Genomic DNA, 121,896 nt, shown 5'->3' with positions numbered 1-121,896 from the left:
AGGGCAAATCACATTGGTGTTTTGCTTTTACAAGAAACAAGAGGCAGCTCCTCTTGTACAAGTGAATGGCAAAGGATAATGAAAGGAAAATGCCTTTTTTTAGTAGTCTGGAACACCCTAGGGCTGGGGTAGCTGTTTATATACAACCTTCCTTTTGCAGTCCTAGTGTTGTTTTTAATGAGATTATCAAAGGGTATTTGATGTCACTCACCTTTACACACACTGGTATTAAACACACTGAACTGAACGTCTACTCGCTGAGTGATAGCACGGAGAGACTTGCCTTTTGCACGCACTTGGAAACTTCTCTTGCACACATTGATTTTAACGGACTTGTTTGCTTGGGTGGAGATTTCAACTGTACGACGGACTCCGCCATTGATCGTAATGGAGAGGAACCTCACCCAGCAAGCACGGTGCCTTTGTTGAGAGCTTTGTCTAAGTATTCCCTTGTCGATGTGTGGAGAATCCGCAATCTTTCTGTCCGCCAATACACGTGGTATCGGTGTTCAAACGCCCACCTATCACTTGCAAGATTGGACCGTTTTTACATCAATAGTGTTTTTTTGAATGTTATGAGCAATATGGACATTGTCCCGAGTGGCTTCTCAGACCATCACATGGTCGCACTTCGTCTTCATCCACCAGTTCGGAATCGTGGTGCTGCCTACTGGACCTTCAATGCAAGCCTTTTGGACGACCAACTATTTGTTGATGCCTTTAGTGTGTTCTGGAAAGCCCTGCTCCAACGGAAACCTTCTTTCCCCCACCTTGGGCAATGGTGGGACAACGCCAAAGTGCAGATAAGATATTTTTGCCAACAATTTGGAGCTTACCATACCAAATACGATTCTGCCCTCCAATCCTTGGTTTCCCAAGAAATATTATCCTTGCAGTCCAACCTCTCGCCCCCCAGTGATGAAAGAACCAACATTTTGCTTGCAAAGAAAAAAGCTCTTCTTGCTGGGCTTTGTGCAAAGGAAGCCAGAGGAGCGCTGATTCGTCTCCGAATGGAGAACTTGTGTCACCTGGATACCTCTTCTAAGTTCTTTTTTGGACTGGAAGCTCAAACAAAGAGAAGTCAGCAGATAACTTCAGTAAGAACAAAGGAAGGAAGGATAACGCTAACGCACGATCAAAAAGATATCAGAGCCTCACTTAAACACTACTTCTCTGAACTTTATCATGCTAGGAACATCGACAACGTAGTTATAGAGTTGTTGACTTCTTCCTTACCCAACTTGTCAGAATCTGCACTCCTACAAATGGACAAGGAAGTAACTTTGGAGGAACTCCTTGCTGCTCTACAAACTTTACCTTCTGGTAAGGCCTCCGGCCTGGATGGAATTTCTACAGAACTTTATAAAACCTTTTGGGACCTCCTGGGGCCAGAGCTACTTGAGGTCCTGATGGACGGCCGACAACCAGGCTCACTGCCGTTAAGTTGCCAAAGGGCTGTTCTCGCCCTTATCCCAAAAAAGGGAGACCTTCAGCAACCCCACAATTGGCGTCCCATTTCACTGCTTTGTGCAGACTACAAGATACTCTACAAGGCTCTCACCAACTGGCTCAGAGCCGTTATTGGGGAGATCATACACCCAGATCAATCTGACTGTGTCCCTAAAAAGGACAATTCATGACAGTATATTTATTGTGCGTGACATGATTGATATCTGTTCTCTCCAACAAAGAAATGTTGGCTTGGTGTTCTTAGATCAAGAAAAGGCCTTTGATACCATTGATCATTTTTATCTCTTTTCTGTTTTAAGGGGGTTTGGTTTTGGGGAAAGATTTATCTCTCACATACATCTACTGTATAATAACACTTTTAGTCTACTGAAAGTTAACAACATTTTATGTCAGCCTTTCCCGGCTAGTAGAGGCATTCGTCAAGGTTGCCCTCTTTCCGGCCTCCTGTACTCTCTCACGATTGAGCCGTTGCTCGTTCGGTTGCGTGCACGTCTTCTTGGTTTCCTTCCCCAACCGACAGTGAACCCGTTTAAGGTGATTGCTTATGCAGGCGACCTTTGTGCAATCATTCACTCGGATGGGGACGTCTTGGCCTTGGTCCAAAGCATTCAAGAATTCAGTGTGGCAAGTTCCGCAAAAGTGAATTGGAAAAAGAGCAGAGCTCTCTATTTTGTTCCGCAAAATGGCGCCACTCCTCCAACTCTACCTGAGCAGCTCGTATGGGCATGGGATGGAATTTTTTTTATCTAGGCATCTTTCTTGGTACTGAAAACGTCATTTTGAAAAACTGGGCATCTCTAATAAATAAAACTGAGAGGCGGCTGATAAAATTGAAGGGCTTACTCCATCAACTCTCGTATCGGGGCCGAACCCTTGTTATAAATAACCACGCAGCATCAATGCTTTGGCACGTTTTTATGGCACTGCAGCCCCCGGTTTTTATTCTGAAAAAACTACAATCTATTTTTATTGACTTCTTTTGGGGGGGGAAGCACTGGCTCAAACCTGGTGTGTTAAACCTACCTGTTGCTGAAGGAGGACAGGGCCTGATCGCCATTACCAGCAAAGTGATGGCTTTCCGCCTCCTGTCGCTTCGTCGATTGCTGTATATGGACGTCTCGTGGAAGGCCTTGGCTCACTGCCTGCTTCGGCAGACAGGGAAACTCGGCTATGATCAGGAACTGTTCCTCATTGACACCAAGAAAGTTGATATTGCATCAGTCCCCCTGTTCTACAGGAGCGTGCTGGAGGCATGGCAGGTGGTTACCGTGCGCCGTGATAACCGTAACTACTCTCTTGAAATGTTTTTAAATGAGCCAATCTTTTTAAACCCCATTTTTGAAGGGGTCTGCAGTGATCGTACCTTCATGCAAAAGTTTATTGATGCTGGATGCACCAAGGTTAAGGATTTTAGAACCCCTCCTCCTTAAAAGTGGAAACCAGCTGCTGACGTTGCTGTAGCCACTGGAGTTAGGTCCATTCGAGTCATTGGGAGGATTTTTTCTGCGATTCTGCACTTTTTCAAGCAAACCAGGCTAAAATGCTCTCCACAGGTGGAAGCTGGCCCTCTCTTATCCCACCATCCCTTTCCAGAGCTTTTGCTTCATTTTCAAGGTCTCACCTCTTTTCATTTGATGGGAAAATCTTCTGTCCATTGTATGTGTGTTAAAACCATTGTTCCTGATAGACCCGCAGAACCATAAGTGCATTGGAGTAGAATTCTCCAGACTACTTGTTCCACTTCGATCAACTGGCTTGCTATGTACAAAGTACCCATCACCAAGCGCTCCGGTTTCACTCCTCTCTCTCTCTCCTGTTGGTGTTTCACTCCTCTCTCTCTCCTGTTGGTGTTTCCCTCCTCTCTCTCTCTCCTGTTGGTGTTTCCCTCCTCTCTCTCTCTCTCTCTCCTGTTGGTGTTTCCCTTCCCTTCCCTTCCCTTCCCTTCTCTTCTCTTCTCTTCTCTTCTCTTCTCTTCTCTTTTCCTCTCCCTCTCTCTCTCTCTCTCTCTCTGCTGTTGGTGTTTCCCTCCTCTCTATCTCCTGTTGGTGTTTCCCTCCTCTCTCTCCTCTCTCTCTCTCTCTCTCTCTCTCTCTCTCTCTGCTATTGGTGTTTCCCTCCTCTCTATCTCCTGTTGGTGTTTCCCTCCTCTCTCTCTCTCTCTCTCTCTCTCTCTCTCTCTCTCTCTCTCTGCTGTTCCTTTTGTCCTGTTGATCGTGATCTATTCACTGTCCTAGTACTGGTTCTTCCGCGAGCCTCGGCTATGTATACCAAAAACGAAAAGAAAAACCCTTGTGCCCATTACATGTATAAATATTGGGAAAGGTCTGTTTAAGAAACATTTAACTCTACTCATCAAGGAGCAATACAGAGTGGAACCTGAGATCTGAGTAGATCTGATCTGAGAAACTGAGATCCTTTTTGTTTGGATCATCATTGAACACTGTTGATCACATCTTATTTTGTAGGAATTATATTCAACATAGCCTCATGGAGCTCACATGTTCCTCTGCCAACTGGACCTCTTCGTGCTACTGTACTCCAAACATCAATATGATATGCAGGTGTGCTCAGGAAACAGGTGGACAGCTATGGCTACATCACAGCAATTTTATTGTGTAAATGTGGAAGCCTTTGCACAAATATAATTGTCCACATTTGGTCCATTTGGCCCCCAAAGGATCATCAGGAACCATGAAATATCCTCTGTAAAACTAAACCGCATGATTTGTTGGAAATTATGTGATGTCAGGACAGGGAGTGGTCCACAAACTCCTGGACATTATCATTGTTGACTAGCATACCATCCTAGTGCGTGGCCAAGTGCAACATTAACCATTTGCCATGGATGGAGATATGATGGCCCTGCACAAATTGGGTTGGAGTTCAGGAGACAATGCCCAATTGTTTGAGTTTTTCCAGAAAATATTTTTCCTTAATGATGTTAATGTCATGGGATCTGTTCTGTGGCAAAACACTGTGATCTTGCAATGTCCCTGCCACCAAAAGTACTTCATACACAATGCAATACTCTGCCATGACATAAAACCATTTATTACATGCCACATGGCCATGTTGCAGCCATCCATGATTACATGTCGGAGGCAAGGGAGGCCACAAACACCAAGCAGACATAGTCGAACATTTGAGGTGCTTAAACAAGGATCTACTGGGAGGAGGTGTTCACTTTGAAAACTGATTTCATCTGCTTTAGGCCAAACTTAGACCCTGCTAGCATTCTGCTGCAGCGATTGGAAAATCAGGATGTTCAATGACTTCGGTTTCCCCTTACAATAACTTCTGCCTGTACTTTGATGGAAACCAAGACACCAGCAGCACACAAGGAGCCGGTCCACCTCTCTTCACCACATGAGTCTCAGTGATGGGTCCCTGTCGACCGGTGTGTCTTGCTCATGCCATTGACAACGAGCTGCACAATGTCACAGTCATAACCCATGTCACGGAAGAAATTCTCCAGTAGTAGACCATTGCTCGTTGCATCATCATGATGTTCATAGCTCGCCTACATGGAACGTGACCTTGTAATGGCCTAGTTGCTTGTTTAGCCTACTTTTTTCTCACCAACCACTAGATTTGCGTTTCATTCCTTGTCCAACTGCATGAGATCACTGTCTTTCGTGATGAATAATTTCATTCGTCCTCATCCTAAATCCACCCTAAAATACCTTGACTCACACATGTTAGACACCACAAAAAATTTGGTATTTGATGGTTTGTTTAATGTTACCTTTGCAGATGGATTACAAGTGCGACATGTTCGAACCATGACAGTTCAAGTAAAGTTGATATCTAAATAATTTTCTTTCGTGCTTACATTCTGTCATTATAAACAAATTTCCCCAAAAAAAAATGATGCTTGGTACAAGACAGCTTGCTAGTAATAGCACGATTAAGGTATTTACCCACTGATTGCACAATAAATTTTATTTGTTTCAATAAAAGCCAATTTATTTTTATTCCTTGGATGTACTTTAGGAGTTTGCTTCCTATTGCTCTTCGTTCGTTTCTATTGTTTCCCACTCGTCAGTTTGATCGACATCATGGGCCTGAGGCATGGGGGGACGAGGGCTGAGAGGTGCTGGGCCAAGAGAAGCTGAAGATGGAGATGGAGAAGGTGGTGGCAGCTCAACATGTTCAGTCCCCTGGCCGGCCCCTGCCACTTGTCCGACAAGAAGGCTGACCGTTGGGCTCGCCCGGTCAAGAACGGCTTCATCCATTGCAGCAGTTCCTCCTCCCGCTTCTTGCCGCAGCAGGTTTCGACGAAATTTCGCCCGAGCATTCTGAAACCAAACCTGAGTTACAACATCAAGAAAGAGAAAGCAAAACAAAGGAAGAGACATTAACAATATGTCCATCGAGCACTTTCTTTTTCTACATCAGTTTCCAGAATTTTTTTTTACCCGACTATTCAACTACTGCTGTGTTTATATTATAGCACAATATACGCGACTATTCAACTACTGCTGTGTTTATATTATAGCACAATATACCAGACTATTCAACTACTGCTGTGTTTATATTATAGCACAATATACCAGACGATTCAAATACTGCTGTGTTTATATTATAGCACAATATACCAGACTATTCAACTACTGCTGTGTTTATATTGTTGCGGATTCCGGGCTCGTCGACGTACTAAGGGGGGTTTAAGCCCTGCTCCCCCTCGAACTCCGGGTCCATGAGGCCGCCAACCATACTACACTCGTGGTGGACGGATTGATAAGCAATTCCAGCCGCCGAGCTCGCAGCTACGCGTGGAAGGGTTAACGGTCACCACCCGAATACCTTCAGACACACACAGCTGTGAGAATGGGGACTGAACCCTGCACGAGTCACGCTGATCCTGGACGCCCGAGCGGTTGTGCATCGCGTAACTCGTGCCGTTAACACTATCGAACCCGATCGAGCGGTTTTAATTCGGGGCGATGCTAGGTCAATATGGAAAGGACGATGACGGCCAGGTTGGAAACCAAAACACAGTATTTATTCACAGTATTTACAGAACATGGACAAAGCGAAGAATCTTAACGGCCTTACCTCGGTACCCAGACAAGGGCCCTCATTCGTTCGGGGAAGGGAAGGAAGAGGGTAATGCGCAAGAAGCACGGCCGCTTCGTGCAGCTCGCCCGGATGGGCTCGGTCGTGCAGCTCGTGTGAATGGGCTCGTTGGACGAAGCCCCGAGAATCGCTCCAACCTAGGACACCACAGTCGGAGATGATCGCGGCAGGGACGTCGATCGATAACGTGCACGTAGCAGGAACCAGAGGAGCGTGCCGTATATAGGAGCCAAGCCAGCGAGGGAGAGTATAGGAGGAGACCAGCGCAAGACAGCATATACCCAGCAAGAGAGAGCCAGCAAGAGAGAGAGCCTGCCAGAGAGTGAGCCTGCCAGAGAGAGAGAGTATATCAGGAACCCAGCAAGAGAGTGTCTCAGGAGCCCAGCAAGGGAGAGCCTGCCAGAGAGAGAGCCTGCCAGAGAGAGAGCGGGGAGTCTGGGCCAGGTTTTATAACACCCCCGAATCCCCACTCGAATGTTCCATGGGCCCAAATTGGCCACCTGGGGTCACGTGTCGTGACAGCCCCCCATTGGTCACCCTCGGCCACTCCCTTTAGCTCCCATTGGTGACAGCTCATTGGCCATGCCCTCGGCCACTCACTTTAGCTCCCATTGGCTGCTCACTGCTCCTCCTTGGCCACTCCCTTTAGCTCCTCCTTCGGGCCTGCAAGGCCTGGCCTAATCCTATGACGAGGCACTTTAGGCTTCGATGAGGCCTACTATTATCCTGCCTGCCTCAAACGCATTTCAACGCATCCTAACACCGGAAAGGGAACTATGCTTTACATTTAATAAGAAATAACTAACTATACGAGGCTACATGTTGTGGTGTAACTAACTATGGGGGGGGGGGGGGGGTGGGGTTGCCTTTATTCACAAAACCGCAACAATATTATATTGTAGCGGTTCCCGCTGAATGTACACAATCGCCTTGCACCTGCCAGGATGCGGCCAGGGCGCGATCGCCATGCCGGGCTCGTCCGGACGGGCCCAGACGCGCCTCTACTGGGCATGCCCGGACTCGCTGCTCCCGGGCATGCCCGAACCTCCCGGGCACGCCCGGTCTCGTCTTTCCCGGGCATGCCCGCTCTCGCCTTTCCAGGGCTCGCCCGCTCTCGCCTTTCCAGGGCTCGCCCAGAGCGCCCGGGCTCGCCCAGCCTCGACTTGCCAGGCCGCGTCCAGGACGCCCGGGCATGTCCAGACTCGCCTTTCCAGGGCTCGCCCAGAGCATCAGGGCATGCCCGCTCTCGCCTTTCCAGGGCTCGCCCAGAGCGCTCGGGCACGCCCAGCCTCGACTTGCCAGGCCGCGTCCAGGACGCCCGGGCATGTCCAGACTCGCCTTTCCAGGACTCGCCCTTGACACCCGGGCATGCCCGGTCTCGGTTTTCCCGGGCATAAATGTGTATATATATTGCTGCCCGATAAACGGGCTTTGTCAGAATACCTGAGCTGTTTTGTTTCAATAAAGCAACTCGGACGAATTCCGTCTTTGGTCGCGTCAATTCTTTCAACTCGCGTTGGAGCGCAGCTCCTTCACTGGTGACCTACCGACATGGACACGGCAGTGACTCTTAAACTGCCTACCTTCTGGGAGGCTCACGCGGCTGTTTGGTTCACCCAGGCGGACTCCCAGTTCGCCCTGCGAGGCATCACTGCGGACGACACCCGCTTCCACCACGTCGTGGCAGCGCTCGGTTCCGCCACCGCGGCCCGTGCCCTGAGCCTCCTCGAGCACCCGCCGGCTGCCGACAAGTATGACGCGCTGAAGACGCTCCTCCTCGACGCTTTTGCCCTCTCACCGGCGGCACGCGCACGGCGCCTGCTCGAGCTCGGTGACACACGCCTGTCCGAGCGCATGGACTATATGCTCTCGTTGCTCGGTGAGCACTCTCCGGATTTTCTGTTCCGCGAGCTGTTCCTTCGCCAGCTGCCTCACCCGGTACGCCTCGCCCTGGCTGGCACATCGATCACCGATCCCCGCGCCCTCGCCAGGGAAGCCGATAAGATCTCCTCGGCAGGCCAACACATCGGCGCGGCTACCTGGAGCCTGCCGCCGTCCGAGGCGACGCCCACGACCCCCGAGCGCCCTGCGCGGTTGGAGGCCGAACTGCCGGTGCAACTGGCGGCCGCCACGCCGCGCCGACCGCTTCCGACACGACGGCCCGGGCCTCCACCTGACCAGGCGTGGTGTTATTACCACGCCAGGTTCGGACACAAGGCTCGGACGTGCTGACCCCCGTGCACTTTCGGCAAGTCGGGAAACGGCCGGGCCGGCGTTCATTCCCAGCCATGAGCGCCGGCCACTCGGGCAACTTGCTTTTTATTCGGGACAAAGCGTCCGGGTGGCGTTTCCTTTGTGACACCGGCGCCCAACTGAGCGTCATACCCGCCTCCGAGCAGGACTGGCGGGATGCCTTTTGCGGCCCCTCTTTGGTCGCTGCTAATGGCTCGGCCATACGCACTTTCGGCCCGCGCTACGTCACCCTCTGCTTCGGCAGCCAGCGCTTTCAGTGGACCTTTGTGACCGCCTGCGTCCCCATGGCTTTGCTGGGCGCCGACTTCCTCTGCGCGCACGGGCTGCTGGTCGACATCAAACGTCGTCGCCTTGTCAATGCCGAGACCTTCAGCTCCCTGGCGTGCACGATGAGCAGCTCCGTGCCGACCGAACTGGCGTGCACCCTCCCGACGGCGAACGAGTTCGCTCGCCTGCTCGCGGAATTCCCGGCCCTCATGCGGCCGACGTTTTCGGCCGTCGCAGTGCGGCATGGGATCGAGCACCACATACCCACTACAGGCCCGCCGGTCTACGCCAGGGCCCGCCGCCTCGACCCGGCCAAGCTCGCCGTGGCAAAGGCCGAGTTTGACGCGTTGGTGCACCTCGGCATCGTGCGGCGCTCCAATAGCGCGTGGGCCTCACCACTGCACATCGTGCCAAAGCCGGGGGGCGGATGGTGCCCGTGTGGCGACTACCGCCGCCTCAATGACGCTACCACCCCCGACAGGTACCCGATCCCGCACGTCCAGGACTTTTCCGCCCGTTTGGCGGGACGGGTCATATTTTCCAAAATTGACCTGATACGGGGATACCACCAGGTACCTGTCCAGGCGGCCGACGTCCCGAAGACGGCCGTCATCACGCCGTTCGGCCTGTTCGAATTTTTGAGGATGCCATTTGGCCTCAAGAACGCGGCCCAGGCGTTCCAGCGCTTAATGGACGGCGTGCTGCGCGACCTGCCATTTCTTTTCGTCTATCTGGACGACATCCTCATTGCCAGCACGTCCCGCGCCGAGCACCTCCTCCACCTCCGAACACTGTTCGGTCGCCTCAGCGAGCACGGCTTAATTGTCAACCCGGCCAAATGCCACTTCGGCACGACGACCGTTGACTTTTTGGGCCACCGCATCACCAAGACCGGGGCCGTGCCGCTGCCGACCAAGGTTGAGGCCATCACCACGTTCCCGCGTCCCCGTTCCATCAAGGCCCTACAAGAGTTCCTTGGCATGGTGAATTTTTATCACCGATTCGTGCCCCGCGCTGCTCAGCTCATGCGGCCCCTTTACGAGGCCCTCCGGGGCAAGCCGGCCAAGCATGACATCGTTTGGTCCGCGGCCTTCGCGAGCGCAAAACGGGCCCTCGCCGACGCAACGCTGCTGGCTCACCCGGTGCTCAACGCGCCCATCGCCCTCACTACGGACGCCTCCAACTACGCGGTGGGCGCTGTCCATGAACAATGGGTGGACGGGGTTTGGCAGCCACTCGCTTTTTTCAGCCGGCAGCTCCGGCCGAACGAGTTAAAATACAGCACGTTCGACCGCGAGCTGCTCGGTCTATTCCTGGCCGTTCACCATTTCCGACACCTCCTGGAGGGCCGCCCGTTCACGGCTTTCGTCGACCACAAGCCGTTGGTCTACGCAATGGCCAAAGTCACGGAGCTGTGGTCGGCCAGCCAGCAGAGCCACCTCTCCGCCGTGTCGGAATTCACCACGGACATCCGGCACGTCGCCGGCAAAGACAATGCCGTGGCCGACTGTCTTTCTCGGGCCAGCGCGAATGCGGTCCACCTCGGCGTGGACTTCACGCTCATGGCGGCCGACCAGACCACCGACACCTCGGTGCAGGCCCTCCGGGCGGCGGACATGGGCCTCCGCCTGGCCGATATCCCCTTCGCGGGCACCGTCCTGCTCTGCGACGTCTCCCAGGGCCAGCCTCGCCCCATCGTACCCGTTTCCTGGCAGCGCCGCATCTTCGCCTCCATCCACGGCCTTTCTCACCCGGGCCGGAAAGCTTCTCAGAAGCTGGTGTCGGCGCGTTTTGTCTGGCACGGCCTTCGACGGAACGTCCGCGACTGGGCCAACGCCTGCACGGCCTGCCAGCGGGCCAAGGTCCACCGCCATACCCAGGCCCCGCTAGCACCTTTCACCGTGCCTGCACGGCATTTCGATCACGTCCACGTGGACCTGGTGGGTCCCCTGCCCCCATCGCGGGGGTTCACCCACCTGCTCACCATGGTGGACAGGACCACCAGGTGGCCGGAGGCCGTGCCCCTCACCTCCACCACCACCGCCGACGTGGCGCAGGCGTTCATCGCCACCTGGGTCGCGCGCTTCGGCGCAACGGCAGACATCTCGTCCGACCGTGGCCCACAGTTCACGTCCAAACTTTGGGGCGCGGTCGCCCGCTCGTTGGGGGTCACGCTGCACCGCACCACGGCCTACCACCCCCAAGCCAATGGGTTGTGCGAGCGGTTTCACCGCCCCATGAAGGCTGCACTCATGGCCAGCCTTCAGGACGACGGTTGGACCGACCGGCTGCCGTGGGTCCTTTTGGGCTTCCGCACGGCCCCCAAGGAGGACCTCCGGGCGTCCGCCGCCGAGCTCGTCTACGGCCAGCCGCTCCGCGTCCCGGGCGAGTTCGTGCCCGACGCTACCAGTCCCTGGTCCGCCGCACACCAGCGCTCGGACCTCCAGGAGTCCGCCCGCCGATTTGCCCCCGTGCCAACGTCCCGCCACGGTGGCCCCCAGTCCTACGTCCCCCCGGCGCTTCGCACAGCGGAGTACGTCTTTGTGCGTCATTGACGCGCACCGGGGGCCACTCCGGCCGCCATACGACGGGCCCTTCCGTGTCCTGCGACGGGGCAACAAGTCCTTCATCGTCGACGTCGGCGGCCGGTCGGACCGGATCTCTGTGGACCGCCTCAAACCGGCGCACGTGGACGTCGACCGACCACCACGGTTGGCCCTTCCTCCGCGGCGAGGCCGCCCCCCGTCTACAGTTCCCCCCACTCGACCACCCACCACCGGATCGGACCCCCCCCCCCCCCCCCCCCACGACCTTCCAGGGGTCACTTCGGCCGGGTCATCCGGACCCCCCTTAAATTGACCCTGCCGGTGCAGGTCGATTCTGGAGGGGCATGTGTAGCGGTTCCCGCTGAATGTACACAATCGCCTTGCACCTGCCAGGACGCGGCCAGGGCGCGATCGCCATGCCGGGCTCGTCCGGACGGGCCCAGACGCGCCTCTCCTGGGCATGCCCGGACTCGCTGTTCCCGGGCACACCCGAACCTCCCGGGCACGCCCGGTCTCGTCTTTCCCGGGCATGCCCACTCTCGCCTTTCCAGGGCTCGCCCAGAGCGCCCGGGCACGCCCAGCCTCGACTTGCCAGGCCGCGTCCAGGACGCCCGGGCATGTCCAGACTCGCCTTTCCAGGGCTCGCCCAGAGCGTCAGGGCATGCCCGCTCTCGCCTTTCCAGGGCTCGCCCAGAGCGCTCGGGCACGCCCAGCCTCGACTTGCCAGGCCACGTCCAGGACGCCCGGGCATGTCCAGACTCGCCTTTCCAAGACTCGCCCTTGACACCCGGGTATGCCCGGTCTCGGTTTTCCCGGGCATAAATGTGTATATATATTGCTGCCCGATAAACGGGCTTTGTCAGAATACCTGAGCTGTTTTGTTTCAATAAAGCAACTCGGACGAATTCCGTCTTTGGTCGCGTCAATTCTTTCGACTCGCGTTGGAGCGCAGCTCCTTCAATAGCACAATATACCAGACAATTCAATACTGCTGTGTTTATATTATAGCACAATATACCCGACTATTCAACTACTGCCGTGTTTATGGCACAATATTACTGTGCGCATTTCAACGCATCCTAACACCGGAAAGGGAACTATGCTTTACATTTAATAAGAGATAACTAACTATACGAGGCTACATGTTGTGGTGTAACTAACTATGGGGGGGGGGGGGGGGGGGGGTTGCCTTTATTCACAAAACCGCAACAATATTATAGCACAATATACCAGACAATTCAATACTGCTGTGTTTATATTATAGCACAATATACCCGACTATTCAACTCCTGCCATGTTTATGGCACAATATTACTGACTATTAAAACAGCTGTTCACCACCATCTCTTATCTTCCCCATCCAAAACGGTCATCTTTTCTACCCACATTAATACACTTCAAATCCACCTTTTTCAAACTCCGTTTTTCTTTCCTGAAACTCCTTGTAGTGTCCATATGTGTTATACCGTTTCCCTCCACCCCAGCCCTCTCCCTTCCATAGATCTGCCGATGTCCGTTCTCTACCGTTGATGTGCTTACCTCTCTCTCCCCGTTTGTCTCCCACTCCCTCCATTTTACATTTTATGTGCTTTCTGTTTGTGTTCTTGTGTTTTATGTGTTGCTCTTACACGAGCCTCGACTTTGTATACAAAAAAAAGACCCTTGAGCACCGATTTTGATGCGGTCAATACACCTTCGTTAGGCCTCAGTTATGAAGCTTGTCGCCAAGTTTCATCAAAATCGCGTTTGTAGTTTCGGAGAAGAGAGCGAATACCTATTTGGGGGGAGGGGAGGTGGGGGGGGGAGGGGAGTGCGTCAAAAACACACCATCTTCCCCCCTCCTCCCATAGATCCCATTAATGAGCGCAGATTTTGAATTTGTTTCAAAAGCTATTAATTAGACCTATTGGCCGATGCATATTCCAAGTTTCAGCTAGTATGAATGTAAAGCCTTTGAGATATGAGTGCCAACACATTTTGGGTGGACGGACGGATGGACTGACAGACACCAACATGAATTCGAGGGTTTTCCTAATAAAACCCAAGAATGCGGAAACGGATGTTGCTGAAATTTGGAACATATTACCTCAATATACAAAGCATTCAATTCTGAAATTTGCAGTCGATTTCATCCAATAGAAGCCGAGAAACAAATTTTCAGTCCCCATGTTAAAGTTGCATTCAGAGAAACGATGCCATATAAAGGGAGGGGCGCTTTTCACCTCTCTTGATATTATATGTTGGAACACATCTGTGGATCGGTCCCATCGGCCGATGGGTCTGACCCATCTGTGGATGCACGAGAAATGACAATGCAGACCCATCGGCCGATGGGTCTGCGCCATCTGCGGATGTGTTGTTCACCTTGAAGGAATGTGTTGACAGAATGGTGCTCTTCAATCAGGTACACAGTCATTGGAATTACATGTGGTAGGAATTTAACGGAGATGATTTTTAAATGTTTTATTATCTATTTCTACCCATCTATTTATTGTCATTTGTATGCATCATTTATTGTGTTGTTCACCTTGAAGGAATGTGTATGCATCAATGGTGGATGAGTATGTTTATTTTAACCTAAAAATATGTATCTGTTAATTACAAAATGTATTGACAAAATGTATAAATAGATGGGTAGAAATAGATAATAAAACATTTAAAAATCATCTCTGTTAAATTCCTACCACATGTAATTCCAATGACTGTGTACCTGATTGAAGAGCACCATTCTGTCAACACATTCCTTCAAGGTGAACAACACATCCGCAGATGGCGCAGACCCATCGGCCGATGGGACCGATCCACAGATGGGTTCCAACATATATACACCCATATTACACATAACATGTTGTACTGCATATTAATATTGTTGCAGTTTTGAGAATAAAGGATAACCCCCCTCGTAGTTAGTTGCACCACAACATGTAGCCTCGCTTAGTTCAGTTATTTCTTTTTAAATGTTAAGCATAGTCTCCTTTCCTGTATTAGTATGCGTTGAGCAGGCCAGTCGGTGTAGGCCTCAATTGGGCTAGAATGCCATGTGTTACGCCCAGAACAAGTCCAGAAGGCCCAAGGGAGGAGCTGCAGGGAAGTGGCCGGTAAGCGGCAGGCAGCCAATGAACGCTCAAGGGGAGTGGCTAACAACAGCAGCCGGTGGAGGGGCTTGGAATATTCTGGTGGGACCCGGAGGGGCTATAAGACCCTCAAACGGGCCCCCCAAACGCTCTCTGTGAACGGTCTCTTGCTCGCTGCCCCCGAACGATCTCCTCTGTGCTAAGCTCCCTCGGTCGTAGAGAGGTGTGTCGAAAGAGAAAGCATGGACTCTCCCTGTGCCTTGCGCTCTGCTGCTTGTTAATAGCGCTTGCGAGGATGATCCCTCCTGGGGCCACAGACTCCGACAATCTCCCTGCCTGAGCTCCCTCCACACGTGCCGCGAACACCTCGAGAGACACGCCCGGCGAGCTGACCGGGCGAACGGTGCCAAGGCCACACTTGAGCGCGTCCTCCTCCTTCCTTCCTTTTCCCCGTGTGAGTGAAAGGGCCCCTGTCCGGGAATAAGTTAAGATAAGGGAGGAGCAGAAACGATAAGTTTCTGCTCTGTGTCTCTTTGCCCTGATCATTCATTGTAAATTGTATAATAAACCTGTGTTCTTCCTTCCATTTGGCCATCCACGTCATTTCGCACGATTGGCTTCACACTGCATGAATAAAACCGCTCAATCGGGTTCAATAAGAATTAACGGCACGAGTCACGTGACACTCAAACCGCTCGGGCGTATCAGATCAGCGTGACTCGCGCAAGGTCCAGTCCCCGTTCTCGTGGCGGCGTGTGTATAGAAGGTACGAGAGGATTCGACCCGATACCCTTCCGCACGCTCACTACGGGAGTGGCGGTTCAGCCTCGTGGACTCGAAGCTCGAGGCGGAAAAGGGTTTAACCCCCCTCTGTACGTCGACGGGCTCGAGATCCGCAACAAATTGGTAGTCAGGATTGGGATTTGAACCCTGAAAAAAAAAAAATTGACACCAACAAATTGGTGTCCGGGAGTGGGATTTTTTTGGACCTAGAGTGCACCTCACGCACTCAAAAAAAATTACGAGCGGACGAAATTTAGTTAAAAAAAAAAAATCAAATTTAAATTCGTACAATGGCTGGCCAGTGGCCAAGGCGACCAAATGCCGGTGGAAATAATAGACGAGGAAGAACTAATGGCCCAGACCAGCAGGAAGGGTTGGTAGAAGGGGAGGAAGTTGAAGTGGGGGCGGCAGCAGGGGATGAAAATGGCGGTGCCTCGCACATGGCGGCGAGAGCAGAGCCCGCGGTGCCAGTGGACTGGGGCCTATTTATGGCACAAATGAGGGCATTTATGGTCAAGTCGGGTGAAGACATGAAGGAAATGAGGGACGAAGCAAGGTGTAACAAGAATGGGTTGGAAAACAAAATGGATATCCAGGGGGACAAATCAAGAAAGGACATGGAAAAAAAGAGAGCAGAGTCAAAAAAGGACAAAAAAAAGAAGGGGGAGGAGATCGGCGCAAGCTGAGCGGGAAGGTCGCAGTGGTACGCGACGGGGCGAAGCGGTGCGGAGAACGCGTGGCGAGCGGGTTAGAGCAGAGCACAGCCAAATTGACTGGGGCTATGAGAGCAGTGACGCAGGGTGTAGAGGAGCCAACGATCGTCGAATTGGAAAATAAAATTTTGGGGGCGCCGGCGAAGGCTGAGTTGGAAAAGGAAATTCTAGGGGCGCCGACGGTCGTCGTGTTAGAAAAAGAAACAATTGGAATTTGAAAGACGGGGGTTGAAGAGACAGGGAATAAATCACGGGAGAAGGGTATGGAACATGTGCAAGGTTCGTGTTCGCACAGTGATGCCGTGCTTGCTAAATCCATAAAAAGTTTGCAGGTGCTGGCAGAGAAGCAGGGGAAGGAGATCCCCGAGGTGAGTGGCGCTAATGGCGGGAATGTGTTTGGCGCGAACGGGTGCTCGGCGAGCTTGGGAGAGAGGCGAGACCCGGGCGTTCGTGAAGGGCCCATTGTGCGGTGAGCGAGTGATAGTGGTACGGAGTGTGAGAGGGAGTGCATGGAGCGAGAGGGTGTTACGGAGTGTGAGCGAGAGTGTGCACCGGAGTGTGCGATGGCCGAGTGTGTAACGGAGGAGTGTGCACCAGAGTGTGCGATGGCCGAGTGTGTAACGGAGGAGTGTGCACCGGAGTGTGCGATGGCCGAGTGTGTAATGGAGGAGTGTGTACCGGAGTGTGCGATGGCCGAGTGTGTAAGAGAAGTGTGTGCACCGGAGTGTGCTGTAACAGAGTGTGTGGGGGGCGCGTGGGCACCTGGGTGTGCGAGTGTGGAGTGGGTCGCGCGTGGTGAGGACGTGGCTCAAGCATCGACACCGACCGGGGTAGCGCGTAGTGGGATGGGTAGCGCACACGAGCCCCCGGTGAGTTGGGTGCTGCAGGGACCGGAGAGGATCGGTGCTGCGTCGGTCTCACAAGGACCGGCGTGCACGATTCGTGCCTCTGGCCCCCGCACTGTATGGTTGGTGCCGTATGGCGGCAAGGGCGGCTGGCCAGGTTCGAGGGGAGGTATGGGTTTTCAGAGCCATGCACCTTATCGGGTGAGGTGCTCCGACCGTGGCCGGTTGCGTCATCGTGCGTAGGACCGAAAGGCCCCGCGCAGGGATGGAGCCCGGCACCTGGGCCCATCAATCCCTCCCCCCTTGGATCGAAAATGCCGGACAGACACCACATACAGGCGACCAACCACCCGCATGGATCGCTCGGCCCTTCGAGGCCGAGCCCTGACAACAAACCTCCACATGGAGGGGCTCATAATGCAGCGAACTGGTGGGAGTAGTGTACCCCACGTGGGGGAATGGTACTGACCATTCCTCCCACGGGGGGGGGGGGGGCATGTGCATTAGTTTAGGGGGGGTGGCAGTGTTAGGCACATGGAGGGGCCAGCAATGGTTGCCTCCATGGGGGCACCGAAGCTAGCCGAGGGAGGGCGAGGATAATGATAGGGATTTAGAAGACAGTAGGGACAAGATTTAAGTAGTGACACCTGAACTATAGAGGGGACGTAGAGAGTTTAGGTGGATGTTAAAGAAAAGGGTGTGCTTAGTGTAAAGGGATGACGAGGGAAGCACCAGTTTTAGGGGAAATTAGTTTGGTAGATGATGCTGTGTGTTTGAGAAAAATAGAGTTGTGTTGTAGTGTGAATTGAATTGCATGGTGTGCAAGAACAAAAGGTGTGTGGAAATAAATGGTGTGCAAGATATTTGGTGTGAGAATGCTTGGTGTGGAATAAAAGCTGCGGAATGCATGGTGCGAAGGACTGAATGGGGGGAAGTGGAACCCATTCGCGAAAGCCCGGGGGGGGGGGGGTAGTGTAAAGCCAGGTAGAGGGCATAGGCAAATTACATGGATAATGACACCTGTGGTGCGGGTAGTAGAAAGGTAGTGTTTTGTAGGGTGCAATAGTCAGTGACATGGTTGGGCGTGTGGCTTAATTAGTGAGTATGGTTATTGGGGCACTCCGTCACTGGTAGCTTGTCGGCCAGGTAAGGCCGCAGGTAGGCTCTGGGAGCCGGTTAGGATAGTGTGTGAGTGGGGCCCAAGGATCCCAGGGGAGGACCCGGGTTGCCCGATGCCGAGGTGGGCATAGAGGGGGTAAGTGCCAGGGAGGGCCTTCCCCGGTTAGTGTAGTCGCAGGAGCAGGCAAGCTCGGGAGGCAGCTTCAGTGGCAGAGGTGCGCAGGTAGGTAGACCTGCTGGTAGAGCCACACGACCCAGCCCCGAAATTGTGCGAGGGCACAGGTAGAAAATTCGTTGGGTGAGACCTAAATTCGGAGGGCACCACAGTGTGGGCAATGGTAATTCGGGTTCTTAGAACCACATAGTTTAAAGAGGCCGATTGGCAGGGTACGACCACGGGTAGTTTAAATGAGTAATGCTATTAGTGTAGTTAGGATGAGAAATCCCTTCACACCATCCACAGCCAGTCACCGAGGAGGACGAGCTTCACACTAGGGCTCTGTAAGCCGTTTGGGAGTAAGACGCATCATGACGTGGGTGAGACATTGTTGTGTTCCCTCCCTTCCTTCCTGGGAGGGATTTGCAGACGAATTTGGTATAGAGGGGGATATGGGAGACAAGACGTGGAGACGGATTGTAAATATAAGGGGGCTAGGGTAGTGTAGCCAACGGTGGGGGGTACGGACGGCTAGGGACGAGCTTGCTCTGCTCGCTCTACCGCATCCCTCGCACCGCACCTGGCATGGTGGTGCCTGGGCACCTTGTTTTGCGTGTGCCACTGTGTGCTTTCCGTTTGCTTGTTGCGCCTTGTCTTCCCTCCCCGCCCCAGGATCACTTGGAGGCTCAACTGTGCAGCACCATCGCACCTGAGCTGCACCTTGCTGCCAAACCCACCTTGCTGTACCCTTGCTACACCTGGGCAGCCAAACTGTGCAGCACTTTGCTGCCAACCCCACCTTGATGCACATTTGCGGCAATTATGGACCACAAGCCTTGTGGCTCGCACCTCTGCTGTGCAGCATCTTGCTGCAAAATCATCTTGCACCTTCGGACCACTTGTTGAATGGCACTGACGCCACGCAGTTGGACCACGTGACAGTGGCCCTGCTGGCCAATAATAAGAAAGCAATTGTGTGCTCATGTGTGCCAGGAATGAAGATGGAAGACTTAGATGGCTCTGATGCTTCATATGGCCTGTATGCCGGTCAGGGCCAGCTGGTTTCGTTAGCCGCACACGGAAGATGCAAGATGCAAGATGCAAGCAGCAAGTGCCATATCAAGTGTTGATTTTCTTTCCTCCAATTCTCTTTCCTAAAGTGCAGGTCCTGGGTCATAGAATTGTAAATAAAGTTTAAGTTCTGTGCATGTAAATATAAGAATGTTGCCCACCGGTTATGTGTTTAGTTTACAAAATTCCGGAAATACTCGGATAGTTGTGGGTGTGAGTCTGATAGAATAGCTGCTCAACGCATTAGGGGGGGACATATCTAGTGTTAAAAAATGTCGCACACATGGGTTAGAATAAATGTTAGGGGGATAACACCTATGTGTCATGGTAAAATTGCATGCCAGACTCTACCGGTCGTTCCGAAGTTGGGGTCGACTCGGAACGAGTCTGGTGAGAGAGGGGGGTAGTGTTGCAGTTTTGAGAATAAAGGATAACCCCCCTCGTAGTTAGTTGCACCACAACATGTAGCCTCGCTTAGTTCGGTTATTTCGTATTAAATGTTAAGCATAGTCTCCTTTCCTGTGTTAGTATGCGTTGAGCAGGCCAATAGGTGTAGGCCTCAATTGGGCTAGAATGCCATGTGCTACACCTAGGACAAGTCTAGAAGGCCCAAGGGAGGAGCTGCAGGGGAGTGGCCGGTAAGTGGCAGGCGGCCAATGAACGCTCAAGGGGAGTGGCTAACAACGGCAGCCAGGGGAGGGGCTTGGAATATTCTGATGGGACTCTGGGAGGGGCTCTAAGATGCTGCCCCGGGCCCCCCAAACGCTCTCTGTGAATGGTCTCTCTTGCCCCGGGCCCGAACGATCTCCTCCGTGCTAAGCTCCCTCGGTCGTAGAGAGGAGTGTCGAAAGAGAAAGCACGACCTCTCCCTGTGCCCTGCGCTCTGCTGCTTGTTAATAGCGCTTGTGAGGACGATCCCTCCCAGGGCCACAGACTCCGACAATCTCCCTGCCTGAGCTCCCTGCACACGTGCCGCGAACACCTCGAGGGACACGCCCGGCGAGCTGACCGGGGTGAACGGCACCAAGGCCGCGTTGGAGCGCATCCTCCTCCTTCCTTCCTTTTCCCCACGTGAGTGAAAGGGCCCTTGTCCGTGGATAAGTTAAGGACAATAAGTTTCTGCTCTGTGTCTCTTTGCCCTGATCATTCATTGTAAATTGTATTATAAACCTGTGTTCTTCCTTCCATTTGGCCGTCCACGTCATTTCGCACCATTGGCTTCACACTGCACGAATAAAACCGCTGAATCGGGTTCAATAAGAATTAACGGCACGAGTCACGTGACACGCAAACCGCTCGGGCATATCAGATCAGCGTGACTCGCGCGAGGTCCAGTCCCCGTTCTCGTGGCAGCGTGTGTATAGAATGTACGAGGGGATTCGACCCGATACCCTTTAGCATGCTCGCTGCGGGAGTGGCAGCTTGGCCTTGTGGACTCGAAGCTCGAGGGGGAAAAGGGTTTAACCCCCCTCTGTACGTCGACGGGTTCGAGATCCGTAACAAAATTATACACACACATTATACTTCACATATTTTACATACTAGTGAGATACCCGTGCTATGCACGGGTGGGAGGCCAGAAGCAAACAGGCAATGCAGACATGGCGAATGTGAAAGCATGAAACCAATAAATTCCACATTCCTGTAGCACATTTAGTTGCACGTCAGACATGGACAGCAAGTTCATGAAGGACTTCCATGAAAAACGTACCCGTTCGCAAACAAACGGGTACGTTCATGTATAGATACTGTTACGTGTTCCTCCCCGACCCCCTGGTCATGATGTACCTTCGAGCCCCGAGAGTAGCCACGGCAGAAAAATATGTTATTCTGTGTCAGAAATCAATCGTGAAACCACACCAATGATCATCACCAAACAAATATTGTATTAAAAATCACACAAGAATAACGGTACAACAAATAGCAATCAAAAGTACACTCAATACATCTTATGATGGTACCATCAACTAGCGTAGGATAACTCACGATGTTCCCAGTGAGTGGAAAAACCTTCCCCAATGTCTCTATATTCCCGTCCTCAAGACGAATCTGACTCCCGTGCGGATGGCAAGGGCAGTCGTACCGCCGAAGCAGCTCTCAGGCGTAGGCGGTCGAAGCGACGCAAAAAGTCACGTGGTCCAAAACAAAAGGCAAACTCGCGGCAGAATGGGAAATCCCAAAGGCGGCCTCCAGATGTGAACGGCCCCGGTTCAGTCGGCGAACCACCACTTAAACTTCAAACTCAGCGTGGCGCACACACATCCCCGACAGACGACAGGATGGTGAAAACCTGACGCGTAGCCAAGACCTTTTGATGAGCAAAGCGCGAGTGTCAAAATGGCCGACGGCTCTTACTTGAGTCGACACGACCCGGCGAGGATTCTTCAGAATCGCAACGCCCAAACCTGACCATGCAGGTTTTTCAATCCCCAGCGATAACACCTATCGCAGGAACTCCTTTCAAGGAAACTCAAAGTTCACTCGCGACTTTCGTTCGACAACGCTCGCTACGGAGCTGGAAGCTACCCGCTTCTTGTCCGACTTTTCTCACCACGCCTTCACCTTCTTCTTCTTCTTCTTCTTCCTTGTCGTCTTCCGGCTCCCGATCCGGCTTCCTGTCTCTTTTTAACATTAACGCTTTTATCCTTTGCAAGCAGTTCATGAACAATAAACCTTTTCAAGACAATAATAGTACATAGAATCAGAAATATTTCAAGTGGATGAAAACCACAACAGCGGAAGTGACGAATCCATAACAATACATCGATCGTGGGACCGTGGCGAATCTGCATATGGCGATCTGTGAAGTTCACATTCAGAAAGTAGAAACCATCATGGCATGTCGTCATTCGAACTCGATATCTCTGTTTTTCATTCCAAACAAATAACTCCAATCACAAATTAATCACAAAATAAACTTTTAACAACATTGTTAATGTTTCCTTCATTGTAAAAACTACCAAGTCGACAGTTAAAAGGATTTTGAGCTGATAGGTGTTACGGCCTTGGGAAGATTGATGGAGACAGCGATCTGTTAACTTATACACCGCCCAAATAGCTATGTGGAATTCTCTCATGTAGAGATTAAACCCACGTCATTTGAACTATGGCCGAGGTCATTATTTACTTTTAATGATGTTTATATACAAATCAAAAATAAGATAGTTGGTTTTGGTTCGTCCTTTCCGCATATCTCATGGGATTGTGAGTTGGAGAGACGACCGTGATGGTGGGGTGGGGGTTGGCATTTTCTCAAGCAGGGATTCAACCCATGTCCTTATAAAAGGTCTTTGTCCGAGGTCACCGATTCCGATCGGTGCAGCTGTGCAGCGAACGGTGCAGCCGTTTGTGCAGCACCTGGGAAAATAACGTTATGCGGGAGTCCAAACCTGAAAATGCTGGAGGCCAAAGCTGAAACTGGAAAAACAATATAGTCTATTTTACTCTAGGTGATCCCAGGATTACCCACCCAAAATATCATTGCGATCGGTTTAGCTGTTTTTGTGGTACCTTCGAATGGACGGACAGATGGACGGACAGACAGACGGACATTTGGTGAATTAAAGTAAGATTATACACATTCATACACAAACACACACACACACATCTCGTTTTTTCATTTCTGTTCCTTACAATTCTATCCCTCTCTTTCATTCACACACACACACACACACACACACACACACACACACACACACACACACACACACACACACACACACACACACACACACACTTAATTAATTGTACAGTATCGGTTGTTCCTAAACTTAAATAATTTAAAGGATTGTTGTAAATGATGTTAATTTTACAACATCCCATATTCAACTTTATTTAAATTGTAAACCTCAAACATCGTTTCTCCACCTAAAGCAAGAACTTTAACCCGTAAGCAACTGACTAGTTTCCCGACTGCATGGATCATCAGCTGGGCACCGTTCTTCCTCGAGGTTTCAATCCTTTCAGCCCAGGACCTCTCCAAACGGCGGATCCACAACCTCGATCATGGATCCACATCAATTGATGGTAAATCAGTAGATCCACAACCTCAGTTGCGTCCAGGCAGTCAGTCAACCCATCAATGCAACATCACTTATCCCAACTTTACTTGCAATAGGATTTAATATGTTATCATATATTTATAATTTTCTTTACACACTCTTTAATATGATAATATCATTAAATCATTCACATCTTACCCTTAAACACATCAATCGACCAAACAGCTTGACCACACCACCTACCTCTCGATCAAACTCTATTTCGAATGTCAAACTGTCATTTATAACGATTTTTGGCATGCTGCCGTATCCTAGCAACCACTGATTCCTCGCAACATTAATTTGTAGTATATTTAATTATTATATTGTACTGTATTTACATAAAGATCTCATGAATAATATTATATTGTACTGTACTTGTATTATATTGTACTGTAATATAATATTATATTGTACACTTAGAATGTTCAAATTGTCATTTATAACGGTTTTTGGCATGCTGCCGTATCCTAGCAACCACTGATTCCTAGCAACATTGATTTGTAGTATATTTAATTATTATATTGTGTTGTATTTACATAAAGTTCTCATGAATAATATTATATTGTACTGTACTTGTATTATATTGTACTGTAATATAATATTATATTGTACACTTAGAATGTTCAAATTGTCATTTATAACGGTTTTTGGCATGCTGCCGTATCCTAGCAACCACTGATTCCTAGCAACATTGATTTGTAGTATATTTAATTATTATATTCTACTGTATTTACATAAAGATCTCATGAATAATATTTTTACTATTCGTATTGTATTTCACTAATTCGATTTGGTGTCGTTTTGTGATTTTAAAGAAAACTTGTTTTAATCTACCAACTGCAGCCCGCTGTGCTAACATACGTCTGACTAGTTGTTGTAATTTATTGACCAGTTCAGAGCTGTGTGTGGTTGCTCTCACAGTCCTAATTATTTCACCTGCAACCGTACCATAAAATAGCTTTTTGGGAATGTTGCTGTCTAAGAAAGGCATTCGGACAATGTGGAATGGAAATGCATCTCGTTTATCAAATAATTTGGTGTGAAATTTATTATTATGGATGTCGATTTGTAATTCTAAAAAGGAAACTGAAGTGGAAGTTTGGTTTTCCTTTTTTAATTCAATTTCTTTTGGATGTATATCATCATGAAGCTGCTCAAATATAAATCCATTAATTGCCAACAAATAATCAATGAACCTGAAGATGTTTCCGCATCTTCGTGCAGTTGTTAATTTATTCCTGCACATGTTCTGGACCCAATCAAACTCGTACATGTGCAGAAACAAATTTGCAAAGAAAGGGGCCGGATCTGAACCCATGGGTATCCCCACTGTGTGCTGGAGTATATTGGGATCTGAACCCATGAGTATCCCCACTGTGTGCTGGAGTATATTGGGATCTGAACCCATGGGTATCCCCACTGTGTGCTGGAGTATATTGGGATCTGAACCCATGGGTATCCCCACTGTGTGCTGTAGTATCTTGGGATCTGAACCCATGGGTATCCCCACTGTGTGCTGGAGTATATTGGGATCTGAACCCAGGGGTATCCCCACTGTGTGCTGGAGTATATTGGGATCTGAACCCATGGGTATGCCCACTGTCTGCTGGAGTATCTTGTTGCCAAATGTAAAGAAACTGTTGTTTAGCAGAAATCGAATACTTTCTTTGAGTTTACTTTTTGAAAAACTGCATGAATATTGATTATCCTTTACAGACCAGTGTGCTCTGTTGTGATATACATTAATGTATACTCTATTACCTCCTGCAAATGCTTTATCTATTGCTCTGTCCAATGCGGTTACCAGCTTGTCATGTGGAATGTTTGTGTACAATGTGGAAAAATCAACGGTTGAAAGCCATTTTGCTTTACCCTTGTTATTAATGTTGTGGACACTGTCGATTACCGGTTTGGAATTGTCAATGATCCAGAATTTCTTAATACCAGAATAAAACTTCACTTTTTCATGGTAGTTTTTTAAGCATTTATAGATTAGTTTCATTGCCGCTGTAATACTGCCTGACAAAGGTTTCAAACTACATTCTCTACTTGCGATGATGAACCTCATCTCACAAGGGTGTTTGTGCATTTTTGGGATGCAGTAAATGAATGGTAATTTATGGTGTTTATCCGGAACCAGCAGTCTTCTCACCGTTGAGTGATTGGTATGGTGTTGTATCAAGTCTGTTTTGTTATCGTTACTTATTTTGTAGGTCTTTGAAATTCCCGTGTCTAAGCCCAATTCTTCCAAAAGTGTTTGAATGTAGAATGTTTTACATACAAATGCAATATTATTATTTGCTTTGTCAATTGGAACAATAACACATTGTGTTTGAAGCTGCCTTCAGCAATCACGTGTCTCTGGATTGTTTAAAATTGCCTTCGGATTATTGATTCAAACTTTTCTTTTCAAATCAACAACTCTCCTTTTCACATGTTTCTCTACCTCCTCCAACCATAAAGCCATTTGTGTGTTTGGTACTTTATGTTGATCAATTTGTTCTTTCATCCATTCGCCCAGTCACATACACACACACACACACACACACACACACACACACACACACACACACACACACACACACACACACACACACACACACACACACACACACACTTAGCCAACAAAATAGAAGAGATGATATTGATAAAACTCAGAGAAAGACCAAAACTTTATCGCATAGAAAACGATAAACGGACAAAAATCATAGTAAGGCGAACCAACCATTCAAATAGAAAAATTATTTCAAAATCATCCACCTAGAAGGAAATCAATGTTGTCTGTTTCGCAGCGGCACTATTTATTCAAGAAAACGTAACGGGCAAACAACACCAGAAGAAGAAAAAACCAGGCCCTACAAATAGAAACCAAATTCCACCTTGGAGACAGAGATTAGAGACACAAAGAAAGCCACTGCAGAAGGAAGTAGGACAAACACAACAGTTCAGGAAAGGAAACAGACACCCAAAACTAACAAAGAGAATCCAAAGAATAAAAAACAAACACAAAGACCTCGAGTGATTGGGTGCTGAAAACAAACTCAAAAACAATGAAGAAGGAAACAACAGGAGAAAACAAAACCACATATTTGAAAGTAACCCAAAGAGATTTTACCGTGAATTGGGGAAACAAAATCAGAATGCGTCAACTCCCCCTGAAAAATAAAAAATGGAAAAATTCTGGAAAGGAATTTTTAAAGATCAAAATAACATAACAAGGAAGCAGAATGGATCCCAAACTTGGAAAAGAAGAAGCAACATCTTGAGGAAATGCCCCCAGTGTTTAATGATGAAGAGAAAATTAGAAAGCAACTTCTAAAAATGCCAAACTTCAAAAGCCCAGGCCCAGATGGAATTCCAAATTTCTGGCTAAAACAACTTGATGTTCTTCACAATCACTATGCCAGGACATTTAACGAACTGATCCAAGAAGAAATGGCAGTGGATGAGTGGCTTGTAGAAGGGAACACCTTTCTCATCCCAATTGGAGGAAACTCAACTTCCCCACAAATACCAGCCGATAACACGCGTACCGACCATATTCAAACTGCTGACAGGAATCATCACAGAAATGATGTACCATCATCTAACACAGCAAGGAGGTTTAGAGGTAGAACAAAAGGGATGTAAGAGAGGGTGGTTTGGAACAATTGATCACCTACAGTGCATTCAGAAAGTATTCAGACCCCTTCACTTTTTTCACATTTTGTTATGTTGCAGCCTTGTGTTGAAATCGTTCAAATTCATTTTTTCCCTCATCAATCTACACTCAATACCCCATAATGACAAAGAGAAAACAGGATTTTAGAAAGTTTTGTAAATTTATTAAAAAGAAAAAACTGAAATATCACATTGACATAAGTATTCAGACCCTTTGCTATGACACTTGAAATTTAGCTCAGGTGCCTCCCATTTCTCTTGATCATCTTTGAGATGTTTCTACACCTTGATTGGAGTCCACCTGTGGTAAATTCAATTGATTGGACATGATTTCGAAAGGCACACACCTGTCTATATAATGCCTCACAGCTGACGATGCATATCAGAGCAAAAACCAAGCCATGAGGTCGAAGGAACTGCCTGCAGAGCCACAGAATCTTGTTTCTCACAGTCTGAGAGTCCTTTAGGTGCTTTTTTGCAAACTCCAAGCCGGCTTTCAAGTTTCTTTCACTGAGAAGAGGCTTCCGTCTGACCACTCTGCCATAAAGCCCAGATCGGTGGAGTGTTGCAGTGATGGTTGTCCTTCTGGAAGTTTCTCCCATCTCCACACAGGATCTCCGGAGCTCACCCAGAGTGACCATTGGGTTCTTGGTCACCTCTCTTACCAAGGCCCTTCTCCCCTGATTGCTCAGTTTGGCCGGGCGGCCAGCTCTAGGAAGAGTCCTGGTTGTTCCAAACTTCTTCCATTTAAGAATTATGGACGCCATTGTGCTCTTGGGAACCTTCAATGCAGCAGAATTTTTTTTGTAGGCTTCCCCAGATCTGTGCCTCGACACAATCCTGTCTCTGAGCTCTGCAGGCAGTTCCTTCGACCTCATGGCTTGGTTTTTGCGCTGATATGCACTGTCAGCTGTGAGACATTATATAGACAGGTGTGTGCCTTTCCAAATCATGTCCAATCAATTGAATTTACCACAGGTGGACTCCAATCAAGGTGTAGAAACATCTCAAAGATGATCAAGAGAACTGGGAGGCACCTGAGCTAAATTTCAAGTGTCATACCAAAGGGTATGAATTACTTATGTAAATGTGATATTTCAATTTTTTCTTTTTAATAAATTTGCAAAACTTTCTAAAATTCTGTTTTCTCTTTGTCATTATGGGGTATTGAGTGTAGATTGATGAGGGAAAAAATGAATTTAAACGATTTCAGCATAAGGCCGCAACATAACAAAATGTGAAAAAAGTGAAGGGGTCTGAATACTTTCTGAATGCACTGTACTACTGAACAAGGCCATACTTGAAGATTACAAAATGTGAAGAACTAAATTGTCCACTGCCTGGATAGACTATAAGAAAGCTTTTCTCCCACATTTGTGGATGAGAAAATGCATGCAAACATACAAAATCAATCCCAATAATAATCAGTGATTAAGAAAGCAATGGAGCTCTGGAATACCACATTGATATTACAGCACTCAGAAGGAAATATCGAAATACCAGATGTGAAGATATGGTGTGGGATCTTCCAGGGAGACAGTCTTTCCTCCCTTCTGTTTTGTCTGGCTCTGGGCCCACTAAGTAACCTCATCGATGAACAAGGACACGGATACACCCTAACAACCAAAAGAAGAACTTCGAAAGAAATAGGAAAGGTGACACATCCACTATACATGGATGATTTAAAGCTCTTCTCGCCAAATGACAAAAAATTGACAGAACAACTAAAACTAGTAAAACAGTTTTCTGAGGATACTGAAATGGAATTTGGACGAGACAAGTGGGCCAAGTGCACATTTGTACAAGGTAAACCAACAAAAACAGAAAACATAAAGATTGACCTTGAAACAACAATACAGCAATTAGAAAACGAAGCATCATACAAATACCTCGGAGTAGCGGAGGACCACCAAATATGTCATAAACAAATGCGCAAAACAAGCACCAAGGAATATCTATGAAGAATGAAGCTGATCGTGAAAACATACCTCTCCCCTTGAAACAAAACCAAAGCCATAAACCAGCTCGCAGTACCAGTGTTCCAATATAGCTGCGAAATAGTAATAAACTGGCTCCAATCAGAAATCAACAAGTTATACACCAAAACAACAAACTCCTCTCCATCCACAAAATATTTTACAAAAACAAGTGCAACTCGAGAATATACCTGCCGAGACGAGAGGGAGGGAGCGGCCTGATGGAACTCAACCAGGTGCACAGAGCGACGTGTGTAGGATTAGCTGAGTATGTGAAAGGCTCAACTTGGGATACAATTTGTAAACAAACATGAACACAACAAACCTGAAAAATTATCCCGAACTCACCTTGCAAAGAATTTCCAAAAATAGGTGCAAATAGAAGATGCCGCACAGGAAAATGAAATAGTAACAAATACAGCCCCAACAATTGCAAAAAAGACAAAATAAATATATAATAAGAAATATCAAGAAATATACACCAACAACTTGGAGAATGACAAAGGAGCAGGAAAATACAAAAAATAATTGGACAGATTGGGGAAAGACAAAGAAGGATCACTGGAATGGCGAAGAAGAGTTCAGTTCAACTTGGACGGTGAACGAATCATAATAAATGCCCAAGATCAAGGACACTACACCAATGGATTTAAAAACATGGCGGGACTGAGCCAGACGGACAAGTGTAAATTCTACAAGACAGAAATAGAAAGTAGAAGTCACCTGCTCTCAGGATGCAAAAAACTATTATCAGAACAACTTTACACACAACAGCACAACAAAGTATGCAACGTGATTCATTGGAATATCTCCAAAAATTTAAACATCCCAGCACCAGAAAACTCAAGGAAACACGAACCAAGGGCAATCATTGAAAATGAGGACGTCATGCTCACGTACGACCTGTTGCTCCCATTGAGCATGAACATAGAAAACAAAGCATTGCGTCCGGACATTGTACTCAAGAACAAAAATGAAAAGACAGCATTGATGATTGAGATATCAGTACCCAGCGATTTTGGCCTAAACAAAGCAGAATTCAAGAAAATTACCAAATACCATGACCTCAAAAATGAGGTCAAGAGATCTTGGAAGCTGAAGAGCATCGAAATTGTACCAGTGATAATATTGGAGCAACAGGAATGATGAAGAAGAATCTCACTGAGATTTAAAAACCACCCCCGGGAATATTACCAAAAATGAACTACAACTGGAGGCAATCCGGGGTTCGGTGACGATTCCTGAAAAGATTCCTTGGAACAAAACTCTGAAAAAGTTGAACAGCTTGGTCCATGAATCGTGATCCCTTACCGAAGAGGAGATGGATACTTTGGGTCCTGGGAGGACCCCGTTCCACCTCCTGAAACCCGCAAATGCAGATACCAACCAACGACACACACACACACACACACACACAACACACACACAATACACACACACATGAAGGTGGATAATTTGAGACCGAGTATGGCTCGGTTCCACCTTCTGAAACCCGCATGTGGAGATATCAACCAACGACACACACACACAGTGTCTTTTCTAGGGACAACCATTATTCAAAGAAAGATGTAGGGATAGTTTCACATGATCATTTATCGTGACCTTCCCTACCTTGTTTGCATACTTTTTGGAGTAATGTATGTTGTATTGTAATTCCAGCTGTACTTAGCCAAGCATGAATCCATTGCCATAATAATTAATGTCTGGCGAACAAACCACCTCAAGTGACACTTGCATATTGTTTTTGGTTGCAGAGTGATGTGCCTTTTTTATTAAGCAGTAACGGCATCTGCTACTCCTGTGGCCATACTAGTCGGATATTACATGAAGGATGATGTCTCAATGTGTGCATGTACATAAAAAATACAACAAGCGTTACGCCTAGGTCCCCCGTCGGTGAAGTGATGTGAGTTGACAAAGTGGAAGACGCAAGGCGGCCATCTTGGATTTTGACATGGCGACCCAATTTTCAATAGCGTTCTTCCTTATGCCTAGATACACCCACACACCAGATTAGAAATTAGTACTTCGCTTATTTTTCAAGATATTCCGCTCACAAGGTTCAGACATATATGGTGGCGGCCATCTTGGATTTTGACGTGGCGACCCAATTTTCAATAGCGTTCTTCCTTATGCCTAGATACACCCACACACCCGATTAGAAGTTGGGACTTCGCTTATTTTTCAAGATATTCCGCTCACAAGGTTCAGACATACATGGCGGCGGCCATCTTGGATTTTGACGTGGCGACCTAATTTTCAATAGCGTTCTTCCTTGTGCCTAGATACACCCACACACCAGATTAGAAGTTGGTACTTCGCTTATTTTTCCAAGATATTCCACTCACAAGGTTCAGACATACATGGCGGCGGCCATCTTGGATTTTTACATGGCGACCCAATTTTCAATAGCGTTCTTCCTTATGCGTAGATACACCCACCCACTAGATTAGAAGTTGGTACTTCGCTTATTTTTCAAGATATTTTGCTCACAAGGTTCAGACATATATGGTGGCGGCCATCTTGGATTTTTACGTGGCGACCCAATTTTCAATAGCGTTCTTCCTTTTGCCTAGATACACCCACACACCAAATTAGAAGTTAGTAGTTCGTTTATTTTTCAAGATATTTCGCTCACAAGGTTCAGACATATATATGGTGGCGGCCATCTTGGCGTTTGACGTAGCGATCCAATTTTCAATAGGGTTCTTCCTTATGCTTAGTTGCACCCACACACCAAATTAGAATTCAGTCCTTCACTTACGCATGCACGCACGGACGGACGGACGGACGCACACACGGACGGAGGGGAAAACCATAGTCCCCCTTTCGCTCTGCTGTGCGACGGGGGACAAAAAAATTGCCGAATTTAGGTGACTTTGACCTTTTGATCTAAAAAAACAACAACCCCAATAGCTTCCAGGTTTTGATTGGTGGACCAATTCAGTGATCGAATATGCAAATTCTTAAACTTTCAGGTGAATCAGATGAAAATTTACGATTTTATGTGATGCTGACCATGAAGAAGAGGTCAGCCTAACCTGTTGACCAAATTATTAATTTGTCTTCTCCATATTCTCATAATAAAGCTTTGTTCAAAATTTGATGACAAAGCTCAAATGGCAAAAATGTTATGGCCTGGACAGACACATACACAGACACACATACACAGACACACAGAACCCCAAAACGCTGTGTCTCTCGCTGGTGGGGACAGGCTAATGATGATATGTATTCATATGATAAAAGTGATTAAGTAATGAATAGTTAATTAGGGAAAGAGGAAATGGAGGATCTGCCCACTCAAGGGGTAAAGTCATCACTCTCCAGTCTCCATGTCTATTAAATGAATGAATGAATGAATGAATGATCGTTTTAAGGCCATTTCCCCCGCTAGAGCGGGGGTTAGCCTTGCGGGCCCCATGACAATCATGGTTCCCTGTTTGAGGCCCTTCCTGACGCCAACCCTTTGTCACCTCTTCGATGCACAGGGATGTACCTAAACGATGTACCTATTCTAGATCGGGGTTCACACCGGGATCATTCAGCCCAGCAAGCTGGTACTCAATCGTTAATTCAGCGATCGACCGGGATTCGAACCCAGGATCCTAGGATCCCAAGCCAGCACCCTAACCGCTAAGCCAACACCAGGCTATCCATGTCTAAAATATTCTGCCATGGCATTAGTCACAGCAGTGTATCTACTGTACATTTGGTTAGTGAACAATGGGTAATAGTCTCTTCTGGTTATAATCTCTGTAAATGCTGCCTACTATCAATAATTAGTGAAAGTAACGAGGAAGTTGCGAAATGTAACATTTGCATAATCTACAATTTTGTGATTTACCACACAACAATGAAATTGTTTAGCACGCAACAACAAATGAAGATGAAGAAAAAAAGGCCAGCAAAGAAAAGTCTACTTATGAAGATGAATCCAGAAAACTCGACAGAAATAAATCATCAATCCAAGGAGAAGTGCCACAAGGCATTACCATAGACCATGACCCGGAACAGGAAATGTGCAATAGTCAAGTGGATTCACAAAGGTCGGTATCAATGGCAGTCTTGGATGGTGCCGTTTCAGACTTATGTCCTCATCGGCGAGACGTATGTGAGACAGACACACGACGACGGACAAACCTGTAGGACACGCTTGGTGAGGCCCGTTCTCTGAGCGAGCTGCCTGAGATCCTTGGCGTCCGGATTGTGGTTCAAAGCAAAGTATGACTTCATGGCACGCAGTTGGTGGTGTTTGAAGGAAGTTCTGAGACGTTTTGCCTTCTGTGTTGGAGCACCATTCTCATTGCACACCAAACCTGCAGCAATGTGTTATTATGCATAAGTTTAAATGGTACTTGCACAATGCATGATAATTTCCTGAGGTCTTGACACAATAATGCTTTGAAGAAACATTTGTCCATTAAGAAAGCAGCAGACACATCTGACCGACCAATGAAGGTTCGGGTCCAACGAATTGACCACAGAGTGATCTACAAATGGAACTAAAGGTATAACGAATGCATATATGTGTTAATACCAGTGTCAGTGTATCATACTTCCAGTTGAAGACCACTCTGTATGACATTATGGACCTGTACCCTTGTCCACAAGAGAAATTGATTGGTTGGACATGCCTCTGTTTACTAAATGGGTATCTTTTCTCAACTACACCCTCTTCTAACATTTTCATAACATGGACAAACTTATTTATTTTTGGAAAGTAACACTGTAAACTGAACATAATTTTTTTGGCATTTCATCAGAATTCTGAAAACACCTTGGCACATTGAATGCAGAGCTGCCGAGGCAGCGATTAGGCCTTTTATAGCTTGAACTTTATTACTCCAAAGTTATGCCTTTTCATGCGACTCCTGAACATCTAACAAACCAAAGCTTGGCCTGCTGTCTGCACAGGATTGAGGTGACATGTATGAGGTCATGCATTATGCATGTATGAGGTCCGAGAAATACATTTGAGGCAGTAAACGCTTTGTTTACTGCCTCAAAACAAATAATTTCATCATCACAGCGACAAAGTTATGTGTTCCAGCCAGGTACAATGTGTTGTGAGAATGAATCAAATCCACAACTTTGTCCCATAGGTAGGTTTAATAACAATCAGATCTCTGGCATCATCCTGTAAAATACAATCATGCAATATGTCTATCAGGATCTTGGCATCATATAGAAAGGATCGATATCAGTCAATGCAAGCAAGCCTAGAATACGAGCGGGTACATACCATCCAAGTCTACATGTCATAGTATAATGTCGCAGGAGTGGCCCAGAGTCGCGGACGTCTGAGGTCTTATAGACGCCTCTCAGCGGTTTAAGTGAGCATCACACCTGGGTTCAACTTTGATACATTTTCACTACATTCTCCCCGCCGTTAAAACTTCACTGCCACTAGGCAGGAATCAAGCGTGCGTCAGCATTAATTGATTGGGGATGTCATTCCATGTCAGTCGGTCCATCCGTAGCGGTCAGGGTGGCGAATTACCCTGCCAGCATGGGTCCGGAAACTACCGGGTACGACATCCCCAAGCCTGGAGTCCCCTGCATCGGAGTAGCCGCTGGAGGCAGGTGTCGGAGGGGGCACCTCAGTGCCTTTAGGCAAGGGTGTATCTGGCGAAGGGAGGGATGGCAGATGCTCCATAGGGGAAGCTTCGGGAGAGTCCATAGACTCGTAGATCGGTTCGTCGATATCCCTACAAGGGTCGATGACCCCACAAGGGGTGAGATGGCGTACGGAGACAGTGGACTCACGTCCATCTGCCGTCATCACACGAGCATGCTCGGGATTAGCCTGGAGTACCTGCACCTTATCCACTAAGGGATCGTACTTGCTTGTGCGAACCGCACGTTTGAGATAGGCCGGCCCCGGCTCAGCGAGCCAACTGGGTAAAGATCGGATACCGCCCGAGCTTCTAGGGTGGTGGAACAGTCTTTCGTGAGGAGTCTGGTTGGTGGCCGTACATAATAGAGCCCTGATCAAGTTCAGCGCCGCAGGTAGCGACCAAGCCCATTTATCTAGGCCCCGGCCGAGGGTCCTGAGGCTTAGCATGACGGCCCTCCATATAATCCCATTGAAGCGTTCGACCTGTCCATTCGCCTGGGGTCTGTACGGAGTGGTGTAACTCGAAGCGACATTATTTTGGAGCAAGAAAGACCTCACTTCCTGGGACAGGAACACAGCACCCCGATCGGTATGCACGTAGGCCGGATACCCAAACATAGAAAACAAATTCTGCAGGCACCGTATGACTGTGGCAGCCGTCATATCCACGCACGTATAAGCGAAAGGGAATCGCGAGTACTCATCAACGACAGTGAGCAGCTAACGAGAGTTACTCGACACCGGCAGCGGTCCTTTGAAATCCATCGCCAATCTCTCCCACGGTCTAGTAGCCCTAACCAGCGTCCCCATGGGAGGGTTGTAAAAACGCGGTGTGAGTTCCGCACATACAGCGCAGTCGCGGCAGACCCGGCGGATGTCCTCAACCGAGTACGGCAGATTATCACGACGCACAAGATGAGCGAAACGCGTCACCCCAGGATGACACATAGAGTCGAGCAAAGCGTGCAGACCCTCCAAAGTTATGATACCCGCGCACGTAGCCGGCCTCGATAAGGCGTCGGCGACCAGGTTATCCTTCCCCGGGTGATATTAGATGGTGTAGCAGAAGTCGGCGAGTTCGATACACCAGCGAGTGATTTTCTCATTCTTAATGCGTTGAGCATGTAAGGTGTCGTACATGAACGCCACGCTTTGTTGGTCCGTGATGATTTGGAAGCATCGCCCGAGCAAGTACGGTCGCCATCGCCGAATCGACTCGACGATCGCGTATGCTTCCTTTTCGACAGACGAATGCCTCCGCTCAGCGGAGGTGAGAGTCTGCGAAAAGAAAGCCACGGGGCGCCCCCCTTGGGAGAGAGTCGCCGCGATCGCATGATCCGAGGCATCACTTTCTAAGACGAAAGATTTGCTCTCGTCGATAGTCACCACAGCGGCGCCAGCGATGTCGGACTTAAGGTCCCTAAAGGCAGCCAAGGCGGCTGGGCTCATGGGGAACATGTCGCAGGCCACAAGGGGGCGGAGCTTCACGGAGAAATTGTGCACCCCGACACTAATGGGCGAACAGCCCGAGAGCACGCTTCAGTGAAGCTCGATCGCAGGGCGGAGCCATATCGAGCAAAGGTCGCAGACGCTCCTTATCTGGTGCAACAGAGCCGTAGGTCACGGTGTACCCCAGAAGATCTATCGTGCGCAGGGAGTAACGACACTTAGCCTCATTCATGGTTAGGCGATACCTCTGCGCGACCTCGAGGAAGCGCTTCAGATTAGCATCATGATGCCCCTGGTCATGCCCACAAACCGTAAGATTGTCCAGATATACAAAGACATCTGTCAAGTTCTCCTTAGTAACGAGGTCGTCCATAGCCCTCTGAAAACACGCGACCCCGTTCGTCACCCCAAAAGGTAGTCGGGTGAACTGGTATAACCTTTGACCCGATTCAAAGGCGGTATAGATGCGATCGGCCCTAGAGATGGGGCTCTGATGATACGCACTACGCAGATCGAGAGTGCTATAGACCGAGTACTGGGCCACCTGTCGAACTTGTGCGTCCATCCCCGGTAGGGGGTAGGCATCCAGCTGTGTAAAGCGATTAATCGTTTGTGAATAGTCGATTACCATGCGTCTGCGATGCGCTTCACTTCGCACCACTAAGACCTGTGCCCGCCACGGCGACCGGCTAGGTTCTATGATACCTTCCTTTAAGAGCTGGGCCGTTTCCTCCGCAATGAATTGCGCGTCTGCCCGTGAGTAGCGCCGTGATTTTACCGCTACAGGTGTGCAGTCAGTGGTCATGTTGGGGAACAGCGAAAGAGGCTCAATTTCCATTCCTGCGAGTGCACACACAGCAAGCGTGTCAGTCCCACCAAATTCCATTTCTAAACGTCCATGTCGCTTAAGAAAATCATGTCCAAACAGAATGTCAGCACATAAAGCAGGTAAGACCATGAGATGTACATCTGGAAACATGCGTCCCTTTATCACAAGCTTTAATCGACATTCCCCTTTTGTGCTGAGCCTAAGCCCTTGGGAGGCCATACAGATCCGTCGTGTTGTCCCAAGGACCGGCCATCCATGTTTTCGCACCAGTCGATGATCAATAAAACTATCCGTGGACCCCGTATCGATTAAAGCCCACACAAAAATGCTTTCGATCATAAGTGGAATAATGGCCTGAGCAAGGCCGGGAGGTCCGGCAGTTATTGAGCCATCTGAGCGAGACGATCGCGCCTCGCGTGTAGATCCAACGCCGGCTACAGTTTTCCGGTCATTCGAGCAGCCTCCGGAGGGCGCTCGTGTCAAGCGCATAGTTTGCCGTGCCAAAGCAGGAGCTTGTAGTTCGTACGGGCCGCCTTCGGATGGCGCTAGAGTCGCGCGATGAGTCTCAAAGCCATCATGAGACGTTCGGGTTTTATGTGCAGAAGCAAGAGCTTGTAGTTCGTACCGGCAGCCTTCGGATGGTGCTAGAGTTGCGCGATGAGTCTCAAAGCCATCATGAGACGTTCGGATACCAGTCAAGGATGGTCGCTCTGCGTTCGGTCGTGTTAGTGCCACTTGTTTTGGCGGCCTGATGTATCTCACCAAGGTCGAGCGTGCAGCCAGGGGCCCACGAGGAGGAGCGCCGCTCATCAAAGCCGGGTGAGGCGCCCCGCTCCGTGCTCGGCCCGTTGGCTCGGCGATAAGCCCATTCAAGGTCGCGCGAGTTTGTGTGCCCCGTGCAGTCTTTCGGCAGACTTTAGCAAAATGTCCTTTTGACGAACACAAATGGCATATCGCTTCCCGAGCCGGACACGCAGTCCTGGGATGTTGTCGATTCCCGCAGAAGTAACACATAGCGTTTCGTACAGGCTTTGGTCTAGCCGCTGCAGCCGCCGCCAAGCCTGAATCCGGGTCCTCCTCGGGAGCGGCCAGAAGTTCCGCTAGCGTGGTCGAGTCCGCTCCCGTATCCTCGGCGGTAGCTCTCTTCGGGCGCGCGTGTTGAGAAGTCCCCGCAACGACCCGCATGTTGTCATAGGCGTTAGATTGCTCCCGGGGCTCAGCGTATACGTGAGCCAGCCGCAGAGCTTCCGTGAACGTCAGGTCCACTGTCTCCAAAAGTCTTAGTCTGAGAGTCGAAGAGCTGATCCCAGAGACAAAGGCATCTCGGACAAGATCATCTTGGACTTGCTCATGAGTGCGTACCTCTTGAGTACTGTCTACAAGTAGACGTCGCAGCTCTTGGGCGAAGTGATCTATCGACTCAGCGGGCTGTTGACACCGCGTTGCGAGCAGATGCCTGGAATACACCACACTCCGTTTCCTAATGTAAATTCGTTTTAGCTCTGTCACAGCGGCATTGAAGGTCGTACACTGTTCGATGCTCCTGTAGACGCTATGGTGAACTTTAGTCTGTAGCACGTCCAGTTTCGTTTCAGCAGTGACAACGGCATCCTGGGCTTTGAACTGATTATCCAGTGTCTTGAGCCAATGCGTTAGCTCCGAGCCCGAATCCACAGCTTGTGGGTCGGCGCCGAATGTCGGTACCTGGATCATCTTGTGTCCCGCCATTTCCGCTTGTCCTCGAGTGGACGGCAAGACTGATTGTTATTAAGTGTTGTGAGAATGAATCAAATCCACAACTTTGTCCCATAGGTAGGTTTAATAACAATCAGATCTCTGGCATCATCCTGTAAAATACAATCATGCAATATGTGTATCAGGATCTTGGCATCATATAGAAAGGATCGATATCAGTCAATGCAAGCAAGCCTAGAATACGAGCGGGTACATACCATCCAAGTCTACATGTCATAGTATAATGTCGCAGGAGTGGCCCAGAGTCGCGGACGTCTGAGGTCTTATAGACGCCTCTCAGCGGTTTAAGTGAGCATCACACCTCGGTTCAACTTTGATACATTTTCACTACACAATGTATATAAACCTCTGGGTATGTGGGTGTCTTCTGATACCTCAGGGAGATGGATCAAACAGGGAACCATAACCCAGGTCACCTGTGGGCAAGGTGTAGTACCTGTCAGCCCTCCTTACCAGGGTAACGGTCCGCAGCCATGCGGTATAAATGGCAGATGGCTCTGCACATCTAGTGGATGAGAGTCCAGTTGACTCCAACAGCATGGGCGGAAGAGGGTGAATTCCCCAACGGCCAGCAGAGAGAGTGCCCCCCCCCCCCCCTACCGTCTATACCACACACTTACCTGTATGTACCAGCCGTAGAAAAGCAATGCCATCATTTCCCGAGTTGACTCGACATCATCAATATATGCCTTAAATAGTTTACACTTGTCTATTCATCTGTATTGAGAAATAGTTTAAACATCTCATAACAAAAAACCAAAATACACCTTACCAAAATGGGGGTGTGCAATCTTAGTGAACCCTCTATGATAGCGCTAGGTTCTTAAGCCGCCATTTTGTTTTGGCCTATTGAAACGGGCCTTGGATTGGAAACACTATCTACTCTCACGGACTAATTAAAGTATATAATCAAAACCTGGATTAGGATTTGAGGATCTGATTCCAAACACTTAATAAGTATTGAAATCTGGAATGAAATCTGAAAAATTTAACAACACTAGCTATTCTTATAACTAAGTGTATTTATGTAAGCAAGGCTGTTCTACTCATTCTGTAGTGTCGTCTTAATTCACACCTCCACAGGAAAGGGTGTTTTTTCCAAGTTGCAAGATACCTCACCTTTATTCAAATTTGTCATAATTTCATTATTGTGATTGTAAACAAATAGATGAGGAGAAACAGTGTGAACAAAACATTAGCACTTATTATTCTTCTTCAAAGCATAACGGGGAAACTCAGCTACTCATGACATTGCCAAAACATCAACATAAAAAACAACATACATTTTATTACTCACTGTGTTTTTGGCAACATACACCACACAGATCTTCAAACTCAATGAGAAACGTTTTATTCAAACCCTGAAAACATCAAGGAGAAAGTCTGCTTCTGATAACTATTCTTCTTCTTCAAACTTGGATAGCATTACAGAGAAGCTCAGCTTTAGATAATAATTACCTAAAGGCTCCTTCGTTCACAGCTATGTGTTGTCTTGGCCCATGGTGTATATATATCCTCACAGCTCTGAAAATGCCACAAAACTTAAAAAGAAGACCAAGAAGATCCCCCCTCCATATTCAGTAAAGTGACGGGTGGAATTTCGAGAGAGACCTGTGGTGCTGGCCCCATGATATTCACACACTATTAGCAATGGTGATTGAGGAGCACAGGCCAGGGGTATGTTCTCCCCCTCCCATCCTGCTACCTCGTGCTCTCCCCCCTAACCATCCTCCCACTCTCTCCCCTCCCCCACCCACCCCTCTCTGGCTCTCCCGTTCCGCTCCTCTATCCCACTCCTTCTCTCTCTCCCACCCATCTCTCTCTCCCATCTCTCCCTCTCTCTCTCTCACACCCATCTCTCTCTCCCACCCATCTCTCTCTCTCTCCCACCACTCGCACTCTCTCCCACCCGCTCTCTCTCCCACCCTCGCTCTCTCCCACCCCTCGCTCTCTCCCAACCCTCTCCCTCTCTCTGCCACCCCTCTCCCTCTCTCTCCCACCCCTCTCCCTCTCCCTCCCACCCCTCTCCCTCTCTCTCTCTCCCACCCCTCTCTCTCTCTCCCACCCTTCTCTCTCTCTCTCCCACCCTTCTCTCTCTCTCTCCCACCCCTCTCTCTCTCTCCCACCCCTCTCTCTCTCCCACCCCTCTCTCTCTCTCCCACCCCTTGCTCTCTCCCACCCCTCTCTCCCCCTCTCTCACCCATTTCTCTCTCTCTCTCCCACCCATCTCTCTCTCTCCCACCCATCTCTCTCTCCCACTCATCTCCCTCTCTCCCACTCATCTCCCTCTCTCCCACTCATCTCCCTCTCTCCCACTCATCTCCCTCTCTCCCACTCATCTCCCTCTCTCCCACTCATCTCCCTCTCTCTCTCTCTCCCACCCATCTCTCTCTCTCTCTCCCACCCTCTCTGTCTCTCTCCCTCTTTCCCCCACCCTCTCCCTTTCTCCCCCCCCCCCCCCACTCCTCTCTCTTTCACTCTCTCCTTCTCTCTTTCCCCCACATTCTCTCTCTCCCTTCCCCCTCCCCATCCTTCTCTCCCTCCCCTACCTCTCTCTTTCCCTCGCTCCCTCCTTTCCCTCCCTCTTTCCCTTGCTCCCACTCCCCTCCAAGCACCACCACTCCCTCGCAGTGTCCAGTATTGCGACATGTGGTGAGGCTTCACTCTCCCCTCCCCTCTCGTCCTCCCCTCCTGTCTCTCCCTCATCCCTCTCCGTCTCTCCCCCACCCTTCTCTGTCTCTCCCCCACCCCTCTCTGTCTCTCCCCCACCCCTCTCTGTCTCTCCCCCACCCCTCTCTGTCTCTTCCCCACCTATCTCTGTCTCTCCCCACCCCTCTCTGTCTCTCCCCCACCCCTCTCTGTCTCTTCCCCACCCCTCCTGTCTCTCCCTCCCCCAATCCTCTCTGTCCCTCCCACACCCCTTTCCCCTCTCTTCTCCCCTCCTCCCTCCACTCTTGTCTCTCCATTCTCCACCCCTTTCTGTCTCTCACCCATCCCTCCTGTCTCCCCCTCCCCCACCCCTCTCTGTCTGCCACCCCCACCCCTTTCACCTCGCTTCTGCGCTCTCCCTTATCCCCTCCCTCCCTTTCCCTCCCTCTCACACTTACCTTCCCCTTTAGTAACTCCATATCATTCCCTCCTGTCCTCCTCTTCCTCCCCTCCCCCCCTTCATATTCCCGTCACAAAGCGACTGCGTTACCCGGAAACGCTGGATACCTTTGCTAGTTATAAATGAACTCCTGCCATGCTCTTCTAGCCAAAGAAAGCTGCATGAAGCAACCAAGGAAAGCTACACAAGGTAAGCCGTTTGTTGTTTCAAACTCTACCCGAGTTCCTCCACAGCTGCAGAGCTGGAGAGAGGAAAAGAGATGAAAGAGTTGAGAGAGGAAAAATGATGGGAGGAGATACAAGAAAGGGGAGAGAATCGGTATGTATGCTTGTACCATGCAGCAGATACAAAGGTAGGGGGAGGGGCAAACGTTTAATGTATGTAATAAATATATTGTTGGGGTTTTGAGAACCCTGCACTTAGTAAATTGTTGTAAATATACCCTTTGTAAATAATTCTTTGTAAATACCTCCATTTCTTGTTAAGGCCAAAGGTCGTCCCCTAGTTAGTCCATGAACAACACGTAGCGAACCATAGGCCCTCTTCGTAGTTATTTCATTATTATGTGTTTCAGGTAAGGCTGTGTTTCCAATAGTTGAATCTGCGTTGCATTAATCAAATAAGATAGGTCCCTTTCGTTCCCTTCAAAAGCGGTGCGAGTGGTTTGCTATCCCCACAAGACGCCATTGCCATGTGCCCCATCTCGGAGAAGAAGAGGGAGGAGGCACCAGAACGTGCGTGGCACGTCGTCGTCATCAGAGGTGGAGTCAGCCAGCCCTGACCGGCCAACCAGCACTGCGGTGAGCCAACCGGTAGGTTTGTTCTCAAGGCTGGCGGCTTGATACGGCCGACAGCAATAAAAGCAACTGCGAGGGACTGCTTAGAGAGAGACACATGAGGAGGTTCATGAAAGAGGAGGGAGAGAGGAGCACCGAGCAGCTTGTTGAGCACGAGCATCGATGGAGTGGAAGAGTCGGTGCGCTAGGATCGTCAAGACAGCGACAACATAAACCGTGCTGCCTGCCGGGTTTTCGCGGCTGAAACCATATACGTGGGGCCGCCGCCGGCTGCTCGTTTTCCAGCCCGAAGCGTGGATTTGAAGCAGACCTCCTCCCTGAGCTTTTCCTCCGAACCTGCTTCCAGCCATTCCTGCCTGCAATTCCCTTTGTCGTGTAAGTCCGTTGTCTGTCCTTTTTGTTGTCTGGGGTTTAATAATTAAGACTGCTTAAGGCTGCCCTGTGTATCTTCTTCTTCTTCTTCTTCCTGTATATTACTTTCATTTCTCTTCCTTTGGTTTGTTGTACATAATTAATAAATACCTGTTATTTCTTACCCCTTTTGGGTTTCATTCTTCCCCGATCGCTTTAGTCTTTTCCTGATTGAATACCTGTGGCACGATTTGGCCAACGCTCGGAATCGGGTTTAGTCCCTTGATAACGGCGCGAACCGCAGATTGCTAAACCGCTCGGCAAATACCATCTTGTCCGTGGTTCGAGGCGGTACTTGTCTCCCTGTTTTGCGGAGGGATTGGTGAAGGTATTCGGGAGAACACCTTGACCAATAACCCTGATCAATCCCACCCCGCAAAAGAGCGTTACAAGTACCAGGACCGGTCGGACGGCCAGCTTAACAGGACAAGGGGATTAACCCCCCCTTGCTAACGGGAGTGCCGTCCCCTGGATCTGTAACAATATATATGGCTTTTAATCATTATTAATTAGACAGTGAACATTTAATCGCAAACATATATCAACAATGGTGCTTATGAGCACTTACAGCAAGCAGCATCGCAAATCATTTGCATAATCAAAACTAGAATTGCAGAAATGTTAATATTTCAAATTAACATGTATTTATTTGATTTATTCACAATTATCTAAGGTACATGAAAGTAGCTAGTACATCAATCACAGGTGAAAAAAAAAACTTTTATGAACTTGCTTATTAACTTTCTTGTTAAATTCTGGCGAAATACAGTACTGTACATGTTCGATAAAATGGTAAGACCTTTCATTATTTATTTATGATCCTGTCTCGATGAAATGTTAAATATCCTCATCAGAGTCATTATTCATACATCATTGTCTCATCACTCTGACCACGCCTCCAGTAAACAGGCTCCGCCCTCAACCTTCTCACGAGGTAAGAGTACAGTACTTATTATAGATGGGACATTAAGTAGCTGCAGCTGAAAACCAAAATACAGTATGGAAAGGGCTTGTCAACATTCACCATGTCAGCTGACTTCTTACAATCCAGGTCAGGGACAAGCACTGTCCATTGTCCTCACCAAAACCAAATGAACAAATGGAAACGGATATCTAACTAAAACACAAGTCACAACGAAGTGAAAAGAGATAAACTGGTTTCACTATGGCAGCAAATCCTCCTTAGAGCCATGTTTGACCAAAACAGGTGAGCATCACATTGTACATCAAGAGAGAGAGAGGAGGACAGAGGAGAGAGAGGGAAGGGAGGGTAGTGAAAGAGGGGGAGAGAAGAGAGAGGGAGGAGGAGAGAAGGAGAGGGAGGAGAGAGAGGAAGAGAGAGAGGGACAGAGGGGAGAGAGGAAGAGAGAGAGGGACAGAGGGGAGAGAGGGAAGGGAGGATAGTGAAAGAGGGGGAGAGAAGAGAGGAAGGAAGAGGGGGAGAGAGAGAGGGACAGAGGAGAGAGGAAGGGAGTGAGAGAGGGGGAGAGAAGAGAGAGGGAGGAGGAGAGAAGGAGAGGGAGGAGAGAGGGGAAGAGAGAGAGAGAGGGACAGAGGGGAGAGAGGAAGAGAGAGAGAGGGACAGAGGGGAGAGAGGGAAGGGAGGTTAGTGAAAGAGGGGTGAGAAGAGAGAGGGAGGTGGAGAGAAGGAGAGGGAGGAGAGAGAGGAAGAGAGAGGGACAGAGGAGAGAGAGGGAAGGGAGGGTAGTGAAAGAGGGGGAGAGAAGAGAGAGGGAGGAGGAGAGAAGGAGAGGGAGGAGAGAGAGGAAGAGAGAGAGGGACAGAGGGGAGAGAGGAAGAGAGAGAGGGACAGAGGGGAGAGAGGGAAAGGAGGATAGTGAAAGAGGGGGAGAGAAGAGAGGAAGGAAGAGGGGGAGAGAGAGAGGGACAAAGGAGAGAGGAAGGGAGTGAGAGAGGGGGAGAGAAGAGAGAGGGAGGAGGAGAGAAGGAGAGGGAGGAGAGAGGGGAAGAGAGAGAGAGAGGGACAGAGGGGAGAGAGGAAGAGAGAGAGAGGGACAGAGGGGAGAGAGGGAAGGGAGGTTAGTGAAAGAGGGGTGAGAAGAGAGAGGGAGGTGGAGAGAAGGAGAGGGAGGAGAGAGAGGAAGAGAGAGGGACAGAGGAGAGAGAGGGAAGGGAGGGTAGTGAAAGAGGAGGAGAGAAGAGAGAGGGAGGAGGAGAGGGAGGAGAGAGGGGAAGAGAGAGAGAGGGAAGGGAAGGTAGTGAAAGAGGGGGAGAGAAAAGAGAGGGAGGGGGAGAGAAGGAGAGGGAGGAGAGAGAGGAAGAGAGAGAGAGGCACAGAGGAGAGAGAGGAAAGGGGAGAGAAGGAGAGGGAGGAGAGAGGCAGAGAGAGAGAGAGAGGGGAGAGAGGAAGAGAGAGAGGGACAGAGGGGAGAGAGGGGAGAGGACGGGAGTGAGGGAAGGGGAGAGAGGGGAGAGGAAGGGAGTGAGGGAAGGGGAGAGAGGGGAGAAATAGGGAGAGGGAGATAAGAATGGAGGAGGAGAGATCGAAAGAGGGATAGAGAGAAAGAGAAACAGATTGAGAGAGGGAGACTGAACCAAACAAAACTCCAGAATTTCAGCATCTTGCACCTGAATGTCAGCACCTGATAAGGTAGAATCCTGTCCACTTAGCGTACCGAATGTCTCGTTAAGAGCACACCACCAGCACTGGCTAAAACACAACTTTTAAAACTCACTTATATTATTCTTTAGAGATCTTCGTTGCTTTATACATCACATGAATGAATAAAACATACCGATTAGCGTCACAAAAGTACTCAATTGACAACAATCCCTCCCTCTCTCTGTCCCTCTCTCAGCACCTCTCCCCTTTTCATTTAAACACAATTGGACTCGATCCCCCCACCCCAAACTGCCTCTCTCTAGCCCACCACGTGAGTCCAAAAATCTCTAATCCTTTCAGCCTTTTAGTTACCCACATTTCTTTCCCTCTCCCCTTTGACCTTTCCCTTTTATTCTCTTTTACTCTCCCGATTTCTCTCTCTGTCCACCTTTACTTCACTGTCATTCATTCATATAACTCTCTCTCTACTTCCCTTTCCACTCTCTCCCTATTCATCCACCCCCACCTCCAAGTGCCTTCCCCATGTCCCAACTCTATTTAGTACTTCTATGGACATGCCTAATCCTCTCGGCCCATTACCCCCGTTTGCTCTCTCCTTCACCTCTAACCCCCATTTGTCCAACAGCCAACCCCAATATTTTTCAGTCCGTAGACTTCACCTTACTCTACATGAGGTCCAGACTACTTTTAAACCTCTTGAAAGAAACCTATGATTTGCTCGTTTATGGTTTTGAACGAAGTTTGAAATCGTTATCTCAAACATATTGCTCTGCTTATCCATCGTTATCTTAAACAGAACTGCTTGTCTCAGATTCATGGAGCTGCTTGTCTCACACTCATGGAGCTGCTTGTCTCAGATTCATGGAGCTGCTTGTCTCACACTCATGGAGCTGCTTGTCTCAGTTTCATGGAGCTGCTTGTCTCACCCTCATGGAGCTGCTTGTCTCACACTCATGGAGCTGCTTGTCTCAGCTTCATCGAGGTGCCTGTCTCAGACTCATGGAGGTGCTTGTCTCAAATGTCTCAGACTCATGGAGGTGCCTGTCTTAGATACATGGAGGTGCCTGTCTTAGATTCATGGAGGTGCTTGTCTTATATTCATGGAGCTGCTTGTCTTATATTCATGGAGGTGCTTGTCTTAGATTCATGGAGGTGCTTGTCTTAGATTCATGGAGGTGCTTGTCTTAGATTCATGGAGGTGCCTGTCTTAGTTTCATGGAGGTGCTTGTCTTAGATTCATGGAGGTGCCTGTCTTAGATTCATGGAGGTGCTTGTCTTAGATTCATGGAGGTGCTTGTCTCAGATTCATGGAGATGCTTGTCTCAGATTCATGGAGGTGTTTATCTCACACTCATGGAGATGCTCGTCTCAGATTCATGGAGGTGCTTATCTCACACTCATGGAGATGCTTCTCTCAGATTCATGGAGGTGTTTATCTCACACTCATGGAGATGCTTCTCTCAGATTCATGGAGATGCTTATCTCACACTCATGGAGATGCTCGTCTCAGATTCATGGAGATGCTTGTCTCAGACTCATGGAGTTGCTTATCTCACACTCATGGTGATGCTTGTCTCAGATTCATGGAGCTGCTCGTCTCACACTCATGGAGATGCTCGTCTCAGACTCATGGAGCTGCTTATCTCACACTCATGGAGCTGCTTCTCTCACACGTGGAGATGCTCGTCTCAGATTCATGGAGATGCTTGTCTCAGACTCATGGATTTGCTTATCTCACACTCATGGAGCTGCTTATATCACACTCATGGAGCTGCTTGTCTCACACACATGGAGATGCTCGTCTCAGATTCATGGAGGTGCTCGTCTCAGACTCATGGAGATGCTCATCTCAGATTCATGGAGATGCTCGTCTCAGATTCATGGAGCTGCTTGTCTCAGATTAATGAAGCTGCTTGTCTTAGACTCATTGAGATGCTTGTCTCAGATTCATGGAGCTGCTTCTCTCACACATGGAGATGCTCGTCTCAGATTCATGGAGATGCTTGTCTCAGACTCATGGAGTTGCTTATCTCACACTCATGGTGATGCTTGTCTCAGATTCATGGAGCTGCTTGTCTCACACTCATGGAGCTGCTTATCTCACACTCATGGAGCTGCTTCTCTCACACGTGGAGATGCTCGTCTCAGATTCATGGAGATGCTTGTCTCAGACTCATGGATTTGCTTATCTCACACTCATGGAGCTGCTTATATCACACTCATGGAGCTGCTTGTCTCACACACATGGGGATGCTCGTCTCAGATTCATGGAGGTGCTCGTCTCAGACTCATGGAGATGCTCGTCTCAGATTCATGGAGATGCTCGTCTCAGATTCATGGAGCTGCTTGTCTCAGATTAATGAAGCTGCTTGTCTTCGACTCATTGAGATGCTCGTCTCAGATTTATGGAGCTGCTTGTCTCAGATTAATGAGGCTGCTTGTCTTGGACTCATGGAGATGCTTGTCTCAGACTCATGGAGATGCTTGGCTTAGATTCATGGAGATGCTTGTCTCAGATTCAGGGAGATGCTTGTCTCAGATTCATGGAGATGCTTGTCTTAGACTCATGGAGATGCTCGTCTCAGATTTATGGAGCTGCTTGTCTCAGATTCATGGAACTGCTTGTCTCAGATTCATGGAACTGCTCGTCTTAGACTCATGGAGATGCTTGTCTCAGATTCATGAAGATGCTTGTCTCAGATTCATGGAGCTGCTTGTCTTAGACTCATGGAGATGCTTGTCTCAGATTCATGGAGATGCTTGTGTCACATACATGGAGATGCTTGTCTCAGACTCATGGAGCTCCTTGTCTCAGATTCATGGAGGTGCTTGTCTCAGACTCATGGAGCTGCTTGTCTCAGACTCATGGAGGTGCTCGTCTCACATTAATGGAGCTGCTCGTCTCAGACTCATGGAGCTTCTCGTCTCAGATTCATGGAGCTTCTCGTCTCAGATTCATGGAGATGCTCGTCTCAGACTCATGGAGCTCCTTGTCTCAGATTCATGGAACTGCTTGTACATAAATCACATTCAGGACAAGACATCAGCAACAAGACAACAACAACAGTCAGTGTAAATTTGTAAAAATCAAAAAGTAATGAGTAGATCATGGACAAACATACAGGGTTTACGGGATTTCAACCTGGGTTCTGAACATCATGAGTGGGTGTTCAAATGAGAACATGAACAGGCAACCCAAAGGTTTTTTTAAAATCAAACGTAACTGATTGTTTTCATTGACAAAGGCATTGGTTTATTGTGTTTAGGCCAATGAGGTTTTCTTGCAGACATTGTATGGAATAAGAATCACAACCGATGACGTCACTGCTCACCTCATCACCCAAACTTCCCTTCTTTGCAGTAGGCTCAGTAATGATGTAAATATGAGAGCATTTTATTATTACACATCGTCATCATTCCTTCGGAAGTTTCTCAACCCTAAGAATGTGGTTGTGTTGACATTATGCACCAATGTTGTATTCATCTACACTAATATTATTAAAATAGCTTGTGTCTGTGTGTCTGAGTGTAAGTGTGTTTGTCTGCAGCATAGCTCCATGACGATGGCAGCTAGAAACTTTGAAAGCTTGTACACATGCTCAGGGCACCCCAATGGTGTGCACCAGTGTATGAGTTGCGATGACGATCAACGAAAGCTAGGATCAGAGCCTGCGGTGGTGTGAAGTCTTGCTTCCCACCAATGTTTTTACACACAGACTGTTTGTTTGTTGCAATGAGTCGAGAAGGAGACTCACGAGGTCTGTGCATCTTTGCCAAACAGAATGAATTTTAGATAAGGAGAGGGACTATACATGGTGCTGGCCGGCTAACCTGTAACATTGACTATAGTAAGATCGTACAAACACAGGAGCGGATCCAGAGAAACTTTGGAGTTTTATTGCTCCCAAGAAAATGTTGCCTTTTTTTCCCAATTATTTTTTCAAATTGACTAATTTGGCCTAATTTGGCCCAGTAAACAAAGCCTTTTATAATCTTACCATTAATTTGCAATTGGTCACTGGCTTTGACACCAATACAAGTTTTTATTATGGGACCTAGGCATCAAAAAGCTACACATCATCACCATCATCATCATCATCATCATCATCATCATCATCATCATATCGAACAAACAGTTTCAAATGGAGCGCCTCACCACCAATAGAGCATTTACATTGCATCAAATGTGGCAATAAATGCCAAAATTGTTGCCCCCACCTTGCCAACTCGATATGACAAGACGCCATTTGCATTTATTTCTGCCTCCATCCCGACCCAGTCCAGAATTCCGTGTGGGCACGGGAAACTTGCGACATTATTAAAATAAAAACAAGAAATATTTAAAAATTTAATTAGCAAGGGGTGCCACTCCCTTCCCCCTGACACCCACCCCCCCCTTCCAATCCCCTTCCCCCCAAAATGATGCTGTGTTTTTATTCCAGTAATACACACACTTATTATTTTGGCGAATAAGTGTGTGAATGAGTAAAATAAACATTTCGTTGATAGCAGTAAATAAAGCATGTTTCTGAAGTAGAAACATTGTAAATATTGGCTATCAATATATAAACTGGATTACTCCACTGTAACATATTGTCCTGTCACCAGCGATTAAGACCGCTGAATGACGGATAACCGAGACAGTTTTACTCCCGAGGTGGTAGCCCCAAAAATGGCAGGTGGTATTTTTGTCGTGCGAGGAATGAAGGAAGGTGAAGCGTTTACTTGAACAGAACACATGGGTTTATTCCCAAACCCACAATGAATAAAAGAACACGACAAATAAAATGCACCACAAATAATTTAATGAAAATAAACCAAAGAGGTGAAAATGAAAGGTGAGGTAAAAACTAATGTCTACTTTGAGGATCCTAACATGCTGACTCAAAGATGGACAAGGGGACAGATAATAAAAATAATATGCTTCCTTTTTATTGTGCACTTAGCTCGTCGTGCCAACGAGTACTTTGGTGAGGTCCGCAGTGGTGGCCATGTCCATCGCTTCCCGCGCTTGCGCGCACAATATGGCGCCGGCCGATGACGCAAGTGTATCGAGCCGTCAGGCGGGCAGCCAAGACATCATCCTCTCGATTCCTGGCCAGCAAGCACAACGTGGCCCCCGGCTCCCCCGAAGAGCACCACAGCCACCAAAACATCCTCACTCCGATTTTTCCAAAGCTCCACAAGCTCCCCACCGAAAGCGCACAAAATGGCCAAGCTCATTTTTCAGCCTAAGAGATGCACCCTTCTTCTCTCTAGAAGCTTCTTCATGATGTCACACCGACCAATGGCAAAGCTCTTTCCAAATCACCCAATGGTCCTCTCGGCCAATCACGACATTCAGGAGCGTGGCCTGCCGGCTCTTTCTCCCACGCCTATCGTGCCAGTCTGGGGGCATGGCCTTTTTCCTTATTAGGTCCATTGTGCGGGGCTTACTTGCCGATCAGTGTTCATAGGGCCGGCGCTGGTTGTAAATGTTGTTTAATGGGGGTTTTCATGGCCAGCCTTTTAAATGTAAAACGTTAGGGGAAATAACAGAGGGAAATCACATACTGGGGAAAACTAACCTTAATCCCTAACTAATTATCACTGCTTCACCCCTTGTGTGAAGACACATAAGCAATCTTAAGATACAGCTTCCCTACATAAGTATAGTGAGATTTCTCCTAAACGTCCATTTCTCCTACCGAGATTTATCTTTCTACCATGCTACGATTATGCAATCCTACCTTTACTATGGGATTCTTTCATCTACCCCCATAAACGTAACAATATTTACCTCCGCCACCGAAGGTGAATGGAGATGATGTTTTCACCCCTGTTTGTCTGTCTGTAAGCAGGATATCTCGGAAAGTTGGTGACAGATTCGGATGAAAATTGGTGGATTTTGGTTAAGATCTGGATCCGGCCTCTCAGTAGGATACAAAACGTATTGGTATTGGCAAAACGTATTGGAAGGAGGAGGGATTTCTCCTAAACGTCCATTTCTCCTACCGAGATTTATCTTTCTACCATGCTATGATTATGCAATCCTACCTTTACTATGGGATTCTTTCATCTACCCCCATAAACGTAACAATATTTACCTCCGCCACCGAAGGTGAATGGAGATGATGTTTTCACCCCTGTTTGTCTGTCTGTAAGCAGGATATCTCGGAAAGTTGGTGACAGATTCGGATGAAAATTGGTGGATTTTGGTTAAGATCTGGATCCGGCCTCTCAGTAGGATACAAAACGTAAACTGTTCAGCTTGGCGGAGCTATGTGCTCTACTGAGTGTCCTTCTAGTTTATTATAAATAGTTAAATAGATGGAAAATATGGCTAAGCATAATATTCGTTTTAATTCCATCAGCAGGTTATAGATATTGTTAAGTTATGGACAGTGGTTTAAAAAAGGAATTGCATTATCATGAAAAGAAGGCATGGTTCTGAAGAGCTGGTCCCCCACATGACAGGTGACATCACCGCATCCTCACATAACATGCTTTTGGTGACATCCACTAACTTGAACATTGTTGGTCCATTGTTGGTCATCCTCGCATGACACAATCTTGGTGACATCACCGAACTTGAAAGTTGTTGATGACATCACCTCACATGACACTTGCTTGATGATCAAGCAATGTCTTGTTAAAATACCAATAGCGTATTACACTCTGGCGAGCTGCCAGGTCGAGTCAGAGCCCCAACATGGACTTCAACGCAAAGTGAAGAACTTTGATATATATTTTTGTATACAGAACCAAAGCTCATGGAAGATCGAGAACACTGAACGTACCAGGATGTAAGAGCACAAAACGAACAGTACAGAGCAGGGGATTTCAGGGGGAGGGAGGACCCCCAACGTCTGAGTTGAAGGCCAAAATGGAGGGAGACATGGACAAAACAATGCGGATGGGGAAGAATGAAGGGTAGAGGAGGATGCATAGGGTAGACAGGTTATATGCAGAAGTAAACTCCCAGGAAGGAAAAGCTGGAAATTTGGAAGGAGGAGGGATTATAGGTTGGCGGAGGGATTGTCAGGGGTAGAAAAGATCATGGTTTGGGATGTGGGATGATCTAAGATGGTGTTGAAAAGCCGTCAAGAAGACGTGGAGAGAAGAACGAGATTGAAGAGAACATGGAAGTTGGTTCCAGAGTGGGTAAAAGAGGAACAAATGAGTGGATGTGAGCATTGATGTTGGATTTTAGGAATTTCACCAGAAGGGGGTTGATGTTGGACTGAGTGTGCCCTGCAGGAATCTGAGGGGGGACAAAGAATGGCCCTGCAGGAATCTGAGGGGGACAAAGAATGGAAAGAGTAGAGGGTGCAAGACCAGAAAGGAGGCAGTAGAAGAAAGAGGCCACTGTCCTGTGTGCGATGCGAAAGTGATACACCGACACCTTGGAAAACGATAAAAGAGCAGGAAGAAATAGAAAAGAGTTGGACAGATTGCAAGTAGTCAAAGAAGGCTCTTTGGAATGGCTAAGAAGAGGTCAGCTCAACATGGATGGAGACCGAATCATTATAAATGGCTAAGACCAAGGACACTACACCAATGGCTTCAAGAAAATATCGGGACTGAGTCAATAGGACAAGTGTAGGTTCTGCAAGGTATAAACAGAAAGTACAAGCCACCTCCTACTAGGATGCAAAAAAAAAAAAAAACTCATGTCAGAGCAGCTGTACACCCAAAGGCACAACAAAGTATGTCGAGTATGTCACTGTATGTCACTGTATGTCACTGTATGTCAAAGTATGTCACTGGCACATCTGCAAAAGTCTTTATAGCCCAGTTCCAGAAAACTCACCGAAACATGAACAAAAGCAATCAGTGAATACAAGGAAGTAATGTTCACGTATGACCTAATGATCCCATGAAGCGTGAACATAGAAAACAAAGCATTGCAACCGGATATTTTACTGAGGTACAAAAAGGAAAAGATGGCATTGCTAAATGAGGTGTCAGTCCCCAGTCATTTTGGCCTAAACAATGCAGAAATCAAGAAAATGACCAAATACCAAACCTTCAAAAATGAAGTGAAAAGATCCGAAAAGCTGAAGAGCACTGAAATTGTACCAGTGATTATTGGAACAACGGGAATAACCTTACAACAAAAATAACCTTACAGAGATCTTAAAAACCATCCCTGGGAATATTCCCACAAACGAACTGCAATTGGAAGCTATCCAAGGCTCGGTGATGATCCTCAAAAGAGCTCTCGGAACAAAATCTTGAGAAAAAGAAAACTTCCAAACTAATCCATGAATTATAATCCTTTACTAAAATGGAGGTGGATACTTTGAGACCTGGGAGGAGTCCGTTCCACCTTCTGAAACCCACATATGGAGATAACAACCAATGACACACTGACTGACAATCCAAGATGGTGGCAAGGGGAGGAGGAAGGTATGTTGTGCCGCCTCTCTCTTGCCTGGGATGGAAATACTGAAGGCCGCGTCAAATTAATTCATCAGTTTTGAAGGCAGTGAAGACTGAGCTGAAAATGGTAGCTTCAAAGGGACGAGATGCAGACGAGGTTCCTCCTATCACACCGTTCAGCATGCGTTTATGATGCGAGCTGGCCCTGTAGTTTGGTAGGACTTGTGGCCTCCGTGCTTTCAAGAGAGAAGGCCTGAGCTTTTGCGAACTCCATTTTGCAAAGTTCCAACTGTTGAGGACAAGAGCGACTGAGTTTTGTGGGATCTAGGACCGAATACAATGGCTTCGATTTGAGTGAGAACCGAGCCGGGGCGGCAGCTTTGATGGGGCAAAGAGCCGCAAACGTGGCGTCTGAAGTTGAGCCGATCGATATGCGAATGGGACGCAGTCTGGCACAGCACGGATAATGAGAGAGCTAGGTCCATGATGAGTCGTAGCTCTGTGCTGTGGTTAAGCTGGATGCTCCAGTACCGGGGAAGGCTCCATTGGGCACAGCACGGATGAGGAGATGGCTTGATCTATGAATCGTGGTTCCTGGCTGTGGTGAAGCTGGATGTTCCAGTACCAGAGTAGGCTCCATTGAGCGCAGCACGGATGAGGAGATGGCTTTGTCCATGAATCGTGGTTCCTGGCTGTGGTGAAGCTGGATGTTCCAGTACCAGAGTAGGTTCCATTGGGTGCAGCACGGATAATGAGAGAGCTTGGTCCATGATGAGTCGTAGCTCTGTGCTGTGGTTAAGCTGGATGCTCCAGTACCGGGGAAGGCTCCATTGGGTGCAGCACGGATGAGGAGATGGCTTGGTCCATGAATCGTGGTTCCTGGCTGTGGTGAAGCTGGATGTTCCAGTACCGGGGAAGGCTCCATTGGGCGCAGCACGGATGAGGAGATGGCTTGGTCCATGAATCGTGGTTCCTGGCTGTGGTGAAGCTGGATGTTCCAGTACCGGGGAAGGCTCCATTGGGCACAGCACGGATGAGGAGATGGCTTGGTCCATGAGTAGTGGTTCCTGGCTGTGGTGAAGCTGGATGTTCCAGTACCAGAGTAGGCTCCATTGAGCGCAGCACGGATGAGGAGATGGCTTGGTCCATGAGTAGTGGTTCCTGGCTGTGGTGAAGCTGGATGTTCCAGTACCAGAGTAGGCTCCATTGAGCGCAGCATGGATGAGAAGATGGCTTGGTCCATGAATCGTGGTTCTTTTCTGGGGTGAATATTGATGCTTCACGACTAGAGAAGGCTCATTTCAGTCTTAGAGACTCGCGAGTGGAGATGACGACTGGTGACGGAAGCCCATGCACACACGCACCCACACATACATTTATCGTGATTTACATGTACACATGCACGATTGTGATTCATACACATGTTATACGTGACATCGTATACTGTATATTATGTACACACATATACTTGACATGTACTGTGTATTATATTTTCACATATTATACTTGATATATTGTACTGTATATTATCTACACATATACTTGACATGTACTGTGTATTGTATACACACTTATGAAACTTCACATGTACTGTGTATTATATTTTCACATATTATACTTGATATTTTGTACTGTATATTATCTACACATATACTTGACATGTACTGTGTATTGTATACAAACATATTATCTTGACATGTTGTACTGTATATTATATGCACACATATTATAGTGCCATGTTATACACAACACACACACACACACACACACACACACACACACACACACACACACACACACACACACACACACACACACACACACACACACACAATATTTTAAGAAACAATTCAACATGGCTGATTTGAATATTTCGCAGGATCTCTATTTCAAACATTTCAGTCAGAACGGTTAAAACAAAATCCAATTTCAAGGCTAAAATTTCTAAATACTTGACGAGTTCTCTGATTTTAAGTTAAATTAAATTAATTTAACTTAAATAATTAAATTAAATAATTAAATTAAATTGAATCTAATCTAAAAATTAATCTAACCTAAAAATTAATTAATTAATTAATCAATTATTAATTAATCAATAAAAAGCAATTAATTAATCAATCAAAAATTAATTAATTAATTAATTAAATTAATTAATCTAATCTAAAAATTAAGATCTAATCTAAATTAAATCTAATCAAAATCTAATTTAATCTAATCAAAAAAAATCAAAAACAAAAATTAGATTTTAAACAAACAGGCATGGTCCTGTTAAGCCGATTAGATTTTGGTTCAGGTCATGATGTTATTCAGAAAACAAAATCGGACCATGCCTGTTCAAGAAATGTTTGGGGACACGTAACCAAGAATAACCAAATGGCTGCCAGTATGGCCATCTTGCGAGCTGTACGTCGGTTCATCTTTGATCTGATCTCAAAAAAGAAATGATGTGAAATGATGTGTAAGCCATCATTCGTTATGTGGGCCAGGTGTGAAGAAGATTGGTCAATGCATGTCTGAGAAATGGTTGAGGACATGTTCAACATTGGGTTTTTACAACTAAAATGGCCGCCAGTCGGCCATCTTTGATCGTATTGCGAAACAAAATGATGTGCATATGTATACCATTGTGGCGGACACAAAAGCCCACTGGCGTGGTGACATCATTCCACGCACCAAGTGGGCGGTGGCCACGCCCGAGGGGTAGGCGTGGCCTCATGATATACCCCGGGCGACCAGCCCGGAGGATTACAGTGTTACAGTGTAGTCTTACAATAAAGACGTTTATATGTTACCGCTTGTCCGCTTCCTCCTTGCTCACAAGCAGCGCGCGTAACGCCGCGCTTTACTGGTGACCCTCGACGTTGGATCTGCCGGAGCGATCCTTCCACACGCGACGCCATCGCCATGGCCGCCTTCGTCAAACTTCCGGAATTTTGGGAGGCTCAGGCCGAAGTCTGGTTCGTCCAGGCCGAAGCCCAATTTCAGCTTCGGCACCTCACCGGCGATGACACGTGCTACTGCCACGTCGTCGCCTCCCTCGGGCCCGGCACGGCCGCTCGAGTTGTGTCCGTCCTTCGCCACCCACCGGACGGCCACAAGTACGAGGCACTCAAGCGGCTACTCCTAGCCACGTTCAGCCTCACGGACGATGCACGGGCCGACCGCCTCCTGGATCTCCCCGAGCTCGGTGAGACGCGCCCGTCGGTCCGAATGGACCATATGCTGTCACTGTTGGGCGACGAAGCCCCCGGTTCGCTATTCTGGGCGCTTTTCCGTCGCCAACTTCCAGCGCAGGTTCGCCTCGCGTTGGCCGGGACCGGGCTAACGGAACCCCGAGCATTGGCGGCCGAGGCGGACAAGTACTTCGCCGCTTCGGACACGCGGGCGAGCGTTGGCGTGGCCGTCACGGCCTTCGATGCTGCTGTTCCACAGCATCATCTTCTACAGCACGCTGAGTTTCAGCAGCATGCTGATACGCACCTCGTGAACGCCGCCACGCCCCGCCCACCGCCGCGGCGAAAACCGCCACCGCGGGGAAACCCGTCGACTCCACCGGCCTGGCGGAGCCAGCCGCGCTCCTCCAGCTCCACCACCTGGTGCTGGTTCCACGCCAAGTTCGGCCACGAAGCTCGGCGGTGTCATCCGCCGTGCTCCTTCAACGGGTCGGGAAACGCCCGGGCCGGCGCTCAATTGTGGCGATGAGCGCCGGCCGTTCGAGCAGCCTGCTGTTCATAACGGACACCTTCTCCGGGCGCCGTTACCTGTGCGACACGGGAGCACAGGTGAGTGTCATTCCCGCCGGCACGTCAGACAAGCACGCCGCGGGTGGGGGCCCCGCGCTGCTTGCCGCGAACGGGACGCCCATCCGTACGTACGGAAAACGCTGCCTCTCTCTGCGGTTTGGAGGGCAGGTTTTCCGATGGACGTTCGTCACCGCCGACGTGCCCATGGCACTGCTTGGCGCGGACTTCCTGTGCGCTAATGGGCTCCTGGTCGACGTCAAGCGCAGACGGCTTGTCCAGGCCGAGACGTTCAGCTCGCTCGCATGTGCGTTGCCCAGCTCAACGAGCGGCTTGCCAAGCGGCTTGCCGAACGATTCGGTTCCGGCCACGTTGGTCTGTACGCTTCCGGCAGCGGACGCATTCACCCGCCTCCTCGCCGGCTTCCCGGCCCTCACGCGGCCCACCTTCTCGGCGGGGGCCGTCAAGCACGGGGTGGCCCATCACATCCCCACCGTCGGGTCACCGGTCTACGCCCGGGCACGCCGCCTCGAGCCGACGAAGCTGGCGGTGGCAAAAGCGGGGTTCGCTACCCTGGAGCGACTCGGCATCGTTCGGCGCTCAGAGAGCGCTTGGGCGTCGCCGCTGCACATCGTGCCGAAGCCCGGCGGGGGATGGCGACCGTGCGGGGACTATCGCCGTCTCAATGACGCCACGACTCCCGACCGCTACCCCGTCCCCCACATTCAGGACTTTTCCGCCCGTTTGGCGGGCAGGTCCTTCTTCTCGAAGGTGGACCTCATACGCGGCTACCATCAGGTCCCCGTCAGGCCGGAGGACGTCCCGAAGACGGCGGTCATCACGCCATTCGGACTCTTCGAGTTCCTGCGCATGCCCTTCGGTCTGAAGAATGCGGCTCAGGCGTTCCAGCGACTGATGGACAGCGTCCTGCGCGACTTGGATTTTGTCTACGTCTACCTGGACGATATCCTCGTCGCCAGCGCGTCCCGCGAAGAGCACCTACGCCACCTCCGCACGCTCTTCGAACGCCTGGGCCAGCATGGCCTGATTGTGAACCCCGCAAAGTGCCGGTTCGGCGCCGCCACAATCGATTTTCTGGGGCACCGTGTCACCAGGCACGGAGCCGTCCCCCTGCCGGCCAAGGTGGAGGCGGTGAAGGGGTTTCCGCGCCCCCGCACGATCAGAGGGCTGCAGGAGTTCCTGGGCATGGTGAACTTTTACCATCGGTTCCTGCCCCGTATCGCCCAGCTCCTGCGCCCCCTGCACGAAGCTCTCCGAGGTAAGCCGGGCAAAGGCGACGTTACCTGGACCGAGCAGATGGACACGGCGTTCACGGGCGCGAAGCTCGCCTTGGCTAACGCCACCATGCTCGCGCACCCGGCGCCCGATGCACCGATCGCCCTCACCACCGATGCCTCGGACTACGCGGTGGGCGCGGTGCACAAGCAATGGGTGCGTGGAGCTTGGCAACCGCTGGCGTTCTTTAGCCGGCAGCTTCGCCCGCCCGAACGCCGTTACAGTACCTTCGACCGCGAGTTGCTCGGACTTCACTTGGCGGTCAGGCACTTCCGCCATCTGCTCGAGGGCCGGGCGTTCACTGCCTTCGTCGACCACAAGCCGCTGATCTTCGCGATGGGCAAGGTCACCGAGCCGTGGTCGGCCCGGCAGCAGCGTCACCTCTCGGCCGTGTCCGAGTACACGACGGACATCCAGCACGTCGCGGGGAAGGACAACCCGGTGGCGGATTGCCTTTCCCGGGCCGTCGCCCACGCAGTCCACCTCGGCATCGACTATGCCCGGATGGCAGCGGACCAGGCCGCTGACCCCGACGTCCAGGCCTTGCGGACCGCCGTCACGGGCCTCCGCGTCACCGAGGTGCCGTTCGACGGCGCGGGCGCGGCCCTCTTGTGCGACGTCTCCCTCGGGCGTCCTCGCCCCATTGTGCCCGCGGGCTGGCAGCGCCAGGTGTTTGACGCCATCCACGGCCTGTCCCACCCGGGCGCGAGGGCCTCCCAAAGGCTGATCGCCGACAAGTTCGTCTGGCATGGCCTCCGGAAGGCCGTCCGCGGCTGGGCCAGGACATGCCTCGCGTGCCAGCGCGCCAAGGTGCACCGGCACACCCAGGCCCCGTTGGCCCCGTTCACGGTGCCGGAACGCCGGTTTGACCACGTCCACGTGGACCTGGTGGGACCTCTGCCCCCCTCGCGGGGTTTCACCCACGTCCTCACCATGGTGGACCGCACCACCCGGTGGCCGGAGGCCGTGCCCTTGGCGTCGACAACGGCGGCCGATGTCGCGCAGGCTTTCATCGCCACCTGGGTCGCCCGGTTCGGCGCCCCCTCAGACATCTCATCCGACCACGGCCCCCAGTTCACCTCGGAGCTCTGGGGGGCGGTTGCGCAGGGGCTCGGGGTCCGGCTGCACCGAACCACGGCCTACCACCCCCAGGCTAACGGCCTGTGTGAGCGATTTCACCGCTCATTGAAGGCCGCGCTCCGGGCCACCCTCCGCGACGGCGGCTGGGTCGACAGGCTCCCCTGGGTCCTGCTGGGCCTCCGGACGGCGCCCAAGGAGGACCTGCGCGCATCCGCGGCGGAGTTGGTCTTCGGGCAACCGCTGCGGGTGCCGGGCGAGTTCCTCCCCGACTCCACGGCACCATGGTCCGCGGCACAGCAGTGCTCCGCTCTGCAAGAGACCGCCCAGAGGTTCGCCCCGGTGCCAACGGCATGCCACGGGCACCCACCGACGCACGTCGCCCCGGAGCTTCGCACGGCGGAGTACGTCTTCGTCCGCCACGATGCCCATCGGACACCACTGCGGCCCCCGTACGACGGGCCTTTCCGCGTGCTGGAGACCGGGGCGAAGCACTTCACCCTGGACATCGGCGGTACTCCTGACCGCGTTTCGGTAGACCGCCTCAAGCCGGCCCACCTCGATGTGGACCATCCACCGCCAGTGGCCCGACCCCCACGTCGGGGCCGCCCTCCTGCGGGCGGACCCCCGGCACCGCCCAGCCCCGCCGCCACGCTGCCCCCCGGTCCTGCACCCATCCCAGGAGCAGCCAGGGGCATCCCACCTGGCATCCCTGCACCCCGGACGCCGCCGATCGCCAGGGGGCGCTTCGGCCGGGTCATTCGTCTGCCCCGCAAACTGGCCCTCCAGGTGCGCGGGAATTCTGGGGGGGCGCGTGTGGCGGACACAAAAGCCCACTGGCGTGGTGACATCATTCCACGCACCAAGTGGGCGGTGGCCACGCCCGAGGGGTAGGCGTGGCCTCATGATATACCCCGGGCGACCAGCCCGGAGGATTACAGTGTTACAGTGTAGTCTTACAATAAAGACGTTTATATGTTACCGCTTGTCCGCTTCCTCCTTGCTCACAAGCAGCGCGCGTAACGCCGCGCTTTACCATCATGTATTGTCTTTGTGCCAAGTATGACCAAAATCCGTCAATAAATCTCCGAGATATGGTTGTGGAAGGACTGACGGACGGACGAGACCCAATCCATAAGCCCTCACTTCGGACCAAGTCCAAAGGGAGATAATAAAGAGAAAAGTGATAAAGTAGAAAGAAGTGTGAAAGGACCAAATAACAAAAATGTTGGGAAGTACCCGGATAGATATATTTCAGCAGTTACTCCCCAAGCTCAAACGCAACAACAGGTACGACAACAGGTACGACAAGGTCATAGGCCCGAAGACAGATTTTGATTATACACTTCAACTCGAAATCATCTGATAATGCAAAGCCTGTCTGCGTCGGTTTGTATTCAGATGTCTTCTTATTCTTCTGTAAGCTCAAAAATAACGACAAAGGTTAAAAGAAACCTCAAAATGAAAATTGATGATTTTATGCAGCCTTGACCTTTGAGCTTTGGATGTAAAAAAGAATCAGCTTCTAGCTTTTGATTGGTGAACCAATTCAGTGACGCATTATGCAAATTCTTCTAATTTCTGGTCAATTGGGTGAAAAATGGCAATTTTACGCAACCTTGACCTTTTGATCTGAAAAAAACAAAACAATCAGCTTCTAGCTTTTGATTGGTGAACCAATTCAGTGACCCAATATGCAAATTCTTAACATTTCAGGTCAATCGGATGAAAATGGATGATTTTTATGTGACGCTGACCTTTGACCTTTTGACCAAATTATTAATTTGCTTTCTCCGTATTATCATAATAGAGCTTTAGTGAAAATTAGATGACAATAGCTGAAATGGTAAAAATGGTTTAGGCCTGGACACACACACACACACACACACACACACACACACACACACACACACACACACACACACACACACACACACACACACACACACACACACACACACACACACACACACACACACACACACACACGTGGGGGATGGGCTAATTAGTCTGTGACAGTCCATCGTGGAAAATCGCATCATATATAATTCTGCATAAAATCTCTCCTAGGTCATAATTTGAAAACTATTGCATCTATAAAATTATGTATACCGCGATTCATCTATATTCTATATGAAGATCAGGCAATTAATGATAAGAGGAAAGTGGAAAAATAAATTTGAGCGCTTAATCGAACAGAAACTGTTGTAACTCTTGTAACTGTTGTAACTCCCCATCTTGTCTACCGCTCCCGATGTTATTTGTTTTATGTGTCTGTTTGTCTTTCTGTGTGATTAATGTTCGCTCTTTCACGAGCCTCGATCTTGTATACAAAAAAAAAAAAAAAAAAAAAAAAACCTGTTCCAAGTCAAGGCATTGTGGAGCAGTCCAAAATAACACATGGCTTAAGACCTAAGTGAGGTGATGGAGGACCCAAGTGAGCTAAGACCTTAAGACCCACGTGAGGTAAGACCTTTTCATAAAACGTGTAATGTTTTTATGCCTCCAGCAAGTCGCCGGAGGCATTATATTTTCGGGTTGTCTGTCCGGCTGTCGGTCCGTTATAGGTTTTCGTTCCCATGATAACTTGAGAATGGCTGAAGGAATCTTAGTCAAACTTGGTGCAGGTATATACAATGAGGTAAAGATGAACTGACTGGATTTTGGGGTCACTAGGTTAAAGGCCAAAGGTCAGGGGTCACGTTAGGTAAAAATACTGTTACTGGTTACCGCGATAACTTGTGAAGCAGTGATGGGATTCTGACTAAAGTTGGTAGAAGTATGTATGTATTGTGATGCAAAGATGAACTTGTTTATATTTATATTATTAAGAATTATTATTTATTATTATTATTGTTATTATTATTTATTTATTATTTTATTTATTACTACTGTATTTATTTTATATTTATTTTATATTTATATTTATATTATTATATTTACATTATATTATTATTTATAACACATCATTATACATAGTTGTACCAAGTTTGATTTAAATCCATTCAGCTGTTCTCAAGGATCACATGTTTACTTGACATGACCTCTGACCTCACCAAAATCACAAAATCTCCTCACTCCTCACCTTTGATGGCAAAATCTAATCAGTTAATCTTTACCTCATTATACATACATGCACCAAGTTTAACTAATGGTGCTTTTCCATTGCACAGAACGGTACGGTACGGCATTGTACAGTACGGTTCGGTACGGTACGGTAATCACTGTGTCGTTTTTCCATCGCACAACAGAACCGTGAAAATAGGCGGAGTTATCTGGAGTGACGAAAAAACCCACCCAAAACGGTCAGTAGTATTGCTAGCTCCACCCAAAGATCCGGGTTCGGCTCGCTTGGTACCTATCCACAGCAGGAACCAAATTTAGCATGGGTACTTAGGTACGGGACGGTTCGCTTGGTAATGGAAAAACGAAAAAATTGATTTTGGTTACAGTACGGTACAGTACGGTACGGTACAGTACCGCAGTGAAAATGCGCCATAAGATCCCTTCAGCCGTTCTCTAGTTCTATCACGGATGGACAGATGGATGGACGAACGGACAGATGGATAGAAAGCCGGACGGACGGATGGAAAGCCGGACGGACGGATGGAAAGCCGGACGGACGGATGGAAAGCCGGACGGACGGATGGAAAGCCGGACGGATGGATGGAAAGCCGGACGGACGGATGGAAAGCCGGACGGACGGATGGAAAGCCGGACGGACGGATGGAAAGCCAGACGGACGGATGGAAAGCCGGATGGACAACCCAAAAACAAAATGCCTCAGGCGACTTAGTCGGCGGAGTTAAATTTTGGTTTGCATGCAATAAGCCAGAGACAAAATCACTTCCTCGTGTTGAATCATCTTAATCGCTTTAGCCGTTATTGTGTTATAGTCTGCAAAGTAAAATGAGTAAAATCGAGTCATTTTAAAAGCTAAAATTCAAGTAATCATGATTTTTTATTGAAATATCTTATATTTGACCTTTGACTATAATTGGGCCTTTGACACTTGACCCTTGACCCCCAAAAAAAAAATTCTTTTAAAATAAGCAAAATACATTTTATAGACATCTATCTGATATAGGACAGTTTTAAGCCTATTTATGCGATGAAATCTGCACCAATTTGGTACTACTTCTAAGATAAGCCCCTGGATGACCTTTGACCCCCTAAATGAGCTTTAATACTAAAATCTAGCGTGGCATCCCCCCAGGTGATGATTGTCACACCCCAAGTAACATTTTAAGCATGGATGCTGGTCATTCACAAAAAAAATGCCATCAAAACTTTTTTCGGCCTCTTTTTGGCCCTTGGCAGGCAGACTATTAGGTTAGGTTGGGCAACTTAAGGCATTCCTTAGGTTAGGTAACTATCGATTAGGTTGGGCAACAGTTTAACATTGTTTGTACAGGGGAAGACGAGGAAGACGAAGAAGTACAATTTGGCGATTTAGCGCTCTCCCGATGTGGTACTTTCGCGATGTATTCTGGTGTCTTTTTAAGTCATATCTCAATAATCTATCTATAATTCCAGTAATCTCTGTCTGTCTGTACGTTTGTCTGTGACCGCTGTTTCTCGACAACCACGGGTCCGATATACTTTTAACTTGCCAGGTATATTGCTGGGGACCCGAGGATGTGCCTTTTCAAGGTTTCATATTAATCGGACAATTACTTACCGAGCTATGTCCAAAAAACGATTCAACCAATCAGAGAGCAGCGAACGATCGCGTGTGCCGAACGTGGCGGACACACTCTGCCTCGGATGGCACATTTGAGAGCGTATTCATTTATTTCACGTTTGCAAACTATGTTGGCGTTAAACTACGTTTTAAAACTAATAAAAACGAATTTGCGATTCATTCGCTTTCCTGCGCGTTTGTGCACGCGATGGCGATTTCTTTACCAAACTCCGGAAGCCGTTCGCTTTGGACCAAACCATTGCATGTAAATAGAGGGGGGGGTTCTGTGGTCGTTGCGAATGGACCAAACCATTCATGTAAATAGAGGGGGGGGATTGTCACTGTACTCGCAAGCCGTTCGCCGTTCGCTTTGGCGTTGCGAATGGACCAAACCATTTCATGTAAATAGAGGGGGGGGATATAATTTTAGATAGATATATAGTACGGGCATATATATAGTACGGGCATGCCCTAGTAATAATAATAATAATAATAATGCATTTATTTTATATAGCGCTTTTCAGGAAGCCCAAAGACGCTTTGACAGAGTGCAAAACATAATGCATAGCAAAACATAAAAACAATTGCAAAAAAGAAGAATCAATAGGGAAATATTCAAAGCACAAAGGAGGGAGAAGGAGAGGAGATAGTCAGGGGTTAGATGCTGTGGGTTAAATGTTGAATGCAGTGTTGAACAGGTGGGTCTTGAGTGATGTTTTGAATGTGGTGAGTGAGGAGGAGTCTCTGATGGTGTGAGGTAGCGAGTTCCAGAGGGTGGGAGCAGCGATGGAGAAGGCCCTGTCCCCCCAGGATCTAAATTTGGTCCGGATGGACCTTGGTCAATGTCTTGTTCAATGTCTTGTTAGTTCAGAAAATGCTTGATAATAAAAGGTATGTCTTTTAAAAGCCTTATATACTCAGTCCATGTTATCTTGTGAGCATATCACTTTGTATACATTTGATGAGGCGGCCATTTTGTTGCCATATCATCCGTCCACATGGAGTACTACAGTACTCCATAATATACAAGTGAGTAAGAACCAGGAAATTCCAGATATGATGCAAAGTTGAGGAATGTGACCATATGGCCAAATACAAATGTTGACTCAACTGATGGCAAGTGGTAAAGCATGTGGTGAGGTGGAAAGAACTGGGAAGTGGCCGTGTGCTGTGTGCAGGAAGGGTGTCGGAGTGAACTCCATTCAATGTACAATGTGCGCTGAGTGGGTTCATCAAAAATGTAGTGGTCTGAGAGGGTCATTAACCAGTGTGGCAGCTACATTCAAGTGTAAGGTGTGCACAGAGGGAGCCGTAGATGGAAGAAATGTTGAGTTGGATCTTGGAGACGGCGTGAAGCTGGAAGGTGTGAAAACATTTTGTTACCTCGGAGACATGCTGAATGGAGAAGGTGGATCAGACTCGGCAACGGTTGCTAGAGTGAGAGGTGCATGGAAGAGGTTTCAGGAACTGAGTGGCGTGCTGATGAGGAGGGGAGTGTCGTTGAAGCTGAAGGGAAAGGTGTATGCTGCATGTGTGAGAAGTGTTATGATTTATGGGAGCAAGACATGGGTAATGAACGTAGAGCAGCAACGAAGGCTGGAAAGGGTGGAAATGCGAATGGTTCGGTGGATGTGCGGAGTATCGTTGAGAGAGAGGAAGACAAATGATGAATTGCGAAAGATGATGGGAATAGAGCCCGTGATGGATGCTGTGAAGAGGAACAGGTTGAGATGGTTTGATCATGTGTTGAGGAAGGATGAAAGTGACTGGTTGAGAAGAGTGATGGAAATGAATGTAGAAGGAAGTAGAGGACGGGGAAGACCGAGATAGACTTGGCTAAAAATGGTCGAAGAAGAAATGCGGGCAAGGGGGTTAACAAGGGGAGATGCAGAAAATAGGGCAAAATGGAGAAGATTGTCATGGGGCCCGCAAGGCTAACCCCCGCTCTAGCAGGGAAAATGGCCTTAAAATGCCTGTTGTTGTTTTTTTGTTTTACTCGACTGCTCATGTGTCCTCTTTACATAAAGGTTTATATTCCGTTCTTATCAACATTTATTCCATTGGATTCAATTAAATCCACAAGCATGATGTTTCAAACAGCACAGATGGTCAAATTCCTTTAAAAGACAACACAATCCATGGTGAATCGGGTTGCCTCCAGACAATGGGAACGTCTATCCATTTTGGGAAAGCATGACTACCTGGGAGATAATGATGAATTTCACTTGCTGGTTGCATCATTTATAAGGTATGTCTATTTGCCACTGATGAGCAACACCATAGTAGTAGAAAATATTATTTGGTTTCTTCGGAAGTAAAACCAGACCATACTTGGTATTCACGACACTGCAGTCACAACACTTATTTTGAACAATTTGACAATTGTACACCAGGACCATTTGAAAAAAAGTCTCTTGTGAACACATTTCATCTTCTTTCCGCCACTGAAGCGGAGTTGTAGAAGTTCCTTGACTTTTGGAGCATTTATTTACAAGGTCTGAATAAAAATAAAAATCATAGTCACATTTGGAACAGGGATTGTGTAACAGTTTATCTGATGAAATTTGGATATGAAACAATAAAGACTTCAATATGCACAGCCTAACATGTTTGGTGCTTCACAAATGGCAGAGTTTCCTTTTAGTGGACCATGTTAAATATGGTTCTTTTCACACTCATTTGTCTAGACAGGTTGAAGACCTTTACATGCACTGTGTTTCAAGTTTTACAGAATGTGGTGCATTTGGTGTAGCCAAGCATGTCCGGTGGTGTCCATTTGAAGATTGTTCCTTCCCGACCAAACAGCTCTTTTAAAGCTAATTACACAAACAGACATTTTCTCGTGCGCTGCTCGCCTGGTTCTCATTTCCTTAGTTCGTTCACCATTAGCGACACCAAAGTTTTCTTTCTGTCTCATTATGCTCCATTTCTTTCTCTTTGGCCCAGCTCTTTCAGTTGGAATTTATTAATTATGACTGGATGTAAATGGTGACCATTTTTGTTTCGGTAACAACGCTATCAAAAAGTACAAAATTTTCGTCATGCCCTTATCCTCATTAGGAATTTGTAGGAGACCAAATGGATCAGATCATGTTGGAAATGAACCCCCTACCCACTCCATGTCTAAAATCCACCAGCCAACTTCATCTTTATAATGTACCCTGCATCAACCTCTAAAATGCACCCCTCCCAATGTCCATGTCTAACCCCCATCAATCATACCCCCTCCTCCCCACCCCCCCCACCCCCCACTGTATCTCTTTAATACACCCTGAAACACAGAAACGCTCCTCGGAGAGAAAAAAATTATGAAGTAAAAGTTGCTTCAAATTAATCCAAACCGATGAGATAATTATAATTTTTACAATCGAAGCAAAAGTTGAACATGGGCGGTGTATAAGGAAACAGAACGCTGCTTCGAACGCTCCCAAAAAAAAATTCACAAGGTGACGTTCTCTGCTCACCTACACAAAGACTCTGCTCACCTTCACTCCTTCATTCCTCTTTTCTCCCACCTCTGGAACAAACTCCCTCACTCTTTTCAATCCCACTCCACCCTCCAGGTCTTTAAAACAGCTGTTCACCACCATCTCTTATCTTCCCCCATCCAAAACCTTGATCTTTTCTACCCAGTTAATTCACCCCAAATCCACCTCTTTCAATCCCCAACTTCTTTCCTGAAATTCCTGGTAGTGTTCATTCATTTGCTTTATACCGTGTACCTTCCCCCCCCTCCCAGCCCTCTCCCTTCCACAGTTCTACCGAAGTCCCTGTTCTCTACTGTTGGTGTGCTTGTTTGCTTTCCTCCTCCTGTCTCCCATTCCTTTTATTGTAAGTTTTATGTGTCCGTGCCCGTTTTCATGTTTAATGTGTTAGCTCTTACATGAGCCTCGACTCTGTAGGCCTATACAAAAAAAAATGCGGGAGAATTGAAGGTACCTGCGATGTGAGGGAGGGGGTGGCAGAGTGGAATGGAGGGCTGGGAAGTGTGAGGGCGGATGGGGGTGTGGGGGGTCTGGGGGCACAAGGTGACGATCTGGAGAAGGGGGTTGAGGGCAATAAGAATACATTTCAATCAGGGCAAGAATAAAAAGCGTTCTTTTTTTCTATCGTGGCATTTTACCACGGGCTTCCAGCTAGTATAACATAGCACAACATATAGCACAACCCACAATAAATCTATGCGAACTGGCAAAATTCACAACAGCAAATGAAATGCAGAAACACATTACAAGGAAACAAGTTTCATCCCTCCCCCCTCCAACCCTCCAAATTTAGCATTCCTTATTACCAGGACCGAACGTCATCCGGATGAGGTCATCAGGCAACGCATGCTATGGTGGAAATTACTCAGTTTTCATAGACTGCAAGGGAAGTATGAGAAGAAGCTTTTCCTTCGAGCCCAGATGAAATATTTTTTATATTTATACCACTGTGATATTTGTAATTAAATGATACAAGATACAAGGAGGCTACGGGTTATACAAGTTATAGCACAACAACAACCATGCCGGGTCGCAGAGAAGCCTTCCCTGCATCAAAGGGTTAAAGGTTTTAAGTTTGGCAAAATGTATCGCATTTCCATCAAATTTGTTGCAGTCGAGTGTTGAAACACTCCAGCGACCACCAAAACCAAAACCAGAAATCCAATCGAAGTTGAATGGACCCGTGAGGCCGCTCAAAACAAAAAGTGCATTTTTTCCAAAGGAATTCCTTTACAAAGTAATAATTCCCGATTTATAAGCAATCCGTGCACATTCCTAACATAATCCCAAAGCTTATAACCTCAGGCATACAATGATATCTATAATTTCAACCAAAACCTTCATCAAGACAACTTTATTCGTCGAAAACGCCACGGCCTAGCAACTATCCAAGACCAATCCAAGACCATCGGCCTACAGGCCATATTTTAAAAAAATAATAAATCAAAAACGACAAACCTCACAAACACAAGACCTACTTTCTTCTTCTCTTTGTAAAGACTTCACCCTTGTCTTTGTAAATATCCACAGGACCGACGTAGCCAACCTGTCTCACAACAGTCTAAACCCAGGACACATACCCTTTTAGTGGCTGAACAATCTCAACAGGCTGAAACAAAATGGCGGCTTAAGAATCCAGTGATGTCACAGTCGGATGACCAAGATGGTGTACTGCCATTTTGGGAAGGCTTTTTACCCTGCGCTCGCTAAGTGAAAAGCAGGGTTAGGCATCCGGTTGTGTACATGTGGCATACGTGTGGTGTACGTGCGTGCCTGCATTTTTAAAATTCATTTCCTCGGCAACCGTTGGTCCAATTGACACAAAATTTTACCATAGGAGCACCGCGGCCTGTATAATTATTTTATTCATAATTATGATGTCATAGGTCACGTGGTACTGTATGGACGCCATTTTGGAAAAACGTTGCACCTCGACATCTCCAAAACAGCTCAATGGAAACAAGACCAAAAGTCTAACAGCGGCGTAGCCGCGCTTGTAAAATATTATAAACCACAAACACATATTATTAGCTTTTCAAACCGTCACTAATGCTGTTTATAACATTAAACAAAGATATTTGGAGGAATCTCGATATCCATGAGGTAAGTTTTACTTACAGAACTGAGTGAAGATCTACTGTAATCTAGATTATACCCCACACGGGATAACTTGTGGGGTATGATTGCCAAGCCAGCCGTTCCTTAACTGTTTTGAATGGAGTGCTTGCTCGAATGCTTAAACCACTTGGCGATCTCTCCACACAAGAAACTTGGTAAATGAACACACACTCGATGTTCTTGAGACCCGACCATAGATCGACTGTAATCTACTGTATATACCCAAAAGATGAATGGCCTTTCCTGCCGCTCCCGTAGTGAGCGGGTATACGTACTTGTAAATTCAAATGTCGGTCAGTACAATCAGCCGTCGTAATGACATCATAGATGTAATGACATTACGGACACAAAACTGATATATTTTAACTTCCAGTAAGTTTGCAGTCACTACGAAGGGATTAGTGTTATGATTAGATTTACTATAATATTAACGTTACGTTATCATTATTTCGAAAATGATATTGCTATCAAAAATCCGAGGCAAATTCCTTACTTCCTCGGTTATTAATATTAGTGCCGAACAACGCTCATCACTGATCATGAACCATACACCGCTTCAATCCATAAACCTTCAATTCACGACATTGGGATTAAAGTTTTATGGTCATATTTACTATATTAATTATTATTACTATTACGAAAACAATACTACTGAAACGATACACTACTGTATTAAGAAACCTGGGCTTAATTTGTCTGAAGCGGTCCGAAGATGAGGCATAACGCCTGAGGCCTACACCTACCGTATTGTTGGAAGAGACGTAACACCGATGCTTTCGACATTTGATGATCATTTTAACAATCGGTTTGTTTGTGTTTCACACTGAATGAAAAACGTAAAGGTAGAGCATGGCGATTGTGATATATGACAGGTTTGACGATATGATCGGCATGAATGGCATATAAATCAAAATGGCGGTGTGTGTAGAGTCAGCCGCACAGCTGTAATGACATCAGACGTAAGCACATCACCCTGTCATGTGACCAGATTCTCAGCTCTGATTGGTATACGTTTGAGGGGACATACATACATACATACATACATACATACATACATACATACATACATACGGACGGACGGACAAACTGTTCTAGACGGCTCTGCCCGATGGGCTACACCGTAAAAATTTGAAACAAGGCTCATTGTGAAGTACTCCCCATGGATAATAAGTTATGTTAATGATGATGTCATCGTGCCTTCATTATGACATCATAGGTCATCTGGTACAGGCGCCATCTTGGAAAAATCGAAAAAAGTTGCACCTCTATATCTCCGAAACCGCTGCATGAAAAAAATTGATACATGGCTCATTGTCAAGTACACCCCATGAGGAATAAGATATGTTAATGATGATGTCATCGGTGCCTTCGTTATGACGACATAATTCGACAAGTATAACACTTCATCTGATCAGTATGAATTTTTATTTCTCTGCTACTGTTGGTCTGATGGACATTAAATTTTCACCATATGAGTGGCTCCTACTGTAGAATATTTAATGATAATTATGACATCATAGGTCACGTGGTACAGGCCCCATATTGGAGAAACCGAAAAATGTTATACCTCTATTTCTCCAAAACTGCTCCATGGAAAAAATTGAAACATGGCTCAGTGTAAAGAACTCTGCATGGGGAATAAGTGTTGTTAACGATGACGTCATTGGTGCCTTAATTATGACATCATGATTCGGCAGGGACAACGCTTAGTCTGATCAGTTTGAAATTTATTGAGCGTGATCTATGCAAAAATTATATAAGAGAATACAACAACAACAACAACAACAACAACAACAACAACATGCATTTTAAGGCCATTTTCCCTGCTAGAGCGGGGGTTAGCCTTGCGGTCCCCATGACAATCTTCTCCATCTTGCCCTATTTTCTGCATCTCTCCTTGTTAACCCCCTTGCCCGCATTTCTTCTTCCACCATCTTTAGCCAAGTCTTTCTCGGTCTTCCCCGTCTTCTACTTCCTTCTACATTCATTTCCATCACTCTTCTCAACCAGTCACTTTCATCCTTCCTCAACACATGACCAAACCATCTCAACCTGTTCCTCTTCACAGCATCAATCACAGGCTCTATTCCCATCATTTTTCGCAATTCATCATTTGTCTTCCTCTCTCTCAACGATACTCCGCACATCCATCGAACCATTCGCATTTCCACCCTTTCCAACCTTCGTTGCTGCTCTACGTTCATTACCCATGTCTCGCTCCCATAAATCATAACACTTCTCACACATGCAGCATACACCTTTCCCTTCAGCTTCAACGACACTCCCCTCCTCATCAGCACGCCACCCAGTTCCCGAAACTTCTTCCATGCACATCTCACTTGAGCAACCGTTGCCGAGTCTGATCCACCTTCTCCATTCAGCATGTCTCCGAGGTAGCAAAATGTTTTCACACCTTCCAGCTTCACGCCCTCTCCAAGATCCAACTCAACATTTCCTCCATCTGCAGCTCCCTCTGTGCACACCGTACACTTGAATGTAGCTGCCACACTGGTTAATGATCCTCTCAGACCACTACATTTTTGATGAACCCACTCAGCGCACATTGTACATTGAATGGAGTTCACTCCGACACCCTTCCTCCACACAGCACAGGGCCACTTCCCAGTTCTTTCCACCTCACCACATGCTTTACCACTTGCCATCACCTTCGTCTTTCCGATATTCACCTTCAGACCTTTTGTCTCCATACATTCCTTCCACTTGTTCATCTTTTCCTTCAGTCCATCCATATTTTCCGCAATCAACACCAGATCATCTGCATACAACAACTCCCACGGTAAACCCTCCTTTACGTTCTGAGCCAGCACCTCCATCACAGCTACAAATAGTAGTGGACTTCGTACCGACCCGTGATGCACTCCCACCTTCACTTCAAACTCACCACGGTTCCCGTCCTTCGTCCTTACAGCTGTGCGCGCTCTTTTGTACATTGCCATCACTACTCTGATCAACCATTCCTCCACTCCTAACTTCCTCATTGCCCAAGTCAATACTTTGCGTGGAACCCTATCGAATGCTTTCTCCAGATCAACAAACCCAAGAAACAACTTCTTCCTCTTCTCCATGTACTTCTCCTGCAACTGTCTCACAACAAAAAGCGCGTCTGTCGTTCCTCTTCCTGGCATAAATCCAAACTGCATTTCGTCGATCTTCACTTTCTTCCTTATCCTCCTCTCCAACACCCTTTCCAATACCTTCATTCCATGCTCCAATAACTTTATCGCTCGGTACGAGCCACACTCTAGAGCAGGGGTCGGCAACCTTTTTGACATGAAGTGCCAGTTTAAAATGTTCTTGTTAATTAGTGTGCCATATCAACATTAAGTTTAACATTAAGTTTAATTATGACACCACTTCAAAACAATACTTCCAACAGACATGGAATTTTACTCCATCCATATTGGCTACATGCACGGCAACAACATTTCAAATAAACATTTATCTCTCATAATCAGGACATTGTAATGATCATTTTATCATTGTAAAATTTGTCCCCAATGGGGTTACAAATTATATGCATGGACCCCATTTCAAAACACTGCTTTCAGTAACTCATTTACAAAGTATTGCATTGGAAATAAATGTCAAAAATCTTTGATTTCATCTTTCATCTTTCATCAATCATCATTGATAATTATTATTCCAGTAAAATAATTTGGAATTGGAATGGTGACTCTGCTCTGATCCATCCACCTCATCACCCTGCACCATCACACCGGAATACTGTTATAGTGCAACACGCACAACAGCCAATGGCTGTTCAAGAGGTGATTTGGCATGCAGCGGAGAGGGCACTGCTTTCACCAGTGTGCCAATGATTACGCTGCCGCGTGCCAATGGTGGCACGCGTGCCTAAGGTTGCCGACCACTGCTCTAGAGGGTCACCTTTCCCCTTGTATGGAGGGACGAGGGTACTCAGTTCCCAATCCACTGGAATGCGGCCTTCTTTCACCGCCAGATTACAGATCTCTGTCATTCTCTCCACACCCCAACTTCCTGCTGCCTTCAACATATCTCCCACAACTCCCGTCGGCCCTCCAGCTTTTCTACTCTTCATTGCTTTTATCGCTTCCTCAACTTCTTTCTCAGTTATCTTCTCTGCCGGTCCTAAAACTGGGTTACTCTCTATGTTGCCACCCCATTCATTCTCTGTATTCAACAGCATTTCCATATCTTTTCCATCTTCCTTTAATTCCATCTGGGTCCACAACGATTTGTCCCACTTCATCCTTCAAGCAACTCACCCCCATCACATCACACCTCTCTTTCTCTATCTGCTTTGCAATCCTGAATACTGCTCTCTGACCCTCTTCTGAATCCAAGCGTTCTCCGAACATTTTCCGACTTGCCTCCTGCGCCTTTGCTACCTCTTTCTTTGCAGCCTTCCTGGCTGCCTTATAACTTTCATGCTCTGCTGTTTCTGCTCCCGTACCCTTCGCCTTCTGCCACTCCTTGAACTTCTTCCTCTTCTCGCCAATCCTCTTTCCAACTTCATCATCCCACTACCATGTTTCCGAGTGCCTCGGTGGTCCTTCTGTCCATCCACATACCTCACCAACGGCTCTCAACAGACGAGCTTTCATTGACATCCAACCACTTTCAAGCTCAACCACATCATCCTCTAACCTACTCAGCCTCTCTTTTAATGCCTCCCTTACTGTCACCTCTTCCAACCTCCACACCTTCATTCTCGGTTGGTACTTCACCCGCCGAGCTCTCCTCGCACCTTTCACCCTTATATAAGAGAATATAAGTTTATAATGTAATCCCTCACATGGTCTGGTTTTATTTTTTGTTATGAGCACCCCATTAATCATCTTCAAAAAGGGTGTCTAAACATAAGCAAACACTCATTTTTCATTGATGCAATCCCTTGGAGGTCGAGAAGTATGTATGCATGCCAAGTTTGGGCCGCTAGGTTTTATGGTTTTGGAGTTATGGAGGAGATGGACACACTGACAAACACACACACACAATGCCTTTTTCACCCCTCTGCCCAAATTGGGCTAAGGGGTATTGTCGTCACGGGCATCGTCCGGGTGTCCGTCAACTTTTGGTTTCCGTCAATTTCAAGGAGAACGGCTTGTCCGATTAAATCCATTTTTGCAGTGTGTGTTGGGGTTGAGTAGAGGAAGGTTCTTTTCGAAATTGGCGCACTGCGATTTTCAATATGGCCGCCACGGCAGCCATCCGGGCGTCCATCAACTTTTGGTTTCCGTCAATTTCGAGCAGAACGGCTTGTCCGATTAAATCCATTTTTGCAGTGTGTGTTGGGGATGGGTAGAGGAAGGTTCCTTTCGAAAATGGGTGCGCTGCGATTTTCAATATGGCCGCCACTGTAGCCATCTTGAAATTGGTTTCCGTCAATTTCGAGCCGAACGGCTTGTCCGATTAAATCCATGTTTGCAGTGGATGTTGGGATTGAGTAGAGGAAGGTGCCTTTCGAAAATGGGCACGCTGTGATTTTCAATATGGCCGCCACGGTAGCCATCTTGAAATTGGTTTCCGTCAATTTAGAGCAGAACGGCTTGTCCGATTAAATCCATTTTTGCAGTGTGTGTTGGGGTTGAGTAGAGGGAGGTTCCTTTCGAAAATGGGCGTGCTGCGATTTTCAATATGGCCGCCACGGCAGCCATCTTGAAATTGATTTCCACCATGCATGGGCTGAGGGGTTACGCCCGCTTTGCGGTGCTATTTATTAGGTTTACTCTCCATAAAATGGAGAGTAACCTATTATTACTGCTAGAGTTTTTCTTATTATTATTCTTCCACCCTATTTTGCACCTCCGAAAACTTCATAATTAAGTTTCTCAGCAACCGCTGGTTGAAGAAGAAGAAACCTCGCTGGGCTTCTCAGATAAAGTAAATAATTCTGGCTCTGCAATTTCATGTTTATTTTCTTTTAAAAATCGCTTTTTCTGCAATCATTACATGGATTGACATGAAATTTTCCCCATAGGTGCGCCATAGGATGTGTTTGTGTGTGTGTGTGTGTGTGTGTGTGTGTGTGTGTGTGTGTGTGTGTGTGTATGTGTGGATGTGTGTGTGTGTGAATGTCTGTGTGTGTGTGGGTGTGGGGGGGGGGTGGTTGGGGTGTGCGTGTGGAGGGGGGGGGGGCGAATGTGTGTGTGTTTGTATGTGTGAAAGGGGGGGTGTATGTGTGGGGGGAGGGGTGTGGGGTGTGTGTGTGTGTGTGCATGGGTGGGGGTAGGGGGGATGTATGTGGGTGTGTGTGTGTGTGGGTGTGTGTGTGTGTGTGTATGTAGGGGGGAGGTAGGGGAGATGTGTGTGTGTGTGTGTGTGGGGATGTGTGTGCATGTGTGTTTGGGGATGTGTGTGTGTGTGGATATGTGTGTGGGGGGGGGGGGCAGGGGGGGGGATGTGTGTGTGTGTGTGTGTGTGTGTTTGTGGGGATGTGAGTGTGTGTGTGTGTGTGTGTGTGTGTGTTGGGTGTGTGTGTGTGTGTGTGTGTGTGTATGTGTGTGTGTGTGTGCGTGTGGGGGATGTGAGTGTGGAGGGGGGGGGGGGGATGTGTGTGTGTGTGTGTGTGTGTGTGAAGGGGGGGTTGTGTGTGTGGGTGTGGGTGTGTGTGTGTGGGGGGGTGTGTGTGTGGGGGTGTGTGTGTGGGGGTGTGTGTGTGGGGATGTGTGTGCAGGGATGTGTGTGTGTGGGGATGTGTGTGTGGTGGGATGTGTGTGGGGGTATGTGTGTGTGGGGATGTGTCTTGGGGGGTGGGGAGGAGGGGGATGTGCGTTTGTGTGGATATGTGTGTGCGTGTGGGGGGAAGGGTGTGGGGGTGTTTGTGTGTGTGTGTGTGTGGATATGTGTGTGTGTGTGTGTGTGTGTGTGTGTGTGTGTGTGTGTGTGTGTGTGTAGGGGGGGATGTGTGTGTGTGTGTGGGTGGGGGAGGGATGTGGGTGGGTGTGTGTGTGTGTGTGTGTGTGTGTGTGTTAGGGGTGGGGTGTGTGTGTGTGTGTGTGTTGGGGGTGGGGGAGGTGGGGGATGTGTGCGTGTGTTTGTGTGTGTGTGTGTGGATGTGTGGATGTGCGTGTGTGTGGATGTGCGTGTAGGTGTGGGGGGGGGGTGGATATGTGTGTGTGGGGGGGGGGTGTTGGGGTGTGTGTGTGGAGGAGGGGGGGGGGTTGGATGTGTGTGTGTGTGTGTGTGTATGTGTGGAGGGTGTGTGTGTGTGTGTGTGTGTGTGTGTGTGTATGTGTGTGTTTCGGGTTGTATCGAAGGGGGTTGTGTCAAAGCATGTTCAATGAAAGTGGGGTTGTATCAAAAGTGGGGTTGTATCAAAAGTGGGGTTGTATCATAAGTGGGGTTGTATCAAAAGTGGGTGCGAGTAAACCGGTCATCACTGCCAGCAGTTTTAAAGTAGCAGTTCTAGTTATTATTATAGTTACTAGCAACGGTACCCACCCTATGGGCGGGGCTTCAATTGGGAAGCCCAAAGGAAAAGGCAAAATATCATAAATTGAAGGCTTTAAAAAAAATTTTTTAACCATTCATATAAACATCCGTTGAATCGTATCACACGCAAATCATTTAAATCTAAAGAGTACATGGCGCCCATTTTGAAAAAGGATTGAATTCTGCAAAACGGCAGCGGCCGCTACACGTCTTTCTCAGTCGCACGTTTATGTGTGAAGAGTGCACGCTGAATCTGTAACACGGAAGCGGCCGCTTCACCTGTTTCTCAGTCGCTTTGCACACGCTGCCATGTTACTTCGGAGCCGCACGTTTATAAAGGAAGAGTTCGTCAGGAGTCGATCTACTCTCCCCTGGTACGTAGAATAAACAGTATTTGTAGAATTTCAAGAAAAGCCACATCACTGTTCATATCGGTAAATATTATTCCATCATGTGTGGAAAAATTGGAAAATTGGAAAAATTGGAAAAACAATATAGCTTATTTTACTCCAAGGGACCCAGAATTACCCATCCAAAATATCGTTGCGATCGGTTCAGCCGTTTTTCGGTACCTTCGAACGGACAGACGGACATTTGGAGAATTATAGTAAGATTCTTCTTATAGATATTCTGCATTTCATTTGCTATTGTTAATTTTGCTTCTCCACCTCCCCCCACTCTTGTCCCTCCCCTACTCTCTCTCCCCCACTCCCCTGTCTCCCCCCACACCTCTGTCTCTGCCCCCACACCCCTGTTTCTCCCCTACTTCCCTCTCCCACTCCCCTCACATCCTACTCCCTCCCTCACTCCCCTGTCTCTCCCCCACTTCCCTGGCCCCTCCCTTACTCTCCTTTTTTGGGCCGGGTGGAACAGACTGTATTTGCGAGATTTAAATATATATATATACATACATATATTTTACACGAGATCGCATTTTTCACCTTTTTGTGCGATTGATATGTTTTCATTTAGGATGCTATTTAATTTCATTTGGAGCTTGGAGAGATGTTATATATATAATATAATATTATATATATATATATATATATATATATATATATATATATATATATATATATATATATATATATACATATATATATATATATATATTGTTACGGTTCTGAGAGTATAAATATAACATTAAAGGTTCAAGGTTTGCCCCCATAGTTAGTCCACAAGCAACACATAGGCCACCTTAGAACACTAGTTATGTCATAGTATGTGTGAGGATAAGGCCATTGCCATTAGTGATACCTGTGTTGTGTAAAAGAAATAAGCTTAGGTCCCGTTCATTTTGCGGCCACCCTCCAATCTACCTCGTTGGGCAGCATCCATCCCGCGCCCAAATTCAGCTAATGCACCTCGTTTGTCAGCAGCGTTTGCAGCCCTTGGTTTTCGCTCGAAACCAGCCAAATGCCACGAGGTAGGCCTGGATAGGGGGAGGAGCGTGAGGAAGAGGTGTGGCCGCATCAAGCAGCACATCAGAAGGCGGTGACGGTGAGAGCCAACAACCAACCAGGGCTCGGTGGGCATGGCTTAAGAGGGCATGGTAAGGGCGCATCTAGCAAGTGCTGGAAGGTTCGCTGCAAAGGCTATATAAGCGCGCGCACAAAGCCCTTGAAAAGGACTCGCAGGTTTGGGCTTGCGGTGAGAGGACCTACAGAGGGAGCTTGTGCTTAAAAGGACTGCGTGGAGATGTCTGATTGTATGAGGACTGGCACGATTTGCGCATGATAAAGGACTCGTGGGAGAGGGCTTTGTGAAAGAACTACAAGGGTTCGCGCTCTGGGAGAGGACTCCTGCGGGAGAGGCGCTTTGCAGTGAACTGTATTGGGAGCGCATATAAAGCCCGGTTCATTTATTACGTACGTGGCTGAGCCGCGAAGTAACCACCCAGCCAGCCTACCTTTCGCCCCGCATTTAACCCCGCAATTGTCCGCCCCGCTTCAACGACCCGCGGGGAGCTTCTGCCGCCCTGACCATCTGCTTCGCCGTACGAGTCGGGGACCGGAGTGTACTGCCTGGACGCCATCATCCCTGGACCATCAACCCAACCATCTACATCCCCGTGTGAGTGTGTCTGAGTGTGAAACGGGCCCGTGTCCTGGGATGAGTTAAGACTGTATAAGCTTCACTGTGTGTTCTTCTTCTCCTTCCTGTACAAATTGTAAATAAACCAATCTGTTCTTCCTGTCTTTCCTGATTCGACCGTATCAGTGTTTTCCTCCATTGGGTAAGCGTGGCACGTTAACGGCTCGGATCACGGTTCGCTATCGCTCGCTCGTTTCCACCTACAACTGTGATTCGGGCGGGGTTTATTTCCTTGCTTCCTGGCCGGCGTTGGTACTTAGGTAATAGGAATTCGGCCTACCACCCTATTTAACGCCGTCCGGAAGGAACGTCATAGCCCTGGATCGCGTCAGCTAGTAAAAGACAAGGGGACTAATCCCCCCTTGGTAAGGGGAAAGGCCGACGTTGAGATCCACAACAATTGGTAGTCAGGAGTGGGGATTTGGAACCTGGGACTAAATTTTTTAGACCTAATTTTGGACAACAATTTTGCATATTGGCCGCAACAATTGGTGTCGGGGAGTTGGGATTTGGAACCCTACCAAATTTATTTGGACAAATTTGGCCAAAATGAAGAGCGACCAATATTTAGTATTAACACCCAAATTAAATTCGTGCCATGGCTAGCCAAAGCGGTCGGATGCCGGTGGGGGTAAAAAATGAGATAGATGAGGGAGAAGAAGTAATGACCCAGGACCCCCGGTAAGAATTGGGAGAAATAGAAGAGGAGGACATTGAAAAGGGTGCGGCAGTTGGCAAAGAAAATGGCGGCACCTCGCACGTGGCGACGAGGGCCATGCCCGCTGCGCAAGTGAGTTCTAAAGACATGCAATTATTTATGGCTGAAATGATGGCATTGGTGGTCAAGCATGAAAGAATGGAGGAGCGACAGGAAAAAGATGATGGAGGAATCCAAAAGCCAAATAAAAAAAATGGGGGAGGACATTGATCACAGGTCGAGCGAGAAGGTCGCGGTGGTACGCGACGAGGGTAGCGCGACGTGAGAAACGTGGGAAGAACGAGCTTGAGCAGAGCACAGTTAAGTGGACCGGGGTAGAAATCGCGACTCGGGGTATGGAAAAGCCGACGGCCGCCGAGTTGGAAAATGAAATTTTATTGGCACCGGCAGTCGTCGAGGAAAAAGAAAAAGACATGTGTATAATGGAAATTGGGGCCGAAGAGACGGCAGAGATAGGAATTAAATCGGAGATTGAGATGGAATGCACGCAAAGTCTGTGTTCGCATTGTGATGTTGTGCTGCCTAACCCCAATGAGAATTTGCAGGCGCTGCTGTGGAAAAGGGTCCCGAAGGTGAGTAGGGCTGTGTATGGCGCGAAAATGTATGGCGCGAAAGTGTTTGGCGCGAAAAGATTTTTCGCGCGCTTGGGATCGCGACGTCGCCTGGGCACTTGTGGAAGGTCCATGGTGCGCTGTGTGAAAGTGAATGGCGCGCGTGTGCGAACGGCACCGAAGCGCGAGTGTGTTACAGAGAGCGAGGAAGAATGCACAATGGAGTGTATGTGGGAAGAGTGTGTTGAAACGGAGTGTGATACAGAGTGTGCAATGGTTGTGGAGAGTGTGCGGGAGTGCACACCGGAGCGGGTGATTGGGTGTGCAATAGAGTGCACACCCGTGAGTGTTACGGAGTACGTAACAAAAGAGAGTGTGCCAGGATGTGCGCGAGAGAAGAGTGTAATGGAGTGTGCGAGCGGCGTGAGTGCATCTGAGTGGTGTGCACCTGAGTGTGGAACGGAAGAGTGTGCACGAGAGCATGCGGTAACAGAATTAAGGGAGTGTATGGAATGTGTGAGTTTGGAAAGGGTCGCGTGGTGCGAGAATGCGATTCGCGCATCGACGCAGTCCGGGGCAGCGTTTAGGGCGACGTACAGCTGACGCGAGCTCTCGGGACGTGGTGCGCTTTGTGTGCTGAGGGAGCCGGCGGGGATCGTTGCCGCGGCAGCGTGCACGATTCGGGCCGGGCTCCGCCCTGTATGGTCGGTGCCGTGCCGTGGGGGAAGGGGCAAACGGCACGATTCCAGGGGAGGAAGGAGAGGTCGGACCTTCGCCCCCTGGCGGGCTGGTGCTCCGACCAGGTGAGGTTGGGCCATCGTGCCGGAGACCGAAAGGCTCCGCGCAGAGATGGCACCTGGAACCTCAGCCCAAGCATGCCTCCTCCCCTGAATCGGAAATGCCGGACGGACCCAACCAACAGGAGACTGACCACCCGCATGCATTGCTCGGCTTTTCGAAGCCGAGCTGGGATGATGTATTCCCACCCGACGAGGCTCGAGAGTAGTGGACAGTGATGTTGTAGCAGTGATGATGGTAGCAGTGTAGATGGCGAATGGTAGCTTTGCCATTCGTCACATTGGGGCACATGAGCTATAGTTTATGGGGTTTTGCAGTGTGAACTAGCCGAGGGCGGGCTAGGATATTGTTAGGGATTTAGAGATGATCATAGGAGACCAAGATATAAGTAGAGACATTGATACAAGTAGCGGGGACAAAGTCAGATTAGGTGGATGACTGGATGTTAATGATGAGGGAGTGCTTAGTATAAGGGAAGATGGGAAAGCATGAGTATTGGGGAAATAGTTAGTTAGATGATGCTGTGTGTGTGAGTATGAGGATGAGCTTTAGGCGCAAATGAGGAATTGAGTGAAATTGTTTGTGGATGAACTTGGTGAAATGAGGCATTGGTCGTGAGTGGTTGTGTGTGTGAGAATCTGGTTATTGGTGAACTTGGTGAAATGAGGCATTGGTCGGGGATGACCTGAGGTGATGTATGAATGGAGTATTGAGGATAAATGGCATATTGTGTTGAGTGAATGGACTTGCATGGTGTGCAAGTAAGGAAGAACAGCTGTGTGGAATAAATGGTGTGTGGAGTGAGTAGTGTGGAATGAGTGGTGTGGAGTGCATGGTGCGAAGGAGTGGATGGGGGGAAGATGGACCCCTTCACGAATACCCGGGGAGGGTAGTTTAAAGTTAGGTAGAGGGAGTAGGTAAATTGTTTGGATATTGACATCTGTGGTGCGGATAGTAGCAAGTTGTTGCTTTGATGGGTGCATGAGTGAGTGGAAATGGCTGGGTGTGTGGGCTTAATTGGTGAGTATGGTTAAATGGGCACTCCGCCACTGGTAGATTGTTGGCCAGGTGAGGCCGCACGTAGGCTCTGGGAGCCAGGTAGAGTTCAGTGTAGAGTTCAGTGGGGCCCAAGGATCCTAAGAGAGGCCCCGGGTAGCCCAATGCCAGAGAGGGCATCAGAGGGGTGAGAGAGCCAGGAGGGCCTTCCCCAGTTTAGGGTAGTTGTGCGGAGCTAGGCAAGCTCGGGTGGCGACTTCAGTGGCGGAGGTGCGCAGGTAAGTAGGACCTGCTGGTAGAGCCACACGACCCAGCCCCGAAATTGTGCGAAGGCACATTATTGAAAAAAAATGGGGGAGTGAGACCCCAAATTTGGGAGGCACCACAGGGAGGGTCAATGGGAATTGGTTTTTAGAACCACGTAGTGTAAAGATGCCGATTGGCTGGGCAAGACCCCGGGTAGTTTAAAGAGTTAATGTTATTAGAAGGATAGTTAGGATGAAATCTCTTCGCACCATCCGCATCCACTCACCAAGGTGACAGAACTCCACACCAGGTTTTGCAGATGATTTGGAATGAAAGACGCATCATGACGTGGGTGAGACATTGTGCGTATTCCATCCCTTCCTTCTTGGGAGGGATTGGCTGACAAATTCGGAATTAGAGGGGATATAGGGAGACAAAATGTAGAGACGGAATTTGTAAAGTGTAAATACGGGGAGGGGCAAGGGTAGTGTAGGTTGACATGGGGGACGAACGGCTAGGGACGAGCTTTCTCCGCTCGCTCTCCCGCACCCCTCATGTTGCATTGCCTTGTATTGACGTGTACCCTTGTGCCCTTGCCTCCGCTAACCTCTGCTTTGTCTTTCTTCCCCACCCATGGACCCATATCTTTTGTTGAGGGGAGTGTGCAGGAACCCTGAGCTGTGTGGCTGCACTTTTGCGCTGCACCCTGCTACCTGATACCTGCACCGATACACCAATGGACCACACGTTCTGTGGCCTGGCACCTTTGCTGGGGCAGACAATCGCTGCAAACGTTACCTTGTGCCCTGCGGACCACTGTTTTAAGTGGCATCAATGCCATGCAGTCGGACCACCTAAGTTGGCCCTGCTGGCCGGAATAAAAACGGGCACGGTTTGTGCTTTTTTATTAATTCCTTTGGTGTGTCAGGAAAGAAGACTTTAAGTTTTGACGATGGCACACCGAAGACGAAGCAAGAAGACGCTGCAGCCCAGCAGCCAAGCACAAGACATCATTGCTTTTTGAAATGTGATTGTGCATTTTTTGATGATTGTGATGACTGTGCATTTTTGTGCACATTGGTGTATGGTGTATTGGTGCAGTGCATTCTGTGTTTCTCCTCTCCAAATTTCTCTTCTTTCACACAAAAGAACAGGTCCTGGGTTCTAGAATTGTAAATAATTCGGATTAGTCTTGTAAATAACATGCTCCCCACCGGCTTTATGTATAGTTAGAGAATTCTTTCCGTAATTCGGTTAATTGTGGGCGTGAGCCTGTTAGTTAGTACACAACGCAGTGGGTGGGACATATCTAGTGTTTAAACTGTCACACACAGGGTGTTAGAGTAAATGTAGAGGGAAACCACACCTACGTGTCACACTAAGTTAAAAAGTAGTCCTGACCCTTGCATCAGAACCGGTTGTGCTCACTTGTGTAGGTTCGGCTCGGGGACGAGCCTGGCGAAGGAGGGGTGCAGTGTTACGGTTCTGAGAGTATAAATATAACATCATTAAAGGTTAAAGGTTTGCCTCCATAGTTAGTCCACAAGCAACACGTAGGCCACTTTAGAACATTAGTTATGTCAGAGTATGTGTGAGGATAAGGCCATTTCCATTAGTGATACCTGCGTTGTGTAAAAGAAATAAGCTGAGGTCCCGTTCATTTTGCGGCCACCCTCCAATCTACCTCATTGGACAGCATCCATCCCGCGCCCCGATTCAGCTAATGCACCTCGTTTGCCAGCAGCGTTCGCTGCCCTTGGTTTTCGCTCGAAACCAGCCAAATGCCACGAGGTAGGCCTGGAAAGGGGGAGGAGCGCGAGGAAGAGGTGTGGCCGCATCAAGCAGCACGTCAGAAGGCGGTGACGGTGAGAGCCAACAACCAACCAGGACTCGGTGGGCATGGCTTAAGAGGGCGTGGTAAGGGCGCATCTAGGAAGTGCTGGAAGGTTCGCTGCAAAGGCCATATAAGCGCACGCACAAAGCCCTTAAAAAGGACTCGCAGGTTTGGGCTTGCGGTGAGAGGACTTACAGAGGGAGCTTGTGCTTAAAAGGACTGCGCGGAGATGTCTGATTGTACGAGGACTGGCATGATTTGCGCATGATAAAGGACTCGCCGGAGAGGGCTTTGTGAAAGAACTGCAAGGGTTCGCGCTCTGGGAGAGGACTCCTGCGGGAGAGGCGCTTTGCAGTGAACTGTATTGGGAGCGCATATAAAGCCCGGTTCATTTATTACGTACGCGGCTGAGCCGCGAAGTAACTGCCCAGCCAGCCTGCCTTTCGCCCCGCATTTAACCCCGTAATTGTCCGCTCTGCTTCAACGACCCGCGGGGAGCTTCTGCCGCCCTGACCATCTGCTTCGCGGTATGAGTCGGGGAACCGACTGAACTGCCTGGACGCCCTCATCCCTGGACCATCAACCCGACCATCTACATCCCCGTGTGAGTGTGTCTGAGTGTGAAACAGGCCCGTGTCCTGGGATAAGTTAAGAATGTATAAGCTTCACTGTGTGTTCTTCTTCTCCTTCCTGTACAAATTATAAATAAACCAATCTGTTCTTCCTATCTTTCCTGATTCGACCGTATCAGTGTTTTCCTCCATTGGGTAAGCATGGCACGATTCGGAACCGCTCAGATCGGGTTTAGTCCTTGTTAACGGCTCTGATCACGGTTTGCTATCGCTCGGCATTTCCACCTACAACCGTGATTCGGGCGAGGTTTATTTCCTTGCTTCCTGGCCTGCGTTGGTACTTAGGTAATAGGAATTCGGCCTACCACCCTATTCAACGCCGTCCGGAAGGAACGTCATAGCCCCGGGTCACGTCGGCTAGTAAAAGACAAGGGGACTAATCCCCCCTTGGTAAGGGGAAAGGCCGACGTTGAGATCCGCAACAATATATACGTATATCCTGGATGGGTTGCCACTCCGACGCAGGATACCGAATGGCTCATTCATCCCAGCAAGCTGGTACTCAGTTTCCCGACCTCGGAAGGATGAATATATATATATATATATATATATATATATATATATATATTTATATGTATTGTTATGTTTGTGGGGTAGTGATATGTAGAGTCAGGTAGATTTGTATAGGTAGGTGCTCCGATGATCGTGATAAGAACCATCACCATGTAATGAGTTGAAAAAGATCTCGCGAGATCACGGCGAGGTCACGTCTTTTCGAAGCTGCTCCATGCGCTCACGCTCTCGAAGCTAAGTGATCTTTCACAATCGTGTTTTTGTCGAGACTGTATCTATCTTTCGGTGTGTGTACCTATAGCGTATCTTTTGGAAAATTTTTGGTGCTAATTTTTCGTACATGTATACACAATCGTCGGTGAATGCGTATCGAGTATTCTGAGGCCTAGTACTCGTAGGCTTAGGCTACCGTACCGTCTCCGACCATGTGGTTTTGTTTTTCTCTCAGCGATTCGTCGAATGCGCTGAAATTATTTTCGTTCTCTGTTTCGTCCCAGTCGTTCACCCCGTACCTCCTTGTTTAATATCTGTACTCACAAAAAAAAAAAAAAACCCCAAAAAAATATTTCCTTCCAAGGTCTTATTCGTTTATTTGTTGTTCTTCTTGTTCGTTCGTTCTTCGTTCGCGATCACGCGGTTAGAAATGTATAATCTCTCCCCTGAACAACTATTTTCTCTCATATATTATAACACCCTTTTCTTCTTTTCCTACAAAAGGATGCTTTCGTCTTGCTCACCAAATCTATTTATTCCAAAAAATATATATAATACCATCTCTTACAGTTCCTCCTTTCTACATTCCCTAAACTATCCAGAACTCCACCCCTCCTCCAGTGTCCTCAAACGTATTTTTGACTCGAAGGTCTCAAACTCATTTTGCAAAAAATGTTCGTTTCCCATGAATCGTACACTTTTCAAAATCCAATCTCACCCCTCCCCTCCAAATCCTCCCCATCACCCATCCCTTTCAAATCTCCCCCCTTTCCCCTTCCCTCCCTCCTAAACTCCCCCCACACCCCTCCCCTCCGAGACTCTCCCTCGCTCCTCCCCTCCTAGACTCCCCTCTCACCCCTCCTCCTCAAAGCATCCTCCCTGCTTCTTCCCCCTTCCAACTTTCACCTTCATCTCCCCAAACCTTCTGCCTCGCTCTTCCCCCTCCTCAAATAACACCTCACTGTGCCTCACCCAATCTCCATCAAACCTTTTGTCCGCCCGATTCTTCCCTTTCTCCAAGCTATTCTGAAATCTCTGAAATCTCTGACACACCTTCAACAGCTCTCCTTACCTCTTCCTCCTCTTCCACATCTTACCCTACCCCTCCCCCCCCTGTTCTGGACCCGATGCTCCCCCTTCCTCTTCATTAACGGTATGGAGCTCAAACATCCGGGGCCTTCGCTCAAACTTGACTGACCTCTCCATACAGGTTGCTTCTGACAAACCAGATGTGATCTGCTTAACAGAAACTTTCCTCCTTCATGATGTCTCTGATGCCTTGGTATCTCTCCCAGGTTACTCCCTCCTCCGGTATGATAGACCTGAGCCTCGTCCTGGAGGTGGGGTTGCTATCTTTATAAAAAACTCTCTTCCTCACTCGCCCTCCACTGCCCTCTCTCCACCTCACCCCCAGGAATACCTTTAGCTACGGCTTCCCCTTTGCTCCCACCTTTTGTTCATATGTGTGTTGTACCGTCCACCAAACAGCGATGACTCCATCGACATCTCACTGTCTGATAATATGGACCAACTTCTATCTACCCATCCCAACTCTCTCTTCCTCATCTATCTATAATTCCAGTAATCTCTGTCTGTACGTTTGTACGTTTGTACGTCTGTTTGTCTGTGACCGCTGTTTCTCGACAACCACGGGTCCGATATACTTTTAACTTGCCAGGTATATTGCTGGGGACCCGAGGATGTGCCTTTTCAAGGTTTCATATTAATCGGACAATTACTTACCGAGCTATGTCCAAAAAACGATTCAACCAATCAGAGAGCAGCGAACGATCGCGTGTGCCGAACGTGGCGGACACACTCTGCCTCGGATGGCACATTTGAGAGCGTATTCATTTATTTCACGTTTGCAAACTATGTTGGCGTTAAACTATGTTTTAAAACTAATAAAACCGAATTTGCGATTCATTCGCTTTCCTGCGCGTTTGTGCACGCGATGGCGATTTCTTTACCAAACTCCGGAAGCCGTTCGCTTTGGACCAAACCATTGCATGTAAATAGAGGGGGGGGATTGTCACCGTACTCGCAAGCCGTTCGCTTTGGACCAAACCATTTCATGTAAATAGAGGGGGGGGGATATAATTTTAGATATAGATATAGTACGGGCAATGCCCTAGTATGTGGTGATTTCAATTGTCACCATGCCAGTTGGCTGGGTGTGGGTACCTCTCTCACCAGCCATGGCTCTTCAGCAAAGGACTTCTGCGACTCACTGGGACTGACACAATCTGTCAATTTCCCGACCCGGATCTCAGTCAACGGAGCATCTTCTCTTCTGGATTTGGTTATGACAAACTTCCCTGAAAATGTCTGCTGCTCTTCTTCTGCTCCAATCGGCTCATCTGATCATGTGCTTGTCAAAGTGGACATCTCTCTGACCATTCTCAGAGAGCCTCCTCAGCGTCGACGAGTCTGACATTTCACTCAGGCCAACTGGCACGGTCTTCAAGCAGCCATCAATCATCTGGACTGGTCTCCCATCTCTACCGCCTCTGACATCAACTCATCCTGGGAATTCTTTCAAAGTAAATTGCTCTCTCTCATGCACAGATTTATCCCATCTCGTCTTCAGTTGTCATACCCTTCCTCCCGTCCATGGTACACGGAATCTTGTGGTGAGGCTGTTGCCCTGAAACAACTTGCTTTCGTCTCCTGGAAAGCAAATCCAACGGAAGGAAATCTCATTTCCTTTCACAAAGCCCGAAACAAGTGTGTGTCCACCCTCAGGAGAGCCAGGAAACAATATCTCACCATTCTCAAGACCGAACTCTCTTATCTGTCTCCCTCTTCCAAATCCTGGTGGCGTCTGGTAAAATCTGTTTCTGGTGTTTGTTCCCCCTCCATCCCCTCCATCACCTCAAACGGCTTAACGGCTGACTCCGCACGTGAAAAAGCTGAATGCCTCAACTCTGTGTTTGCCTCTAAATCTTGTGTCCCAAACCCATCCCTCTCTGTACCCACCGTACCCAGTCGTACCCAGCTGCTCCTGGACTCTGTGTCCTTTCCTCCTGACAAGGTGGAAAAGTTTCTGTCAACCCTCGACTCTGATTCTGCAACTGGTCCTGATGGCATCAGCCCACGGGTCCTAAAATCATGTTCTTCTGCTCTTTCACTCCCTCTTTCTGTTCTCTTCACCCTCTCTTTTGCTCAAGGTCATCTGCCATCTCCTTGGAAATCAGCCAACATCACCGCTTTGCACAAAAAAGGTGCAAAAACAGATCCCAGCAACTACAGACCAATCAGCCTTCTCCCAATTATCAGCAAAGTCATGGAATCCATCATTGCTTCAGATATTAAATCTTTCCTCTTCTCCAATGGCTTGATCTCTGATCATCAATTTGGTTTCAGACCTGGTCACTCGACTCTGGACATGCTGCTTCTGCTTTCTCAACAATGGATGGAGGTCCTCAACGCCAAACAGGAAATTAGAGCTGTCTCCCTTGACACTTCACGTGCCTTCGATATGGTCTGGCACCCTGCTCTGCTCACCAAACTCTCCTCCTTTGGTATCCATGGAAATCTCCACGCATGGCTGGCGGACTTCCTCTCTGGTCGTAGTCAACGTGTGGCCCTGAATGGGTTTCTCTCATCTCCTCTTCCTGTTCAGGCTGGAGTTCCCCAAGGTAGTGTTCTGGGCCCTGTGCTTTTTCTGGTCTTCATCAATGATCTCTCTGACTCTCTTGAAAATCCTCTCTATCTCTTTGCTGACGACTCTACTCTCTGTCGCTCCATTCCTCATCCCTCAGATCGGCAGTCTGCAGCCTCCTCACTCTCTGCAGACCTGGACAAAATCACAGACTGGTCAAACAAGTGGAACATGTCTTTCAATCCTGACAAATCTCACACTCTTACAATGTCTCTCCGAAAGGACCGACTGGACAACCCTCCCATCTACTTTCTCAACAATCCTCTCCAAGAAGTTCTGTCGCTCAAGCTTTTGGGTCTCACTATCTGCCATGATCTTTCTTGGGAAAACCACATTTCGAAGCTGGCCTCCAAAGCCAGTCGCCGACTGGGCATCCTCCGTCGTGCGAAGTCCTTCCTTGGCACACCTGAGCTCTTCACCACATACAAGGCTTTCATCCGCAGCTCAATGGAATACTGTTCCCCCCTCTGGGCTGGTGCTCCTGCCTCACACCTTGCTCGGCTTCACGCTGTTGAGGCCAAAGCTTTCAGAATCATTGGAATCTCCTGCGATGTAGTCAACACCGAGGGCCTTTCACTCACTCACCGCAGGCAGGTTGGTGGTCTTTCTGTCTTCTACCGACTCCTCTCCGGCCTTGCTCCCCCAGCTCTCTCTGTGCTCTGTCCCCCCAATATTCCTTCAGGTCGCACAAGATCTGCCTGCAACCCTCTTATGGTTAAACTGCCAAAGTCTAGGCTCTCTGCTCACCTTCACTCTTTCATTCCCCTTTTCTCCCGCCTCTGGAACAAACTCGCCCACTCCCTTCAATCCCACTCCTCCCTCCAGGTCTTTAAAACAGCTGTTCACCACCATCTCTTATCTTCCCCCATCGAAAACCTTGATCTTTTCTACCCCCGGTAATTCACCCCAGAGTCCTTGCAGTGTTCATATGTTTTATTCCTCTCCCACCTCCCCCCCAAGTCCTCCCGATGTCCCTGCTCTCAAATGTTGTGTTTGTGTCCTTCCCCCTCTCTTTTGTGTCCTTCCCCCTCTCTCCCCATCTTGTCTGCCGCTCCCCTTGTTTTGTTTTTTTTGTGTGTCGGTTTGTCTTTTTGTGTGATTAATGTTAGCTCTTTCACGAGCCTCGATCTTGTATACAAAAAAAAAAAAAGAAAAAAAAAAAGAAGTTTTGTTTAGCCGAATGTCAGTTAAGTGTATATCTGTCCCCGTCACGAGGGGGCGGGGCATGTTATTTAACTTAGGGAATAAGGATAAATTATCCCTGTATGTCTTACCCTCTGTGATTTATCCTTATGGTACCGCAATAGACACTAGCGCAGGAAGTGCCCATTGGAATTACAGTAAATAACAATAAAACCAACCGGAAGCCAGGCATCGGGCACTGTGGCTGACAATAAAACCCTGTAAATCTCTTCGCACCATCCGCAGACTCTCTCGCTTTGCACAAAAAGGTGCAAAAACAGATCCCAGCAACTACAGACCACTCAGCCTTCTCCCAATTATCAGCAAAGTCATGGAATCCATCATTGCTTCAGATATGAAATCTTTCCTCTTCTCCAATGGCTTGATCTCTGATCATCAATTTGGTTTCAGACCTGGACACTCTACTCTGGACATGCTGCTTCTGCTTTCTCAACAATGGATGGAGGTGCTCAATGCCAAACAGGAAATTAGAGCAGTCTCCCTTGACATATCACGTGCCTTCGATACGGTCTGGCACCCCGCTCTGCTCACCAAACTCTCCTCTTTTGGTATCCATGGAAATCTCCACGCATGGCTGGCGGACTTCCTCTCTAGTCGTAGTCAACGAGTGGCCCTGAATGGGTTTCTCTCATCTCCTCTTCCTGTTCAGGCTGGAGTTCCACAAGGCAGTGTTCTGGGCCCTGTGCTTTTTCTGGTCTTCATCAATGATCTCTCTGACTCTCTTGAAAATCCTCTGTATCTCTTTGCTGATGACTCTACTCTCTGTCGCTCCATTCTTCATCCCTCAGATCAGCAGTCTGCAGCCTCCTCACTCTCTGCAGACCTGGACAAAATCACAGACTGGGCAAACAAGTGGAACATGTCTTTCAATCCTGACAAATCTCACACTCTTACGATGTCTCTCCGAAAATACCGACTGGACAACCCTCCCATCCACTTTCTGAATAATCCTCTCCAAGAAGTTCTGTCACTCAAGCCTTTGGGTCTCACTATCTGCCATGATCTTTCCTGGGAAAACCACATTTCAAATCTGGCCTTCAAAGCCAGTCGCCGACTGGGCATCCTCCGTCGTGCGAAGTCCTTCCTTGGCACACCTGAGCTCCTCACCACATACAAGGCTTTCATCCGCAGCTCAATGGAATACTGCTCTCCTCTCTGGGCTGGTGCTCCTGCCTCACACCTAGCTCGTCTTCACGCTGTTGAAACCAAAGCATTCAGAATCATTGGAATCTCCCACGATGAAGCTAACTCCAAGGGCCTCTCACTCACTCACCGCAGGCAGGTTGGTGGTCTTTCCGTCTTCTACCGACTCCTCTCTGGCCTTGCCCCCCCAGCTCTCTCTGGGCTCTGTCCCGCAAATATTCCTTCAGGTCGCACAAGATCTGCCTGCAACCCTCTTATGGTCAAACTGCCAAAATCAAGACTCTCTGCTCACCTTCACTCCTTCATTCCTCTTTTCTCCCGCCTCTGGAACAAACTCCCTCACTCTCTTCAATCCCACTCCACCCTCCAGGTTTTTAAAACAGCTGTGCACCACCATCTCTTATCTTCCCCCATCCAAAACCTTGATCTTTTCTACCCCCGCTAATTTCACCCCAATTCCACTTTTTTGAAATACCAACTTCTGTCCCGGAAGTCCTTGGTGTCCTTGTGTTTTATACTTCTCCCTCCCCCCCCCCCTTCCCACGCCTCCTCCCCCCAAGCCCTCCCCCTTCCACACATCTCCCTGCTCTCAAATGTTGTGTTTGTGTGCTTCCCCTTCTCTCCCCATCTTGTCTTCCGCTCCCTCTTTTTATATATTTTGTTTGTCTGGTCGATTTGTTTGTGAAGTAAATGTTAGCTCTTTCACGAGCCTCGATTCAGTATACAAAAAAAAAAAAAAAAAAAAAAAATCCCACCTGGCAGGCACACATCGCTCAGGCAGGCCGAGAGCCACACCCAGAAGGACAGTGATTGGGCGGGAGTTGACCAACAGGAAGGCAGGGGTAAGAAGGGACTCGTTGATTGGCCAGGGCAGAGCAAGAAGACACTCATCGATTGGTGAAAGAGGGGCGAGCAAGAAGCGGCGCACTGACTGGTGGAGACATGAGCAGGCTGTGGTGGCCTGCGGGCTGATTGGTGGAGAAGCGCTGACGACTTGACACCACCGACGTTAAAATAACTCTCGAACCAACATTCTCTCTCTTGCCTTCTCTTGCCTTCCTCTTGCCTTCCTGTTGCCTTCGCTCTTGCCGGTGCTCTTGCTTTCTCTTCATGTCTCTCTTGTTCTTTTGCCCTCGACGACCTCTTTCTCCCTTGCTTCTTCTCCCTCGCACGATTGTGCTTGGACCGACCACGTTCAGAGACGCCATCGGAGACGTGCAGAGGCTGCGGAAGGAGCCGCGGCTCAGGTACTGCGGTTCTCCATGCAGGCAACGAGTGTACGAGCGCTGCAGCGCAAACGGGTTCAACGAGGCCGGGTTCCCGCCAATGCGCGCGCAACGCCGGACCCATTCGCAGACCCTGACGAGACTTCACCAGTGATCAGAGCTAAGCACACCCACACACATAATTTATTTTCCAGTTCTTCCATCCCTCTGGTTTGTGTTTGGTTCTGTGTGCGGGAGCACTCCATATAGGAAATTTAGTTTATCATTGCGCTTTTCTTTGTCCAGGCATCCATTTTAATAAACCCTTTTGTTATTTTACCTGTACATTTCTAAACCCGGTTTAAAAAAAAGTTATTTTCTGCAGGTTAAAGACTGCCCCGCAGGATCGCTCAGGTAAGTGCTTCAGCTTCCTCCCCTTTTCTCTTTCTTTTCCCGCATGTATCAAGTCCGCAATTGAACTGAACGCTTCGGAGTTAAAGCTCCCTATTGGCCATTCATGATCCCTGTGGTGTTCACCTGGGGAATCACACGACATTTGGTGTCAGAAGTGGGATTCGAATCTAGTGGACATTATTGTGTCCGGAGGTTGCGAAATCGACACCGGCTGGGTGCAAATTGCGCCCAGCATTGGGATTTAAATTTTTATAGTCCCGAGGTGTTCAAATTTGTATAGTCAATTGTGTGTGTGAGATGCAACATCACGTTTTCGAAAATTTTAAATTTACTTTTCTGAGGTAAAATAAATACTTGCGTGGCAGAACTGCTTCCTCATGGCAGATGGAGGGGGTGAATGATATAGAAGAATGGGTAGGGAATGCTGAGGGTTCTGGAAGTGAGCCGGGGATAGAGGGGTATGAGGTTAGGAGTGAAACCTCCCCCGTCCCAAGTATTAACCCACCCCTGGGGGAGCGGGGAACAATGGGAACGGCAGCGATGCCCGACCCAGTCTTGTTGCAAATATTGAATAAAATTAATGGACTGGAAAGCAAAATTGATGCTCAGAGTGAGCGATTGGAAAATAAAATGGATGAAAAAAAGAATGAAATGAAGGGAATGAGAGCAAATTAATGACCAAGGTGACAAAATTGATGGATGGATGAGTGAATTGAAGGAAGAACAAAATACTGGTGCCAATGGAGCACAGGAGCAGGGAATTGCAGAATTTGAATTAAAATGGGAGGAGACAGTATGTTTGGAGAGGGAAAATGTAAATACGGCATGTTTGGAGGTAAATGGAGAGTGTGCAAATGTAAATAGGCAAAGCGCAAATTTAAATGGGGAATGTTTGATGAATGAAGACCTGGCAGGGTGTTGGGCTGGTGTAGATGCTGGAATACACCAACAGGGGGCAGAATTTGAACTTGTGCAGCACCAGGACGGTGGTGCGGAGCAACAGGGGGGGGGGAGAGATCTTGGAGGTCTGTGTGACGGAACTGGACCGGGTATTTATTGATGAAGGCCTGTGGGGGGCAGAAGTGATTGGGGGTGATGATGATGTACATGATTTGACACAGTGGCTGAATACCTGTGACAGTACCATCGAGGAAAGGGTTGACCGAGTCCAAGGGAGTTTGGGGGTTGAGGTGAGTCGGTCCGAGGAGGAGGTTAAGGTGACTGGGGGGGACCCTCACCACGACCCACGATTAGGTACAAGAGGCTCCGAAATTGGATACCCAGCAGGGGGGGTGTTTTGGCTCCGAGCTGGATTCGGATGTGGAAGAGTCGGGAAATAGAGCCTTGGAAGATCTGGTCCCCATAGGAAATTTGGAGCAGCTGCAGGGAGGGGCAGACCAACTCGAGGAAGGGGTTGTCACCTGCAGCTGCGGTTGTTGTGCACATGAGGCTAAATTTTTTAAAAGAAATTTTAAATTTAAATGGGAGTTTGATCTGGAGCAGCCGTGGTGGGAGTTGGTCCCCGGGCTGCGGGATTTGGACCGGGAGAGGTCATTGGGGTCGGCCTCGGGGAAAATGTGCCCCTTTCGAAATTTGGGTATGCCAGCCAGCTGGGGGGCTGTGCTGGTGAGATTTGGATGTGGGGTCTGACCATAGGAGTCATGGTATGACCTGGGCCCCACGGGGGGGTCTGGTAGAGTATGGCGTCCCTTGTCCATTGGGGCGCCGGCCGAGCGAGTGTCTTGGGCCGGCAGGATCACCGGACCCAGGTGGGGGTTAAGACCTCCGGGGGTTTGAGGTGGTTTCTCACAGGTACCTAGGATGGCATATTATGAGGACCACTAGGGGGAGGTGTCGTAGGTCGCGCTTTGGTCGCGGCACCACGGAGGGCCAATAAGGGCCTGATGTGGTGACCGCCTGGGCATGCGGCCTGACAGCCTCTCCTTGAGACTCTGGGACAGTGGGACAGCCAGCATGTGTTGACCTGCTATGCTGTGCTGGTCTATGGACGCGGGTCTATCCGCATGGACAGGTATGATTATAGCCCACCGGACAACCATTGTTTTGAATTACTTGATGTTTATGTGGTGGTGAAGCGTTTTGAATTACGTGGCGGTGAAGTGTTTTGAATTACGAGGTGGTGAAGTGTTTTGAATTACGTGGTGGTGAAGTGTTTTGAATTACGTGGTGGTGAAGTGTTTTGAATTACGTGGTGGTGAAGGGTTTTGAATTACGTGGCAGTGAAGTGTTTTCAATTATGTGGTGGTGAAGTGTTTTGAATTACGTGGTGGTGAAGTGTTTTGAATCACGTGGTGGTAAAGTGTTTTAAATTATGTGGTGGTGAAGTGTTTTGAATTACGAGGTGGTGAAGTGTTTTGAATTACGTGGCAGTGAAGTGTTTTGAATTACGTGGTGGTGAAGTGTTTTGAATTACGTGGCAGTGAAGTGTTTTGAATCACGTGGTGGTGAAGTGTTTTGAATTATGTTCGTTTTGAACAGATTACTTACTTCAATAACGATGCGAATAATTTGTGGGCAGAATAAACCCGTTTCATGAGCATAGTCTTCTACCCCTATAATGACCCTGTAATGACCCTGGTTATCTAACATCTGTTGCAATTTTTTGCACCGACAATGTATTTTCCACACGGACAATTTATACTTGTTTCTTATTCCAATGTCATCCACTCATGTGAACTGCTTTTGCCAGTTCTAACGTTCGGCCCTGTGTGCACATGGTTTGTTAATGCCCATGCATGTTTAGATTGCCTTCACACAGACATGGTTGTTATTTTATTCATGTTATTGTTCTTTGCTCCTCTGTATTTGCTTGAGACCTTCTGTGGTAAGGTATCTGTTTGCATTTATTCAGCCTGGGTAACTTTGTTCATCAATTTGTAACATAATTATTTGATACAAGAAGAAATTTAATGTGAAAGGGAGATAAAAAGAAAGAGGTCACGCCATTATATATTAATGACCCTCTGTGGGTGGGGGTTCCGGCTCCATGTGTTCCGGTAGTTTTGGCGCCTCTCGTTGGTTGTGCTTTTTGTGCTCCATTAAATACTCCGCGCCGTCTCATCTCCAGTGGTATTGTGATTCGCTTATTGTGCTTACATGTAGTTGAACAAATCCTACAGGCGGAGGTGTTTTGTTTTCACTTGCAACTAAAACCATCGTTATGCCTCTGCCCACATTATTACATCATTATAATAATTGTACAAAGTTTGTTTTAAATCCCATAACTTGTTCACAAGTTGACATGGCAACATAATTTTTTACTTAACATGACCTCTGACCTTTGACCTCTTGACCCCCAGAATTTGATCAGTTCATCTTTGCATCATACATATCTGTACAAAGTTTGATTTAAATCCCTTCAACTGTTCTCAAGTTATCACATTTTTACCTCACATGACCTATGACATTTGACCTCTTGATACCATAATCCAATCAGTTTGTGTTTGCAGCATTTATATTGAAACCAAATTTGATCAAAATCCCATCACTGGTTAACAAGTTGGTGTGGCAGCATATTTTTAAAACTCAACATGACCTCTGACCTTTGACCTCTCGACCCCAAAATCTAATCAGTTAATGTTTAAATCATGATACGTAATTGTACAACGTTTGACTTAGATCCATTCAGCCGTTCTTAAGTTATCGCGGTAACAAAATAATTGTAACTTAACATGACCTCTGATCTTTTATCTCTTGACCCCCAAATAGAATCAGTTTATCTTTGCATCAGACTGTATAATTATACCAAGTTTGGTGAAAACCCCATGAATGGTTTACAAGTTAGCTCTGTAACAGTTCATACCTGACAGAACATGACATTTGACCTTTGACCTCTTAACACCAAAATCTAATCAGTTCATATTTACATCATTTTAATACCTGTACGGTACCAAGTTTGAAGTAGATGCTGTACTAAACTACGCTTCATTTGCTGAGACTGGGAAAAAGAAAAGGAAAATTATTGCCAATTTGAATTTGCATCAATGTGTACGATTTCCGGAATGTATATACAGTCACGTGAAAAAGTAAGTACACCCCATGTAAAGTTTTGACTTTTTCAACATATTTCAACATACAGCTATTTGATGTTCATTTCAACAATATTGATAGATAAAGGTGATATAATACAACAAATATCATGAAACATTTACATTTTGTAGTCCATTGTATAATTTAAATAAACATAAATGCAAATTTCGCCTGTGGAAAAAGTAAGTACACCCTTGGCTCTAATAGGTGGTATTGCCCCCTTTGGCAGAAACAACCTCAAGTAGGCGTTGCTTATAACTGTCTACCAGTCTTTGACATTGACGAGGAGAAATTTTTGCCCCCTCCTCCATGCAGAATTCTTTCAGCTGTGCGATGTTTGAGAGGTTTCTTGCATGCACAGCTCGTTTCAAATCCCCCCACAACATCTCGATGGGATTTAGATCCGGGCTTTGACTTGGCCATTCCAGAACCCTCCATTTCTTTCTTTTCAGCCATTCCTTGGTGGATTTACTGGTATGTTTAGGGTCATTGTCATGTTGCAAGGTCCACCTTCGGTTGAGCTTCAACTTTCCGACAGTTGGCCGCACATTATCCTCAAGCACCCTCTGGTACAATGAAGAATTCATAGTGGATTCTATGATGGTGAGCTGCCCAGGCCCTGATGCAGCAAAGCTGCCCCAAACCATATTTCCACCACCATGCCTTACAGTTGGTATCAGGTTCTTGTGGTCAAATGCTGTCTTTGGTTTTCGCCAAACATGTCTTCTGGTACTGTGGCCAAATAGCTCTACCTTTGACTCATCTGTCCAGAGCACATTGTTCCAGAAGTGCTGGTCTTTGCCTCGGTGTTCATTGGCAAACTTTAGTCTTGCCCTGATGTTCTTTCTGGGCAGCAAAGGTTTCCTCCTGGCACACCTCCCATGTAGATCAAATTTGTGCAGCCTCTTTCTAATGGTAGACTCGTGCACTTTGACATCAACAGTGGCAAGAGCTACCTGTAGGTCCCGTGATGACATTCTGGGGGTTCTTAGAGACTTCTTTCAGCATCTTGCGGTCTGCTCTCGGGCTGAACTTTCTGGGGTGGCCTGGCCTGAACAAGTTGGCAGTTGTTTGGAATCTTCTCCACTTGTAGATGATCTTCCGGACAGTCGAATGATTGATTTCAAATTGTTTGGAGATTTTTAAAAATCCCTTCCCAGACTCGTAGGCATCTATAACCTTCTTTCTGAAGGCCTCAGAGAGCTCTTTTGATCTCGGCATGGTGATGCCCCACACTTCAACAACAAAGAGCAAACCAAACTAAATGTCTGAGGTTTAAATAAGACAGGTTCCTCCAAGATCCTCTCTAACGATGTTCTAATCATTTGCACCTGAGCTGGTGCGCCTGATTCTAATTTTATGTATTTGAAGTCATGATAAATGTAGGGGTGTACTTACTTTTTCTACATGTGAAATTTGAATTTATGTTTATTTAAGTTATACAATGGACTACAAAATGTAAATGTTTCATGATATTTGTTATATTATATCACCTTTATCTATCAATATTGTTGAAATGAAGATCAAATAGCTGCATGTTGAAATATGTTGAAAAAGTCAAAACTTTACATGGGGTGTACTTACTATTTCACGTGACTGTACGTATTCAAACTCAGTTTCCACCAATTAAATTCCCACATTTTCTTCAAAGATGACACTCTACATCACACTTTTTTTCCCAACACCTACCTATCAATTGCCGTTCTACTTTTTTGATTCTTATGGTCATGAAAGCAACATTTTCAAAAATAAATGGAGAAAGGAAATAAAATTGAACATGAGATGAAGCACTTACCTCCTGTGTAGCTAATCAGGTCCCCACTTCCACTGCAGGTTCCACTTCCACTTTCAGGAGCAACCCCTGATGATCCTTGCTTCCGCTTTCGAGGACGACCCTTTGGTACTCCACCCCCAGGACCAGGACCTACCGTACAACTACCAACACCACGTCCTGCCCCATAGAATGAGAAACTCCGTCCACATACACCCATCTCCATGGCTCCACCCACGGTACCCCCTATGGGTCCAGTTTCCAGCCCACCAACAGTCACAGCACTGCCTCCTCCCACTGCGGACCCATCACCAACAGTACGAGCCATCCACACTCCTCCTCTCCCAACTCCCTCCGCACCTGCTCCTACCATCACGACTCCCGGGGCTGGAATTGAGCCTAGTACACCACGTCTCCCTCTTCCACTGCCTCCCCTGGAACCATTACCAGGACCCCCACTCTCCACAACTTCCTGCTCGGTGCTCGATCCCGGTCCCACACCTGGTGCATGTGCACGACAAAAAGGTCGTACCCCCCGCACCACACATTGGTCTCCCGGTGCGAGGCGTCGGGCACATGTGGAGCACGCAAAGCACGGGACATGGAACACGAGTTCACGAGCTCGCATGACAAGTTCGCGAGATGAGATGCCAAGAGAGCAGCGTGCGCAGCGGCGAGACGAGTACCGCCTGGGGAGGAGATGGGCACAATAAATAGGGCTAATTCTGATGGACAATTTATTATTATTATTACTTTCATTCATTTTGTGCAGTGCACTCTGTAAGTTAGGACAGGAATTTGTAACTAGTAATTTGGCCAGGATGCTGGCGCCAATCGCCTACTCTTTGCCAAAGACACCATGATACATGCGATATGGTACCGTTTACCAGGGAATGCTGACAGAAGTGTGTCCAGCTCAATATCCAATAGGGACGGCACATATTGTGATGCAACACCCTACCTAAGAAACACTATAATCCCACAGTTTATAGTTGTGTCGGGAATCAAACCCAGACTAAGCAGCTCAATATTGAGCGCGCTTCTGCCGAGCCATCCTGCCAACCTCCACGCGCTTCACCACACGTCGTTTCAGAGGGGTAGGCATCTTTGACCATTTCGGTGTCTTTTGGGTCTTCATGGTGTTTTGGGTCTTCAGGGCCATTTGGGTCTTCACGGTCTTTTGGATCCTCTGGGCCTTTAAGGGTATTTTGAGTCTTTGAGGTGTTTTGGGTCTTCAAGGTCTTTTGGGTCTTCGGTGTCTTCAGAGGCTTGTGGGTCTTAAGGGTCTTTTGTTTCCTCTGGGTCATTAAGAGTCTTTGGGGTGTTTTGGTTATTTGGGGGTATTTAAGGGTCTTTTGGGTCTAAAGGGTCTTTAAGGGTCTTTGGGGTCTTCAGGGTCTTTTTGGTCTTTGTGGTGTTTTGGGTCTTAGGGGTGTTTTGGGTCTTCGGGGTTTTTGGGTGTTCGGGGTGTTTTGGGTGTTCGGGGTGTTTTGGGCCTTCGGTGGTGTTTTGGGTCTTTGGGGTGTTTTGGGTCTTTGGGGTGTTTTGGGTCTTCGGGATGTTTTGGGTCTTCGGGTGTTTTGGGTCTTCGGGGTGTTTTGGGTCTTCGGGGTCTTTGGGGTGTTTTGGGTCTTCGGGGTGTTTTAGGTTTTTGGGTATTCAGGGTCTTTTTGAGCCTCAGGGCCTTGAAGGGTATTTTGGGTCTTTGGGGTGTTTTGGGTCTTTGGGGTCTTCGGGGTATTTTAGGTCTTCAGGGGTCTTGTTGGTCTGAAGGTTCTTGGGGGAATTAAAGGGTCGTCAAAGGTCTGAGGGGTCTCAGCAGTCTAAACGCAATTAAGAGGGTTAATTAAGAGGGTGGTTATATTATTTGAAGAAGAAGAAGACGTTTTCGTCGCATATAAACATTACGACATACATCGCCCTAACCATATACGTTTGCTCTATTATAATAAGATTATTATAATTATAATTACTAGGGCATTGCCCGTACTATATCTATATCTAAAATTATATCCCCCCCCCTCTATTTACATGAAATGGTTTGGTCCAAAGCGAACGGCTTGCGAGTATGGTGACAATCCCCCCCCCCCCCCCCTCTATTTACATGCAATGGTTTGGTCCAAAGCGAACGGCTTCCGGAGTTTGGTAAAGAAATCGCCATCGCGTGCACAAACGCGCAGGAAAGCGAATGAATCGCAAATTCGGTTTTATTAGTTTTAAAACATAGTTTAACGCCAACATAGTTTGCAAACGTGAAATAAATGAATACGCTCTCAAATGTGCCATCCGAGGCAGAGTGTGTCCTCCACGTTCGGCACACGCGATCGTTCGCTGCTCTCTGATTGGTTGAATCGTTTTTTGGACATAGCTCGGTAAGTAATTGTCCGATTAATATGAAACCTTGAAAAGGCACATCCTCGGGTCCCCAGCAATATACCTGGCAAGTTAAAAGTATATCGGACCCGTGGTTGTCGAGAAACAGCGGTCACAGACAAACAGACGTACAAACGTACAGACGTACAGAGATTACTGGAATTATAGATAGACTAGGGCATGCCCGTACTATATATATGCCCGTACTATATATCTATCTAAAATTATATCCCCCCCCCTCTATTTACATGAAATGGTTTGGTCCATTCGCAACGCCAAAGCGAACGGCGAACGGCTTGCGAGTACAGTGACAATCCCCCCCCCTCTATTTACATGAAATGGTTTCGTCCATTCGCAACGACCACAGAACCCCCCCCTCTATTTACATGGAATGGTTTGGTCCATTCGCAACGCCAGCACACGCGATCGTTCGCTGCTCTCTGATTGGTTGAATCGTTTTTTGGACATAGCTCGGTAAGTAATTGTCCGATTAATATGAAACCTTGAAAAGGCACATCCTCGGGTCCCCAGCAATATACCTGGCAAGTTAAAAGTATATCGGACCCGTGGTTGTCGAGAAACAGCGGTCACAGACAGACAAACGTACAAACGTACAAACGTACAGAGATTACTGGAATTATAGATAGATAGCAAAGGACATTAAGGTATGCTTGATAAGCACCATTGCTAATGAACCTAATCATAGTATTATGCAAACATTAGGGTTGTTCGTGCTCCAGTTCAATTTTTACCATCGTTCAGTTAAATCTCTGAGCTTTGCACTATCCAAGTGCAGTTCCCAGGAGTACAAGTTGGTGTATCTCAACCAGTTTGCAGTATATGGGAATACTGTACTTCTCATCTGATTGCTCTCTCATAGTAAGGGAAACATATGAAAATCTGTTAACTAAATTGTTACCAAAAAATTTCTTCACCAATATGTTTGTAAAGGTGTGTAATAACATGTGTTAAAATGTTGAAGGTCAACTCCCGTGGGAAACCCAGAAAAAAAGCTGTTGAATTCGGGTACCGAAAAATTATTTTCGAGAATTTTTATTTTTTTAAATCGGCCCTTAAGTAACTCATGAGGGGTCAAATAAGGGTTTTTCATGATTCTGAGTTGATTGGTAACATTTATATTTCACCACAGACACTCCTTTGTGGAAAAATAATTTCTAAATATATCTCATTTTCTACTTTGCAGGACATGGAGTCTAGCAATATGGATGAAGACGTTACTCCACCTGTGCTCAATTGCTTCATCTGTGCACGCTCGGATACACCAGCTGAAAGGCTCATACAGGCAACTCCAAAGGGACACTCAACTTTATTGAAACAAGCAGAAACTGTCGAAAATGTTACTGTTGTGGAACGTATGAAGGAGGCTCAAAAGGAAGGAAAACTGAGGTACCACCAGAAGTGTAAAAATGATCTGTACAACAACTTTGTTGCAACCACCAAGAAGTCAGCTCAAGCATCAAAGGCAGAGAAAGAGTCATCAAAGTTGAAGAGAAGACGCACTACTTGTGAGTTCAGTTCATCAACTGGCTGCAGTTCTAGAAGATCACAGTCAGTTGACCTCCTGTATAAGGATGTATGCATTCTTTGCAACCAACCAGCCCAGCTCTACAAAAATAATCCAGCACAAGCTAGAAAGAAATACAGAGTGCCAGATAATTTGACTGCAGATACACTGAAGGCAAGCTTGCTGAAGACAGCACGGAGTCGCGGGGATGACTGGGGAACTGAAGTCACTGGACGCCTGTAAGGGATCAACGACTTGGTAGCAGAAGAAACACTGTACCATTTGCGATGCAAACTTATGTTTGCGAGAGGTGACAGTTTGTCCAAGACTGATGAGGAAGGAAAAAGGAAGAGAGGACAGAGGAGTATTGATGAGGAGCGAGAGGCAGTTTTTATTGAATTCTGCGAATGGTTAGACTCAGAATTAGAGCATGGGGTAATGAACATGGACCAAGTCCATGAAAAGCTGCAGGAGTTTGATCAGTCACCAGAGAAGAGCCTTTCTTATTCAAAGCATTGGCTAAAGATAAAACTTCTAGAGAAATACGAAGACACCTTGTATTTCACAACACAGGAAAGAAGGGCAGATGTACTCTGTCTCAAAGATGGCACCGACAATATTCTGCGAGCGCATCATGCTAATCTTGACCATGGAGATGAGAAGACTCGGATCATAAAGACGGCACTCAAGTTCATATCCAATGATATTGCCTTGATTGATTTAGGTCCAAAGTCATACCCCACCACACACAGTATGACTGACATCGATAGTCAGCTGACACTTGTTCCTGCAAGCCTTCAGATGTTCTTGAGACCGATTGTCAAGACAGACGAAAGAGTTGCCGTTTGGGGGCAGAATTTTATTAAGGCCTGTCGACCTCGGTCTGGAGTATTGCCACACCAAATGGGGCTTGCCATACAACTTGATCATAGATTTGGGTCCAAATGGATGCTCAACAAGTTCCACCGGCTGGGATACACTGAGTCTTACACGGAGACACAAAACTACAAATACTGCTTCCTTAATAGTAGGAGTGGAGATGATGTTCCAGATACTTCTGGCACTCTTGACACCATTGTGGAGGAAACCGATGAACAGATCAATGATGAGGTTGCGGTTGATGCTGCGCTTGAGGATCAATCAGTGATGACAGCCAAAGTGCCAGCCAGTGAAAGTGAATTGTCAAGTAATGATCAGGTGGTCTTTATGGAGGTTGGGGAAACAAACAATGCAGTCACTCAGTTTGTTGGAGACAATATAGATTTAAACATTGTCTCTATTCACGGAAACACTCCCTTTCACTCAATGGGTTGGATCGAAGTCACCTCTCCGGCACCACCTTTGCCAGATCCACAGACAACAGCAGCTTTCCCCCGGGTGAAGTTGAAGGCACTCGACAAAGCTAAGATCCTGAGAGGAACTGAAGTAAAGATTATTCCATTTACGAACAGGAAACAGATAGGAACGAATGCGATCATGTTTCTCCCCCTTGCTGAGCTTTCCTCCTCCCTGGCTCATGATCAGCCACTCCTCACTCCGGGTGACACACTCTGGGCAGCGAGGTGGGTGATCAAAGCCAACGATCCTGAGTTCCCACACTCCAACTGGAATGGCTGGATGAAGAGAATCCATGCTAATGATGCAAAGCAGAGCACACAGATCGAGTTCCTCCCAGTTATTGAAGGAGACCCTAATGACCTCAACACCATCTTCACCACTCTGAAAGAGTGCATACGGCGCGCTGGGGTCGCTATAGTGACCTTTGATCTTCCGATTTGGCTGAAGGCTGTGAATATAATAAAGCAGGCAAATCTACCCGTCATTCCAAGGTTGGGTGGTTTTCACCTGCTGAAGTCCTATCTTGGATCAATGGGTAACATCATGGAAGATTCTGGACTACTAGATGTGATCCAGTTGATCTATCCTGGAAGTACGACAGCCAACCACATCATGGATGGAGGATGTTTTGACAAGGCAATCCGTGTTCACCTCCTCATCGATGCAGCCATCTATCAACACATCATGAAACTTGCCTTCACTGAGGAGGAGCGTGGTGACATGAAGACCTTCATGGAGAAGGTGGCTGATGGGAAGATGGGAGCCAGACACTCAGACCCAGTAGTGCCAGTGTTTGAGCAAAGGTTTGAAGAAACCTTCAAACGACTCGCAAAAGGAGGAAGAACACCTGCACTCTGGGTGGAGTACCACCACATGGTAGATGTGATCAAGGTCTTTATCAGAACCGAGCGACTTGCAGACCACAATGGGCATCTGTCCTGCATTGTTACCAAGATGCTTCACATCTTTGCCGCTGCAGGCCATCATCAGTATGCCAAGGGCACACGGCTGTACTGTCAACTCATGAAGGAACTAGAAACTTTGCCTGCTTACAAAGACACCTTAGAACGTCTCACTGCCCACGGGAACCACGTTGTCCGTTACTCAAGTCATGAGTGGTCCGGCACATGGTGTGACATTTGCATTGATCGGCAGGCAGCGGCAGGAGTGATCAAACCAGAGACTCTACCTCCAACAGAGGGTGCAGCTGCACAACATTCAATCCGTGCCTACCTGCAGACCCGGGACTGGATCCTTCTACAGAGCATGTCTCTGAACCCCAGTGACTATGGATGGACAATAGGTGTGCATGGGTATGAGCCAGTTCCAACACTGGACCCCACGGCTCCTGAGGAGCTATTGCAGTTCACGAGCTGTAATTGTCATGGAGATTGCAGCAACCGGCGATGCAGCTGCAAGAAGAATGGGGTCACGTGCATCTCGGCCTGTGGAGTCTGTAATGGCATTACATGCAGAAACTGCAGTCATGATGTTGTTGAGTCTGAAGAAGACATAGACAATGACTGTTGAAACTTCTGACATTGTGAATGAGAAATAACTCGAGTATTATATATGTATGTGAAATAAAAGCTACTTTGTGTGTAAATGTAAAAGTGAAAATATAAATGTTAACAATCAACTCAGAATCATGAAAAACCCTTATTTGACCCCTCATAAGTTACGTAAGGGCCGAATAAAAAAAATAAAAATTCTCGAAAATAATTTTTCGGTACCCGAATTCAACAGCTTTTTTTCTGGGTTTCCCACGGGAGTTGAACTTCAACATTTTAACACATGTTATTACACACCTTTACAAACATATTGGTGAAGAAATTTTTTGGTAACAATTTAGTTAACAGATTTGTGAAATATCTCATAAAATGCCCTTACTATCAGGAGGTTCTTCACCTGAGGATCCTACATAATGTCACGATTTCAAGTAGAACAGGCAAATTATTTTCAAGAGCTGGAAAGCTCCTTGATGCAGCACTTTCTGCATTAGATGGAATTTTAATCGCATTTCATTTCACACTGACTTAAATACAAGACCACTAGACCAGTGCCCAGGTGATTATTACATTCCACTGAACTATCATGAAGAACTAGTCTTGCTGATGAAGGCTACTGTCAATCTGCATTGGTGGACAGGTAGAATAATGGATGACATCAACAGGGCATTGATTGAGGCATGCTAACCGCTGTGGGAGCAATGACAAGCTGACATTTTGGGCATTAAACCTTTGTCAGAGCAAAAGCGAGAGACGTTTGGGGGTGAGGGTTGATATAGGGTGGGAGTGAGTTAGAGTGAGGCCAGGGCTCAGGAGGTACGTGGGGGTGACAATGACTAATTTTGAAAGGGAGGATCAGGGTAATTCAAAGCGTCTGGCACTGGGAGAAAAGTGAAAATAATGAAGAAAACACAAAAAGTGACGACATGAGATAAATATAATCCAAAAGAGCATTAAAAGCAATAACAAACAATTATATAGAAAAATAGTAATTAAAATTAGATATATAAAACGAGGAGAGGTAAGATAGATATAAAAACAAAATACAGTAAAATGAAAGGGAAAAACAGTAAGGGAAAGAATTGAAAAATTGTAAGGCAAGATCTAAGTGAACGAAAAGCGCTGGTTGATCCCGTGGGGAGCCAACGTGCCGATCCTGTAGAAAAGGCTTTGTTCTTTGAGTTTACGACTGTCGGTCTTGCTGAAATTGAGGAAGATATCAGAGACTATCATGTGGCTGTATGCATATACACTATATGACCAAAAGTATGCGGACACCCCTTCTAATTAGTGGATTCGGCTGTTTCAGCCACACCAATTGCTGACAGGTATATATAATCAAACCCACAGCCATGCAATCTCCACAGACAAACATTGGCAATAGAATGGGCCATACTGAAGAGCTCAGTGACTTTCAACGTGGCACCGTCATAGGATGCCACCTTTCCAACAAGTCAGTTCGTTCAATTTCTGCTCTGCTACAGCTGCCATGGTCAATTGCAATTGCTGTTATTGTGAAGTGGAAACGTCTAGGAGCAACAACAGCTCAGCCGCAAAGTGGTAGTCCACACAAGCTCACAGAACGGGACCGCCGAGTGCTGAAGCGCGTAAAAATCGTCTGTCCTCGGTTGCAACACTCACTACCAAGTCCCAAACTGCCTCTGGAAGCAACGTCAGCACAACAACTGTTCGTCGGGAGCTTCATGAAATGGGTTTCCACGGCCGAGCAGCCGCACACAAGCCTAAGATCACCATGCGCAATGCCAAGCGTCAGCTGGAGTGGTGGAAAGCTTGCCACCATTGGACTCTGGAGCAGTGGAAGCGCGTTCTCTGGAGTGATGAATCACGCTTCACCATCTGGCAGTGCGACGGACGAATCTGGGTTTGGCGGATGCCAGGAGAACACTACCTGCCCGAATGCATAGTCCCAACTGTAATGTTTGGTGGAGGAGAAATAATGGTCTGGGGCTGTTTTTCATGGTTTGGGCTAGGCCTCTTAGTCCCAGTGAAGGAAAATCTTAACGCTACAGCATACAATGACATTCTAGACGATTGTGTTTCCAACTTTGTGGCAACAGTTTGGGGAAGCCCCTTTCCTGTTTCAGCATGACAATGCCCCCGTGCACAAAGTGAGGTCCATACAAAATGGTTTGTTGAGATTGGTGTGGAAGAACTTGACTGGCCTCTACAGAGCCCTGACCTCAACCCCATCGAACACCTTTGGGATGAATTGAAACGCCAACTGCGAGTCAGGCCTAATCGCCCAACATCAGTGTCCGACCTCATTAATGCTCTTGTGGCTCAATGGAAGCAAATACCGGCAGCAATGTTCCAACATCTAGTGGAAAGCCTTCCCAGAAGAGTGGAGGCTGTTAGAGCAGCAAAGGGGGGACCAACTCCATATTAATGCCCATGATTTTGGAATGAGATGTTCGATGTTCGGGTGTCCGTATACTTTTGGTCATGTAGTGTATATCCGGGAAGGTGTGTCGAGCAACCAGATTGGAGAAGTCTATGCTGTTGGTTAGAACACCAAGCAAGTGTTCACGGAAACGATCACCTGGTCATCACCCGGCGCATTCTTTAAAAGCATGAAGTTCCTCTGGATGATTTTCTTGACTTGAAGGTTGATTTGATGGTAAATCAATGTGAACAGCATACTTTATCCTTTTTTTTTTTCTCAGAAAGTTGTAAAGTCATCTGTCTATCAGTGATGTGGGTGCTGCTAAGCCATCCAATTGCATTTTAACCATAGTTATTATCAAAATTATTGCTGTATATTTTTATTGCTGTTTTTAGAAACTGCTACCAAAACAATCTATTTAAAGGTAAACGATTCCTTATTTCAGTGGTGAGGTTCACGTTACTCGGGATTAAACCCCTTTATTATCTGACATGTTTGTGTCTCACCGGAAGTAGTCGTGTCTGCAGTAGATTCGTCCATCACGGTGGAAACACGTGCTCTCGCGCGCGAGTCCTGCCCGGCAGGCGGCACAGCGCAAGCAGCGCGCATGCCACGCACAGCCAGCCGCAGAGAGGAAGAAGCGCTCGCTGATCCCGCCCCCACAGCCAGCGCATGGAGGGGCGGAGGAGCCCGGGGGAGGAAGGGCAATGGCCCGCGTGGGTAGGGACTGTGGGGGAGGGCTCAATGCGGGAGTGAGCGCAGAGGTCCGGGTGAGGGTGGAGGTCACCACAGAGGAGGAGGAGGATGATGACGAGGAGGAGGATGAGGACGACGAAGAAGGAAGGGTCTGGGCGCTTGGCATCGCCTGTGAAGGGGGACGAAAATGTGGAGTTGGTGCAGTTGGGGGATGTGGAGGGGATGTCAGCAGTTCAAAATACTATAAATTACAATATAGTTATTTATTACATCCATCATCAACAAACATCATGTTCTCTCGTACAATTACTATCTCTAACATTAAAAATTGTCTCATTGTGGAAGGGGGGTCACGGCATTAAGTCCCTATTTAAATAGAGAAATTCTATGATATTACAGTAAATAAATTTGTTTTAAAGCTTCTATTTTTGTAGACAGTCGAAGCTCATGGAAGAGCCAGAACACAGCGCAGATGCAACAGAACAAAAGGAGCAGCAGAAAGAGAGGGGAAATGTCAACAGCAGGGCCAAGGGATAAAATATATGGACATGGACAAACAAGGGATCCGGGTAAGCATGAGGGGCCGGGGAAGATGGAGGGGGTGGAAAAGATGGATACAGGAGCAAACAGTCAGGAAGGAAAAACAGGAAATTTGGGGGGGTGTGGGAATGAATGTTTGACAGGGGTAGAAAAGATAAATAATATTTTTTGATGGGGGATTATCTGAGATGGTTATCAACAACTGTTTTGAATACCTAGAAGGAAGAATGAGGTTAGAGAGAATGTGGGGGTTGGATTCCACAGGCGATAAAAAGAGGAATCAATGAGTGGAGTTCGAATGATGGTGGACTGTGTGCGCTCCTGCAGGAACTGGGGGTGGGGTGGGGGATGCAAAGCACGGAAAGAGCAGCGTGTGAAAGATCAGAAAGAATGCGATAGAGGATGGAGAAACCACCGACCTGTCTGCGCTGGCGAAGTGATAGGCTCATAGACGTAGCTTCATTGCTGGAGATTCTAATGATCTTGAAGACCTTGGTTTCTACAGTGTCAATCTGAGCAAGGTGAGAGGCAGGAGAACCAGCCCCAAGGGGAGAACAGTATTCCATCAAGCTGTGAATGAAGGCATTGTAGGTCCATAAGAGTTCAGGTGTGTGTGGAGGAAGGACTTTGCATGACAGAGCTTGGTGGTGGTGGTAGTGAGGCACAATCCTTGGGGCTTGCAGCTGAGACAAGGCCGCTGAAATGTCATCTCAAACAGGCTTGAATTCCCCCCCCCCTCCCCCATCCATCTCCTCCTCTTCCCCCTTGGGATTAGATAGGGATATTTGGTAGGGAATTTGATTGTTTTGTCCACATTGTCTTGGCACCTGTCTGTCTTTATTTAATTACTTATTCTATACCACCACATGTGAGCAGGATTTTCCTATGGTTTTTGTATTGATTGGTTGTATATCCTGTGTTTTGGTATATCCCGAGTAAATGATTGGCATTCATTCCACTGTTTTGAATTTGCATGGCATTACTGGATTTGCACGCTGTGGGTCGGTGAGTGGGGGTGCAAATTTCCGTCAGCATTCGGATGATAACTCTGCTCAGTCACATCCGACTTCTTAAAAGGCATGACCCACACACGGGGAACGTATTGGCCTCCCGAGTATGTCAATTAGGACCTCTGGAACAATAGTCTGTACCCCGAACCCTCTACCCAAGGGCCAGGTTGTAACAAGTGGTGTCCGGAGTAGTGGGATTCTAACCCAAATTGGTAGATGAGTGTCGGAATGTCGAATGAGGTGGTATAGTCCGTAGAAGGTTAAAAAAAAATCGCTGATTGGTGTGTCATCGATCTCAGTTTGAGCTGAGGAAACGTGATCTCAATGTCAGCAGTGTGAAAAGTGTGTTGGTAGACCGTCTAAGGGAGGCAGAGAGAAAGGAGAAAAGTGCTGATCTGGACAAGTCCGTAGTTCAATTTGAGATAATGGTGAAAGCAATGCAGGAAGCTTTGCCAAAGAAGGTTATTGAATACGCCCTTAATCCAAGGGTGGATGGACGTGTATTTTTGGATAGGGCAGTGACATCCTTGGAAATAGTAACTGAGGGTCTGTGGAGGGTGCTGAATTTTTTTCTCCCAGCCATCCGTTCGATCATAGTAGTCTGGGGGCAGGCAGTGGCAGTGAGTTGGTGTCACCCCTCCCGAGGGACATTGGCCAGCAGTCGAGTGCCCGAATGGTCATACTGGGTGTGTAAAATGAGAAGATGGATGCTCAAAATGAGAATATGGATGTTTAGAGAGTTGAGATGAATGTTCAGAGAGCTGAAATAAATGAGAAAATGGATGTGCAGAGAGCTGAAATAAGTAAGATGATGGATGTTCAGAGAGCCAAAATAAATGAGAAGATTGATGTCCAGAGAACTGAAATGGCTAAGAAGATTGAGGCTCAGAGGGCTGAGGCCCAAACCATGAAAGGACCGATGATGGGACTTAAGGAGGGAATAGAAACTCATTTCCAAGTAATGGATAAGAAGTTGGAAGCGATTAAGACAGATGAAACTAAAGACCAGAATACGTGGTATATAGGGGACCCAACGCAACCCAGGACTGCCTCCAAATTGATTGTAGGGTTGAGCGGGCTTAACGCATCCATTGCCATGGGGACAATGAGGGGTGGTGCATGCAGTCGAAACATAGCCCCTATAGTGGGGAGAAAAACTTGGAGACATATTTTGCACAATTTGAGTGTGTAGCAGGGTTGAACAATTGGACAGTTAGTTAAAAGGCAGCCATGCTGGTCGTGTCAATGAGAGGAAAGGCATTGGGGTTAATGAACAGCTGGCTGGAAAACCCTTTGGGCTACGATGAAGTAGTACAATGCCTCACAAGACGTTTCAGGACAGCACATCAGGTCGAGCTGGCACGGGGGCAGCTAACGCAGAGGAAGTGGCGACCCCCGGAGATATTCCAGAATCTGGCGGGTGACATAGAATACCTAGTAAAGCTGGTTTACCCAGAGGGAATGGGATCACAAGTTCGTCTACAGTGGCGTCAGGGTCTGTATCATGCAGTGGGGATCTCTTCAGAATCATCATTAATACACAGCAGTCGCCCTATATGCAACGGATGGTAATTTGCTAAGCACAGCACATGGGGACGAAGGAGGAGGAGACTCATAAGCAGAACGAAGGACCGGATGACTGTATCGAGATGGGAGAAGGTTATGCCACAAAACAGGAGGTGCAAGGGCTCCGTGAGGTGAGGCACCAGGGTAGTGACCAACAGGAGATAGGGTGTTTTCTGATCCCTGGGAGGAAGCCCCACATGCTGGAGGGTGTGGGGCCATTTGCAGTCGGAGTGCAGGTGGTATGGACGTCAACGAGAGTTCACAGGGGGAATGGGACTCAGACGAGGTGCAAATGAGACTTCCATGGCAGTCACTCTGAGAGGAGGGGGCGAAAGCCATATCACAGGAGGGAGATCAGAGGCCCCAAGACGCAATGGAGCCATTCATTCAGGAAACCGGACATAACCGGCTGCGAGAGGCGACAGCTGGCTGCGAATAGTGGAGAAGCCTCAGTCTTGGTGCTCGGTTTGAGTGGAGTTAGAGAAAAGTTTCAGAATGTCGTAGTTCTGTGTTCAGTAGAGGGGAAACAAATTCAAGCAATTGTGGATACGGGGGCAATACGACTGTTGTACATCCAGACATGCTGCGGCACACAAGAGGGGGATGGAAACCACTTGCCACTGGGTCAGGGTACCATTTAAAATTGGCTAATGGGGAAACAGTGCCAATACCCAGGAGTGGAGTCATCAAGTTGCGGTTGGCTCCAATGGAGTATAATACAAAGGTGTAGGTGGCGAAACTATGTGACCCGTGCTTGATTGGACTGGATTTCCTGGCCGAGAGTGGAAACCAGCCTGGACAGTTCACTACTGCAGGGCAAGAGCTCTGTGGACAAAGAGGAAGTGAAAGCCTGCTTGGACATCAGAAAAACGGAACCCAGACTTCTCTCCACAGAGCACAACCTTCTTGGCTTTGGCATCAGGCTCCTTCCGGCGTAATCAGCTCAGCACACTCAGGCCTTAAATGGATTTTCTAGCTCGAGTTAGGCGTCAAAACCCATGTGGGCCAAAGTCACAAGCAAAGGTTATTCCACATGCATGTGGTGATGTTAGCTGCCGTTTTGACAATGCAATTTCGCTTTGACAATGCAGTGTTGACACGCAAACACACCTGTGCATTCTACCGTGACATCTTGAGCTTCAAGACTCTTGAGTACACTTTCGAAATAATATTTAAACAGAACAAAAGAACATAAAACCACATAACCAGAAGTTAAATGCAGGGGATAGAACAACAGGAGGGCAGGGAAAACAAACATATATCTACGCATTATAGGGACGCATATCTTATCTCACAATTAATGACGTTATGCTCATTCTAAACAAGTATTAAGGAGATAACTGAACTATGCTAAGTAGTTTTAAACCACAAAGAGTCATCCCCATAACTTACTTACTTACTTACTGCGTCGAGCTAGCTCGGCATTCCATGACACGTTTCTTCCATTCATCTCTGTCACTCATGGCATTAGGTAGTTCGTTAACCAGACACCCAGTATCATTTGTAAGCTGATCTATATATGTTTTCGCAGGTCTCCCTGGTGCCTGTTTGCCGTGAGTTGGTAACCAAAGTAAAACATCGCTTGCAAGCTCATCTTTGTTTCTCCAGCAGTGCCCAGCGAATCTTAATCTGCGTTGACGTATGGTTACACTGATTGGTGGGATTTTTGCATACAATTCATATTTTGTGGGGTGCTCCTTCCATGAAATGTTAGGGCTGCTCTGAGCATGCGAGTGTATGCACCATCCAGGGCCTTTTCTAGTGACGATGTCAAGGTCCATGTAATTGCCCCATATACAAGAACTGATTCAACAGCTGCTCTAAAGAAGTTTCGTTTCAGCTCTATTGGAAGCGCAGATTTCCAAATCTTGCCTAGACTGTTTAAAGCTCCCCAAGCCTTTCCAAGTCTGATGTCGACATCTCTTTTTGTGGAGGCGATGTTGCTTCCCAGGTATGTGAATTCGTCAACCTTTTTGACGTTTTCACCAGTGAGTGATTTTATGTCTACAACTTGATCTTGATTAAGACTGATGTACTCTGTCTTCGAGGCATTTATGTAGAGACCAATTTGGCTGGCTACTTCTTCAATCTTGTGTAGTAGTGTCGCTGCATCATTGTTATAGTCTGCTAGAACCGCAAGATCATCTGCATAATCTGCATCTGTAATCTTCTTGGATGGGTATCGCCGACTTTTCCGTTTACTTCGGGTAAATCCAAGTTCATTGTTGGTGTCTATTGCTTTGCGTAGCACATAATCGAGACATATTGTTGCGAATATGGAATTTGGCCTCCATATCCGCTTGTAAATATTCCCCTATTTCCCCAATACTCCCCAACTATCCCCAATCCCCCATTCCCTAGTCCCATTGTCTGTAAACAACAATCAGTAGAGCCGACCTTCCCCTTTTTCCCCCATTAACTGTCGTGCCCAGGTCCACCGCATCACACGTAGACAACTTTCGGACATCTTGCTAGTTATTCTTAGTCTATGTCAGTTAAGGACTCGTTTCCATTAATTATGACTCTTCGTTGCACCAGAATGTGATTATATGGCACCAGTAGTGAGTTTAGGACCTTTCCCATGCCTCCTCCCGTCTTCTTCCCCAAACAACAACAACAACAACAACAACTACAACTACAACTACAACAACAATTACAACAACAACGACGCTGCGCGGGGGAGTGTGCGTCATCACACCGGCTCGGTTAGCCGCCATTGACAATGCGCTCCGGACCATGCGCTCCACGGGGTTACCACAAAGGGGCTGGCTGTCAGCTCCTCGTCAAGGGCGGAGCCTGGTAAACCCCCCGCACGCACCCAATGAGAAGCAACGTGCCGATTCCACGAGGCGGAGCTAACGAGCCGAGGGCGTGTCACTCCCCGCCGGATATACGAAGCGACTCACCGGATGTGAGGTGAGATGCGCCCCCAGCTTGAGACGACAAGACGCCACCTCGAGCGCTGTGAGACCTCCCGCATCTCTGGACCGGACCGAGTCGATTCTGTCCCTGAGCCCAGGTGCACCTGGAGCCATCGATCCTGCCTTTCCTAGCCATCAATCCCCGTGTGAGTCAGCCTTTTGTCCCGTTTATCTGTCGTCTGTTGGGGTTAATATAAGATTGTGTCTAAGTGCTTGTCTTTCTATGCTGTACCTCTCGTCCCTGTAATCTGACCTTCCGAACGAATATAATCTCCTCCGGAGGTCTTGAGAACCGTATCCATGGTGTCGTGTCATTTTAATCCCAGCCGTGTGTCTTTTCCTTCATTGACCTAGCGTAGCGCGATTAGTCAACGTTCGGGTATAATCGGGTAACTTGTGCAGACGTGATCATACCAAACCGCTCGGTAAATAACATCTAAGCCACGTCTGTAACAATATTATGAATAAGTAGGGAGCGAGGGTATCACCCTGTAAAACTCCTGCCATGATGTCAAAACAGTCTGTATCGCCGTCAGGTGATCGGACTATTGCATGCGAGTTCTTATACAGCATCATGATGGCATTAACTGTCTCCTGAGGTATCCCGAATGCTAGCAGTATCTCCTTCATCTTACCTCGATGGATGGAGTCGAAAGCTTTCGAGAAATCAATAAATAGGAAAACAGCAGGAAGATTTTTTAGCTTTAACGCCTTCAAGAAGACGTCTAATAGTAAGGATTTGCCCGGAGGTCGATCTACTAGTGCGAAAGCCATTTTGATTTTTTCGCAGAACTGGTTCTATACGCGGTCTGATTCTGTTTAATAACATCAGGTTGTATATTTTGGCCGCTATTGATGTTAGAGTGATTCCTCGATAGTTTTTTGTAAGCCCTAGGTCGCCTTTTTTCTGGAAAGGTAATATACATCCTTCTGTCCATCTATCTATTGGATTTTGATGGTATACAGCATTACATAAATTCAGTAACATCCCCATAACAATCATACTAAAATACGCAATTTGGTGTTGGTCTGTCTGTCTGACCACGATACATTTGGTTCTTACTTTGAAACTGTTTAACACTAAACTGAAAGGGAGGAAGCCTGGGGTATGTTCATTTACCAAGCAGCTAGCTAGAGATTGCCAAGCCAGTCGTTCCTTATCAACAGTTTCAAATGGAGTGCTTCCTTGAATGCTTAAGCCATTTGGCGGGCAAAAACTGAACACATCCCTGAAGTTCTTAAGGCCCGAGCCTAAATCTACTGTAATCTATATACCCCAGAGAGGATAATAGCATATGACCCTTCCTGCTGCTCCCGTAGGGAGTGGGTGTACTAGTTTAAAAAAACAATTCTTCTTTTTTATATTAAATTTTGATAGATGAAAATGTACCAGAAAAGAGGACCATGGGCCAAATTTCATCTCTCGGACGTATGGAACCTCGAAAACGAATGGCTCAAAGATTTGAAACGGGACAAACAAATAAAGTTCAGATGAAGTTAAATAAAAGTATGTAATAATAAATATATATGAAGGTTGGGTTATTTAAACTTTGGTAAAACATCCAAAAAAATTGTTGCTTACACCTGTAGCAGAAATTAACTCGAGAGTGTGACACGGCAATTATGGGTTAAATGGGCTCATTGTTTCTAAGTTCATACAGAAGAGCACAACCACTCTTTACAATTATTTTAAACAGTTATTTTAACAAAGCTACACTCAGCACATTTTTAAAATCCCAATTGCTTCGCCATTTTTCGATAGTTTGCTCAAGTTTGGATGTCAATCTGTTTTTCTTTTTTTTAAATCCCTCCAACTCCATTTTCCTTTTTAGCCTGTCCCCCATGCAGCAGGAGATGAGGTTTTGCAATCACTTCTGTGTGTCTGTCTGTTTGTGCCTATCTGTCCGAGCCCATAACATTTTTACCATTTGAGCTATTGTCATCAAATTTTCAACAAAGCTTTATTGTGGGAACATAGAGAAGGCAAATTGCTAATTTTGGCAAGAGGTCAAAGGTCAACATCATTTAAAATCAACAATTTTTAGCCAATTGACCTGAAATTTTAAGAATTTGCATATTGGGTTCACTAATCAAAAGCTAGAAGTCGATTGTTTTTTTTTTTAGATTAAATGGTCAAAGGTCAAGGTTGCATAAAATCGTCAATTTTCATCCGATTGACTTTGGGTTAAAATGGATTGTTTAGTTGGGGTCAAACCATGGTTTTTATTGGGGTTGGGATCTGATCGATACAATGGTTGAGATTTGGTTGAAATCATCATTTAGATCATTTTGAAATGGATAGTTCAGATCAGATCATCAATGGATCATTTAGACAGAGTTAAACCATCACAGGTGCTTCACAAGCGTGTAGAACGAAGTTCAGGGGAGCTTATGCGATGACGCGTCGTCCGTCGTCAGTCCGTCCGTAAACATTTGAAGCTTCTTCTCCGAAACTGCTGATGGGATTGCGACCAAATTTGGCACAAATGATATTTGTTGTGTTGTGACTAAAGTTTGTTCACGGCATTAAAAAAAATCCGGGTCTAAGGGGGTCTACTGTGGGTCAAAGTGGATCCAAGTTTGACCCCCCAAAATAGGAATTTGCTATTTCCTCTGAAACTACACACACTATTTCGATGAAACTTGACCACAACCTTCATCACCTGTGATGTACCGAAGATTGTTCACGTCGTTTAAAAAAAACCTGCCTCGTTGGAGGTCACGGGGGATCAAACTGGGTCCAGGTTTGACCCCCCAAAATAGGTATTTGCTTTCTTCTCAGAAACTACATATGCAATTCTGATGAAACTTGACCACAACCGTAATCACCTGTGTTGAACCAAAGCTTGTTCCAGGCATTGGAAAAATCGGGATCTAAGGTGGTACACGGGGTGGGAGGTGCACGCTACATCTGGCAAATAAAATACATTTACTTCTTCATACAGCTGTATGAATGTAATTGGCGCCCCTTTATATGAACTTTTCTAGAGCATTACTTGGTTCCTCCTCAGAACACAAGGGTAGTCCAGCATGCATACGAGATTTTTTGAATGCGCCCTATTTTGTATTGTTTAGCATTTTCTACAACCTATGGAATGCCCCTTCTTTTCTATACTTTGCAACATGGCACATACCCTTATATAAAGGGAGCCTTTTCTAAGCCCCTGGCATTTTACCCAAGATGTATAAGCAGGTCAAGTTCGTGGCTCAAAGAAGATGTTTTTTGCGTACGTATGTCCAGCTGCTTTATACATCGCTGGTGAAAGATGGGTTTTATAAATGTGTCAAGTTAGCGGCTGCAGAAGCAGGTCAAGTTCGTGGCTTGTAGATGTTTTTTTTGCGTACGTATGTCCAGCTGCTTTATACATGGCTGGTGGAAGATGAGTTTTATAAATGTGTCACGTTAGCGGCTGCAGAAGCAGGTCAAGTTCGTGGCTTGTAGATGTTTCTTTTGCGTACGTATGTCCAGCTGCTTTATACATGGCTGGTGGAAGATGAGTTTTATAAATGTGTCAAGTTAGCGGCTGCAGAAGCAGGTCAAGTTCGTGGCTTGTAGATGTTTTTTTTGCGTATGTATGTCCAGCTGCTTTATACATGGCTGGTGGAAGATGAGTTTTATAAATGTGTCAAGTTAGCGGCTGCAGAAGCAGGTCAAGTTCACGGCTCGTAGAAGATGGGTTTTGCGTATGTATGTCCAGAGTCTGCTTTATACATGGCTGATGGCAGATGGGTTTTATAAATGTGTCAAGCTAACGGCTCTTGATTTGTTTTGCGCCCCTGAAAAACCGCGATTTCGCGGAACACGGCCGCGAATAGAAAAAAACCCGCGAATTTGCGGGACACTTTTCCGCTAATAGAGAAACATGTCACATTTTATCAATCGCGAATACATTAATCCCGCGAATAGCGGGGTCTGACTGTATATATATACAGTCACGTGAAAAAGTAAGTACACCCCATGTAAAGTTTTGACTTTTTCAACATATTTCAACATACAGCTATTTGATATTCATTTCAACAATATTGACAGATAAAGGTGATATAATATAACAAATATCATGAAACATTTACATTTTGTGGTCCATTGTATAATTTGAATAAACATAAATGCAAATTTCGCATGTGGAAAAAGTAAGTACACCCTTGGCTCTAATAGGTGGTATTGCCCCCTTTGGCAGAAACAACCTCAAGTAGGTGTTTCTTAAAACTGTCTACCAGTCTCTGACATCGACTGGGAGAAATTTTTTCCCACTCCTCCATGCAGAATTATTTCAGCTGTGCGATGTTTGAGGGGTTTCTTGCATGCACAGCTCGTTTCAAATCCCCCCACAACATCTCGATGGGATTTAGATCCGGGCTTTGACTTGGCCATTCCAGAACCCTCCATTTCTTTCTTTTCGGCCATTCCTTGGTGGATTTACTGGTATGTTTAGGGTCATTGTCATGTTGCAAGGTCCATCTTCGGTTGAGCTTCAAGTTTCTGACAGATGGCCTCACGTTATCCTCAAGCACCCTCTGGTACAATGAAGAATTCATAGTGGATTCTATGATGGTGAGCTGCCCAGGCCCTGATGCAGCAAAGCTGCCCCAAACCATAATATTTCCACCACCATGCTTTACAGTTGGTATCAGGTTCTTGTGGTCAAATGCTGTCTTTGGTTTTCGCCAAACATGTCTTCTGGTACTGTGGCCAAATAGCTCTACCTTTGACTCATCTGTCCAGAGCACATTGTTCCAGAAGTGATGTAATTTGCCACATGGCACATACCCTTATATAAAGCTATAATTGCACAGTAAGACTAAATCTTAAAGTTTAAAAACCTTGAAGTTAGTCACATTACTCACATGTAAAATCTTGAACATAGTTTATTTATTAACTTCTAGCAAATTTGTGATGCAATATGTTGGGTAAACTATCCAGATGTGTAATGTCAGAATGAATGCAGGAGTGGAATGATAAACCCAAATTAAGCTATTGGTTATCCCTGAGCCACTCATTATTTATGGATAGTGTAAAAGCCTGAGCTTCAGTGTTCAGGAACTTGAAAAGATATGGGGGTAATGGCCAGGAAAAGGATGGGATGGAAGATAAAGCAACCACACAATTATGTAAGCGTGTAGAATGTCTCTAGATAAAATAATTAAGTTGTGCGTACCCGTATTGATTAAATTTAAGAATTAATGATAGGTATATACAAGTAGACGAAAGTATAATCGAATCCATTTATCACACTTTACCAAGAGACTCTCAGCGACACAAAGTACATAATTATGGATGTAAATGTCCAGTTACAGAGATCACACAATTTCAGTTACAGATGTCTTACATGTCATATTTATGTATTACATGTCATGTGTCATGTCATTTATGTATTATGTCATGTCATGTCATTTATGTCATTTATTTATTATTTATGTCATTTATGTCATTATGTCATTATATGTAATGACAATGTCATTTATATGTCATTTATGTTATTTATCATATGTCATTATGTCATTTATGTAATGACATATGTCATTTATGTCATATGTCATTATGTCATATGTCATTTATGTAATGTCATTTATGTCATTTATGTCTTGTGTCATTATGTCATATGATACTTTGTGTCATATGTGTCATATGTCATGATATGTCACATGTCATGTCATATATCATGACATGCATAGGCCATATGTCATGTGTCATATGTCATGTCATATGTCACGAAATGTCATATGTCATATGTCATATGTAATTATGTCATATGTCATTTATGTCATATGTCATTTATGTAATGTCATTTATGTCATTTATGTCATGTCATTTATGTAATTATGTCATATGTCATTTATGTAATGACAATGTCATGTCATTTATGTCATTTATTTATTATGTCATGTCATTTATGTATTACATGTCATGTATCTTACATGTCATGTCAATGTCAGTTACAGATGTCTTACATGTCATAGTTACAGATGTCTTACATGTAATTTCAGTTACAGATGTCTTACTAGATTTCAGTTACAAATTTCAGTTACAGTTACAGATGTAAATGTCCACTTACAGAGATGACAATTCTTTAACAGATGACTTGGAGAAGAGGATCAAGAGGAACTCCAAAGCCAACACATAGAAGACATTCTGCAAATGATTGCTCAAAGAATGTACAATGA

At 47.3% G+C, this 121,896-nt stretch overlaps 1 protein-coding gene across 1 annotated transcript; it reads right to left on the bottom strand.

Annotated features, from left to right (window-relative positions):
• Positions 1 to 5,185: 5,185 nt before the first annotated feature.
• On the bottom strand, positions 5,186 to 110,686 carry LOC144893710 (LIM/homeobox protein Lhx9-like). The gene is made up of 7 exons (XM_078785079.1): positions 110,657 to 110,686; positions 109,508 to 109,728; positions 99,878 to 100,542; positions 68,895 to 68,959; positions 68,711 to 68,807; positions 33,200 to 33,375; positions 5,186 to 5,780 (listed from the first exon to the last, which is right to left on the bottom strand). The coding sequence occupies exons 1-7, from the start codon at positions 110,684 to 110,686 to the stop codon at positions 5,475 to 5,477; spliced, it is 1,560 nt and encodes a 519-aa protein (XP_078641205.1). The 3' UTR covers positions 5,186 to 5,474.
• Positions 110,687 to 121,896: the final 11,210 nt, after the last annotated feature.

The sequence above is a fragment of the Myxine glutinosa genome, chromosome 9 (assembly GCF_964187855.1).
Source record: "Myxine glutinosa chromosome 9, kmMyxGlut1.1, whole genome shotgun sequence".
NCBI lineage: Eukaryota > Metazoa > Chordata > Myxini > Myxiniformes > Myxinidae > Myxine > Myxine glutinosa.
The sequence above is the reverse complement of the archived record's forward strand: the minus strand, read 5'-3'. Positions and strand labels throughout refer to the sequence as shown.

Coding starts and splice junctions, on each gene's coding strand:
- LOC144893710 (XM_078785079.1), bottom strand. CDS start 110,686: ATGAGCCTATCACTTCGCCAGCGCAGACAG. Junction 109,729..110,656: donor CACTTCGCCAGCGCAGACAG/GTCGGTGGTTTC, acceptor CCTCCCCCACAG/TCCCTACCCACGCGGGCCAT. Junction 68,808..68,894: donor ATACTAGCTGGAAGCCCGTG/GTAAAATGCCAC, acceptor CCCCTTCTCCAG/ATCGTCACCTTGTGCCCCCA.